The 130,847-nt window shown below is 46.3% G+C and overlaps 2 protein-coding genes across 13 annotated transcripts; both read right to left on the bottom strand.

The window, feature by feature from the left end:
* Window positions 1-12,034: 12,034 nt before the first annotated feature.
* On the bottom strand, window positions 12,035-100,211 carry TACC1 (transforming acidic coiled-coil containing protein 1). 12 transcript variants are annotated; one of them, XM_083588499.1, is made up of 15 exons: window positions 100,028-100,174; window positions 97,930-98,054; window positions 68,982-69,097; window positions 50,578-51,721; window positions 45,628-45,663; window positions 43,214-43,274; window positions 41,423-41,636; window positions 30,242-30,303; window positions 27,235-27,375; window positions 20,984-21,060; window positions 18,845-18,888; window positions 17,516-17,676; window positions 16,018-16,124; window positions 15,167-15,287; window positions 12,035-14,012 (listed from the first exon to the last, which is right to left on the bottom strand). In XM_083588499.1, exons 4-15 carry the CDS (start codon window positions 51,702-51,704, stop codon window positions 13,944-13,946), a joined length of 2,220 nt encoding a protein of 739 aa, XP_083444625.1. In that variant the 5' UTR covers window positions 51,705-51,721; window positions 68,982-69,097; window positions 97,930-98,054; window positions 100,028-100,174; the 3' UTR covers window positions 12,035-13,943. The 12 variants fall into 12 exon arrangements, with proteins under 12 accessions (XP_083444625.1, XP_083444617.1, XP_083444616.1 ...); XM_083588491.1 differs by having other exon boundaries at window positions 41,510-41,636; XM_083588490.1 differs by lacking the exon at window positions 45,628-45,663 and having other exon boundaries at window positions 100,028-100,211.
* On the bottom strand, window positions 71,864-72,806 carry LOC310750657 (uncharacterized protein; the record flags this gene model as incomplete). The annotated part of the gene is made up of 2 exons (XM_083589134.1): window positions 72,542-72,806; window positions 71,864-72,461 (listed from the first exon to the last, which is right to left on the bottom strand). The coding sequence occupies exons 1-2, from the start codon at window positions 72,583-72,585 to the stop codon at window positions 71,864-71,866; spliced, it is 642 nt and encodes a 213-aa protein (XP_083445260.1). The 5' UTR covers window positions 72,586-72,806.
* Window positions 100,212-130,847: the final 30,636 nt, after the last annotated feature.

The following is a 130,847-nucleotide window of genomic DNA, read 5'->3' as shown; positions in this document are numbered from 1 at the left end:
TAGCTACGCCGCTGTCTGCTGTTAAAGCAGATGAATCTCATGGGATGTCCAGAGTGCAGTCTAGTCCTGTTGTGTTGGATGAGTTTCAGTTGGCAAGGCTCGAGGATGTGGACAAGGTGCTTGGATCAGTCAGGGTGACCGCTTGTGCTCTGGACCCTTGTCCTTCTTGGCTGGTAAAAACCAGCAGGGAGGCAACAGCTGGCTGGGCAAGGGAGGTGATCAAGACCTCTTTTCGAGAGGGGGTGGTCCCTGCCTGCTTGAAGGAGGCAGTGGTAAAACCACTCCTTAGGAAACCTTTCCTGGATTCAGAAAAACCTAACTAACTACTGGCCAGTTGCTAACCTCCCTTTCAAGGGCAAGGTTCTGGAGCAAGTGGTCGTCGACCAGATCCAGGCGCTTATGGAATAAACTGATTTTCTGGATCCATTTCAATCGCAGATCCAGGCACTTTTGGAATTAACTGATTTTCTGGATCCATTTCAATCCGGGTTTAGGCTGGGTTTTGGCAAAGAAACTGCTTTGGTTTGCCCTGTATGATGACCTCTGTCAAGAGAGAGACAAGGAAAACATGTCCCTGTTAATTCTTCTCAAACTCTCAGCAGCTTTTGATACCATTGACGATGGTATCCTTCTGGAGCAACTCTCCAAACTAGGGGTGGGTGGCACCACTTTGCAGTGGTTCCAGTCCTACTTGGATGGTCATTCCCAGAGGGTGTTACTTGGGGAATGCTTTTCAGCCCTGTGGAACTGTCAATGTGGGGTTCCACAGGGCTCAATCCTATTCCCCATGTTTTTTAACATCCACATGAAACTGCTGGGTGCGGTTATCCAGTTGTTTGGAGTACGTTGTCAGCAATGTGCTGATGATACTCAGCTCTATTTCTCCTTTACATCTGCAGGTGAGGCAGCGGAAGTGCTGGACCAGTGTCTTGCCTCGGAAATGGACTGGACGAGAGTCAAGAAACTGAAGCTCAATCCAGATAAGATGGGGGCACTGTTAGTGGGTGGTTCCCTAGACCAGATGGGTGGGAGATCACCTCCTCTTGTCTGAAGGAGCAGGTTCATAGCTTGGGGGTCTTCCTGGATCCTTTGCTGTTGCTCAAGGCTCAAGTGGCCTCAGTGGCCCGGAGTGCCTTCCATCAGCTTCGGCTGGTAGCCCAGCTACACCCCTATCTGGACAGGGATAGCCTAACTACTGTTGTCTATGCTCTGGTAACCTCAAGGTTAGATTACTGCAATGCATTCTACGTAGGCCTGTCTTTGACTATGGTTTGGAAACTTCAGCTAGCGCAGAATTCTGCGACCAGGTTGCTCACCAGAGCAAGACACTTTAAGTATATTGCACCAATCCTGGTCCAATTGCACTGACTACCAATTAGTTTCTGGGCCCAAATGAAAGTGCTGGTTTTGACCTATAAAGCCTTAAATGGCTCAGGACCACAATACCTCAAGGACCAGCTCTTTCCATATGAATCTACCCGGACCCTGAGATCATCTTCTGTGACCCTTGTCTGTGTGCTTCCTCTGAGAGGTCCGGAGGGTGGCAACACGAGAACGGGCCTTCTCTGCAGTGGCTCCCCGTCTGCGGAATGCTCTCCCCAGGGAAGTTCACCTGGAGCCTTCATTATACACCTTTAGGCACCAAGCAAAAATGTTCCTCTTTAACCAGGCCTTTGGTTGATCTGATTGACATCCTATGCCCTTTTAAAATGCGGCTCTTTTGGGGGGTGGGGGTGTTATTGGATTGTCGTTATATAATATATTATATATATTATTGTTTTTATGTTGATCTTTTTTGTGAACTGCCCTGAGACCTCTAGGTATAGAGCGGTATATAAATGAAATCAATAATAATAATAATAATAATAATAATAATAATAATGTGGCACACAAGATCAGACGCTAGTAATCTGGTCTGCAGCTGAATATCTTTGGGCTGCAGGAAGAGTTATTCCGTAGATCTCGTGTCTGACTGCTCTCCAGGCTCCCCCAAACCCGCTCCTGGCACAGAAAGAGCATCTTGCCCCTCAACTAGGCTGAGCCCCTCTTACTGGCATATTCTCTTTGCCCCAAGGGAGCCAGGAGCGATGTGCTGGGTAGAGTTTCAGATTTCCACTCAACTGTGAAGCTCACGCGATGATCTTTGGGTAGGCTCTCTTCCTCTGCCTAAGCTGTCTTGCAGGATTGTTGTAAGGATGAAAGATGCATGTGTAAACAATATACACAACCTTGAGCTCCTTGGAGGAAAGGGTGGGATAAAAATGGAACAAAATAAATTAGGAGTTTTTCCAAACATGTAACCCTCCACTTGCTGCATGAAATAACAGTTTGGGAACTAGCTTTCTGCTTAATTCTGCTGAATTCCTAGACCTTGCAATATTCAAATTTATTTATTTATTTGCAATTCTTAGCTTGTCTTTGAAGGACTTATTTTGTCAGCGAATGAAAGAAATGGCATTTTCATCTGCTTCTGCTTCTCCTTCCCACCCCAGTAACTGTAATGTTCCTTACTTTTTCCCTTCTGAAACTGGGGCATCTTTTGTAAACCTTGTGACTGCCTGAGGTCCAGATCTGAAACATTTTTTCTGACAGTTAGACATGAGCAGATCACACACATGTTGCAGAACTATTTATAGAAGCTGGAAAGCTTGCAATTTGCTTCCCTATAAGAGAGTCTTTTCTGCTCTACCTCTGCTTTGCTTTAAATTCTGTTGTTCCAGGCACAAGAGTAAAGAAAAGGGGCACCCCTACAAAAGGTGTTTCAACTGTCCATAATTTGGAAAAATACTTGTATCACTTTGCAAAAATATCTCTTATGGCTTCACTGCAGGATCCATGTTAGAAGGCCAGGAAATGTCCATGTTGCAAAAGGTGTTGCCATACAAAACAACTTTTGTATCTGGACTTTTGAAATATGGCAACCCTAATACTGGAGCCAAGAGCACCATTTGCAAGGGAGAGCACAGCTAGCTTAGCTGCCCAGCCTCCAAGTAGGGTGGTGGTAATGGTAAGGAGTTGCCAAATGACCATTACAAACAGAATGGCCTGCTCCAGCGCCTTTATCCACAACATGATCTATGAAAGCAATTTGCCTGTACAGTTACATCTGTTTTGTTCACACCAGTCATTTTTTCCTTGTGAGCTATAACTTCTTCCTCTTGTATCTTAACTGTCTGCTCTTCTCTTGTTATAGGATTGGGGGTTTCATATGAATGTCTTTGGGTTTCCTCCAAACCTTTAATTTTATGTTTGTAAGACTTGGAGTTTGTAGTTTCTTTGTTAAGTTAATGGGCCTGATGAAGTCTGTGAGGAATCCATTTATATGTCTAAAGGGTTGGTCCAGTGCAGATGTGTTGCTATAGGGACACCTAGTCAGAGATATTTCCAGAAGGAAGGGACAGGCCTTCTCCCCTCACCCCAGAGGAAGGAGAACAATAGACCAGGGGATGACTGCCTTTTGTCGAAGTCTCCTGTGGAGCTAGGAAGCCACAGAGGCATGATTTGATTTTGGTGCTGAAACCAAAGCTATGGCTTTTTGGGGTGGGGTGTATAGAAACCTAGCAGAGAAGCCAGATTTGTTGGAGTGTTAATGCTGGAAGTCCTTCCATCTTATGCTCAGGTTGTATATATGCGCAAATGCAATCATATATCATAAAGACTCCACCGTTCAAAGGAAACTGAACCCAGAGGTAAGCACTGGCACTGTTTAAGCATCTTGCCACTTGGGGTGTGTGTGTAAGAGTGCGTATTGTTAAACAATACAATTCAGTAAACAAATGCATTTTTAAAGGCAGGAGCATGGACTGAGGAAAAGATAGAAACCTCGGGGAGGATCTGGGCTTTAAGGGTAGGGGTTATGCCAGTAACTAGCCAAGAAATTGGGGAGCTGGTGACTTCATACGTGTGGTTAAAAATGGGACAGCCCATGTTGTGCAAATCTATCTGAATTTTTTCAGTTCCCATCTGGTAAAAGGCCTTGCATTCACTTTTTCAACTAAACAGAGCCCTCAAGTGGCAGCTAAGGAGGCAGCTTGCTTGACTGCTTCCCTGCCCCAGCCCTCACCAGCAAAACAGCTGCTCCAGAATGCTCACATTTGCAAATTTTGAGTTTTGCTGAGGATGAGGTATTAAGAAAGGGGAGGAGAGAAGAATCCCAGCTGGGAAGTAGACTTGACAAAACAACTGTAAACATTATTCATTTAAAGGAACAAGTTGTTTGGATACAGAAACTGCCGCTTATTTGTGCCGTCTGTTGTTCTTGGTAGGTCTGGCACCGCCTGGCCTTGCCTGCATCATTCTGGCATATGAAGTGTTGTGCAGTGCTCACAGCTTTGGCTACTCAGAGCATAGGCTTGCAAGGGCACAGGGCAGCACCCAAAGCTTCAAAGCTTTAGAGGACTCCTTAACATTTCCAGGAGATGGACTTAACTCTTGGGGTCACAAGCCATCATGCCAACAATGCATACTGGATTAGAAATTGAGAATTATTCTGGAGGTAGTTAAAAATGAACTGGGTTACAAATAATACACTTCCAAAGTATTGTTAGAGATTGGGGGGGGAGACTCCCATAAACCCAAGAAATTAATAAATGGTAGGATTTTTCACTTTCGGGTGCTGCGTAATAGCGATCGGAGTGCGAGCCTGATTGCTCTGACAGGCTTAATTGTCACTAGAGGCTGGGGGAAGCGCTAAGGCAAAGCGCACCCCCCCAAAAAAACCCCAAAGGGAACACTGGGGCTCCTTGGGGTCCTGCGACCTGAAAAAAGAGCTCCCCTGTCTCCTTTTTTCTCTCTCTCTCTCTGCTCCGAAAGGTGGGGGGAGAGGAGTCAGGATCTGAGCCGGTGGGTAAAAAGGCTCCACCGCAACTCAGGGAAGAGAAGCCTCAGCTCCAGCCAACAGCGGCTCTCCTCTCCAAAATTCTTCAGTGCTGACTGAAAAACCTCATCAGAAGGCAGAAGGTAAAGAATTTATTTTGGCTGTATTCAGCAAAACGACGGGAAGATAAAATGGAAGTCCATCCCGTCAGTGGTGCAGTTTACTCTGCATGGGAATATTTTACAGGTAAATCAAGAACACTTTGCTTTTTGTGGTAGACATGCAAGATAACAAAAGCATTCTGGGAAATGATTTACATTGAGTTGAAAAAAATGTTTAAAATAATGTTTGTGAAAAAACCAGAGGCTTTTTTGTTAGGTATTTTAGGTACAGAGAAACCAAAGGAGCAGAGACGATTATTTATGTACGTGACAGCAACGTGGATACTACTGGCCCAGAGATGGAAAGAAGACAAAGTTCTGACCAGAGACGAATGGTTGATGAAGATGATGTACTATGCCGAAATGGTGAAATTGACTGGGAAAATCAGAAACCAGGAACAGAAGAATTTTAAAAAGGAATGGGAAAAATTTATAATGTATTTAAGAGAACACTGTAAACAACTAAACACTTTGGCAGGTTGTGAGTAGTGCTTGTAATGTATGAAAAACTACGATGAGAGTGGATTATTTTTCTTTAAAAAATAGAGAAAATAAGGGAAGCAGTTGGAAAAAAAGATTGATAACGGTAACCATGAAAGGGCAGAGGGGAGTCAAAGGATTCAGGGGATCCTAAATGATGATGTTTTGTTTGAATTTAAATTTGTTGTGTAAAACTCAATAAAAATATATTTTTTAAAAAGAACACTTTGTTTTTATGGCTTTGCCCTAGTTAATGATAAAGTTGGAATATATGGGTGTATGATCCCCTTCTTTGGAAAAGGAAGCTGTAATTCAGAGCTTGACTTTGATTTTCACTTGGATTTCTGGACTTTTATTTTTGTACATGAACTTGGACTTTACTTTTGAACTTGGATTCCTTTAAACTTGAGTGTGGATTGTACCAACAAATATCAATATCTGAACTTGTGCTTCAAATTTGAACTTGGACTTTTAAACTAAGTAATTTGGATCTTGAACGTGAATTTTGCATATTAACTTTGACTTTGGGGCAGGACTCTATTGAAAGAATTGCTCTGTCAACTTTTTGTTCATAACTGTTGATATATACAGTCATACCTCGGGTTAAAGTTGCTTCAGGTTGAGCGTTTTCGGGTTGCGCTCCACGGCGACATGAAAGTAACAGAATGTGTTACTTCCAGGTTTTGCCGCTCGTGCATGTACAGACGCTCAAAATGACGTCACATGCATGTGCAGAAGTGGCGAATCACACGCACGCACAGACGCGGGTTGCGTTCTCTTCAGGATGTGAACGGGGCTCCGGAATGGATCCCATTCGCATCCAGAGGTACCACTGTACTTTGAAAGTGGACCTACCAAAAGACAATTAGGAACTGTGGATATTTAAACTCCAGATCTGTTTTGGGTCTGTGGAAGGGGGAACTCACTAAACCTCTCTGCTCCTGGATTGGACTTACAAAAGTAGCTGAAGAAATTACTGGAACTGTGACCTCTTCTGACTCTCTTAATTCTCTAACTGCAAATTACATACTGTTTGAATTTTGTTTTCTTATTACTATTTTTCTACCCTGCCAAGGAGAGAGAGAGATTTTCCTTTGAGATTTTCCACTCTTTCCTTAAATGCTTATTCCCAAATACCTTAAATACCTACTCAAAAACCCCACTTTAATATATCAAAGAGAGTTACCCTCCCCACCCGAAGAAAGTGTGTAATGGTTGGGTCTCTCCCACAGAAGAGAGACAACTCTGGCAGCAATTAACTCAGGTTTATTGCCCGAAACACACAAATCACTCTGGAACTCAGTCACTCTGCTTCCAAATTAGCTGTTGCTGAGTCTGAGTTCTGCCCCTTCCTCTTCCCCCATTTAAAGCCCCACTTTTGCTTCCTTTCCTGTTCACACCTCTCATTATTTCTTGCGCGCCTGCGCGTCATGGGATGGGCTATTTCCAGTGGCCCTCCCTCTGAGTCCGAGCTTAGCTGTCAGTCTGTGTCTTCCCCCTTGAACTCCCCCCTTCCTTCTCCATGTTCTCGGAGCTCAGGCTTTTACTGCCACTAGGCTGCTCCTCCCTCATTCCGCATTCCTGCCTAATTACCTCCTCCCGTCTCTCCACGCTCTGCCCCTCTGTCAACAATGGGATATAGCTGACAAAGTGAGTATGAGGACTAATTGGCCAACATACAGAGAGCTAAGGTAGAAAACAGGTAGAATTAAAAGATTTCAAAGAGGAGAGAGAACTGGTAACAGACTGAATACAATATCATCAATTAATTTTTAAAAAATGGATAAAAAGAATGGTTTAGAGCTTATAAAATAACTTTAAATTGGTGTAAAAAAATGTGTAATTTGCTCCTGGATTGGAACACAAAAGATGAACAGGTCAAATCTGTGATGATCCAATAGGCGAAGGATGTAGGACATGATATACAAATGACAGATTGAGAGAGGCTATGGAAAACCGATCTGAAATTTATGTCATGTTCCTCACTGAAAGAAAATTATATGAAAATGATGTATCGGTGGTACTTAACCCCAGTAAAATTAGCAAAAATGTATAGAACAAGTACCAATATATGCTGGAAATGTAAAGAAAAAGCAGGTACCTTTTATCATATGTGGTGGAATTGTAATGTACTCAAAAAATTCTGAGAAATGATATATAATGAAATGAAAAAAAATGTTTAAAATAACTTTTCCTAAAAAAAAGAAGCTTTTTTACTAGGAATTATAGGTACCGAGATCCCAAAAGATCAGAGGAAACTGTTCATGTATGCTACAATGGCCGCTTGGATCTTGCTAGCCCAGGGATGGAAGGAAGAGACAACCCCAACCAGAGAAGAATTGCAGATCAAGTTGATGGACTATGCCAACATTATCTGGGAAGCTCAGGAACCAAGAGGACAAGACATTTAAAAAAGAATGGGAAATGCAAGGAGTGCTGGGAAGAAGAAGTGGGGAGAACAATAGTTCACGAATAGTCAGCATGGATTTCTGAAAAATAAGTCATGTCAGACTAGCCTGATCTCGTTTTTTGACAGAATTACAAGCCTGGTAGATGAAGGGAACGCAGTGGATGTAGCCTACCTTGATTTCAGCAAGGCATTTGACAAGGTGCCCCATGATATTCTTGTAAAGAAGCTGGTAAAATGCGGTCTTGACTATGCTACCACTCAGTGGATTTGTAACTGGCTGACTAACCGAACCCAAAGGGTGCTCATCAATGGTTCCTCTTCATCCTGGAGAAGAGTGACTAGTGGGGTGCCACAGGGTTCTGTCTTGGGCCCAGTCTTATTCAACATCTTTATCAACGACTTGGATGATGGACTCAAGGGCATCCTGATCAAATTTGCAGATGACACCAAACTGGGAGGGGTGGCTAACACCCCAGAGGACAGGATCACACTTCAAAACGACCTTGACAGATTAGAGAACTGGGCCAAAACAAACAAGATGAGTTTTAACAGGGAGAAATGTAAAGTATTGCACTTGGGCAAAAAAAATGAGAGGCACAAATACAACATGGGTGACACCTGGCTTGAGAGCAGTACATGTGAAAAGGATCTAGGAGTCTTGGTTGACCACAAACTTGACATGAGCCAAAAGTGTGACGCGGCAGCTAAAAAAGCCAATGCAATTCTGGGCTGCATCAATGGGAAGTAATAGTGCCACTGTATTCTGCTCTGGTCAGACCTCACCTGGAGTACTGTGTCCAGTTCTGGGCACCACAGTTCAAGAAGGACACTGACAAACTGGAACGTGTCCAGAGAAGGGCAACCAAAATGGTCAAAGGCCTGGAAACGATGCCTTATGAGGAACGGCTAAGGGAGCTGGGCATGTTTAGCCTGGAGAAGAGGAGGTTAAGGGGTGATATGATAGCCATGTTCAAATATATAAAAGGATGTCACATAGAGGAGGGAGAAAGGTTGTTTTCTGCTGCTCCAGAGAAGCGGACACGGAGCAATGGATCCAAACTACAAGAAAGAAGATTCCACCTAAACATTAGGAAGAACTTCCTGACAGTAAGAGCTGTTCGACAGTGGAATTTGCTGCCAAGGAGTGTGGTGAAGTCTCCTTCTTTGGAGGCCTTTAAGCAGAGGCTCGACAACCATATGTCAGGAGTGCTCTGATGGTGTTTCCTGCTTGGCAGGGGGTGGGACTCGATGGCCCTTGTGGTCTCTTCCAACTCTATGATTCTATGATTCTATGGCCACTGGTCAAGATATGACCCTGTTCTCCCTTCCCTGTGAGATGCCTTTGAATGCCATGTCTGCCAAAGAGGGGGAGAGAGCTCTTGGCTGCCATGGCCTGATCCAGGCTCTTTTTAATACCGCACCAAGCAAGCTAAACACAGCTGACCAGCTATCACTTGTGGCTGGTTGTAACACTTCCTCCTGCCCCCTGCCCCGTTCCTGCATTCACAGGCAGGCAGGAGAATTGGGTGGTCTATTGAGCCCTTGGTGGGCTGCTATAACCTAGCTGATGGGCTACCCAGCTTGGCATGCTGCAAGTTAAATCTTCTGGAAAAAATGGGGGGAGGGAGTTTGCAAATGCAGTAATATCACAACATTCAAAACCAACATCCCTCTCAGATGGTTGTCCTAATAATAGTTTTAGTTATGGTGCCTCAGCTTGGTGTTTCCTGCTTGGCAGGGGGTTGGACTCGATGGCCCTTGTGGTCTCTTCCAACTCTATGATTCTATGATTCTATGAACAAAGTGAGAGATCCATCCTGGGCAGGATGGCTGAAGGCTGGCTGAGAGAGATGCCTTGGACTCCAGTGCTGCACTGCTGTAGGGGACAACCCCTCTTGAAATGACCAAGCTGTAAGATCTGGACTCTCTCCATGCAGACGGAAGGTGAAAATAGGTGAATGAACCAGATTTCTTAAAGCAGCAACAATCTCTGCCACATCTTCAATTCTTCAGGTGCTCCAAATTAAGTGCCTGGAACCCCCTGTGGAAGTGTAACAGTATGCAACCCCAGAATTCCACCAATACACCAGTTGTGTTGGCTAAGGGAGGCCTCAGAGGTAGAAGAGCCCCATGGATGAATCACTGTGAAAGGACTGCTGGAACAAAACCATAACTGCTTTAGCACCCATGAAGGTTAGGAGCCCATATGCGGAAGGAGCAGAGGAAAGCCTGTTTGCCCCTCTCACCCTAAGAGAGACAATCCCCTTCCTTGTGTAAATTCCTCAACACTCAAGTCTATAACTGCTTGGACACCCCAGCCTTTCTCTCTCATGGTCTTTGTGAGCTGCATGTAGAACGCAACACCCAGTTCTCCAGTCTCCCCACCTTCTTTTCCCCATATTCATAAGCTTCTGGCTGGAGCCCATTTTGCATTCTGAGATCATCACCCCCTTCTCATATTGCAGGCAGAGCTGAAGCAGAAGGATGGGTCACAATCGCCTCTTCTCCCCTCTAAGCCTAGTTCCCCACCTTTTCCTACTTTAACCATTCTTCCCCTTATGTAAGCTGAAACTGTGCTGCCACAACCACATAGCCAATTCATCCCACAATTCCTCAGCAAATGCTTTTTTATCTGATAGTACTCACCAGTATGGAGTACTGTCACCTTTTTTTTTTTTTTTGCTGCCCTTGGCAGCCGTTTCATGCCAGCATATATGATATATTTATCAAGAGATGAGCACTGGCACCTCATTTTTTTAACCAAAAAACCCCCCACTGCTTCCAGCTAACCATTTAATTGCTCTTTATTATATTCTTTCAATAAAACCTTTACCTTCTGGAAACCCTTGGACTTGTCTCCATTGCTCCCAGAGTGCCTTAGAAGGGCACTCCTTTACCCAGACTTAACCACCCATTACACATGCTCAGCTCCTCTGTATTTTGGTTGGTGTGTGAATAGGACCAAGCTCCACCACACGGACACCAGGCTTTCCTCTAGAGCAGCGTTTCCCAAACTTGGGTCTCCAGCTGTTTTTGGACTACAACTTCCATCCTCCCTAGCTAGCAAGACTAGTTCTCAGGGCTGATGGGAACTGTAGTCCAAAAACAGCTGGAGACCCAAGTTTGGAAAATGCTGCTCTAGTGGGAGAGCAAAGGTGCCATATTGAGTCAAACCCTGACACATACACACACACACCCCCGGAGCAGCATGTGTGTTCCGGAAAGGATTATTCCAGGAGAGGAGGACCCATGGCCCTTTAGGTCATTTTGTTATTAAAATTTGTATACCACCCCAGTGCTTTTTTTCCCTATATACAGTGGTACCTCAGGTTAAGAACTTAATTCGTTCCGGAGGTCTGTTCTTAACCTGAAACTGTTCTTAACCTGAAGCACCACTTTAGCTAATGGGGCCTCCTGCTGCTGCCTCGCCGCGGGAGCACAATTTCTGTTCTCATCCTGAAACAAAGTTCTTAATCTGAGGTACTATTTCTGGGTTAGCGGAGTCTGTAACCTGAAGCTGTATATAAGAAAATCTTTGGGGGTACTCTCATTTTGACTCAAGAAAATCACCATCTTATAGTTAAAATCGGGGAAAATATATACAGTAAATGGACAAAAGTATAAAGATTCACAAAATGTTTAGGGCTATGCGTCCCCAGGAAAAAAGCACTGTACCACCCTATACCCACAGGTCTCAGGGTGGTTCACAGCAGTCAGCCAATGTGATGCCCACCAGATGTTGTTGGAGTTCAGCATGGCCAGGATGGGATTTAGACTCCAACACTATCTGGAGTGCCACAAGTTCCCCACCCCTGGTTCATTCCCTCAGCACTGAGAAGTAGTGCACAGTGTTGTGAGGAAAAATGTTAACTTGGCTTAGGTTTAAAAATCCCCCTTCACCGGGAGTTCCAGGAGGGGAATAGGCATCTCCTAGCTACACTCTCAGCAGCTCCCAGGATTCATTGGGGGAGGTCATGGCTCTTTAGAGCTGCATCCCAGGGCTTTAAATGTATGGTGTGAACGCAGTCTCATTGGCTGGCCAGTTTGGCCTTGTCTCACTGGAAAGTCACAAGAGGGTAGAAGCAAAACAGACTTCTCTCTCTCTCCCTCCCTCCCCCCCCCACTGAAAACAAAGCACAGTAATAAAAGGAAAACAAATACTCCCAATTTGGAAACACTTTATTTTTATTCAGGCAATGGGACATGGAAAAAATATATTAGTAATCATTATTATAATCTCATTTGTGTGAGTATAACTCTTACAAATATTTACCTGACATAGAAAAGGGAAATTATCATACATATCAAATGTGTGATGGTAGCAAGTCACACCCACTACACAAAGCAGCCCCAGCCGCAGGGCATCCTGGCCCAGGGCTGGAGACCCTTTGCTGGACGGTACAAGGGAACCAAAGTAACTGTCAGGTTAATATATCTTGGGGACTTTGTGGCAGACAAGTGTTCTCAGCAACTGTATGCTGGCAGACAGCACTAACTAGGTTTATAGGCAGGCTCCTTTGTTCAAAGGGTTGTTTAGCTTTCACGGCAGAGAGAAAGGCATGCTGGGAACCAGAGACTAGCAAATTGCTTCTGTTCTGGAATTAAACCGAATCAACTGGATGATTTAACTAGTCATCAGCCAGATATAAGAGAATCATCCAGTCTGGATTTTTCTGATGCAAGGCAGCCTAATATGGAAGCACAGATTCCAAAATACACCACCAGAACCTTCCCCTCCACCCCGATTTTGAGTTCAGGACATAGGTCGCCTGCATTACATCGACCATTTGGGAGAGAATCATATACTTCTTACAGTATGGGAACAGGCTGCATCTGCCACCACCAGAACTAAGTTGCAGAAGCCATTACAAGGTCGATGAGCAACTAAAAAATAAAAGCAATCTGGGACAGTGTAGTATGGAGTAACCCAGTGCCAAAACTGTTCCTGCTAGTGAGCACAACTGCATTAGAAACTGCACCTGTCTGCTGCATAGTTTGCCTTCCATTCTTTCACCCAGTTTCCAAAGAGATGACAGGAGCATCTAGAATCCCATTAACAGGGAGGAGATTATATATTCATATTCTTCAATGTCTAGGAGCTGTTACTCACTTGGGAGGCCCCGCATTCAAGGTACATTCTGGGAAATGTGCTCTCTCTCTGTCTCTGGGAGGGAACACTGTCCTCCCACCGCAGCATTAAAGTGCACTAACTGAAAAGAGAAATTCCAGGAGGGTACTCTATGTTGGTCTGTGCCTGAACACACACAAGAGCCTTAAGAAAATGTATCGTGGCACAAACCTTCTAATCTACAAGACCTTATAAAGTCTTTAAGGTGCCCAGAAGCACTGCCTTTTTCATTGCCAATCCTGGCTCACAACGACTTGCTCTCGCACAATCCAGTAGACCCTAATTTGAATTCTACATGTGATCCACCCTCAGGAAGCAATCTAGACACCAGCCTGTGTCATGCAACAGCTGCATTAAAACTGGCCTTGTTGCGCACCCCCTCCATTGCAGCTTACTTCACATCTCACTTGTGCCTTCCCCATGCTCACTGCAACCGCATATGGCAAAGCACCTGTTTAGGTAAACGGCACCTCCTCCTGGCCCCTCCCCATCACCCATCGGCAGGTATACACAGCAATGTCCCTTTTAATCAGGCACCAGCTCTCAAGGCAGCAAATGCAGCATCTTCTGTGGGCTGGAGCCCCACCTAGTTGCAGAACAGAGTGGCTGTTCTCAATGCCTTCTTGCAAATAAAATGGCGTGTCTAATATATATATACTGCATATGCCTCACCAATAGCAGCTGGGCTACAAAAAGTGGACAGCGGAAGTGAAGCCAAGGAGGAGACCTGGACTGGTGTGTAATGTTGGAAATGAACACATAATAGGGCCTCTGATTCCCTCTTGAGGGTGAAGACTGCTTGATACAGAAGGCAAGTGCATGTGCTTTTCCCTCTCCTGCAGCAGGGGGAAGATTAGTTCTGGAAAATAAGGCAGGGTGCTCACTTGAAGATGCAGATAGACAACAGGAAGTAGCAGAGCATGGTTGCTCTGGACGAGAGAGAGGGGGTCAGTCCGCCTTTCCTAGCTTGGCAATCAGCTCATCGCAGATCTTGGTCAGTTCTTCAATTTCCTGGTTCTGAAAAACACAAAAAACGTAGGAAGTGAAGAGCTGCTAATGACACATTCTTAAATCTCCTTTCTTGTTGCCACCATTGGATGCAAGGGAACGCAGAGGGTTTGGGCTGGCGAATGGGATAATGGGATAAGCCAGAGCTTTCCAAACTGTGTGTTGCGACACATTAGCATGTTGCCTTCAGTGTGCATTTCATGTGAATGCTGCTCCTCCTGGGACTGGCAAGGGGTTAGTGCTAGTAAAACTGAATTATTGTGTCGTGAAATGATGCATGTCTAAAAAGTATGTCACCAACATGAAAAGTTTGGAAGGCTCTGGTATAGGCAGTGGCCACAGTCCAGGGATGGGGAGCCTGCAATCGAGTCAACATGCTGGTGGACTCCACACAGGATTCCAATCCCTGCTGTAGAGCATTTCCATTAAAAAAAACAAACAGACTTGCAAAAGTTGAAACCTGCAAAATCCAATAAGGCACCTGTAGTGCAATGGAGTCTCCTTTAAATGCTTGTGCAATCATATTTTAATAGTTTCAACTAGGTCACCTTTCTGTGCCCTGGGCCACATTTGGAAACCAAAGAAACTGTTGTGAGCATCACAAAATGCCCTCAAAAAAGGCAAAACATCTACACCCCCCCCCAAACCAAATCAAACACTGACAGAAGAAGTAGCTAAGGAAACCATCCTCCAGAACAACAAGTCCCCAAAACTTAGTATTTGAAAAAGAAACCTAGGAAGGGCTTTTGCAGGCACCAAGGTGGGCCTCAAGTTAGGGACCATAGCAATAGGGTCTTGGTATTGAGGAGATCAACCAACATAACCAAGTTAACCCAAACAGATTCAGGAGTACAGATTACTGTATATCATCGTCAGGATTGTACCACCCTTCAGTATATAAGGCTCCCCCAACCCAGAAGAAAATATTAAAAATATAGTACAAATGAAGCACAATAGAAATATTGTATAAACACAATAAATGAACCAGGCCATTGAACAATTAAGAAGAATAAAAAATAGCAATATCACAAGATCAGGAGAATACTGAAAATTCAATGTACATTTTGCTGTCCATGTTAAAGGAATTTCAAGCAGCATGTGGTAGATTCAGACAATTTCCTCTTTTCTTTGCAGCAGGAAAAAGATAAGAGAGGCTACTTCACCTTTTGCTGGAGGGCCCTCTCCAGAGACTCCACCTTCATTTGTTCTTTTCGGAGCCCAGCGTGAAGAGCTGCACTCTCCGCTTTGGCCTTGTTGCGCACCTGAGCAATTTCTTCATTGGCTCTGCATTGAAGGGGGAAGACAGCAAGAGAAACAGAGATGCAAATAAGGTTCATCTTCTGGATGGCCCTTGAGAGTGTCAGTATTGTGCTCAGCCAGGCTGTAATGAAAATGTCAGCAGAGAAAACTGACTCTCAGTTTGTGGGTGAAGGCTTTCAACTGCAGGATTTGCTGTCCACAATATAGCAGCCCACTGTTGATATTATTCATGATGCGCTGCAATCCTTTGGCAGTGGAGGCTGGTCCATTGCAGCAAACAGGTAGCTCTGCCCTCAGACAGCTGCCACCTGCCTGCTTTCCGAGCCTCCTCTGCCTTAAGTCTCAGTGTTTCCCTGTGTAGAACCCAGCATGGAGGAGGATGGGGACAAAACTAAAATTACCTAGCTCTGCTTGTCGCTGACTCTGGCTGCACCAGCGGATGTTCACTTTGCTTCCATCTTATCACTCCCCAAAGGGCACCAGCCACCACTGATCCTTCAACTGCTTATCGTCATCATTATTCCTGAAACTTGAGCTTGTACTTGTATATTCTGTTGCAGGCAAAGACGCTTTTGCTCCCCATCCCCCCTTAAATCAAGACACCATGAGAACCTTCCTCTGGCCTCCCTTGCTTCCCCTTCTCCTCCTCCAGCACACCCACAGGGAGGAATCTGGAAGCTTTCACTCCCGCTTTCTGTTAACCACAGTTCAGTGTTGCCATTCTCTCTTTCCTTGAAAGCCAAAAATTCCTTACTTGTCCAACTTCTCTTCAGCATGGATTTTCAAGGCCTGGTACCGCTGCTCTTCTTGCTTGACCCGAGTGAGATAATCCTGAGCACACTTCTTCAACGCGTCCTCATTCTAGAAGACAAAAGTTAGAGGAAGATGCAAAAGGTTTAGCAACAAAAAGATGCAAGTGTGCCAACTAGCAGAGCATCAAGATGGAGAAGCTAGCAAAGTTCTCCAGAGCTGAACTTGGGGAAAGTGCTTCAGAGGCTTCTTAAAGTCCATAGGGAAATAGCATTCAAGCTTCATGAGCCTCTAAATTCTTCTCCAGCGTGGACTGAAATCTGACCTGGAGCAGAATTGTTGGCTTCCTGATACTGCCCCATTGGGGAAAATCTGAATCGCCTGTTGCCATGTGATGTCAGGAAACAGACTGGTGGAGGCCGACACCTATCGGTCAAAAGGGGTGCACAGAGGGTGGGCCAGTTCCGGATCCAGCCCTCCAATGGAGATTATATATTCATCAAAATGAATGCACCCATTTGGATAATGAATATTAAAGAATACACCTTCATAAACTAGGTGTTTTTTTAAAAAGATATGAGACTTTGCAAGAGGCTTAATCCATAAATCCTTGACTAACACAGGGGAATAAATGCAATAATATATGAGGGGGATTATTTCCTCTGCTAAAATATGGCAATTGTACAGTTGATTGTCGGCTGCTGGTGGTGATCGGACAGTGGCTTTGGCGAGGTATGCAATTGGCAGTGGCGGTCAGGTGGGTGGGTGATTGTCTGCAATCCCCCCCCCCAAAGCTAAACAACTGTGCCTCCCCCCAAAAAAGTTTAACAGCTCTGGGCAATCTCCCACCATTTCCTTAATTTGGAGTCCCCCAAAATAGGGGTCGTCTAATACACGGGGGCGTATTCTACATGGAAAAACACATTAATATAATTTACGGTAATTTCACTTGGTAAGTAAAATGTGTTTAAAATTGCCTAGAAATCATTAAAAATGCTTACCAAGTACTTGCAGATTTACTATAAATTATTGTTAATAATAATAATAGTAATAATAATAATGATGATGATGATGATGATGATAAGGCATTCCTGACATTCTCAGAAGGTAAAATTAAAATCCTTTGGGTTTTTTTGGTTTTCCAAAAGCAGATTATGTGCTTCTTCCTCAGACATAGACTTACTGAATATTGTCCAATCACAAAAAGAATATCAGATTTGAATCATACCCAGAAACATATTTTTAAGATGCATCACTGAAGAAATTTGCAAAAATTCAATTTCACCCCGAAAAAAGATACGCCCTCCTGCATCAGGGTACCTGTGGCCCTTCAGAAATTGCTGCATTCAAACTCCCATCAGCCCAGCCAGCAGGGCCAATGGTTAGGGGTCCAGGAACTTCTGGAGCCCACAGGTCCCCCACCTCTGGCCTACAGCAGATAAGGCAGGGATTCTGAGCTTCAGGTAAGGAGGAGAAAAGGCCTTTTTATGCAGAGAAAGGACCTTCTTAAAGCCTTCCAGGACCCCCTTCAGGTTCTCATATCTCCTGAACAGGTCGGAAAGGGACCGTTCCACAGAATTCAGGTCAGACAGAGCCTGCTCCTTCTCCATCGTCAGTTGCTGAAGACTCTTCTGGGATGCCATGTTTGTCCTCTGTTCATCCTCTGTGGATTCAAATGAAAAGGAGAACATTAAGCCTACCTGGAAAGTAGCAGTTGGACGTTCCCTTCTTCCCCAGCTGTGATTCCTAACGGAGAAGACAGTGCTAAACAGCAGCGCAGGAGGGCAGGTTTTCACGTGTTCAAGAGCTCCGCCAAAGGTTTAGTTCACCCTTCACTGACCTGGCGCCCTCAAGAGGTTTTGGATGACAACTCCCATTAGTGACTGAAGGTTGGCCAAGGCTGAACTAAATGGAGAGGGGTCCGTGTTCAAAACCTCTGAAGGGCACCAGGTTGGGGAAGGCTAACTTAATTCCAAATTCAGGTAGCTGGTCTGATGTAGTCAAAATAAAAATAAAAATTGTCCAGTAGCACCTTATAGACCAACTAAGTTTGTTCTGGTATAAGCTTTTGTGTGCATACACACTTCTTCAGATACCAATTCCAAATGGAGAAGTATCCTGTCCTTGATATCTGCTACTTCTCACCAATTAGCCAATATTTTTTTAAAAGAGTGCTGTTGTGCTCTGTTCTGCCTCTACGGAGCCAGGGAACCAGGTGAAGGGCCTTCTTGGTAGTGGCGCCCACCCTGTGGAATGCCCTCCCATCAGATGTCAAACAGATAAACAACCCCACAACTTTCTGAAGACCTCTGAAAGCAGCCTTGTATCCAGAAGTTTTTAATGTTTGATGTTTGCTGTGTTTTTATTATGCTGGAAGCCGCCCAGAGAGGCTGGGGCCACCCAGTCTGATGGGAGGGGTACAAATAAAAAAATTCTTATTATTATGGGCATCTGGTTGGCCACTGTGAGAACAGGGTGCTGGACTAGATGGGCCTTGGGCTAATCTATCTGGCTCTTATGTTCTTATCATGCTTGCAGCATTTACACGGAGACTTGACTATAACTGCTTCTCCAAGCGCTGACCAGACTCCAAGCTACCACTTGAAAACTTGGCACATCGAGTCACAGACACAGATACATTGCATTGAAGCTGCATTTGTGAACAGCCCTGAGATCTATGGGTATAGACAGGGCGGTATACAAATTTAATAAAATGAATAAATAAAAATATGCCTCCTGCACATTTATGGCCTGGATTAGCTGGAGTGGATGATCTGTAGAGGGTGAGGCACAGCTTTCTTGTCCCTTCTACCCACAAAGCCATGGCTTACCTATCATCTGGGCAATGGTCTTCTCGTATTCAGCCACAATCTTCCTAAACAGAAAAGTCAGGAAACAGCACACAAGAATCAGAATTGCTCACTTCTTGCTTCGGTGAACCAGCTCCACCCACTCATCCTAGTGTGGGATGCCTTTTACATTATTTCATCCTTATGCAAGACAGACAGACAGCCATCGCTCAATGTTTCTCTTCTGCAGGCATCTTAAGATGCATGCAAACTTGAGAATGGTTACATGCACACCCATTTCACTGCATAGACCTGTTTGGCTTCCAGAACTCTTTCCAAAAATGTAGGCAAAGAAAACTGACACATTTTTTGATTTGGGTGCTTTTTTGTTAACATCCAAACAAACAAACAACTATGTACAAATTTATTCCATTTGTATCCTGTTCTTTCTCCTAATATGGTGCACACAAAGGTCCTGCCAGAAGGAGGTTGAATCTTTCTCATTCGAGGCCTTCACTAAATTACACCAGGCCAATCTCTCAGCTTTTTGTTTTTTTACCTTTAATAGCTGTTTGTAGTTTCGTCTTAAATAGATGTAAGCCATAAATAGCGAGGGTGCTCCGGTGTTTCTGTAATTCCGATAGGTTGATCTCAGACGTTTCCTTGCTTGTCTACACTCCAAATCAAACCATCTCTCTTGATCCTTTGCCCGCTTTGTAACAGAATTAAGTATCTCAGTTGTTAAGAAGGTCTTTAGTCTTGCTAATAACTCGTTGAACGAGTCCATGGCCTTTCCCCCGGTATTAGCTGATACAATGGCTGAGTAGATGGTCTTCACGTCTTCCGAATGGAGGAGATAAGTTAGCTCTGTATTGAGCATGGGGGTCCATTTAATTCTTCTGGGGGCCAGTGATCCCAGATTAATGATGGGGGTGTAGTAAAGGTTAGCCGTGGGTTTGTTAAACGATGGGCCATTGAGCGCTAAAATTAGTGGGAGGTGGTCGCTTTCGGTGTTATGTCCCACTTGAAACTTCGACACAGAGTTATAGGCGAATCTTGAGATCAGAATATAGTCTATCACACTTCCTCCCATCTTTGAAAAATGGGTATACTCCCCTGGGCGATCCTCTTCCTTACTACCGTTTAATATCATCAGCTCCCTTCTTTTTGCGACCTGGGCTAGACATAGCCCCGATAAGTTGCATTTATTATCTTTAGAAAGTCGTGAAACGCCTGCTTCGGTTGGACTTTCAGGGTCCTGAATCTGATTATATTGGCTGTAAAGATTGTTATCATCAATTCCCATACGGGCGTTGAAATCCCCCCCCCCCCCCGATTATAATCGGTGTAGAAGGGTGGGAAGATTCTATGGACTCTAGGAATGCCTCTAACTCTGCCCAGTTAGCTTTCAACCTAGGGTTTTAATAGGTCATAAGATTTTATGGTAACTATATTCGTAATGTATTTTTGTCGGTGTTTGTCCTTTGATGCTATGGCCTGTCGGCTACGCAAATAAAGTCTATTCATTCATTCAAAGGTCCTGCTCTTTTATCTTCACAACCACCCTGTAAGGTAGGCAGGTTGGACTGAGAGGAACAAGCTGATGATCACCCAGGAAGTCTTGTGGCTGAGTGGAGATGGACTTGGGGTCTTCCCTGCCCAGGTCAAATTCCTAGGCCAGGGATGGCTTTTTTTCATTTGGGGGCCACACTTGCCCTTGGCCAACCCTCCAGAGGCTGCACGCCAATGGGCAGCTGCGGACAAAAGTGGATGTTGCCTTTCTACACACTTAAGAGAACATGTCACTGTACTCTTTTTGGTGCCTGCGCAAAACATTTTTGTTTAGACAAAATACCCAAATATAGATAATGTTAATATGTATTCTAATATGTTTTTAGTTTATCAATGATTTTTTTAAACATTTTAAATACTTATTCTTAACTGTTTTTACCAGTAATTTTATTGGTTTATTATTTTGAAAACAGTTTTCAGGGTATTTTGTTTGTTTTACATTCAATTGGTATATAAATTTTATGAAATAAAAAATTATACACACCCACAAGTACATCAGCTGAGGTAGGGGGCTATCACTCTCCTTGCTCATCAAATGACTGATCAAACTACAGGAGAGGGGGCAATTTACGTTCCCACCAGGGCCCTGGGCTGGATGGAGAGAGTTACCTCATTTCCAGAACCTCTTGCCGGCTTCCTTCATATTTCCACTTCCAATCGTTTGCTTCAATCTCTTTGGAGATGATCTACAAAACATGGGAACAAGGAACATCATTTAGCTTTCCATTTCAGAGCCCTCGTAACTGTAAAAAGTAATGTGTGAAGCCACTACGAGGCATTTCAAAAATACCTAATGGGATAGACTCAGCACAGAAGGCACATATCAGGAGTGGTTAGGCACAATTGTAAAAACTCTGCCTGCCACTTTTAAATTGACATGGCACCCCTTTCTGTGGGCAAGAAGGGTCACTTCATCCATACCTGTCTAGTAGCTTGCATGTAAACGTCACCCACCTCAGACTGGGAGGACCCCCTGGCAGGCCTGGACCCCAGCACATCTGAGGTACTAGCGGAGTTTGGACAAGGCTACCTTCCGCTTTCACATGCTCAGGCTCAGGCCCAGACTGTGGTTCTCTCATTTCCAGAGGGCAGAACAGTGAGAAAGAGCTAGAGCAGGCTCCTGGCATTTATTGCCAGTCCTGGCCACTGATACTGCCTGCCAGTCAGAGGAGCTGATGTCCTTGTCTGTGTTTGAAGAGGCTGTAAAGCCTGAGTGCTCTGTAGCTCACAGGGTTTGACCTCAGATCAGAAGATTCCTGATTGAAAACCCTGATCCCTTGCACACCATACAATGAGGTGGGCAAGCTTTTCTCTTAGGGTGGCCTTTGCAGACCTGGAACGCAGCTTCAACCCAAACATACATTTGGGGACCCATTTCTGAATTTTTAAATAATCTACTTGCATAGTGGCAGTGCTGCTCCTGTGACTCGCCCTCGGTCATGCTGTGATGTCCTGGCAGTGGGTGCTGACCCAAGAGTTTGAAGGCCAGTGCCTCAGGGGCAGTCTGGGGGGGGGCAGCACATTCTCTCTCTGCCTTTCCTTTCTCATTCCCTCTTCCTCCCAGGAGAGGGACTGATCACTCACAGATGTCTTTGGCTTTTAGGCCTGAGGCTGCAGGTTGCCCATCCCTGCTTTTTAAAAACAGATGGCTCTATAGCCCATTTCTACCTCAACATTTTGTAACTGATTTTAAAAGTAATTTATCATTCTTAGTGACAAAGCACTTTCTCAAACATAACCCCACTGGAATTGCAACGACAGAGATCGTTCTGTGTGCAACTTAAGGGTTAATCCTGTAAGTGTTAAAGTCAGCTAGACAAGAGGGGGAGGGGGTGTTGCTCAGCAACCAGTTGGAATGGTATGATTTTCACCCAATTGGCTGTGTCGTTTCCTGTCTATGTTTAGTTGAATGTCTCCCTGTTATGTACAAGGCCTGAAATAAGAATGACAACACCTCTCTCCTCAAATTATATAGTTTTCTGTTCAGTTTCCTCAGTAAATTGTTATAGGGATTTCTTTAAAACCCAAAGGCAAAAACGTACTAATGACAGGAGGCTACCAAAGACGTTTTTCGAGATGGTGGACAATTTTGACCTGATAGACATTTGGAGATTGAAGAATCCAATGGAGAAAGATTTTACATTTTTTTCAGATGCAAATCTATTGTGCAGTCGCCTAGATAATATATGGTTAACTAAAGACTTGACTCCAAGAGTGACTAAATCTGAAATTTGCCCAAGGACTTGTTCCGATCATAATGCTGTGTTGACAGAGTTAAAATTGTCTCTACAGAGTTCTTTTAGATGGCGGATGAATGATGCTTTACTGAGAAATGATTTGATTGTAAATAAAGCTCAGAAGACCCTAAAGGACTATTTTGAGTTGAATTTGAATCCTGGAATTGAAGCAAGGGACGTATGGGATGCAAGTAAAGTGGTAATGCAAGGTTTTTTGATTCAACAGAATTCTATCAGGAAGAAAGCACAGAATGAGCAAAAGGAAAAAATTCTGTCTCAATGAAAGGAGAAAGAGAAAAAACTGAGATGTAACCCAAAAAATCAACAGATTCAAAAGGAAATTAAGGCATTACAATCTTAGTCTTCACAAATAGTCAACCAAAAAATTGAATGGAAAATTAAATTGATGAAACAAAAGACTTTTGAATTGGCAAATAAATGTGGAAAATTACTGGCTTGGCAATTGAAAAAGAGACAGAAGGAGAGTACAATAAATAATATTATGGAGGATGGTAAGAATATTGAGAACCCAGCAGAGATTAGAAAATGTTTTCAAAAGTACTACTACAAATGTTTTCAAAAGTACTACTACTACTACAAGCAACTTCACAAAAAGGAAAAAGAAGAAAATGAAAAAAATGGAACAGTTTCTGGACAAAAATGGATTGCAGAAAAGAGCCTACTAAATGAATGGATTACAAGACAAGAAGTTGAAGGGGCAATTGCCCAAATGAAAATAGGCAAAGCACCGGGACCTTAACATCCAAGTATTATAAAATATTTAAGGATTGGTTGATACAACCTTTGATGGATGTTTGTAACAAAATATTACAGGGGGACAAAGCACCCGAGTCCTGGAAAGAGGCATTCATCACTCTGATACCCAAACCGGACACAAATAGAGCTCAAGTAAAGAATTACCATAATTTTCTCTCCATAACATGCACTTTTTTGCTCCTAGAAAGTAAGGGAAAATGCCTGTGCGTGTTACGGAGCTAATGCACTGGATCAGAGCCATGGGCAGGGCACAGAAGGGCTTGGATCAGGAAGGATAAAATTTAAGCAACCAGCAGCAAAAAAAAACCCAACCTGGAGCTCTGAGCCACGAGCGCAGTAAAAACCAGGAAGTAAAAAAAAAAGGCTGGGGAAGGCACGGGATGAGGGAGATGGGAAAATGGGAAAACTAGGCAAATCCCCCGCTTCTCAGCTGTTTTCAGGCAGGATAGATTTGAGCATTGTCTGGGTCCTAGTGCCCCTATCGCCTTTTTGTTCTCCATTCTATTGCTGCTGGTGGCTGCTTATCACTCAAACTGAACCTGATACCAGTAGCCACATGTACAAACAAAGTAGAACGCTGCAAGGAGGAGCGCTTTTACACAGCTAATGGCGAATCCCCTGCAATCCAAGTCCTCCTCACTTGCTCAAATCTATTCTGCCTCAAAACAAGGAGCGGAAGGAACAGGCTGCAAACTGTTAAATGGAAAAAAACCCCAGGCACAGGGCAAATACCTTAAGTATACCTTTAAAGCAACAGTGCTCTTTTCCTCCCCGCTCAGCTCCCTGAAAAGCTCCTTCCGAAAAACACCCCACGCGTGCTCCTTGTCCCTTGAGTGCTTTTCCTTCCCTCCCCACTTAAAACGTGGTTTCAAAGCACAGATCCACATGGATCCTCAGGATTTTTGCACTGGGTCACCCCAAATTCACCATCAGATCACATAGCATGTCCATGGCTACAGCCTGCACCAAAAAACAGACACGCACCCACTGTTTCATGGGGCCGCAATGGCGCAAAAACGTGGTTACAAAGCATGGATCCACATGGATCCTCAGGATTTTTGCATTGGGCTACCCCAAACTCACCGTCAGATTACATGTCTGTGGCCACAGCATGAACCACAAAAATCATACATCCACTGTTTCGTTTAGAATATTTTTTTCTTGTTTTCCTCCTCTAAAAACTACGTGCGTGTTATGGTCAGGTGCGTGTTATAGAGCGAAAAATACGGTACCGACCAATTTCTTTGTTGAATGTGGATTATAAAATATTTGCAAATATTTTGTCTACAAGATTGAAGAAGGTTTTGAATAAGCACATACATAAAGATCAATCAGGCTTCCTACCTGAGAGGCATATGAAAGATAATATTAGGAACGTAGTGGATGTGTTGAAAAGATTAGAGGTAAAAAGGAAAACTAAAGCAATGTTAATGTTTATTGATTCAGAGAAAGCCTTTGATAATGTTTCTTGGAGCTTTATGAAGCAGAACGTATGTAATATGGGGGTCGGTCAAAACTTTTTATATGGTATTAATGCAATTTACTTTGAGCAGAAAGCAAAAATTATAATTAACAATGTGGTCTCAGAAGAAATTAGGATTGAAAAGGGAACCAGGCAAGGGTGCCGACTTTCCCCCCTGCTTTTTATTTCTGTCCTAGTGGTGCTGTTGAACATGATAAGGAAGGATGAGGAAGTTAAAGGCATAGTAGTGGGAACTAAACAATATAAGTTAAAAGCCTTTGCTGATGATTTGGTATTGACTTTACAGGACCCTGAGATCAGTGCAATCAAGCACTGAAGATAATTCAAGAGTTCAGACAAGTTGCAGGTTTCAAATTGAATAAGAATAAAAACAAAGTTTTAGAAAAAAAATAACGATACATGAATAACTTAATTTAGAGGAAACCACAGGGCTGAAGTTTGTGAAAAAGGTGAAATATCTGGGTGTAAATATGATTGCAAAAAATTTGAATTTGTATAAAGACAACTATGAAAAGTTATGGAAAGATATCAAAAGAAATTTGGATATCTGGACAAGGTTGAAACTATCTTTGTTGAGCTGAATTTCTGTGATAAAGATGAATGTATTGCCTAAGGTGATATTTTTGTTCCAAGTACTTCCTATCATTGATAATTTGAATTGTTTTAAGGAATGGCAAAAGGTATTATCTAAATTTATCTGGCAGGAGGGGAAACCCAGAATTAAGTTTAAATTATTAACAGATGTGAAAGAGAGAGGGGACTCCTCCCTGCCAGACTTAAGGATCTATTTTGAAGCTGCAGCCTTTTGTTGGTTGAAAAAATGGTGTTTATTGGAAGATACAGATGTTCTAGATTTGGAAGGTTTTGATAATGTATTTGGCTGGCATGCATATTTATGGTATGACAAGATAAAAGCCCACAAAGGATTTAAAAACCATATAATTAGAAAATCTTCATACAATGTTTGGATAAGATACAGGGATCTGCTAGAAAGGAAAACACCCAGGTGGATATCACCATTGGAATCTAAGACCCATAAAAGGTTGAATATGAAAGATATGTGGTTGAAGTACAATGATATTTTGATGGAAGTAGGGGACCAATTTAGATTAAAATCTTATGATCAGTTGAAAGATAAATTAGATGATTGGTTCCAGTACATCCAGATAAATGAAGTGCTGAAAATGGATAAGAAAATCAGTTTTCAAACAGAGAAATCCAAACTGGAAACGGAATTACAAGACACAAAAATAAAAAACCTATCTAAAATGTATAATTTATTGCTGGAATGGCATACGAAAGATGAAGAAGTGAAATCTGTGATGATTGAATGGGCTAGGGATGTGGGGCACAATATTATGATGGTGGACTGGGAGAAATTGTGGAAAAAAGGAATCCAATTTACAGCTTGTAATGTATTAAGAGAAAATCTGATGAAAATGATGTACAGGTGGTATTTAACACCAGTGAAGTTAGCAAAAATGTATCATACTCATGATAATAAATGCTGGAAATGTAAAGAAAAAGAAGGAACCTTTTACCACATGTGGTGGACGTGCCCCAAGGTAAAAGACTTCTGGGGAAGGATTTATAATGAATTGAAAAAAGTGTTGAAAAACACATTTATTAAAAAACCAGAAAACTTTTTACTTGATATAGTGGGGGGGGGGGTCAAATCCCCAAAAAGGATCTTACTTTTTTTCTGTATGCCACAACAGCTGCGAGAATATTACTAGCGAAGAATTGGAAGAAACAAGATTTACCAACTATTGAAGAATGGCAGATGAAGATGATGGACTATATGGAACTTGCCGAATTGACTGGGAGACTCCAGGACCAGAGAGAAGAGACGGTGGAAGAAGATTGGAAGAAGTTTAAAGAATATTTTAAAAAAAAATGTTAATATTTAAATCTTAGAATAGCTTTGGAAGTGGATAGGGTTAGAAAAAAGATGATAGTGTATTTTATAAGTGATAAAATGTGAAGTTTTTTATGGTTAAAGTAAGCGTGGGGGGGGGGGAAGATGGTTAGAAATTATGATATATGTAAACTGCCAAAGATGAAGTAAAATGAAAATCAGATAGGTGGGACTTGGGGAAGCCCACTTAACAATGTTTAGAAAAATAAGGATATGACAAGAATTTGTTTGTATTTTTGTTTTTTCTGTTTGTGTTTTTTATTTGTGTTATAAAATGAATAAAAAAATTTGGGGAAAGAAAAGGATTTCTTTCCCCTCCGAACACTGTCTTCATTATTTAAGTGACTTAAATTAACATACCCAAAACACACACTCCAGAAACAGAGACCACCAATGAGCCTTACATGGTTGACATCCTGATCCCCCCCCCCCGTGCAGCTCTTACCTCCTCTCTGATCAGAGTCAGAACTGCCATCTTATCGGATTCACTGAGGCAAATCGCATCTAGGGGGCTTTCAGCACTCCCTGGCATCTCAGGGGGTGCAGTTCCAGAGGACTTTTCCCCAGAGGATAGTTCAGAACTTCCCTGTGGAAAGAAGGACTGCGTCAAGACAAAAACCAGCCATCCCTTTCGAACTGGGAAAGTTCTTCCTGAACTCGTTACCCCGATTCCAGTGGTCCAAACAAGAGTTCCAAGGAGATGGGAACATGTTACTCAGTGCAACTTTGGATACAATCCAGAATTTATAAACCACCTTCCACATATATATTTCAAGGAAATGGAAAAAGATATAATAAAAACAATTATTTAAAAGGACACCAAAAATAGAATACAATTTAAAACACAAACATAAAATTGAGACCCACAGCAGAGATCCCTAGCCATCCATCTGGGAAAGGTTGTTGGAACAAAAATGTCTTCAATTGTTTCTGGAAAGTGACGATGGGGGGCAAATCTGTGGGTCTTTGAAGTCTAAAATCCTGTGGAAAGTCTGAGGAGGAGGGGGAAATGTCAAAGAAGGGGGAAGGGCTCTGGCCAGGCAAACTGGGCTTAGGAAAAAGAAGCAGCAAAGATGGCCAGGGCAGCACCAAGGTGCTGATACATCAACCATATAGGGCTGTATCTATCTCTACAATTCGGATTCTAAAATGAGGTTCAATCCCTGTATGAGGAAATTGCCTATTCCTGTATTGCAGGGGTTGGACTAGATGATCCTCAAAGTCCCTTCCAACTGTACAATTCTTGAGTCTGTGGTCTTGTCCTTTGCCTCAGGCAGCAAAATGTCATAAGCTGGCCCTGCTCTTTGGGACCACATAAACTCCCCATCCCTAAAAGAGGTTTGAGGTATAATTAATACCCCCCCCGGGAGATGTGTTACTATCTTATGCAACTTCTTTTGGTGTTTCCAGGGTAATTTCTGAAGCTGCTCTTTCACATTTCACACCTAACCTTTGTGTAGTTTGCTCTCCACTCCACCCCAAAGTCCTGCACAAAAGCATCAACCTTAAAAAGGCAGCTGTCAACAAAATTAGCCAGGTGTGTGTACATTGCAAAATGTGTGCAACTGTATTCACTTGCATAATTCAACCTGCTACCTGAGGTGAGCTCCCCTGAACTCAATGTAACTTACATTCAAGTAAGCACAGAATCATAGAATTGTAGAGTTGGACCCCGAGGGTCATCTAGTCCAACCCCCTGCAACGCAGGAATCTCAGCTAAAGCAGCCATGGCAGACGACCATGTATAGGATTACAGTGGTACCTTGGTTCTCAAATGTAATCCTTCCAGAAGTCTGTTTGACTTCAGGAATGTTCAAAAACCAAGGTGCAGCTTCTGATTGGCGCAGACACCTTGGAAACAATAGCCGACAGCCGCATCAAATGTTTGGCTTCCGAAAAAAGTTCACAAACCTGAACACTTACTTCCAAGTTTGCAGCGTTCGGGTTCTGATTTGTTCATCAACTAAGCCGTTTGAGAACCAAGGTTCCACTGTACACTGTTATTTTGAGTTTCAGAATCCAAGAACTAATGTGATGGAAGTGTGTGGTGGGTGGGCAGTCCTTGGCTACGTCTCCCTTGCTACCTGCCTACATCTCCTTTGCGTTCTCTCCACAGAGGACTCCAGGGAAAGAAACATGATGTCAGTATCCCTGCTCTTGCCACTATACTACTTGCAAAGTAGGTTAAAAACAAAAGAAAACCTGAACATCACAGCCTCAGAGTCTAATAAATTGAGCATGTCCATGCAACTTTTTGCACCATTCATTTTAAACACAATGACACACCTTTTGGTTGCAAAATTTGGAGAGAGGCTGCTGCAAAGTAAAAACCAGCCCTGATCCGTCCCAGAAGGAAGTGGCATGATTCATTTTAAATCTGCCCTTTTCTATCCCTTCTCTCCCCCTCCCCTCTACATGCTTACAATACCATAATGCCACTTTAAACAGCCACATCCTCCCCAAAAATTCTGGGAGCTGCAGCTGAGAGCTGTTAGGAGACCCCCATTCAACCAACCATTTAACAATCAATCATTCATCATAGGGAACTTTGGGAGTAGTAGCTCAGGGAGGGGAATGGGGGTTTCTAACAACTCTCAGCACCTTTAACAAACTGCAGCCCCCAGAATTCTTTGTGGAGGAAGCCACAAATGTTTAAAGTGGTGTCACAGCACTTTAAATGTATGGGGTGGATGTTGCTGCCAAGAGGCCTTTTTTCCAGCCAAGGGCTCTCTCAGCAGAGCTGCCAACAGAGACCCTTGGAGACACAGCTCGTCTCCCACATCCCTTCATAGCAAACTTTGAAGATAGCACCCATGTTCACATTCTGCACATGTGGGGCAGGAGCTTACAGCCCACATCCACAGCACGCAGAGGCTCTCTAGTTCAATCCTTGCATCTCCAGGTCACACTGGGACTGTCCCTGTGCGAGACCCTGGAGAGGCAAAACTGAGCTCCAGGGAGCAACGGCTGTGACTTTGCATAAGGAAACTTCCTACACGCAATCCCAACAAAAACTGCCCGCCTCGTAGTACTGTAAGATTGAGGGAGGGGGAGAAGCTCCCCCCTCCACACACTGCAGTTCCCATGACATCCCAACCCCCAACTAGTATTACATTTTTTAGAAACTGCAGGTGTAGCTACCAAGTGCCCTTTATAGCATCATGCATAGTTTGGCTCTAAGGCAAAGTCAGAGAAATCATGCATGCATGTACACCCACACAACAAAGAAGAAACCAGAGGTCCTTCCCAGGCAGGATTCACTAGCCAGCAATGCCACCTGTGGCTGTTCCGTGCTTCAGCAGAAACAACCCCACATATATTCAAAAGTAAGGGAGGGGTGAAAGAGCCCTTGCTGCAATGCATTCAGGTGAAGAGCAAGATGTGAATCTTCTACGGGTGCAGCCACTGCATTTCTTTGCTCAATGGAGGGCAGAAACTGCTCTTGTGCTTACCAAGGGATCCCCAGGGTTGCCCCTCTCCGCCACCTTGCTCAACGATGTGTCCTTCTCAAAACCTAAAGCAGAAGAAATAAGTGGGTCACACAATGGTTGCTGGAGTCTCAGTGGTGATGACTGGAAGAAGAAAGTGGAAGCCCTTTTCTCTGAGTCGAGACTCTCCTGCCCTCCCACCCAACCCCTATTTTTAAGACTATGGGATGCCAAAGTTGCACCTGGAAGATTTCCCCTCTGTGCTTCCTTGCATCGGCTCAGAGGAAGATAGCTCATCCCAGGTTCGGCTATTTGAGCATGCAGCTCAGTCTTATCTGCTCTGGCTGGCAGTGGCTCTCCAGGGCAGTGGTGGCTGGTGCTCGCTGTGACTGATGGGGGTGGAAAGCAGGGGGCCCAACTCTAGGGGGAACCAGAGCCAAAGACAGGGAGAGTCAACGCATTGTGATCCTCTTCCCTGCTGAGTTCTACAAGGGCAACACTGAGACTAAGGAGGAGGAGCCTATAAAATCATGCATGGCTTGGAGAACTGGGATACAGAAAAGCTTGTCTCCCTCTCTCATCACACCAGCACTCCTGGACATCCAGGGAAGTAGAATGTTCAAAAATTCAGGACAAGTAAAAAAGCACCATTTCTCCAGGGTCTTGGGCAGATAAACCCAATGCTTTGAACTGATATGCAGGGATCAGACCTGTCCTGATAGGAAGGACTCTAAGGGTCACCAAGGGCAGATCTACACTTGTCATTTATAACGTTAAAAATGTGTTATTAAAATGTGACACCAGAGGGAGCTGCACACCAGCAAGCCAAAAGCAGTGGGAAACTGCTATTAAGCAGTTTTCTACATTATTTTTCAATACGTTTAGGAGATCAGTGTAGATCCAGCCCAGGTCCTAGGCAGGTGCCTTATATCTGGCCAGAATACATGCCCATCCAGTCCACTGCTGTCTACTCTGATTGGCAGTGTCTCTTCAGGGTCCCAGGCAGAGAAGGCTCTTTCCTATCACCTAATCTACCTGTGCCTTCTTAAGTGGAGACTCCTGGGATTGAACCTGGAGCTTTCAGTATGGAAAGCATGTGCTCGCTCAGTGAGCTGGGTCCCTCCCTGCTTCATCCCTGCACTTGATTCTTTTATTAGTTGGCAGCTCAACAACTGAGCGTCTATCTCATCTCGGTCAGATGTGAAACACTTGTGGAGATCCTGGATGACATGAAAGGACCAGCTGAGCTGTTAGATCTGGGATGATTTTCTGATGTTTTTCACAAATGACACTTGGGTGAAGTGGCTTAATGACCGAGGATGGGAAGGACAGACACCTTCTCCAGCTGGGCAATTTTGCAAAATGGACAACCTAGGAAACTGCCTAAAGAGATCCTGGGAGGCCACCTGAATGTCCCTGGCAATGCCAAAACCCTACAGAAGGGAAAGGGCTGGGATCCAACAGACCTCTTCTCTGGCAGTCACTGGGTGTGCACTGCACTGCCCATCCTTCACATTTTAGATGTTGAGAAGCGCTTCCTCACATTCTTCCTTCAGAATTACAGCCCCCCTTTTTGATGTACATCTGCTGTGTGTATAAAGCAAGAATGTGGCTGCTGGAAACATTTGGAAGTGCTTGCAGCATGCAAATCTAAGCCCCAGAGAACCAAGATTAGCTATGCTATGCAAGCCTGCATGCAGCTTCCTGTAATGTGTGAAGCAGCCCTTCGGATCAATGTCAGAGCCTGAGAGGGGGCTAGGAGAGAAAGTGTTATGTACTGAGTTGAATAGGATCCAAACTGCAGCAGTCTGATTGGTCCTAGAACAATAGGATCCAAAAGGCAGCAGTCTTTCTGTGGAGAAAGTCACGAGAGGAGGACCTGCCGTTTCCGCAACGCAGAGTGCAGGCAGTGCAGAAAATTGGGACACATCGCCCGGGTGTGTCGGGCTCGGCCCACCCGACGCCAGGCATCAGATGACCAATCCAAGAGCCCCAGGTCCCGGGGCCCAACGCACCAAGGCAACTCGACGGAGCTCACGGACTTCCAGGTATACCAGTTGCCCCACCCCAACGTAGAGAAAATTTATGTAGAGGTACAGATAGAGGGGGCCCCATGCCGCATGGAGCTTGACACAGGTTCAACTCTATCCATAATCTCGGCAAGGACCTTAAGGAAACTGTGTCCTACTGGGGGTCCCAAACTCAGGCCGGCCCCATTCACCCTCCGGGACTTCCAGAAACGTAAGGTCCCCACAATGGGGGTGGGGACCTTCAGGGTGCAGTACCGAGGGCGGACGCGGCAACTGGACTTGCTTGTGGTCAAGGGCCCCTACATTAGCTTACTGGGATTGGCATGGTTTGGACCACTGGGGCTAGCCGTCACCGGGGTGAACCACACTACCTTACAAGTGGACGTGGATGCCATATGCAAGGAATTTCCAGGGGTTTTCGATGGGAAATTGGGACAGTATACGGGCCCCCCCATTGCTCTACAGCTTGACCCCGCAGTACGACCGGTCAGGCTCAAGGCCCGCCGGGTCCCATTCGCCCTGAAACCCCGTATAGACGAGGAATTGGACCGACTCGTGGAGCAAGGAGTGCTGGAGCCGGTGCCTAATGCCCCCTGGGAAACCCCAATCGTCACACCCGTCAAGCCGAATGGTTCGGTCCGCATCTGCGCAGACTACAAATGTACCATAAACAAGGCCCTCACGGCCCATGCATACCCAGTGCCAGTGGTCAGCCATGTCCTTGCTACCCTGGCTGGGTCGAAAATTTTTGGCAAGCTGGACCTGGCTCAAGCATATCAACAGCTGCCAGTAGATGAGGCCACAGCAGAGGCACAGACGATTGTGACGCACAGAGGAGCGTTCAGGGTAAAGCGGCTGCAATTCGGTGTCAGCGTGGCACCAGGCATATTCCAGAATCTAATGGACTCTCTCCTTAAAGGGATTCCTGGTGTCACCCCCTTCTTCGATGATGTGTTGATTGCCGGGCCCACATCCGAGGAGTTTGAGGACCGCCTCCGCACCGTTCTGCACCGTTTCCAGACGGCGGGTCTCAAGGTGAAGCGGGAAAAATGTCTACTAGGAGTGCCTCAGGTGGACTTTCTGGGATTTATGGTGGATGCAGAAGGGGTCCACCCGACTGGGGACAAGGTACGGGCCATTTGTGATGCCCCAGCGCCCAAGAACAAGACTGAACTTCAGGCCTTCTTGGGACTATTGAACTTTTACCATTCCTTCCTTCCCCACAAGGCGGCGGTAGCGGAGCCCCTACACAGACTCCTGGACAAGCGGGCCCCTTGGGTGTGGGGCCAGCGCCAGGAGGCCGCATTCCAGGCAGTCAAGGACTTGCTTGTCTCAAACTCGGTCTTGGCACACTTCGACGAGAGGCTGCCGGTGGTGCTAGCATGCGACGCCTCACCCTATGGCATTGGCGCTGTCCTGGGACACCAACTCCCGGATGGAAGAGAGGTACCGGTGGCATACTTTTCCCAGACACTCAACGCAACCGAGCGGAACTACTCGCAAATCGACAAGGAGGGTCTGGCAATCGTGAAGGGAGTAAAAAAATTCCATGATTTCTTGTACGGGCGGCCCTTCACCGTGGTGACTGACCACAAGCCGTTGCTTGGCTTGTTTGCCCCCGAAAAGCAGACCCCCCAAGTGCTGTCTCCTCGCGTCCTCAGGTGGTCAATTTTCCTTGCCAGCTACCAGTATGCACTGATTCACCGCCCTGGGAAGGCGATGGGCCATGCGGACGCCCTCAGCAGGCTACCACTACCGGAAACAGGCCCTGACCCAGCACCTGCACAAGAGGTTATGAGCCTGGAGCTGCTTCCCGACCGCCCCATTCAGGCACAAGAAGTTGCACACCATTCCAAGAAAGATAGGGTCATCTCCCGGGTCCTGGACTGGGTGTGGAGGGGATGGCCCAGCAGCAGCCCCGGGCCAGAATTTGCCGGCTACACAACCCGCAAACATGAACTGTCGGCCCACAAGGGGTGCCTGTTATGGGGAAGCAGGGTCGTTGTTCCCCAGCCCCTCCGCAAAAGGGTCCTCACAGCCCTACACGAGACACACCCAGGGGTAGTAAGAATGAAGGCCCTTGCCAGGAGTTATGTGTGGTGGCCGGGGATCGACGGAGAGATAGAGGCCTGGGTCAAACACTGCCAGGCCTGCCAAGAATCCCGCCCAGATCCCCCAAGGGCCCCAGTCCAGTCCTGGGAGTCCGCCCGAGCACCATGGTCACGCCTGCATGTGGACTTCGCTGGCCCCTTTCAGGGGAAAACATTCTTCATAGTGGTGGACTCTTACACCAAATGGCTGGAAGTCGCACTGGTACCGTCCACTTCTACGTCCGCAGCCATCCGGGTACTACGCAGGCTGTTTGCAACCCACGGGCTCCCTGACACTCTCGTCTCAGACAATGGGACTGCATTTACATCAGGAGAATTCCAAACCTTCACAGCGCAGAATGCCATCCGCCACATCCGTTCAGCGCCATTCCACCCTGCCACCAATGGCCAAGCAGAACGCATGGTGCGGACCACCAAGGACACCCTTCACCGCATGACGCAAGGGGATTGGGAGTACCGCCTTGCCACATTCCTTCTAGCACAGCACAGCACCCCCAGCTCAACGACTGGCCGGAGCCCCGCTGAACTACTAATGGGTCGGCGCCTTGCAATCAGATTGGACCGCCTTCACCCCGATAGAGCTCAGGATGAGGTAGTGGTGGGGGAAGGCAGGAACCCCCGGACCTTCGAGGCCCAGGACCCAGTGTACACAAAGAATTTTGGGGCAGGCCCTGCATGGGTACCCGCCACAGTCACCAGGGTCACTGGCCCCGTGTCGTACGAGGTGCTAACAGATGGGGGACAATGCTGGTGCCGCCACTGCGACCAGATACGGCGACGATTCCCGGGAGAAAACCAGGAGGAGGAGGACAGGTCAGAGGAGTCCCAAGGGAACAATGGGGCAGTGAGGCCCATAGAGCAGCAGGGGCAAGCAGGAGAGGCAGAATCAGTAAATACAGAGAGGACCCGTGAGGCCGAAAGGACACCGGAACCAGAACCACGACTGAGCGAGCCGGTTGCGCCAGACCATACAGCCCCATCACAGCCAGCATCCTTGGAACACGAGCCAGAACCTGAACCCCGGACCAGGGAACACCCCAGGCCGCAACCACACGTAGGCCGCCGGCGTACCTCGAGGACTATGAATGCGACCTCCCGGGCAGGACTGGAACTTAGAGGGGAGGGGTGTTATGTACTGAGTTGAATAGGATCCAAACTGCAGCAGTCTGATTGGTCCTAGAACAATAGGATCCAAAAGGCAGCAGTCTGATTGGTCCTAGAACAATAGGATTCAGAATGCAGCAGTCTGATTGGTCCTAGAACAATGCAGCAGTATGATTGGTTGGCAGGAACCACCCAATCATGCTCCAGATAGAAGTGAATCCACAACCTGATTGGCTTACAGTAGAATTCCGGAATTAGCCAATCATGTGCAGCCCATTGTGTAAATAATGTATATAAAGCAGATACCTTGAGGGGACTTTCATTCATTCCTCCTCACCACTATGAGCTGAATAAAGAGCATGAAATCACTTTGCGACTCTGAGTATATTTCAGAAAGGTTGGAGGATACTTGACAATGATGAAGCCAAGAGTGCTGCATAATTGGTTACAATAAAATGCTTGGTCGGAATCCCAGATCAGTCATAAAGCCTGACCTTGAACCAAGCCATTCACCCTCTGCAGGTAACCTGAGACACCTCCATGTCAATGGGATGTGGTGCTCCAGATGTTGTGAGACTTCCCATCTCCATCTGCTGCAGCCAGCTGGGCCAATGGAGTACAAGGTTGGAGTGGCTGGATGCCTCTGAATACCAGTCGCTGGGGAACAACAGTAGGAAAGAGCATTTGCCCTCTTCTCCTGCTTGGGGGTGTGTGGGTGGCATGTTGGGAATGGGATGCTGGACAGATCTAGCCAGGCTCTTCTTGTGCTTTTAGGATCTGAATAACACATGGATGTGAAGGGATGGGGGAAGGAAACAATCCATTGCTCTTGTGCAGCTCCATTCATTTCAATGAGGCATGCTCAGGAAAACTTCATTGCAGACCATAGCACATGTCGACTAGCAGAACAGAAGGGGGGGCTTGCTGCTTAGCTTTTCTGCTTCAGGTAGTAAGATTTTGTGTGAATTCCTCCACATGCAAAAACTAACATTGAAAAATTGCAGAAAATAAGAAGTGCCAGAATAGGGTGACTTAGTTTTTGTTCTTCTCTGTTCTCCCTTCCTTGTTGTTACTGCTTTGCAGGAAAAACAGCTGTCATTTTGCTCCACTCCATGAAATGGGGCATCACACCCTGTGGAGATTTGCATGTGGTTCTTAGCAGCAGCTGTTTTCTCTCCCCAGAATAACAAGAATGCAAGCATCATAATAGTCAAAGCTGATCGAAACAAGTTTCATGTGTTTTCTTCTATTCTTATCAGCTAGGCCAATAAATGCCATCTCCAGTTGCCTCGGAATGCTCCTCAAGCCCCTTGGACTCAGCCATGGGGCTTTGGCCTTTGGGGATCTGCTAAAGCATTCAAGACTGTGTATTTGCAGGGAACCCTTTTCATACTGGCCTGGTTCACAAATAACGCTAAGCCATGGTTTGTTTAGCTGAAGTGAGGTTTGCGTGAATGTCTGAACCCAGAATAGCAGACTAACTAGGGGTTGTTTTCTGACAACAAAATCAAGTTGTGAAGCCAAGGTCAGTTGTGGGCTTACAAACTGTGGCATGTTTTAACTATGATTTGGCATCATGATCATTATCAAGACTATTTCTATACTACTTAATATTTAAAAATACCTCTAGATGGTGTATAAGCAACTAAAATAGCAACAATAAATATAAAATGACACATAAACCATTATACAAATTAGTCTTAAATATATACAGATATCTATTTCTCCTCCTCCTGACACACCTCCTTACTCAACATGTCTCAGCCTCCTGGCTCCCACTGAGGGCCCAAACTCCCAAATCACCCCTGAGATCTCACAACAAAGAAGGTTCCTGGAACCCGCTGACCGCACTTGAGTCTCTCACATGAGGCTTGCTTTTATGGGCAGACACCGAGGGTGATGGCGCCTCCTCAGACCTCCCACAGCTGGAGGCCAGTCACCCAGTTCCAGGTAACAGTAGGTTTGATTGGGCAAGTGTCTCAGGGGAGCCAAAGGGTGGCTAATAGGCCACCCCCAGCTCCTTCTCTGGCCTCTGGACTGCACATCTCTCCTCTTCCACACCCAACAACTTTGCTTAACCAAGGGTTGCTTTGGAACTCACCAAGCTACAGAGGATGGTGCTGGAGCCACAGAACCAAGCTGTGGCTTGTTTGCTCATTTGCAAGACAAGCTATATGGGCCTGAGATCTCCTTTTCAAATACCCTACCAAATGGTGCTTCCCCTCCTACACACTGACTTGGATTCATAAGAAACAGGAAGCCAAACTGTGGCTTAGTGTGAACAAGCTGATGCATGGGGTGAAATTTGCAGCTGACTTGCTCTGCAACCAGGAGCTATGCCATGGTTTTGCTCTGCGTTTTATGCAAACCGAAGCTTGTGGTTTGTCTCACTCAGGACATACTATGAACCCAAGAACCAACCTTGGCTATAGCTTGTGGGTCGTATTTTTGCTTAGTGGGCCATGTGAACCGAGGCTTATGGTTTGTCTCACGCCAAACAAACTGCAGCCAAATTTTGTCCTGGGTTATCACTCATAGTTTGTTTCAAGCAAGCCAACCCACAAGCTAACAAGAGTTTTTTCAAAGCAACTATCCTGCAACAACAACAAAAGATCCCTCCGCCTTGGAACACACTTTTAAAAGAAAAGCCTGACTGGCTCTTCAGATTCCTTTTAATGGAATAACATTTTAAAGAAATGCCTGAAGGAACTGATATTATAGTTTGAAATCTTGTTTATTCTGCTATATTTTACTCCAAGAAGACCCATTTATCCTAAATAGAACCCAATAAGGCAGACATGTATGTACAATATATATATATTTTAATGTGATCACATTGAGATCCCAAGATGAATTTTTGCAAGTAACTCTTAGAAATATGGTGTAATCAATACATTACTTAGGAAATTTTTAATCATATTAATTTTTAATGACTTTTTAAATTTTGAAACTTAAATTTAGAATTCAAAGCAAGCCCATCCTGTGACATATCGTATTAAAGCCCATGAAGATCTGAAGAGATTAGTATTTTTAGTTTTGAAATATCACAATTCTGGGCTGAGCTTTAAAGGTTTTTATGTAGCATGGCAAGGCCAAAATTTTTTGAAATTCCCTCATAACTAAAAACAGGATGAGATAAAAAATTAAAAACTGAGACCTGGGACCTTCTCTTAGACTACTTTTAGGAAACTGAAACTGAAAGCAGTATGAAATGGTAAGATAAAAGGCATTTGATCACTTGACATGGAATGATCCAGCACTTAGTTCAGGGGTGGAGAACCTGGTGGGTCAGATCTTTCTCTCTCCTTGCTGCACATGTCAACTTTGGCAGCTGGGCAGGGCCATCTACCTGCCAATCATCTGAGACCACCATGAGGTCATATGTCAACTGGCCTGCAGGCAGGGGTCTGCTTTGCCAGTGCACTCCTTGCTGGGTTGAATTCTATGCTCATAGCTGATAAGCACAGACTTCAGTCCTTCTGCTTCAGAAATGCTGAACATGTTCCTGTAACTGCTTACACCGTTGTCAAATGCAGAGATAAGTAAGGGTCCAGGCTTTGTTCCCTCTCTTGCCACCCACCAAAAAGAGACATTTAGAGCTTTTTCTAATGCTTTTGAGATATAAAATCTGGCAAAGCATGGAATGAGGATGGTTCTGTAGTTAATGAAAGAGAGTCTACAAGGTGAGGAAGTTTCAATAGTTTTAAATCAGTAGATCACAAAAAGCTTTAATTAATTAATTAATTAATTAATTAATCGGACTAGATAAATTTTAATCAGGGGGGGCCACTAGGTGGCGCATCGGAAGATGGCTGACAATAACATCTCTCCGACCCACACGAGGTAATTTGGAGGCTATGATGGGGGTAATTAGCCTCCTTAACCCCCCCCAGGATGGTGGGGGGGATGGCCCTTGCCTGCTGTGCCCTATACCACCCCCGAATTTGTGGGGGTGGGGGCACTAGGCACAAAGCCCTCCTGTGGGATTCCGGCACTCCTGGACGCCGTCCCTGATTCGCGCTGCTAGTTGCAAGCATCTTCAAAAGAAACAATTTGGACGAGATAAATTGCACATGCTTCAAGGAAAAAGGGGAGTAAAGACTGCTGACTGAAGAGATCTCTGATAACAAGACAAGAATAAAATATGAGAAGATACGTCAAGATACGGTATGACTTGAGGGGGGAGGGGGGGAAAATCCCTGTCTTTCATTATGTGATTTAACAAGAATCCCCTCCCCAAATGAGTCAGGAACTAAGGACTTAAGCTGTGGATTTAAGGCTGTGTGGAGATAAACTTTCGAACCAAAGCAATGTTTCAAGACGAAGCTGGAAAGCTAAGAGTTTTGGAATGACGCAGTTAAAAATGCCGTCGCCATTTTGGGAGACATTGTTGGAGCTCTTGGGTCTGGGAGGAGAAAGAGAGAAATAGAGTTGTTTACATACGTCTCGGTGGGACTCAAGAGCGAAAAATGCCAAATTTATGATGGAAAGAGCGATGTTATCTACAAAGGAGATATATGGAAACCATCTGGACTTAGTGGAGGAACGGGAAATCCACACAGGATTATTATTTTGCTTATCAGCTTAAGGAGACTAACAGAAGAGATCGTAAAGGAAAAATAGAAATTATATGAACAAGATATGATGTGGAAACACCAAGATAAGACTGAATAGAATTATGAATTTTGTTTGGACTGATTGGGACTGATTTGGACATTAACGCAGTAATAAGAAGATGATCTGAATCCCCCTTTGGATCTTGAAGTATGGGTTCCCCCAACAAAATTTAAAAATTTGGCTTTGTAATTTGGAATCTATGTGATGTGATTTAATTTGATGTGATTGGCCAGTTAATAAAAATTATTTTTTTAAAAAAAAAAAAAAGATAAATTTTAATCAGAGTTAAAGGTTCCCCTCTTCAGTTTTCTTTTTCTAGTGGGCCATTTTGGTTTTGCTACATAGCCCTACCAGAAAATTAATGTGGAAAACATAAAAGATGTCCAGCCACCTAATAATTAAACAGTACACTGGCTTAGGGACAAACTTGGTGCTACTCCAGTTGCAGGGTCAGCAACCATGTCTGGGTGTTTAAAAGGGGAAGGGCTCAGGGGCACAGCATCTGCACTGCATGCCAAAGGTCTCGGGTTGGATTCCCAGCATCCCCAGGCAGGGCTGGGAGGGACCCTCGCCTGGGACCCTGGACAGCCACTACAAGTCAGGGCACACAATACTGGGTTAAATGAACCAACGGTCACTGGAAGAAGGCCTCTTCCTCTGTCCTAAAGTTTAATACCAATACATGTGGGAGCCCCTCCTGTTCACTGAGAGCGCAGCACCCAGAGAGGAGAAAGTCTTCTCTCCCCAGCTGTAATTTCGACACCCCCCTTCACTGCAATTGGCCTTAGAAGAAAAGGTTCTCCTGGTGTGAACAGGCACTTTCAGGATAAAGCAAAGTTCACTGGGGGTAGGAGATTTACACCAAGAGTGCAAAATTAGCAATGGGGGTGGTGGTGAGTGAATGCATGGCCATGAAATTAGATGTCTGCTTCCCAGTCTCAAAAAGACACCTTTACATGGGCTTTGGTGATAAGCACATTAAGTGAAACTTAACTGGAATTAAGGCTACAATCCTAAACACGCTTGCTAGGGACTGAGCGTTCCATCAAATGGAGCAGGGCTTACATCCGAGTGAACACACAGAAGAGAGTTTCTTTCAAAATGGCAGGTGCCTATTTGACCCAAAATCCATTTATCAGCTGACAGTCCTCTCAAGAAACACACACACGTTCCCCCAGTGCCGCTTCTTCCCTTGGAGCCTTCCAGGTGTTGGCAACTGCAATTCCCATCAGAATAGCCAGCACTGTTGGGAGCTGTAGTCCCCAACACCTGGAGGGCATAGGATGGGGAGGTTAAAGGTTAAGACAAGGGCGCGTGAAACAGAGAGGGAGAGACTTTCGTACCTTCTCCTGGGGATGAAAACGTATGATTTATGGCAGACGCAGGAACATTGGAACACTCAAAGTACTCCAGGTCTTCCTCTGGCTCACCTTTCGCCTCCAACTCAGCTGCCTTTTGACTGGAGGATGTGCAAGCCAGTTTCTCTTCATCAGTGGCATGCCCATCTCGGTTGGAAAGGTCTGGGATTTTGGAGGCAAGCACGGCTTCCTCTTTGTCCTGCACAAGCAAGGAGACAGTTAAACAGGGATCAGCCCGTTGCCCAGGACTTGGATAACATTAATTGGGGGGGGGGGAGGAATCCGGAAGTGCCCAGGGACAGCTGTCTGTGCCTTCCATTCCACTCCTTCTCACTTTCCAGCTTCTTAAAACATTGAATTGATTCTATATTTATTGTCAGCCACCAAAATGGTTCTTGCAAGAAAATGAAAATATTTAGGGGGGTTGAATAAGGATATCTGGTAGAGTCAAATCTGGTCCATAGCTAATACACTGAAAAGCAAACTTGAAAATTAAGGTACACCAGAGGACACCCCTCTAAAAAAGATTCATTCTTGATACGGTACATGGCAAAATGTATTTCATATATTAATGATGATTGAAATGTTCAAATATGCTTCTATTTGGAATTCTTAGCAACCTTTTAAAGTGAGAATATCACAAGATCTCAAAGACAATATCCTGATATTTTTAAATAAATCAAATTTTTTTTAAAAAAATGCTGCTACTTCTCAATGCCAGTAATAATGAGGGGGGGGAATGAGGGGGGGGGAATGAGAAGGAAACAACTCAGGTTTGTGCTTTGTATGAGCATGTTTAATTTTAGTTTTCATTTGTTCCCCCCACCCCCTGGTTCTTGTGTGCAACTGAGGTGTATATTCTTGTTTAAATAAATAAATATTTTTATTATTATTCTTTTTTTAAAAAGCTTCTGGAAAAAGAGTTAAATTAGCCTGCAGCTCTTGTCTTCCTAACAGGCAGGCAGTCGGATGCCTCCGTGGGAAGGGCCGTGGCTCAGTGGTACGGCTCATGCTGTATCTCAAACAAGGCTCAGGTTCTTCCTGTTCAGGCTGGCGGGGGGGAACCCTCTCTGGAAGACTGGAGAGCTCCTGCCAGTGCTGGAGCTGATAGGTAGCCTATTCTGACACAAGGCGGCTCCCAACGTAGCTTGGTGGAGAGCCACTGCAGACAATACCAATGGTCTGACTCAGCCTATATTCCAGGGTCTGCTTTAGGTTCTTAAGATGCCCTCAGTGTGGACCGTTCCCTGAGTGGATTCCCCTCTTTGCCATTTGCCCTCTTCCCCTGTGCCCCATCAGCTCCGCTGCCCTGCAGGAAAGAGCAAGGCAAGCAAAAACTGCCATTCCTTCTTCTTCCCTTGTCTCCTTTTGGACAGTAGGAAGAGGGCAGATAGAGGCAGGAACAGCAGAGAGTAATTCTGAGGGACGTGGTCCCAGGCAGAGGCCCAAGGATGCCAACTCTGGAAGGTGCACCTGTCCCCGGCTGCTAGTGTAAGGAACCCTTCTCCAAATCCAAAGCTCTTCCACATGGATTACTACTTAAGACAAGCCTTGCTGGATCCAGCCAGTGGCCCATTGAATGCGGCCTCCTGCTCTCACGTCCCCCCCAGTAGATGCCTAAGAGAAGCCTGCAAGCAGGACCTGAGCACCACGGCTCTCCCCCAACCCCCCCCAGAGGTGCACAGCCTCTGACAGTGGAGGGAGACTATAGCCATCGTGTGGGCCTTCTCTCCTGTGAATGTGGGGAACAAGTGGCAGTTCTTGGCTACCCCATACCTGGGAGCAGACATCAAGAACCAGGGACGGTGCTTCGTATTTCTTCACCTTGCAGCCACTCCTGCAGAGAGAAAGGGAGGACGGGGTCAGCGTTGGACTTTCTGTTATTGGGTGTGGGGTAGGGAGCTGAGGAGTCAGGGAGGGAGGCAAGTAGGCAGGACCAGATGGCAGGACCAGAATTGGCACCCACGTTGTTGGCATAGCAGATCTCAGCCCTGAGCAGGAGGTGGGGAGAGAAGAAGGGAGAGACCAACACAACGGCTACTGTGCTTAAAAGACCATAGACTCTGAAACAGCCAACACTTAAAAGCCGTTTTGCACGAGGGCAAACACAGGTCTGCTGCCAACTCAGCCAATCCTGGATATTAAGCAGCAGAGTCAGTTTTTCCAGCTGGGGAAAGGGTGACGATTCAGTGGCACAGTACTTGTTAAATGCAGGAAGGCCCTGGGTTCAACCCCCAGCACCTCCAGGTAGGGTGGGAAAGAGTCCTTCCTGAATACCTGCAGATCTGCTGACAGTCAGAGAAGATAATACTGAGCTAGACTGATCCATTATCTGATTTGATATGAGGCACCTTCCTACGCTGCTACTGGTCTCTTGCTAAAGCATCTCAGAAGTTAACTTTGCCTCTTGTAATGACTTTGGCTCAACAATGTTTGAAACTGAAATCATAGCACCACAGAATTGTACAGCTGGAAGGGACCGCAAGGATCATCTAGTCCAAGTGGACTAACACTTTCCAGGAGAAGCAGAGGAACAATACCATGGATGTGGCAGCATCTACAGATTTTCTTTCTTGCTGTGGACTTGGAAGAGGAAGCCAAGTGATGCCACTGCGGGAAAGGGCACAAGAGGAAAGCACAGTGGAACAAAAAGCTTTCCCCAGGAGCAGGAGAGCTGCTTCTGCCTGCGAAGCCCTGTGCAAATCATGATACCCCATTCAGATGTAATGGGCACAGCGCCTCTTGCCAGGGGAGGCGAGAGTAGGCAGAGTGCACCAGCAGGCAGTTCATTCACAGAAACACCATGATAAGCCAGGAAGCCTGACTTATGCCAGAGGCTGGGCAGATTTCATTCTGCTTTTCATACAGAACTGGCCTCCCAAAGCAGCTCAGGTCCATAAAGAACTGAACACAGTGCTAGGAACCCACCAATGAAGCTGGACAGCAAGAGCCCCCTCTTGCCACGGCTGCCCAGAAGCTGCCATCCACTTGCTGTCTCTGACCATGGAGGCGCCATGCAGTAAGACCCACCCCATAGGCATCTAATCCCCCTTTCTAAGCTGCTAGTCCTCACAGTCATCTTGCCACAGCAACATGAAGGAAGACTTGACTTTGGTTTGCCCTGAAACTGCCCATCCATCCAATGTGATGGGGAAAATCTCCATAAGGATTGTGCAGCATTTGATAGAGGATCTATGCCTTGGCCTTATACCAGGAGTGGGGAAACTCAGGCCCAGGAGCCCAGTGTGGCCTCTGTAGCCCTTGGAACTCTCTCCAGGCCATGCCCCTCCCTGTAGACCACACCCCTCTCTGGCAAAGGTGTCCCGGAGCGGCAGCAATGCCTCTTGCGTCCCAGCTGTGTGTGGAAACTGGTCCTATAAACAAAGATCAACATGGCAGTCCTTCCTCTGCCCACTTCTGCCTTGATCCCTGCCTACTGCTAGCAGGTGGCCCCCAGAACGTTGCCCAGAAGAGAAGGTGGCCCTTGGGATGAAGAAGGTTCCCCAAGTGCTGCCTCAGGCTCTCCTTTTTCCTAAAGCAAGAAAAGGCGCCTATTGCAGCCTCTCTTCAGATGGCAGGGCGGATAACTGGTGTCACTCCCTACGCTGTTGGCCATGACACCTGGGACTTGAGGACCACATCCTCCCCACTCTGTTCTGGGGAAACTTTTACCGTGCCTAGTTCTGTAGGTTTTCCATTTCTGCAATGTGGAAGATAAGAGCTAGCTGAAGCTCCCCACTAGAGACTGTGAAGGGCCATGATCTCTGAAACTATGTGGCTTTTTTACTGAAGACCCAGACATTTGTTTCTGAACAAAGGTGGGCTAACCAAAAACGAATTCTTGGCTTTGGAATGAAAGAAGAGCCATAATGTTTTGGGGGGAGGGAGCGGGGGGGCACACAGCAAATGCACAGAATTTGTTATGCCTTGGAAACCCATAGAAAGCAAGCGTGCCACAACAGCCAGCCCAGCCATCTCCCTGGCCTCATTCTGATGCAAAGCTAAGCTGCCAGGTGAAATTATGGTCTTCTAAGAGGAGGCTGGAGACAAGAGACAGACAAAAATCTCAGAATAAATAGGCGAGGAAGCTGCATGCAGTGAAGAGAGAGAGGGGGAGGGAGAGAAAAGATCAACAAAAATACCAAAACCCAAAGAGGAACACAAGAAAAAGAAAGGAAATGAGTACTTACAACAGAAAACAGAGAAATTTCACTTGTTCTGTAGTCCTGATGCACCAAAAATGAACAGACAAGAAAGAAAGGTAGAGAGATGGAGGGAGAGGAAAAAGAAAAAGAACATGTAAAAGACCCAGGGGTGTGTGTGTGTGTGTGTTCAGTATATATATTTTCTCCCTGGATAAATACAGAAGTCATACTATGAGTGGAAAGTCTATGCGAAGAAGAGATGTAAAACTTCAAATGTTTGCTGCTGGTGTGCAGAAACCTTACAAATGAGTGCATAACTCAGAGCCAGGGCTATGTGAGCCCTCTGTTGATGTAAGGCTGGAGATGCTACACGGGGGAATAGAATTTAGCCTCCTGAGAATCAGGAAACAAAATCTCAGGTTTCTAGCCCTCATGGCTATGAAGATATGCCTCAATACGTGTGGACATAGAATCACGGAGGCAAAAGACACTTCAGAGGTCATCCAGCCCAATCCCTTGCCTATCAGGGAAGCAGTAGCCATGAATTTTCTGCACTGGCAAGCCCCACTGCAATTTCAGAAGCCAGAAGAGTATTAGCTCCATGTGGCGCCTGCTCCTCAGTATGACTAGAAGAACAAAAAGAAATTACACAAAAGAGCAGTAAAACGAGACAAAACAAAAACTGCAGAACTGTGCAATGGAGGGGAAACTATGCAAATGTTCTCAAAGTTGTAAAATTCAGTTTTGAGGGGAAAGTGCCAGGATTACCAGGCACAGGTTTCTTGCATTTTTAGCATAGTGTAGACCTAGCACTACTCAAAGCCAACTGTAGCTAGAGTTGACCTTTAGGACAAGGTTCTAGTTTGATCTAACAGCTCAGTTCTTGCAAACTTGTCATACCAATACAGTGGAACCTCGGGTTACATACGCTTCAGGTTACAGACTCTGCTAACCCAGAAATAATACCTCGGGTTAAGAACTTTGCTTCAGGATGAGAACAGAAATCGTGCTCCGGCGGCGCAGCGGCAGCAGGAGGCCCCATTAGCTAAAGTGGTGCTTCAGGTTAAGAACAGTTTCAGGTTAAGAACGGACCTCCAGAACGAATTAAGTACGTAACTAGAGGTACCACTGTATTTGTTAATTTGCATAGGCTATGAACAGCTGCTTAACATCTATGACATCTATCCTCTTCCTACAGTACATCCCAGTTCCTGAAATGCACTGAATTTCTACACAATACTGTGCATTGCCAACCACGCTACGAGGGCTAGAACAATACAGACCACCTTCCAACATAGCAAAACTCTTACATTTTAGTTCCATGTGGAGCCCTTCTAGGAGCCATATGTGACCAAGTTGTGATGCTCGCATATGCCCAAGCATCTTTTGCTTCATGTATATAGGGGAAGGGGCGTGTTTGCACACAATGCAAAGGCAAAAATACTTGCGCATGAGCTTTTCAGCAGATGCAGAGCCTCTCTGAGGCTGTTTGGCTCCTCCTTTCACCTGTGTAGCAAAACAAGCCAGGACCCAACTCACAGCCATAGTCTCCTGTTGAATGAAAACCTGGAAACCATGGTTTCAAATGAAGACAAGATATGAAGCCAGTATCAAACCGTGGCTTCAACCCCGACTTGTGTTGAATCCATTAACCAAAATTTCCAGGTTTACATGTAGCAGGAAGCTATAGCTGTGAGCTGCATCCTGGCTTGTTTTGCTACTCACCTGAAAGAAGCAGTGAAGTGGCTGCAAAGGAAACCCTTTTCTAGCACAGACCACTTGTGCACTAACTGGTTTTTGAAGCCAGAATTGTCTGTTTGGCATTGTGGGCATACACAGCTGGTGTGTGCTTGCAGGGGAGCCTCAACCCACCAAGGATTCCCATCAGGTATACATGCGCTCTCTTGGATGCAGAAGCACTTCACACACAGAAATCTCGTCAGGGCTGAAACTGCTTTGGAGCTCACCCCTTTGCTAGTCCCTGCTGAACCCTGGTGCGTTACAGGAGAAGAAGATGCAGCAAGACACAAGCACTACCACAACCTCCCCAAGGCCTTGGGTCTGCTTGCTCCCAGGGGCCTGTGGCTATTCCGGCCGGCACCAGTGCCCTTGGAACCCTGGCTCCTGAGACTGTATGGAAGCTGTAAATAACAAAGGGCTGGGAGGGCCCAAGGAGAAAAGGATTCATTTCCTGCACAATAAGCGTTTGTGCTTCGCAGGCAGAATCAGATTTTCCCACCTCCAAAGTCACCAGCTTTCTGATCGTTTCATATTCCAGCCAGGGCTGGCTCGGGGCCTGAGGGGGGAGTGCTTTCCTCTCACCTCCCAGGGAAGGTGGCCATTTAAGCAGAGGCCGAGGGGGCCATCGCAGGATTAGGGAACCTCTGTCCTGTGGGAGGGGCTCTATTCTGCTTTGGCTGCATGACAGTTCCCATGCTGATGAGCTGGGGTTAAATCCTGCTCCATTGGCTGCACACCCCAGTTCCCCTGCTGGGAGTAGGCATGTGCAGGCAAAAGCAGTGTGGGGTTGTCTGAAAGCAACAAGCCCAGTGTTTCTGGAGGTTTAAAGTGCAGCAGGGGACTGCTGGCAAAAGGGCTTTCAGCATCTACCCTGTGCTTTGAAATCCTGGCACATCCAGACTTCAAAGCCCCACATCACCTAACCTTCATCCTGACACCCAGTGATTATTCAGCCCGGCAGAGGTGGAGAGATGATCCTGCTCCACAGCACCCTGAAGAGACAGGAATCTTTTGCTTCTCTTAAACAAGAACTTTCCTAACTTTCAGTGCTGGAATCTAAAAACCTATTTAGCAAACCCTAGATTTAGGAATCTAGCAAACCCTGTTTGCTGCAGGGACCCAGAACCCTGGAAACAAATGTGGAAAACCTATTGCTGGATCGTACCACAGCAGGTGGGGGGGGGCTGTATTCTCCACAGAGGAAGTTCGTGAGGTACACCATATATAGAAAACTAACATGTCAGGATGAAGAAAAGGCTAAAACCATTCCCCTTGGCATACAGTGGTACCTCGGGTTAAGTACTTAATTTGTTCTGGAGGTCCGTTCTTAACCTGAAACTGTTCTTAACCTGAAGCACCACTTTAGCTAATGGGGCCTCCTGCTGCTGCGGCACTGCCAGAGCACGATTTCTGTTCTCAACCTGAAGCAAAGTTCTTAACCTGAAGCACTATTTCTGGGTTAGCGGAGTCTGTAACCTGAAGCGTATGTAACCTGAGGTACCACTATACTAGGTTTCTGTGTGCAAGGAGCTTTAATATTTAAATTGCAATACACATACAATCTCTCTTAGGACGGAGCATTCGATCATTCCCACACTTGCACTCCATTTTTCAGGGCTGGAGAGCCTTTCTCAGTGGCAGGCAGAGAAATGGATGCAAATTTTACCTCTGTCCAATAGGCTAGTTTCTACACAAGGCTTTTAATCCTCCCTCCATCCAAGCAAGAGACCTTATCAGAGTTCAAGGACACATTCCAGCCAGGCAAAAGCAATCAAGGAGGACGTGAAGCATGGCCGGGGGTGTGTGTGGCGGTGTGTGTGGCGGTGTCCCAAGGGCTTGGAGGACTGCATTCATCCCTCAGGCCGGAGATTCCCACCCCTGCTGAAGCTGTTGTGGTTGCTGTTAATTCAATGTTTATACTGCCCTTTATCCAAAGATCTTAGGGCAGTTTACAACATTAAGATAATTTACGCAGCATAATAATAAAAACATAATGCACAGCATAAAAAAGAAACAGTCATAACAACAGTCCCCCTTCACCCCACATTGAACAGGCCACAGGTTATTTAATGGCCCAAGGCTTGGGTGGTAGCGTTTGGGAATGATGAGCTGTTTCTCTCGTGGCCCCTCTGCACCCCCACGTCTTGCTAGAATCCCTGCAAATACAGAGCTTGGTGACTACTGCCCTGGGCCCACGGGACACCCTTGCATCCTCCATCCTTATGCTCCTAGAGCAGCTAGACAACAAGACACTGCCCTTTCTCCAGCTGCAAATATTTATTCAGGCCAGGGAACCGGGCAGCCCATGAGCTTCTGGGACTTTTTCACAGCAAAACTCCATACCTGGAAGAGTTTAGAGTGAGAGAAAAACAGTCACCACACTGCTCCCTGCACCCCAGAGGGAAAAATGAAGAATCCCAGTAGAAATTGTGTGGAGAGCAAGGGGGTAGGGGAAGCTCAGGGCAGCCCCCGCAGGCCTCGTCTCCTCTCTGCTGTCAACTGGGGCAGCCATTCTGCCAGGCTACCTCAGTGGGAGGCTCATTGCACCAGGTGCCTCCTGCCCCTGAACTGGGCCGGCCATTCCTTATCAGAGCAGCAATCAAGAATTGGGGCTGGAGGCTGGTTTTTTCCTCTTCCCTCCCTGCCCATTTCCCCTTGTGTGTCTTTTTCATTTAATAGGTTGTGAGTCTGCAGGTGGGGACTGTCTTACTTCAATTGTATGTAAGCCACTCCAGGAGCCTTTTTGGCTGAAGAGCAGGTGCAAATACTCTCAATAAATAAGTAATAAATACCCCCAGATATTAACAGACTCCACCAACCCCATTTGTAGGGTTACATCCAATCTTAGTCATACTCAGTCACTGAAATGAATAGACAATATAAACTAGGTCCTTTAACTGCAATGGCTCTACTCTGAGTAGAGGTTACCTGGCCACAGTAACAAAAAACATCTTGAGGGACCAGATGCCTGGGTGGGTGGGTAATATGCAGCACCCTTGGGGTGCTGGGTTGGCCAGAGGGGAAGAAACTTCCCCAGCCCAGCCCAGCCCTGGGCCATTGTGCTTTTATTTTTTGCTGCCTCCACCAGAATCAGGGGGTTCTTGCAGGGTGAAGAAATTTCCTTGGGGTGCTAGATGAGGTGCATTGGTGGGTCCAGAAAACGCTCGGCCCTGCCCAGAGCCTTGTAAACTATGGGGCTTCTGTGCTACCCTGCAGCAAAGCCAGATCCCCCCCCCCCCGCCCGTCCTCACTCACATTATCAGCCGAGACTTGGGCTTCTTTGGAGAGGCCAAACCGCTCTGCAGCTCTTCACCCTCGCAGGCCTCCAGGGTCTGCAGCTCCAATATCTCATTGAGACTGTTCTCTGCAGAGGGGCAGGAGTCAGCTCCTGGGCCAGCCAAGGTCTGGGTGGGCTTGAAAGGATCAGGTGCGTCAAGGTTGTAGGAATCTCTCGGAAGGACTGGCGAGCTCTGCAAGCCCACACTCCCTGCAATGGGATTACAACTAGGACCATCCCAATGGACGGCATCCACCTGGTGGGAGAGCTTGGGGAGGGGCACCTCGGGTGGATCTGCAGCAAGGGCTTTCTCTGCCCCCTCAGTGCCCACAGTGGGTCGGTTGGCACCAGCTCTTTGCTTCTTAGGAGACAGTTTGCTGGCTGGCTTCCTTCCGGCTTTCCTTGGCAAGGCTTTCTTCGACTCTGCACTTTCCACACCATCGGCAAAATCAAATTCAAGCTTCACAGCCCGGCCCTGCGACTCACCAGCAACTCCCAGTCCCAGCACCTTGGGGTCACTGTGTGGAAGAGCAAAGCCTGGCTGGGATGCCGGGGGGGAGTTCTGGAGCTTGGAGCCCCCAATCACAAAGGGGTTGATGTTCTCGTTGTACTCCTCTGGGTCAAAGCGGCAGGAGGCTTTGGGGATGGGGCAGCTCTCTGCGGCCGTTTCGGTCTCAGGGTTCTCTCCTCCCATCTTCTTCAGGAGGGCAGCTGGTCTTGCCCTGGGGAGTTTACTCTTGCTGATCACAGGTGTCTCACCAACTGCTTTGGCTTCCGAAATCCCTTCAATGGGTGCTACTCCACATCCCCAAGACGTCCCCTGTTGTTCTTCCTGAGTTGCTGCGGGCACAGCACTTGCTGAAGCTAGGTCTGGATCCAACCTCTCTGGGGCAGCGCTTTCTTCCACAATTTGCTGCTCCGTGGACAGCTCTGGCCTTGGTGCAGATGGGGTCATGGATGGACCTACGCCCAACCCAATATTGCTTTCTGCCGTGAACACCTCATTGGCATGTGGGACTGCAGGCTTTGCTTTCCATTCATCCTCTGCTGAAGCTGAGCCTTTTAGGTGCACATTCTCCTCCAAAATGTCAGCCACAAATGGCATGTCATCTTCAAGTGATTCTAGGGAAAGAGAGTGAGGGGGCAAGAGAATAAAGAATATGGCTCATAAATAAAGATTTCTCCCCAGCAAACCCTGGTGGTGGACAGCATTCTTCTTCCTTCTTTTTACCCTCTTTCCTTTCAAAAATGAAAGTGTTTGCTCCTTGGGGCAGGGGACTATTATCTTGTTATTCCTCTACAGAAGTGCCATGTACATGGATATCAGCACTATATAAAATGTTTTAAAACTGTAAATGACTGTATATTGGGTAGCTGGGGCCACCCACATACAATTAGGCCAAAATTCACAAGTTGCCCACCTGTAGGTTAAAGTATTGGGCGGGGGCGGGGGCGGGGGCGGGGGCGGGGGCGGGGGGAGAGACTAACCAAGGACATGATAAAGGGATTATGACATGACAAACAGTGTGGAGGTGATGGATAGAGATAAGTTTTTCTTCTAACCTATCAAGAAGGAGGCTAGATCAGAACCATTCTCCTTAACATGCAAAGCAAGGGACAATAGATAGATAGATAGAGAGAGAGATGATAGATAATTACACAAGTCCACAGGAGTTCGATCAATTTTCAAAATAAATCAACATTTGCAGAACCTAATCAATTCCCATCATTTACTCATAGGGGAGCTGCAGAATTTGCAACCAGCAACTCCCCTCAAGCTATTCGCCTGTGTCATTACTTAACGAGGTTGCAGCAAGGCGGAAATCAAAGTGCCTAAGCCTACTTAGGGAATTTATTTAGCTTCATTGATTATGAACCCCAGAATCTGTGATCCCCTTGAAACTGGTGCCAATTTTTTGAAGTCATTTTGCAGCAAACCCCCATGTTTTGCAGCACCCCACAAACGGAGTAATTGATACATCAAACAAGGGTTCGTAGTTAACACCCCAAAACCCCACATTGTCTAATTCACTCCAAACCAGCACCAAACTTTGGCAAAGGTTTTGCAGCGTTTTGCAGCGAAAACCCTGCATTTTGCATCACCCTACAAATGAAGCAATAGACCCTCAAACCCGGGGGCCACAGGGTCGCCCAAAAGCCCAGTGTTGTCCAATTCACTCCAAACCAGCGTGGTTCCAGTTTGTGGTGATTCAGATGATGTTGGGGTTTTGGGTGACCTCCAGGTTTGACATTCTATTGCTCTGTTTGTGGGGCGCTGCAAATTGCAGGGTTTTCACTGAAAAAACTTTGGCACCAATTTTGAAGGGATCCCAGATTTTGGGATTTATAGCTAATGAAGCTAACTTATTGAATGGCACAGCAAAAGGGAGCAGCCAGGTGGCTTCACGTGTTTGTTGAAAAAATGTTTGCACACCCACCAGCACTGCTACCTCCAAGGCATCTTACAAAAATGATTTCAAAACAACAACCTCATCATCAAGGGTTGTACCCAAAGCTAGTTCTACATCAGAGTAGACCCACTGAAATTAATAGACATGGTGAACTTAGGTCCATTAATTTAAAAGAGTCAACGCTGAGGAGAAATCAGTTGGAGATGACTGTAAATATCAAACAATTAAAACAACAGGACACTCAGAGGCACAAAATAATTACCGCCCAGTCAGTCTGACATCAATACCAGGGAAGATTCTGGAGCAGATCATTAAGCAAACAGTCTGTGAGCACCTAGAAAGGAATGCTGTGATCACCAATAGTCAGCATGGATTTCTGAAAAATAAGTCATGTCAGACTAACCTGATCTCGTTTTTTGACAGAATTACAACCCTGGTAGATGAAGGGAACGCAGTGGATGTAGCCTACCTTGATTTCAGCAAGGCATTTGACAAGGTGCCCCATGATATTCTTGTAAAGAAGCTGGTAAAATGCGGTCTTGACTATGCTACCACTCAGTGGATTTGTAACTGGCTGACTAACCGAACCCAAAGGGTGCTCATCAATGGTTCCTCTTCATCCTGGAGAAGAGTGACTAGTGGGGTGCCACAGGGTTCTGTCTTGGGCCCAGTCTTATTCAACATCTTTATCAACGACTTGGCTGATGGACTCAAGGACATCCTGATCAAATTTGCAGATGACACCAAACTGGGAGGGGTGGCTAACACCCCAGAGGACAGGATCACACTTCAAAACGACCTTGACAAATTAGAGAACTGGGCCAAAACAAACAAGATGAATTTTAACAGGGAGAAATGTAAAGTATTGCACTTGGGCAAAAAAAAATGAGAGGCACAAATACAACATGGGTGACACCTGGCTTGAGAGCAGTACATGTGAAAAGGATCTAGGAGTCTTGATTGACCACAAACTTGACATGAGCCAACAGTGTGACGCGGCAGCTAAAAAAGCCAATGCAATTCTGGGCTGCATCAATAGGAGTATAGCATCTAGATCAAGGGAAGTAATAGTGCCACTGTATTCTGCTCTGGTCAGACCTCACCTGGAGTACTGTGTCCAGTTCTGGGCACCACAGTTCAAGAAGGACACTGACAAACTGGAACGTGTCCAGAGGAGGGCAACCAAAATGGTCAAAGGCCTGGAAACGATGCCTTATGAGGAACGGCTAAGGGAGCTGGGCATGTTTAGCCTGGAGAAGAGGAGGTTAAGGGGTGATATGATAGCCATGTTCAAATATATAAACGGATGTCACATAGAGGAGGGAGAAAGGTTGTTTTCTGCTGCTCCAGAGAAGCGGACACGGAGCAATGGATCCAAACTACAAGAAAGAAGATTCCACCTAAATATTAGGAAGAACTTCCTGACAGTAAGAGCTGTTCGACAGTGGAATTTGCTGCCAAGGAGTGTGGTGGAGTCTCCTTCTTTGGAGGTCTTTAAGCAGAGGCTTGACAACCATATGTCAGGAGTGCTCTGATGGTGTTTCCTGCTTGGCAGGGGGTTGGACTCGATGGCCCTTGTGGTCTCTTCCAACTCTATGATTCTATGATTCTATTAAAATTGAAGCAGCACAATCCATAGAATTCAACACGGCTTGAGAACTATTACCTACTTATACGGCCTTATCCATGTACATGGCTCTTTTCAAAGGAATGAGAGGAAGGGTCCTCACCCCAAGCAGCTTAAAATCTAGAACTAGATTCCCCAACTAGTTCCCAAGATTGTCTGGGGAAGCCATGACTGCTAAAGTGGCAGCATAATGCTTTAAATGTGTGGGGAGTTTGTGGCCTGAGTTACATAGGGGTAGGGGAACTTGGGGGTTGTGCCTGGCATTGGAAAGACGTGAACGTGGGCACCAACCCATCACCCCTGGTGTGGGGCAATGTGGGGGTAAGAAACTCTCTCCCACGGCCAGCTGGTGGAAGGGCCTCTAAAGATCATCTCAGTGTACCTACAGGTATGTTCTGTACTGTTCCGCAGGGAATCACATTGTGCAAAAGAGTTTCCCTGACCCAATAAATAATGATGATAGTAGTAGTAGTAGTAGTAGTAGTAGTAGTAGTAGTAGTTGTAAAGCACTTGTCTAATGAAGAAAGCACTGTGTTAGATAACATCTAGGAAAGGAAAAGATACTTCTGATGAGGCAAACCCTTTTGCCTCATCAGCTATGCAGGCACCACAATAAATCTGCTCATCTTTAAGATGTCATGGGAGATTCCTGGTTGTTACAGCTAGAAAAGTGAGTTTTGCAATTTACAATGTCAGATTTAAGAACTGCCTGGGCCTGTTCAAAAGCTCAGCTTTCCCAGGATTTTCCAAAACTTTTTTTTTTTTTTTTGGCAGCAGGAGGGAGATGATTTTTCAGAAGATTACCACAGGGTGCACCAAGCTGCTGGTAAACTTTGCCTGTTTGTGTGCAATTGCTAAGGTACCTGTCAACCCATCTGAGTTGAACATTGTCTTTATTATTTATATTAAGGGAGAGGCCCAGGGTGTTTATTCAGAATCTGTGGCATCTGGACATGTGCACAGATAAATATACCAATGAAGAACTATTCTGAGAAAACCCCTGGGCTGAACAGCTGCAGACACCTTGCTTCACACAGGAAAGATACTGACTTTAAGGAACCATAGAAAGTTAAAGGCTAGTGGCATAACTTGTAAAGCCCATGGCATCTCGGTACCTGAAACAGAAATTCTATATTGTAATGCTCCGCCTCAAATACACACACAAACATTTATTAACAAGGAAACAAGAAAGGAACTGTGAGAAGAGCGAGGAAGAATATTGGAAGGAAAAATACATGTGTGTGATGTACCATCCAATCTGCCAGTGTTTCACAGCTGAGGCTGGTACCATTGGGGGTGCACTTGTCCTGGGCAACAGAGAACAGTCCTCTCTTGGAAGGATTCTCCAATTCCAGTCAGGTTTAAAGAGAGACAACCCAAAGAAGTGAGATGTGTAGGGTCTCAAAGCTGTGCATTAGTAGTTTGCACCTAGGCAGCAGAGTGAGCAGGCACCCAGGTCCGCCTGGTGACAGCCTTCCTCCCTGTTTCTATTTACATTGTCGTATTTATTTCCACATTTGACCCCATACATACAAATTAGCTCATGCACATTTTAGACAAATCTGTGCCCTCTCTGTTATTTTGACAATGCATAAAAGGCCACTCATATTTATCCACACCAAGAGTCAGTGCCTGTCTGACAAGGAACAGGCACAGAGGTGTGTGTGCACGCACACACACACACACCGGCAGCCAATTATCCTTTGCTTCATTTGCTTGCTGGATGCTGCCTTAATTTACTTTGCAAAAGCCTTTTCCTGAATTGGCTTCAGAAGCAACTTTTTTTGAGGCTGTTTAGCAGAATGAATGGTCTGTCCTGAACTGATCCTTATTCACTCATCAGGAACTGCATACACAATTCAAGAGTCTTGCAGCACCTTCAGGCAGCCTTCCCCATCCCGGTGCTCTCCAAATGTTTTGGACTACAAACTCAGATCAGTCCCAGCCAGCAAGAGGTTAATGGGAGTTATAGTCCAAAATAGCTGGGTGCCAGGTTGGGGAAAGAAAGGCTGTTCTTGAAAGGATCTCCAAGGAGCCACCTTGTCCTTTGCCTCAGGCAACAAAAAGCCTTGGGCCAGCTCTGCACTACCTATTGCCTTCCCTGAAAGCCTGTTATGGGATTTCCCCTTGAGGAAGGTATCCAAGTGGCCACTGTGAGAACAGGATGCTGGCCCAGATGGGTTTTCTGTGGTCTGGGCCAGCAGGGCTCTTGGCTGAGGGGGTTTCTAGCAAAGCACCCCACCCTGCTCAGGACACGCCCAGAGCTGGGCAGGGAGCTGACTGCATAGCTTGAATTCCCCTGTGGAGCCACAGCCCCATCTGCCCTAAACCCGAAGAGTTTCTCTCCACAGAAAATTACAGGAGCACCACGCAAAGAAGCCATTCCTGAAATGTTGAAGCATTTGGAGGATATTCAGAAAGACAAGAGAAACTTGCTAAGTCAAACCAGCAGAACTGACAGGTTACTTAGTAAAATCCAGAGACTGTTTTTCTAATCCCAGCCCTCCTCCATAGCCCTGGAGATTTTGAAACAAAAAAACAGCAGTGTCCTCCTATATGCAGATACATAAAGGTACACATATATGTCTAGGGATGTGGGATAATGATGGGACTCAGCAGTTAATTCATGAGTCCAACATGACGTCCGCCAATGATCTTCATGCATCAGTGAGCCACCAACATTCACTACACATATAACTTTTGTATCAACCAATCACCCCAAATGAAATGTTGTTCAGAGTGCAATTCTATAGCTATCTATAAATCTACACACACACACGCACACTCAGAAGCAAGTCCCTTCTGAGTTCCACAGGGTGTAAGACTATTGAAATCAGCCTGCCACATTCAGCTGTCAGTCATCAAGGGCAGAGGAACAAAGTGATGTGTGAACCAGACGCATGGCAGAAACAGAGGGTAAGAGTGAAATGAATCTCTTTTTCTCATAACACCGGAACTCACAACACCCAGGCCAACTGACAGCAGCAGATTCAGGACAGACAGAAGAAGAAATGGCGATACATGCCTTGGTTGCACCCCATTTGAATCACTGTCAGGCAAGCTGTGTGGGGCTGCCTTCAGCAAGTTTTCAGAACCTTTGGGGAGTCCAAGATGTTGTGGCCAGATTGCTGACTGGAGCCTGTTGCAAGGAGAATGGCAACCCCTTGTTACAACAGCTCCACTGGCTGCTGCTCCCTTCCCAGGTACAATTCTAAGTTCCGGTTCTGGCCTACAAAGTCCTAAAGAAGGACTTGATCTCCTTAGATGAGCTGGCTTCGGCTTTGAGATCTTCTGGGGAGGCCTTTCTCCTGGTCACAGGCATGTTTTATGAGGATATCAGAGAGGGCCTTCTCGGTCACAGAACTCCCTTCCATCCATGAGAAGGTGGACTGCCCTTCCCTTGCTTCTCTTTCATCAGCAGGCAAACACTATTTTGACACCCTCCCCAGTCCTCATGCTGCCTTCCCAGAGCCAGGTAGGGATTTGAGAAGGAGGCACAAGGCTCTGGCAGGGTCCAGCAGCCCTCCTACCTCCTTCCCAAAGCTGGGAAAGCACAAACTCATCTTTGCGAAGGAGGACTCTGTCAGAGCCCTCAAGCTTCCTTCCCAAAGCCCCTCATGTACTGGGCCTTGGGAAGGCAGCACAAGGACTGGAGAGGGTGTCAAATGTTGCCAAGGGCCACCAAAAAGGCCTGGAGGGCCACACATTGGGCCACCCTGTTCCAGATGGACCACCAGGTTCTAAGAGCAGCAAAAGCAGCTGCTGCTCCCGCAGATAAGCCATAGATGACCTGCATGTAGCTCGCAGACAACGGGTGGTCCATACACTCCTGTTTGGGAAGCCCTGGATGAGACCATGAGAGCTCTATGTGACCTTTGGGCTCAGGAGAAGCATGCCACTGAATATCAGCTGCTAGGGATTGTGAACAGGAGTCTGCTATTGTGCTCCTGTGCTGCTGGTGGGCTTCCCAGAGGCATCTTTGGGGCCACTTTGCAAAATGGGATGCCGGACTAAAGGCACTCGGATCTAATCCCATAGGGCTGCTCTTTAGGTACTGACTTTTGTTGCCACCCTGTCCAAATCTTTGCTCCTTTCTCTCTTGCTCCCTATTCCAGCTATCTAGGCCAGTGCCACCTACATAATGACTTATACCTTGAAATACTTGCTTTCTGAGCTTGGAGCAGCTAAGAACTATCCTTCTTTGGCGATCACATAGGTTTCCAGGCAGGAGTTGATTATGGTGAGGGTTTGCCAAGTGTGCCTCCCTTTTAGCACATTTCTCCCTTTCCTCCTGAGTTCGAGCATCTTTAAAACCCATGACACCTTTGCTAAAGTCTGTTATCCAACTGGAGTGCTTGCAGGCCAGTATTTCCTAATTGTTGGTGGCACTGTGGTCTAAACCACTGAGCCTAGGACTTGCCGATCGGAAGGTCAGCAGTTCGAATCCCTGTGATGGGGTAAGCTCCTGTTGCTTGGTCCAAGCTCCTGCCAACCTAGCGGTTTGAAAGCACGTCAAAGTGCAAGTAGATAAATAGGTACTGCTCCGGTGGGAAGGTAAACAAGCATTTTCATTTGGCTGCGAATGTCCTAGTCCTCAAACACTCTGCCCTTCAATCGGGAGAAAGCTGCACTCGCAGAGCTCAGGCAATGCTGGATTTTGGCCCTCATGGAAAGATAACTGCCCAGGTAGGAAAAGTGATTGACATTTTCCAATGTTACACCATTAAGTTGTATTTGTGGCACTGCAGAGGGGCTATTTTGTGCTTGTTGGTGCAGCACTTTGGTTTTTTGGATGTTGAGCGGATAGGCCAAGCTTTTCGTAAGCTTCTGCGAAGATATTTAGGATGGTTTGGAGGTAATCTTTTGTGCATGCGCACACTATGTTGTCATCATACTGAAGCTCTATGATGGAAGTTACAGTAGCCTTACTCTTTGCTTTCAGCCTGCTCAGATTAAAGAGATATATGATTTCTACTCCGGAGGGGAGTTTCCCTTCGACAAAGTGTAGGATCATGGCAATGAATATAATGACCTATCCAACTACAGAGCCATCCACTGGCTCTGAATGAAGCATTCCATGCCTCCAGGACTCATGCAGAGACAGAGCAGGTCAGCATCCCCAAGGGCAGCAAATTGTGTTGCTTCAGGAGTTACTGAATAATCCAGAGAAGTGGTGGAATAACCCTTCCCCTGCTTCCTCACTTGCCACACACAATTACAATTGCATAAGAGGAGGGGTGTGCAAGCCCCTCAGACCCTCCTGCACGTCTCCTTCCTGCAGCCTTCAGTACAGTGGTACCTTGGTTCTCAAACTTAATCCGTTCCAGAAGTCTGTTCCAAAACCAAAGCGTTCCAAAACCAAGGCATGCTTTGCAATAGAAAGTAATGCAAAATGAATTAATCTGTTCCAGATTTTTAAAAACAATGCCTAAAACAGCAATTCAACATGAATTTTACTATCTAATGAGACCATTGATTCATAAAATGAAAGCAATAAACCAGGCATGTCCAACTTCAAATAAACTGCGATCAACCCAGTATCAAAAACTGGCAGTGACCCATTGTCATTGCAGGGATGAGGAGTGCATGCAGGATGCGTGTGTGGAAGCAGGTGGCTAACTGGACACGAGAGGGGGGAGTTTAAGCAGTGGGGAAGGAAAGGGAGGCAAAAGTTCTCCCCCACCCCCCAAGCCAGCCCTTCCTCTCCCTACCTAAAGCAGCTCTCCCCCCCCCCAAAGCAGCTCTCTTCCCCCAAGCCAGCCCTTTCTATATTATATTTTTAACGCTGTACAGTGGTACCTCAGGATGTGAACGGGATCCGTTCCAGAGCCCCATTCGCATCCTTAAGCAAATGTAACAAGTGACGTCATTTTGAGCATCTGCGCATGCATGAGTGGCAAAACCTGAAGCACATTCAACCCGAGGTATGACTGTATTGTATTTTTAATATTTGATTGGGAGCCACCCAGAGTGGCTGGGAAAACCCAGCCAGATGGGCGGGGTATGTATGTATGTATGTATGTATGTATAAATAAATAAATAATTTCTCTCTCCCCGCCAAGCCAGCCCTTTCTCTCTTCCCACCAAAGCAGCGCTCTCTCTCTCTCTGGGTCATTCCATGCCAAATTACGTGGTGCCATGTGCTTTCACGACTCAGGTTTTCTTCAAAATAATTTTATGTGTAGATACCTATGAGATAACTACAAATTAATTTTTTAAGATTTTTTGGTCCAAAATTGGGCGCAGGAGAATTTTTTTAAAATTTCGATTTTCACATGATTTAGGCTAATGCAATTTCTGTGTCAGTGAAGGAAAAAGCTCCTTTTTCGTTATTTTTCGACCAATTGGGCTTATTTTGGTATTAAAATAAAGCTAATTGTGGTCTCTTTCAAAAAAAAGGTATAAAAATGGTATTAAGTGTCACAGAAAAGGGTCATCAACCATTCAAAGTGAATTTTTCTCATTTTATTCCTGGTAGGTTCGATAAGCCATAGCGCGCAAACCACAACTAACACATGTATCATCCTTTTTTTGTTGAATGGGCTAACCATGTACTTGTTATGTTTTACAAATAAGCAGGGTGTTTTTTGTCGTTATAAAATAAATTGATCTTGAAGTAATTTTTTTACAATTTTTTTTTGGGGCGGTACAGGTTTTAAGGTCTCTTTGAGCCTGAAATAACTCACACATTCATGAGAATAGTTAAAATTGTGCCCTCTTATGTTACAATGTCATCTGATATATTTTTAAAATTAAGTTTTATTGATTATTTAATAAAAACAAAACACGTCTCAGAGCCCTTGTTCATTTTATTGTGTAAAACACTTCTGCAATGTTATGGTCAAAGCTACTTTGTTTTCCATACATGGAATATGGTCAAAGATGCTGTTTTGACCACTGCATGCAATATGACCTTTCTGAATCAGCAAAAAAATAAATAAAATGTATGTATTTATTTTTTAGTTTAAAAATGTCGTGAGAGCACGGTCAAGTATTAAAATCAGGTGATTTGGTGTGGAATGACCCCTCCCCCAAAGCAGCTCTCCCCCCGCCCCGCCAGCCCTTCTGGATCCCTTCCCCCCCCAGCCCCCTTTCTTCAGGGCTGGCACAAGCAGAACTCATACTGCAGCAGCGGGGCTGCATCCGGCCACGCCATCCCGCACGCTGTGAGGAACCAGAGGCAGGCAGTGATGAGGCTGAGCTGCTTGGTGTTGCTCTGGGGGCTGGAGCGGCGGCCACAGGCAACACCCGGAACCGGAGGAGGGCAGAGGCAGCAGGAGCTGCAGGGGGGGTTGCTGCTGCAGCAGTGGCAGAGGGATCCGGTGCTGGGAGGTGCGGCGACAACCCTTGCCCACTCGCTTGCAGCCCAGCCCAGCCTTCCCCCACTCAGTGCTGGCCCGGGACAAGGCACCACTGGGCATCTTTTCCCTTGCCCTGACAGCAGGACACAGCGAGCGGGGCAGAGGGCAGCTGAAAGGGCGACGAGGGGAAGCTTTGAATTCTCAGGTGGTGCGAGCGGTGCAGGTGAGGGGGGGCTGTTCTTCCCTTGCCCTGATGGTTACTACTGTCGGTTACAACCACCGGCGCATGACACTCAAAACAGAAGTGTGGCACTCAAAACAAAGCATGTTCGGCTTCTGAAAAAGGTTCACAAACTTATTTCCGGTTTGCAGCATTTGGGTTCCAAGTTGTTCGACTACTAAGGTGTTCGAGAACCAAGGTACCACTCTATCTTGGGGGCTGAATGTAAGCAGCAAGAGGCCCACTGAATTAAAGAAGGCTCCCAGCTACTGGTGCTCAGTCCACTGCACTTCAAGGACTGCAGGCATGCTGACTGAGATGGGGGGGGGGTCCTCTCATTTGGTGGAATCTGTGGCTGGAGGGGAGAGAACAAGTGACTAGGACTCCTAAGTGGGAGAACACCACCTCTGCATGCAGAAGGGGTCCAGGCTCAACCCCCAGCCTTGCCATAAAAAAGGAGCAGGTAATGTGGATGAGGTAATGAGAGTGATTGATTGGAAGGGGCCCCAAGGGGCATCTAGTCCCACCCCATGCAATACAGGAATCTCAACACACAGTCTTCTGTCCAATTTGAAACCAGACCAGACCCTGTTTAGCTTTGCAAATGTGCTAGCCGTTTTGTTGCTGCACCATACATCCTGGGTGGGTGACATGGGTGACCACAGCCAGAGATCTTGAGAGCTATGTTTGTAAATTAGTGATCTATGCACACACACACACCATGCAGAGAAGGGAATCCTGCCATGTCTGCCTGCTAAACTCTCCCAATTGCATGGAGAAACAAAGACTTGCAATTATTCTGAATCAGCAGGTACAAAAAAATTATATAGGTCACTTCTGAACATGGTGGTTTCAGAGAAAACACACAGTTGCCTTGCCAGCCTGAAAGTGGGCAGCTTTGGAGACCTGTGTGCTGGAAAGCTGTGCAGGGTTCCATTTATGGAGAATCTCAGCTTTCTTCTTTTAAAATGAAGTTTCTGGTCCTTATGGAATGAGTCCAAACCAACCTGCTTGTGCTCAGGTGTAGGGAATCATTGGCACTCCAGACATTGCTCAGCTACAACTCCCACCATCCCTGACCATTGGTCCTGCTTACTGGGACTGATGGGAGTTGTGGTTCAGCACCAAAGGTCCCCCAGCTCAGCACCGGGATCAGCCAAATTAAAGTGGCAGGGCAGAGGCATCAAAAGAGAAAAATGTGTGGCAGTGGGGTTGCCCCTCCACTTAGGAGTGTGGCTGCTTGTAGGCCTCACATACAACAGGTGCATAAGAGAAAACCCTTTAATCGCTGTGGGATGGCACCTCTGTTATTTAGCCACTGACAAGTGTGTGTTAAATGAAACAGATACCCTAGTTAGTACATTTTATTTGTATTTTTACAGCTCCCTACCTCTTTGGCAGCAGGTCGCTTGCACAAACGGCATGCGCTACCTGCAGAAAACATGCTTCTCTTGGCCTGGGAATCTAGCAAAGCCATTCAGGTCAAGAGAATTTCAATGGATGTATTAGTCAAGCTCCAGCAGAAATAGAGGCTGCCAGGCCTCATAGCAGCAATCAAAAGTACAGTACCCAAAACCATTTGCATGCCATGCATCTGTCCATTTGCAGAATACAGGGCTAAGGCAAAACATTTGGGTGTCCAAGGTAGCAAATCCTCCCCACTTCTGGCACCACCCATCCAAAATATCTTTTGCAAGCCCTGTTGAAAGAAATGGGTGTGTGTGTAAACTGTCAAAATCTGGAATAAAATGCTGAACATTTCCTTGGAATCTCAGTTTCCTTTCTCTTTATAAATAACAATGTCTTTTGCAGCTGCAGAGAAATTCTGAACTTGCATAGGTTGCTACATCTGTGTAAAACCAAAGACCAAATAAAACCTTTTGCAGGCGTTTTCAGGGCTCCTTCTATCCTGAGCACCTCTATAGATCCTCTGTCTGCCTTCCTCCCTCCGTCTCCCAGCAATACTGTGAATTATCCAAACCAGAACCTTGCAATGGGGATCACTTGTGCAGAAGCACACAAACTCCTTTCACTGACACAATTTGTTCCAAGCACAGACTTTGGGAGGAGGAATGAGGATTTGCTGAGAAGGGCACCAATGTGTGATGTCTGGCCAGCCTCAAATACCATTGCTTTAATAGGTGGAGCCTGACTGGAGAATTCTGAAAGTCAGTCTACTGTGATCTCCAAACTGGTAGGCACAGTTCACCCAGCGAGCAGGTCATGTGCAATGGAGTGGAGAGGAAGGAGGAACTGCTGCACCCTTGAACGGCAAAATTCCTCCTTTAAGAGATGAGCTCTTGAACCTATTCACAGTGCCAAGGCTCAACCTGCTGTGATATAAGCAGTAAGAAGAAGTGCAGCTAAGGACAGGAAAAGATGGATCCATGGATCCCATGATTTGCCTATGAAGGTGAAATCAGGCCCCTACTTAGAGGTTTCTAAAAGTATGCATGGCTTGGAAACAGCAGAGACACATTTTCCTCCCTCTTGCGTAACACTAGGACACAAGGGAGATTCAGGACAGGCAGAAGGAAGGCCTTCTTCACACAGCACCCAGCTGAACGCTGGGATTCTCTGCTACAAGAGGCAGTGATGGCCTCCAGCTTGAAACAGCTTTGAGAAGCAGATGAGATGGAGGCTGCAAGTTATGATGGCAGTATGCCAAAGCAGAGAGGTGGGGCTGTAGTTGCCAAGCCCTGCGGGTGGGTTTCCTGCAGGCACCTCACCGGCTGCTGTGGGAAATGGGATGCTGACAAGGCAGACTCTTGGACCAACCCAGCAGGACCCTCCTTGCACTCTTACGCACACTCAATCAGGGAAGAGTCCAAATACTGATTCTTCTTTTTTAAAAACAACAAAACATTGTGGTTTCTGTGACTTGGTGCTGAGTCAACCTCAGCTGAGAGGGAGAAACGGTTTTCTCTCTTCCTCCCAAACAGCCATTAAATCAGATCTGGCTCCAGAGAGTTTTGGGGGCGGGGAGAGAAAGGGAGGGAGGGAGACTGAGCGCCATCACTGGCCAAGACCTCCTTAACTAGCCAAGACCTTTCCTTATATGCTCAAAGAAAAAAGCAAGCTTCAGTCCAAACAACAACTCTTAGGCAGTCTATATGGTACCTACTCCTACAATGCCTAAACAAGGTCAAAAAGTCTCGCAATTCCCTCCCAAATAGCAACAACAACTCCACACCTCTCATCTCCCATGATGGGGGCCAGTGGCTTATTCACAGCACCCAAAGGAGGCACTGCAGTTGGACCTCATAACTTTCTTCTTCCTGGCATTTCTATCCTGCTTTTCCTCCAATGAGCTCAAGAAGGTATGTGCATAGTTCTTCCTCCTCCTCATGACAACCCTGGGAGGGGGGGGGGGTTAGGTTGACTGGTCCAAGGTCACCCAGTGAGCTGAGGGGAGATTTAAACCCCCTTCTCCCAGGTTGCAGCAAAACACTTCAACCACCAACCACCAAGAATGTGTGGAGTTTTTTCCTCTCACAACAGCAGGCCTTGGCAGTTGGCTCAGGTGGGGTTTAAAAAGTACTTGTTCCAATAACATGCAATTAACTTATTATAATGTGTGAACATTTGCATCCTGCCTTACCACATATCATACCCAAGATGGCTAAACAACAACAGATACAAATACATATTTCTCTTCCAAAGAATGTAGGGATGGTCACTAGCTGAGATGGATGTGCACCATCCTTCCTGGCCCAGCACAGCCAGCTGTCAACCAAACAGAGCTGAAAGACAGCCTTCCCAGGAGCAGGACTTTGGATATCAGCCACTCTGTCAACTCAACAAAATTCAGTGTCTGCTGCACACGACCCAGTAGCAGCCCTAGACAAGCCACATTTTCTCAGTCCCAATACAATGCAGGTGCAATAATACTGGCCCATCTTGCAACATTAAGCACAATATTAAGATAATGCACCGGGGGGGGGGGTGCTGAATGCTTTAGGCGAAGCGCTGGATAAAAACAAAGTATTGCTATCAGGCTGCAGCCATGAGAACCAGTAACTTTCTTCTGCTTTTGAAAGAAGTTCTGAAGTTCCCAGGAACGCAAACTCTGCCAGAAATAGCAGGTTGCCCCTAGAATTCTGCAGGCACAGAATAAGGCAAAGGCTAATGGCCACACTGGCTATCTTTTACCTCCAAGGTCTGAAGCAAAATGGCTCTGAATGCTGAGCTTAGGTTGAGAATCATAAGTTGCTGCTAGACTCAGATCTGGCATATGGGCTTCCCACAGGCATCTGGTTCCCCCACCCCAGCCCACCCTGAGAACAGGATGTTGGACTAGGTGGGCTCTTCCAAATATAGCCCTTTTAAAAAGCACAGGATTTGCAAGCTGCAATACATCAAAACACCCACTGGCTAAATATCACTGCAGGCAGAGTAAACCAGGTCACCTACATTTCTTTGGGCACTAACCAAGAGTTTTCAGATGGGGACAGTGGGATGCCCTGAAATGTCCTTCTCCCCCCACCCCATTGCCCATCAGTAGAAACTGCAGCAAGTGGCCTCTTTCCTCTCTCCCTTGGCAGAGATGCATATGCCATGAAACCAGGCAGCTTCTCTACCAGGCTGCCTCTCTCAATACATTTGCTGGAAGGATGTCAGAGGATCAAAGCACCCTCAACGGCCACAAGAAGCCTTTTCAAAAGGGGTGGAATTAAGCAATCAGAACCTTGCAGGCAGGAAGTGTCACTTCCTCAGGGGAAAAAAGGGATTGTGGTGTTGCAGAGAGCAGTGGGGAGTCCAGGAGGAAGAAGAGAAATGTCAGTGAGGCATGAAAGAACAATGGAAAGATACTAGGCGCTCACAACAATAATGGGAGTGCAACTGCCACAACCAAGGGGAAGTCCCTGGCCATTTTGTAAGACACAAAAATCTCTTTTTAACGTTAGCAACGTCACCAATAAGGATTAAAGAGCTATCATGTTCCAGACTGCTGCAGCATCCATATTCAGGATGCACCCAGAACACGCAGAAGGCGCAGCACAGCTAGACTATTTGGGGGAAGGCTACATTGAGAGTGGGCAACTGCATTCTGTTTCAGCGTATCTGATCTCAGTACCAATGCCACAGGTTTTGGGGTTGGGCTTCTTGGGCAAGATACCCCCAGTGCCGCTGCCCACTGTCACCAGTTGCTGCTGCTCTTTCTCATCACCTGCTTGCTTGTTGCGGGAAGAGCTAGCAAGTAAACAATGGCAGACACTCCACCTCCTCAGCCTGCCATCATCTGTTTGTTTGCCCACTCCCTCTGGGTCTGGGTCAAAGAGAGAGGCAGGTGAACAAGCAGCTTGCAGTGAGAAGTGGGAGCAGGTCCACGAGGCTCTCATCAGGGGCACCCCTGCTGGGGCGTGGGCTCCTGGCAGGTGCCCAACCATACCTGCTCTCGACACCAGCCCACACTGGGTGGACACACTAAACCAAACCATGGCTGAGCAGAGCAGCAGCACAACCAGAGAGGAGCACAGCAGCCACAATCTCCTCTCCAGCAGATCATGGTTTGGCTTCATGTTACATACAAATGGAGCCAAAGCATTAATGTTCAAAATCGCATGAGAGAAACAACACTATTTTACACTGGGGGGAGGTGAGGCTGAAAATCTGTGGCAGTGCTGTGGCTCAAAACCAGATCTAAGCCCAAACATCTGTCCATTAAGTTGCACTGGCTAACAGAATTGTGTTTTAGATTATGACCAAGAATAAACACATACAACAAAATACTTGGCACTTTAGTGTGTTTCTGCAGATACAGTATCTCTGCAGCTCTCAGAACAAGGCTACACAGATTTGAATGAAAATCGCTACTGAATGAACTGTTACAAATTCTAACTCACAATAGCAAAAAAGTGTTTCTTCCACTTTCCAGCATGGGCAGATCAAAGCAGATGCAATGATTTTTTGCCTTCTAGAGCTCAGCTGCCAGGCCTCTCTGCCTGAGCTTCCCACCTCATGGTCACAGTGTTCAGCCCACCGAGCCCAAAACTGGTCCCAATAGACTATGGGGAGGGTGAAGCAAAGAGCTGCCTTTCCAAGAGCTGCACCTTGAACATGCTAGGAGCCTTTGCACTATTCCAGGCCAAGGCTCTGGAACTGCATGCTGCTGAGGAACTCCTGGAGGGGAAGAGTTGGTTACAGCAAAAAGAAAATAGAAAATAGAAAAAAAAAATCAATGAAAGGTACCTCCAAGAATGCTTACTATTTTCAGGTGGGATTCACGTAACAGCAAATTCAGGTTGTGAAACAGAAGCTGATTAAGAGATCTTGTGCAACAAACCCACTTCCCCAACAGATCAGAAAAGTGACAGAAGAACACATTAGGAAGTGAAAGATAGCACTTGCTTGGACACAAACCTTCCCGCAAACAAATCAGAATGAAGGCCCAATAAGCAGGTCATCTTGAAGCATCCGAAGATGTTCATTGTAGCAGAAGCCTGCTCAGTGGTGGAGCATCTCACCTCTAGAAGCTATCATAGCAGGTTGCCTTAAGAGACTTCAGGGAGACCCCTGAGAAATGACACCCTTCCCTCAGACAGCACACAACCCAGAGGGACTGAGGGGTGGCCATCACCTATTTATAGAAACTGACAGACACAAACCAAGATGCTGATGCACAATTGTTGTCTGCTAGACATGGCTGCAGCCAAGCATCCTGTTTCCCAAAGCAGCCAAACAGAGATGATCTGCAACCTTGGTCTTCACAGAGGGGTCTGAAAGACCATCAAGTCTGCCTGCACAAGAGGCACCTGTGCATCAAACGGCGTCTTCTAACTCCATTAGAAAGGTGCGAAAAGGAACCTCCATGCCTCTTTACCTTGGGGCTCAGTCTCAGGCTCCAACAGGTGCAGGGATGGTTCCTCCAGCTCCTTTCCCAGCGAGCGGACTGGGGTCTCTGCCTCGGGAGTCCCAAAATGGCCTTCTGAATCTGAACTGCAGACAAGGAGAGGGAAGAGAAGGACAAATTAGCCACTCCTCCCAGCCCAGCTCTGAACATCTTCTCAAGTAGGGTTTCAACAAACCTTCCTGGCCATTGCCAGGCACTCAGAATTTCTCTTACTGAGACTTCTGATGAATCAGGCAAAATACCGTCTGTGTCATGGCCAAACGATGCACAATGTCATTATGAGTTTTGCAGTTAACAGACGCATGTTCTTAAAAGGCAAACAGCCGGAAGGGTTTGCACAGGGAGAAAATTCACCAATGGTGCCCATGGGGGATCCACTCACTCACATGGTGGTATTGGGGGACTTCAATATCCAAGCCGAGGTGGCCAAAATGAGCTGGCTCAGGACTTCATGGCGTCCCTGACAGCCATGGGGCTGTCTCAGCACATGCATGCTCCAACACACATAGCAGAGCATCCCCACTATGGCAGGGGTTGGGAAGCTTTTTCAGTCCAAAGGCCACATTTCCTTCTGAGTAACCTTGTGAGGGCCACATGCCAGTGGCCAGCAGGGCCAGAGGCAAAAGTGGGAGGAGCAATGAATGCAAACTTCGTACAGGCAAAAGGAGTCCCTGGTCAAGCCAGTGAGGGGTGCTTCCTGAGGAGAAGCCAAGGACCAGGTGGAGAAGACTGGAGGGTCAAATTTAGCCCCTGGGATCAAGGTTCCCCAACCCTTCCCCATGGTTTGCTGCCTATGTCTAGTACTTGAAGCATAGCTGTCTCTGCATATGGAGGTTCAGGGAGGAATTCAATATTGCAGAGTGTTGATCAGGGCAAATATTTCTGCTGGCCTCTCTTCCACCCGTGCACGCTTCTGGGGTTCTCTGGCATCCCCAGAGCCAATTTTAGGGAGCGCAGGGGATGCATGTGGGGTGAAGAACCCTTGAGCAAGCAGAAGTCCTTGCTCAGGCTTCTGCTGATGGAACCCTTTCTCCATAACACAGAGCTAAAAGCTGTTGAAGCAGACCACAGATGGGGAACCTGCGGCCCTCCAGATGTTCTTGGACTCCACCTCCCATCAGCTCCAGTCAGCATAGCCAAATACGTTGGGAGTTGCGGCCCAACAACATCTGGAGGACCCCAAGTTCTCCATCCCTGCCCTGGTTGCTCATCTAGTTTCACTGGGCAGCGATTCTGAGCAGGAGGGTTCAGGGCAACCCTCCAAATCAGAGAGCCAGCAAGTCCCACTGCTGCATCAGCCACTCTTCTCTAGGCTGCCTCAGAGGGCCAGATTCAGCCCTAGCGCTGCCACTTGCTAACCCGTAACAGAAAACAGGATAGGAAACTGTAGTTCTGCAACTGCTTGGGGGTCACTCTGCAGGGAGTTGCAAACTAGGCATGACTCCCTGGTCAGTGGCCCCCAGCAAATTGGGAGAGGGCTGCATTTCACAGTATTAATTCATCATATATTAAGAATTAAAGCAAAACCCAAGACCCAGTTTTTGTGCCAGGGCTCAGGCATGGAAATTGTGAAACCGTGATAAAGAATTTGGCCTTAAAAGCATGTGTCAAGTGCCTCTGCTCTCCAGAGCAAGCACTAGCAACCCCAACAGAAATCTGGGATAGGGAGGGAGGGAGGTGGTTCACACCCTGCCTATGGAATGTCACTCAGGCAGACTCCCACCTTGCCTCATTGCCGGATGAATTGAGGCAGCTGCTTCACCTGCTTATAGGTAGGACTTTGGCTGAGCCTCACTTTGTAAGGCTGTCCTCCCACAACCAGTTTTCTACAGCAGCATACAGCCCAGGGAGTGCCTCTGAACATGTGTTAGAAGCATCTGGTATTAGAAGTAAGAACATTTACCTCCAAGAGATGAAGTGAGGTCCAGGGAGAGTTAAGCCCTGCAGTTGCTTCCTGGAAATTAATGCTGCCAAAAAAGTTTGACCTAGAAACCCTGACCTCTCTGAAATCTCCCTGAGAAGCAGCACCAAATGCGGAGAGCATTCCTCTTATCACAGAGTAGCCACAGAACGCAGGCCTGAGAACCGGCTGCAAGAGGAGAAGGGGGCTCACCTATGGAGCCCCGAATACAACCGCTACGATAAGCAAAGACATTTTGCCTTTACTCAGAGACACATCTCCACGGGGTATTTCTCTTCCAGGCACAGTAAAGATAGTCAAAAAGTGGTGGAAGGACTAAGACCCAGCTTCTTTGAACACTTCATTCAAGAAACAAAATAGGCATCTAGCACGGTTTTAGCTGCGCATACGCTGTGGATGGATGTGGCAATCAGGTCTAAAACAGAGGTTTGCTCCTCACGGATGCCCTATCTGGGCTAATTCACACACGCACCCAGCATGGCAGAGGATGCCCTGCACATGAAGATGGGCCTTCCCACCGAGGCCGTTCCGACGTGCATTTGCCGATCCCCGCGGCCGATCTGGCCGCCGGCGCCACGGGGAAGCCCGGCTTGGGCAGAGCGGCGCCGGGGACCCACGAGGCGCCCCTCCAGCGCGCAGTCCGCCCGCCCGCCCGCGCCCCGAGCTGCGCCCGGCGCGTCTCGTGTGAAACGGCCCCGTCGAACCCCGAGGGCGCTCGCCTTGCCTGAGACTCAGCGACTTGGTGTCCGCCTGCGCGTCCTCGTCGTCGTCCTCGGGCTGCCCCTGCCCGTCCGCCCCGGCGAGGCCGTCCTGCTCGGGCCCCGCCGCGCCGCCGCCGCCGCCGCGCACGGCCGACCACGTCCACTTGGCCCACTGCACGGGCGACAGCAGCTGCCACGACGAGCTGAACGCCATGGGGACGAGGCTGCCTTCAAAATGGAGGGGCGGCCCAGAGGCGCCGGCAGGAAGGCGCGGATCCGGCGCCGACGGGCTCCGGCGTGAGCGCGGCTTTCCGCTTCTGCGCGCCGCCTCCGCCCGGCTCGCCGCCTCCCTCCCTCGCTCGCTCGCTCGCCGGCGGGAAGGGGATCGGGCCCAAGGGCCGCGCCAGAGGAGCCTCCGCGGACCGGCCGCGCTCGCTCAGCCCATTGCCGCGCCCGCTCCGGGCGCCCCAGCGCGGACTCGCCGCCGCCGCCGCCGCGCGGGAGGAGCGCGCCCAATTCGGAGCAGAAGCCGCCCGAGCGCCGCCCCGGCGAGCTTGCCCCGCCTGCACGCGCACGGCCGCTTCGCACGTTACGCTCGGCCATCCAGCGGGCCCGGGGAGGAAGACGGGCAGGTGCCCCGAACACGCCACGTCTGGCGGGGCTGCGGAGGCGCATTCACGAGGGAGCAGCACGGGCTGCGGGCTGGTCGCCGGGAGAGGAAAGGAGTCGCCATCAGCCGCACCGGCGCCACGGAGACGGAGAGACAGGGCCGGAGACAAGGGGCGAGCCTTGGCAGACGACCGCAGCTCCCGGAGCACGGACGAATATCTTTGGCACCCCCAAATTGATCTGCTCGATTTTGTGCCCCCTCAGCTCGGCACCGTATGCGGGGGAACTTCCCACACCACCCTAAATCCAGGGCTGCCTGGAGACAGTCAGTCAGGCCCGGCATCCGCACCACTGGCAGGAAGCAGAGCGAAGAAACGCCCGGGTGCGTCTGCAGCAGCACAACTGCAGCAAAGCATGTCTCTCCTGCATGCGTCTCTGCAGCCACAGCAGGCGCTGCAACCTCCCAACAGCTTGACTTGACCTCCCTTGTCTCCAATGGAGACAGACAGATGCCAACCAACCAGCCTTGCAGGATCAGACCAAAGGCCTTTCCAGACCAGCACTCTGTCCTCTGGGCCCCATGTGACAACCGCTGAAAATAATATTGATTTGATCTTGGGGGGAAATTACATTCAAGCTTTCTTAGTTCAATGTTATCCCACTGGGCCGGGGGGGGGGGGGGCAAGATTTCAACTGTCATGGGGTCTCCACAGGGTTTAATCCAGCACTGCCTGGGAACTCTGCAAGCAGGACCTGAGCACAACTTGGTTGCCATTCCCAGTAACTTGGTCCACAGAGGTGTTCTGAGTCCTGCAGTCCAGGTAGTGCATAATGTCCTGGCTCTGGCAACTGATTTGATACAAATGCTGACATCCTCTCTCCTGCGATGTGACATCTGAAGCCACAACCTCACCTTCTCAGGGCTAAGCAACTACAAAAGAAAGTGTCAGCAGAAATGCTTCCATTGCTCTGGCACACTGCTTGACTTTAGGGAAATGCATAACTGGAACAGCTCTTTTGGAGGGGCAAAACAGCACCACGGATTGCTCCACTGAGCACAACACCTGCGCACAAAACCAGGCTCTCAAAACATGTCACAAAACAATCTCATTCCTCAGCCCCCACATGCAACCTGCTAACATTCTGATTGTAGGATAATCTTACAAAGAAAAACTGCCATGTTGGGAAGAGGGTGGATAAGGAAGAGGAGGAAAGCAAACTTCTTCTCTCATAATTCTAGAGCCTGGGGTCATCCAGTGAAGAAGAGATATTGGGAGATTCTGGGTGGACAAAAGGAAGTGCTTCTTCACACAGCATCTAGTGAAACAAGGAGTGAGGAACCTCTAGCCCGCATGCTGGATGTGGCTTAGCATGTGCTCCAGTTTGACCCACAAGGCTGTTTTCCCAGAGCCATACCTGTGTGACATCAGATGTAGGGAACTCAATTGCACAGCTAATCCCTGCAGAAAGCAGGCTTGAAGTCACTGCACCCACCTGTCACATTTGGCCTGCACTTGGTAGAGGAGAGATGGACAGGTCTGGTTCCCCATCCAAATTAAAGTATGGAATTTGTTGCCATAAAATATGGGATTACGTACCAACCAAGATGTATTTAGAAGGGGATTAGAGAAATTTGTGGAAGATATGGCTATCAACAGTTGCCAGCCATGAGGGCTACATATTATCTGCAACATCAGCAACCTTAGGCCCCTGAATATGGGTTGTTGATGGATCAGCAGCAGGGAAGGCTATTGCCCTTGGGCCCAGGCCTGCAAGCTCCCCAGAGGTAACTGGCTGGATGCAGCAGGATTCTTACATTCTTAGCCAATTCTGCCTGATCTAGATAAGACAGCCTTCACTTGTATTTTCCTTCATCATACGCCTGAGTTATTTACATTCTTGACTTTTTACCTCTCCCCCACACTCAGGGCAATGCCCTTCCTTATTTGGCTTCTGTGTGTGTGCACGTGTGTGTGTGTGCACGCGCGCGCACACACACAGGCATGTTTTCTTGCTTTGCAACTGTTTGTCACTGATGGTGAAATTAAGCAGTCAGTATTGCCATTTCTTTTTGAATTATGGTGCTGGAGGAGACTCTTGAGAGTCCCATAGACTGCAAGAAGATCAAACCTATCCATTCTGAAGGAAATCAGCCCTGAGTGCTCACTGGAAGGACAGATCCTGAAGCTGAGGCTCCAAGACTTTGGCCACCTCATGAGAAGAGAAGACTCCCTGGAAAAGACCCTGATGTTGGGAAAGATTGAGGACACAAGGAGAAGGGGACGACAGAGGATGAGATGGTTGGACAGTGTTCTCTACCAGCATGAGTTTGACCAAACTGTGGGAGGCAGTGGAAGACAGGAGTGCCTGGCGTGCTCTGGTCCATGGGGTCACGAAGAGTCAGACACGACTAAACGATTAAACAACAACAACATTGCATTTCTGATATCTACTAGATGTATTGCATGGGTTTTCATATGCATTTAAAACATAGCAACACACACACACACACACACACACACACACACACACACACATCTTCAATAAGACATAAAATCCAAGCCAGTACATATATATTGAAAAATCACAAAACCAGAGCTAAAATTCTTCATAGGAGCTAAAAACAGCAACTAAGACCCAACAAGTAAAAAACAGAAGAGCTGAAACCTCCAACCATAAAACAGGAAGAACTGAAAAAATTACCCTGTCCTGATTCTGGGGAGAGAACAACATGGGAGCTGAGGGATCTTTCTCAGGGAAAGCATTCAGAGCACATGGGGTGGTGCTGGTAAAAAAACAGCGAAGGCACTGACTCTCACAACTCAACTCTAGACTTCCTATGGCAGGGGCACTCTGACGACAGCCTCTGGGAGAAGGGACCCAGCTGTAACAGGTGTGTGACAAACCTTTTCCAGTCAAAGGGGCACCTTCCCTTCTTGGGAACCCTCTGGGGAACACAGGCCACTGGAGGGCAGAGCCAGAGGCAGAAGTGGATGAGCAATGAATACACATTTTGGATACATAAAGGTTTGGACCTATAAAGCCTTTAATGGCTCAGGATCACGATACATCAAGGACCGCCTCTCTCCATATGAACTGATCCAGACTCTGCAATCATAATGTGAGGCCTTTCTTTGAGTGCCTTCTCCACGAGAGGTCCGGGAGGTGGCAACAGGAGAATGGGCCTATTCTGTGGTGGCTCCATGTCTGTGGGATGCCCTCCTCAGGGAGGCTTGCCTGGTGCCTTCATGATACACCTTTAGGCACCAGGCAAAAATGTTCCTCTATAACCAGGCCTTTGGCTGATTAACATTCTATGGCCTTTTGAATGTGTTTGTTGGAAAGGGGCTTCCTGGTTTGTTTTGTTCTAATAATAATACATTTTGCTTTTGTACAACAGGATCGTTTCTACACACTCACACACACCTCTCTCCTCCACGGAGGTAGGCAGGAGTTCTTAATGGAATTCAAGGACATATTTGAGACAGGAGAAAACCCCTGACGGATATGAAGAATGGCTACTGAAGGATGTGACCTGAAGAGAAAGGGAGCGTTTTTCAAACAGGTTGTTTCAAACAGTGTTACTAGAGATGTCTGCAATGAGATATATATAACATTGTTATAGATTTTTTTTGGAGTGAGACCCCCCTAAACCCTAAAAATTAATAAATGGCAGGATTTTTATTAATTGGGATATGGATGAAAGTACAAGCTGCAGAGCTGCGTTCTGGGAAGAAGAAGGAGGAAGGAAGATTGGGATCCATCTTGGGCAGGTTGGCTGCAGGCTGGCTGGGAGAGATGCCTTGGACTCCAGGGTTGCACTGCCATGGGGGACAAGCTCCTCTTGAAATGGCCAAGCTGTAAGATCTGGACTCTCTCCATGCAGACGTGTAAAAAGGTGAATAAGCCATAGTTCTTAAATCTACAACAGTCTCTGCCATGTGTCAATTCTCCAAAGGAACACAGACGCGGTGAGCACCTGGAGCGCCATGGACTCTTGCTGCAGCTCAGCAGGGAGTGGGGGAGGCACCCGACTTTTGTAGCAAGACCTGTATTGGCGAGGAAACTCCTTATTCAAGGAGGGTTAAAGCTGCAGATCCCCTGTGCCTGCTTGCTTGTCAGGACATGTTCATGCATTGAGAGGTCAAAAGATGGCCGGCAGAGAAGGCAAGACACCATGGCGGCCAACATGCCACCCAGACAAATGACACTTCCATAGAACAATGCCATCAGGATGACAAGTCTACTCCAAGGGAGTCCATTAAACTTCAGCAAAGGGAGGCTGCCTAGAAAGCAAGGGGAAGGATGGGTTCATGCAGTGTGCATTTCCCTTACTACTGAGTAATCTTATCCCTTCATGAGGAAGCACAGGGAGTACAACTGTAAAATGGCAGGCAGGTCCCTTCTCATCCTGCAGACTTCACTCAGCTGAACACTTCTCAAAGAGATCATAGAACTCCATAATTGTGTAGCAGGAAGGGATTCCCAAGAGTCATCTACAGGCCCCTGCAATGCAGGAAGCACAGCTCAAGCATCCCTGACAGATGGCCACCCAACTTTTGCTTGAAAAGCCCCCACCACAGCTGCCCTCCCTTTAGTTGCTACAGACTTTGGTGACCCGTCCAGCTGTGCTAGTTGCCTTTGGTGCTAATGCAATCTCCAGAGTACAGGCACAGCCCAAGATTCTTGGCATTATTGGAGTCCCCTTTCCCTTTGGGCATGAAGTCCATTTGAACTGCCCCCCTGGAGAAAAACCTCTCTCTCCAGCGAGCCTGGAGACCAGCCCCCCAATGGCAAGTCTGGGATGTGGGCTTATCCAGAGGCATTGTGGGGCAGCAGCAGCAGCAGCAGGAGAGGACACAAAGCATGCCCTGGAGGATGGGGGCAATGACCTCTGGAGCTGCTCCTGTCAATAAGGCATGCGGATGGATCGCCTATTAGAAATGGTTGCCAGGGTCGATTTTTCTGTCAGAACAAAAGGACGGGGGGGGGGGGAAGCATCTATTTTAAGCAGTTCTTCACACAATGATTGTTGCAAGGGAAGACAGGGAGCAATTTCCCCCTCCTATAGCCACACAGTCAGATCATCCCCCATTACAACTCTAAGGTTCATGAGGCAGAAGTTGGTGCCAATTTTCTTATAAAAGCCCCTTCCCTAGGAATAGCTTATGTGCAACTGGTTGCAACACTTGGCAATTTGGCTCGCAGCACAGGAGCCCCACGTGACCCTGCAGATAATGCTGCAAAACAGAAAGAGAGGAGCAGATGCTGCAGAGCTCAACTTTCTCCTGACTGCCAAATTCAGGCCGCAGAACAGCAAATTCCTTTACTTGCTAGATGAGGACCCGGAGAAGCCAATCTGGAGGAGGGCATTAGCAACATCCTTCAGTTGTCTGGGCAGGACATCATGTGCTGCCAAGAAGAGAGACTCCTGCCAGGTGAGCAAGAAGAGAGGGCAGGCGAGGGGGGCGGCCACAAAAGACTCACAGGCATGTTCTTCCTCCAAATCCCAGGTCAGGCTAGGATTACTCTATGGCGGTGGTGGCAGACCTATGGCACGCGTGCCAGAGGGGGCACTCAAGAGCCCTCACCCCCGCACAGAGCCGGCAGAAGGCAAGGGCAGCGCGTCGAGTCCTCAGCTCAACTTGTGTCTGAGTAGAAGTGCCTCGGATAGGGTGTGGGGGGTGTGCAGAATGGAGCCACAACCTCCAGGGTGCACATTTTCCCTTGGGGAGCCTCCGTTGTGGGTGGGGAGGGCATAGCGCTATGCACGCGCTCAGAAGCGCACTGCTGCGTTGGTGGGCCGCCGAGGTTTCCAAGCAGCCGCTTTCCTCCTGCTGCTGCTGCGAGGTTGAGGCTTTACACACCCTGCGGTGTGGGAGCGGAGTCCGAAGTGGAGTGGAGGCTTCGTGCTGCATCTGAGAGCCCCTGCACCACCAGAAGGCAGCTAGGCACTCCCCAGCTCAGCTGCCCGATCCCACTCCAACTTGCACGCAAGCAGGAGCAGGGCGGGGATCTCTCGGCTAGGAAGCACGAAGCCTTCACTTCTGAGAGATTCCAGCCATGCTCCTGCTTGCTCGCAAGTAGGAGCGGGATGGGGCAGTTCAGCTGGGGAGTGCCTAGCTGCCTTCAGGTGATGCAGGGGCTCTCAGATGCAGCTTCTGGGCTGCCTCCACCTTCCCCAACCTCAGCAACTATTCAGCCTGGCTGCCTTCACAGGGCTGCAGGGGATCTCATGCGGAGGTAGGGACTCTTTTAAACTTCTCCCTTGAGGGGAGTGCAGCCGCGAACCCCTCAATGGAAAGTGTGATGGAGCCTGCACCTCCCCAGCTGAGCAGCCCCGATCCAGCTCCTGTTCCTGTGCAAGCAGCAACACTGCCTAGCGGAGCAGCCCAATCCAGGAGCCGGAACAGGAGCAGGCTGGGGGTGGCGGCGGCTGCGGCATCCCTTGCCTGCTCGCCCCAGCCCAGCCTTCCCTCACTCAGCGCCTCCGGAGCTGGAGGATGGGGTGGTTGCTGTTGTGGCAGTGGAGGGACCCAGCACTGGAGGGTAGCAGGTGCCTGCTCACTTGCTGCTCAACCCGTCTTCCCTCTGAAAATGGAAGTGTGGCACTCAAAACGGAAGTTATACTCAGAACAGAGCATGGGCTCTGGAAAAAGTTTGAAAACCGGAACACTCATTTCCATGTTTGAAGTGTTTGGGTTCCAAGTAGTTTGAGAACTAAGCAGTTCGAAAACCGAGGCACCACTGTGTTGCTGCGCCAACCTCCCCTGCTAAACTAAAATCTCAGTATTCAGGTTAAATTGCCGTGTTGGCACTTTGCGATAAATAAGTGGGTTTAGAGTTGCAGTTTGGGCACTCGATCTCTAAAAGGTTCGCCATCACTGCTCTATGGTAAAGGGAACACAGCCCCAGAGGATCCGGAGGGCTGCTGTGTGCTCAGAAGTGGAGCATCTGCTCTGCAGGCAGAAAGTCCCAGGTTCAATTTCAAAAGGCTTCTCCATGTATGCCTTTATTTATCTGGAGCACTTGCACCCCACTTTTCAGCCAAAGAGTCTCCCAGAGGGGCTTACTTACAAGCAGAACAAGACAGTCCTCACCCTCAGGCTTACAGTCTTAAAAAAGCACAATACACAAGGGAAAAGGAACAAGGAGAGAAGAAGAAATACCCAGGCACCAATTTCTAAACCGTTGTTCCTGCAATGACCAGCAATTCAGAAGGTGAAGAAAGGCCCCCTGGTGGTCAAAAAGGCCCCAGGGGTAGAAAAGATGTTTATGAAGTGCAGGGTGAAAAAATTAAATAGGAATGACGAGCCTCAGAAATAAAGGGCATGGAAATTCACAGAATTCATTTCCCTTGCCAATTCAGGAGAGAAAGTCCATTTGTTTCTCATATTTATGTATAAATACTTAATCTACACTTCCAAAAACACATAAGCAAAAATACAGCTAACATTGAAATTTTGCACTTCTCCAAATTTGGCAACACAGTTCTCCAGAATCATATATATTAGGGGAAAGTCTTATAAAAATGAAGATAACATACAACAATGCATGATATGAAGAAAAATCACATGCATAATTGTATATCTGAGAAGAAATTCCCACTAAAATGCTTCTGAATTTTCAGGACTTTAAAAAAAAATACCAAAACCTTCCAGGTGTGGAAATGGGCAGAAGAGAATTTAATATTAGAAAAAAGAAGAAATTGGGAGAAACTGAAACCAAAAGATCCGTCCATGTCTATTCTTGATAACACTGTGTGTTTACTAGATTTAGGTGCTGGAACATGATCCCATCACTGTGGCTGAAATCTTCCCTGAGAGCTGCTCCTTCCCAGTAGAGCATCTCTCCTTGAATGCAGGACAGTCATACTGTGGGAGCATATGAAACATGATGGCACAGCCAATGCCAGGCTCACATGAAAGGGAATTGGCTTCATTTCAATCTGTGCCTTGCCAGGGCTGTTGTCCCTGCCCTTTGCCAAGAAAGGACGGGTGTTCAAGCAGGGAGCACCAGAAGGCTTTCCTCTCACAGCCAGCACACAGTTGACCAGCTGCTGCTCAGAGCCTCAGAGCCAAATGCAAACACTCAGGGGCAGAGGAAGCCTCTCTGGCACCCTAGGGGAGCATGCACGCTCGGCAGCCCATACGGACGCTGTGCCCTCAGCCGCTCTACAGCTGGGGGGAGGCAGCAGGCCATCTTGTCACCCTCCCGGGTGGCACCCGAGGTGCGCCACCCCCCCTACCTATGTACGCCCCTGCAAACACTTCCACTCAAGGTTAAAATTAAGAAGTGATCTTAGATGTGCACACAGGCCCCCCTTTCTCATTGCAGGCTCCCCGTTTTTAATTGCATATGCACATATGTGAAAGTGAAGTGACTGCCAGATGGAGCACCTAGAACGAAACACAACAGGCCTCAGCAACAAGAGGCACCTTCTCTCCCAACCTTTTGATGCCTCCTGTAAGCTCTTCTATGCTTAGGCAAACCTACTGAAATTGCACTTTCCAAAACAATAGGTGGCCACAAACTCACCCATTCTCCAACTTCTACGGTGCGCTTCTCCAGCCAAGTAATGTGTAAAAAAATGTAGACACCAAACTATGAAAATTTAAAAACAAAAATGGATCAATTAGACAAAATTGCATAATGAGAGAAATTTGCCCTGAAATGCAGGTAAATTTTCACAAGCACTTAAAAAAATTACAAACTGACATGGAAATGTGGAGAACTGAATCCGAGGCTGGAAAAAGAAGAAACTGAAACTGTTAGATTCCCCCATCGCTAACAATGGCCAGGACACTGGGCCTCACAAGTGCCGTGGATGAGGGGTGGAGCTGGGTCAGGATACCTAAATGTTCAATGAGCAAAGCATCTGGAGGAGTCCAGAATCTCAGTTGGGATTGAGTTTGGAGTTGTTAAATGCTACCCTCGCTCTGTTGGGAGCTCTAGCAGCAAAACTCACTAGAGGGAGCTTTGAGATGGCTTTTCCAACAGAAAGCACCAGAAAAAGAAGGCTCCCTTCTCCAGAGTCAGAACAGCAAACAGCAGGCCTGTGGTTTCCTTTCTGGAAGAATCTGAGCCATTGAGATTCTCTAGACTCTGTGCAGCCTTGGCTTACTCCCACACCGCTTGGCATCAGGGCTGCACACGCACATCCCTCAGCACATAATTTTCCTGTAACCGTAGTTACATAACATTTTTTGCAGTTGCTAAGAAACGTGGAGTGGGAAGAGGCCCTGATGTGGCTGTGAGAAAGCCTGCAAATAAATACAGGAGGAGATAAGCTGACTTACAGCAACTGTCCAAGGATTCAGGAAGACAATGCACACTTCATTGGAAATAAGTCTTGCCAAACTCAGTTGGACTTACTTCTGAGTAAACAAGCACAGGAACAGGCTGTGCATCCCCATACACTGACAAAATGTTGCGATAGAAAATGGGTTCAGAGTGGTAGAAGAAACTCCATGTGCTGATTTATTTGGGTGCCTAAAATATTGATGCTGCCAGTTGGGGGTGGGAACATCAGAAGCTGCCTTCTAGCAGGTCAAAACATTTATCTATCTAGCCCAGTATTGTCTACTGGAACTGGCAGCACCTCTCCAGGTCTCAGGCACAGGTTCTCCCCCCCCCGCCCCCGACCAGCATCTGCTACCCAGTCCTTTATTTAACTAGACCTGGACCTTCTGCACTCAAGCAGGGGCTCTATCCTTTTCTAGCCCTGCATATGACTAGCACAGAATTGCATCCAATACACAATATTTCAGCCGGATCTTAAGACTCTCAGCTTCTCAGTTTAGAAACATCACACATTTCTAGCACTTCAAAGCTCCCCCAGAAAGTACCAAAAGGTGGAGGTCATTCTTGCCAAATCTGAGAAAGTGAAGTATTGTTTTAATAAATTCAACCGGAGAGCAGGAAAAGCCAACATGGTGCCCCCAGATGTTGTTGGATTACAACTCCCATCAGTGGCGTGTGGTGAATTTTTTTGTAGGGGAATAGTTAGGGCCAGAGATGCCAGCTTGCAAGGACGATGGGGCGGTTTGCGTGTGACATTGCACATACTGTATGAGCATTCCGACTCCCTCCCTAAGCTGGGCAGAAACTTCCTGGGCTTTGGGAAGGAGGTGGCAGAGGAACATTTAGGGGACTACCCTAGTCCACCTAGTCAATAATCATAATCAATCATAATCATAATAATATATCCTGCCCATCTGGCTGGGTTTCCCCAGCCACTCTGGGTGGCTCCCAATCAAATATTAAAAACACAATACAGCATTAAACATTAAAAACTTCCCTAAACAGGGCTGCTTTCAGGTGTCTTTTAAAAGTAGGATAGTTGCTTATTTCCTTGACATCTGATGGGAGGGCGTTCCACAGGGCAGGCGCCACTACCGAGAAGGCCCTCTGCCTGGTTCCCTGTAACCTCACTTCTTGCAATGAAGGAACCACCAGAAGGCCCTCGGTGCTGGATCTCAGTGTCTGGGCTGAACGATGGGGGTGGAGAGGCTCCTTCAGGTATACAGGTCCGAGGCCGTTTAGGGCTTTAAAGGTCAGCACCAACACTTTGAATTGTGCTTGAAAATGTACTGGGAGCCAATGTAGGTCTCTCAGGACCGGTGTTATAAGGTCCCAGCAACCACTCCCAGTCACCAGTCTAGCTGCCGCATTCTGGATTAATTGCAGTTTCCGAGTCACCTTCAAAGGTATCCCCACATAGAGCGCATTGCAGTAGTCCAAGCAGCAGATAACTAGAGCATGCACCATTCTGGCAAGACAGTCCGCGGGCAGGTAGGGTCTCACCCTGTGTACCAGATGAAGCTGGTAGACAGCTGCTCTGGACACAGAATTGACCTGTGACTCCAGGGACAGCTGTGAGTCCAAAATGACTCCCAGGCTGTGTACCAGGGGCACAGTTACCCCATTCAGGACCAGGGAGACCTCCACACCAGCCCACCCCGTCCCCCAAGAACAGTACTTCTGTCTTGTCAGGATTCAGCCTCAATCTGTTAGTTGCCATCCATCCTCCAACCACCTCCAGGCACTCACACAGGACCTCTACTGCCTTCACTGGTTCTGAAGTAGAGGTAGAGCTGGGTATCATTTGCATATCGATGAAAACCCAACCCAAACTTCCTAATGATCTCTCCCAGCGGCTTTATGTAGGTGTTAAAAAGCATGGGGAAAAGGATGGAATCCTGAGGCACCCCACAAGTGAGAGCCCAGGAGTTTGAACACTCATCCCCCAACACTACTTTCTGCACACGGCCCAGGAGAAAGGAGCGGAACCACTGTATAATTGTGCCCCCAGCTCCCAGCTCTTCTAGATGGTCCAGAAGGATGTTATGGTCGATGGTATCAAAGGCTGCTGAGAGATTCAGCAGAACTAGGAAACAGCTCTCACCTTTGTCCCTAGCCCGCCGGAGATCATCGACCAGCGCGACCAAGGCAGTTTCAGTCCCATGATGAGGCCTGAATCCCAACTGGAAGGGATCCAAATGGTCCGCATCCTCCAGGTGTGCCCGGAGTTGTTGAGCAACCACCTGCTCAATCACCTTGCCCAAGAATGGAAGATTTGAGACGGGGCGATAGTTGGCCATATTGGCCAGGTCTAAAGATGTTTATTTTAAGAAGGGGTTTAATGACCACCTCTTTCAGTGGGTCTGGGAAGGCTCCCTCGCAGAGGGAAGCATTCACCACCCCGCAGAGCCCATCGCCCAGCCCTTCCAGACTCGCTTTCATTAGTCAGGACGGGCAAGGATCAAGGAGACAGGTGGTCGGTTTCACTTGTCCAAACAGCCTGTTTACAACCTCGGAGGTAACAGATTGGAATTGATCCCACACAACTTGACCAGACAGAACTCTAGCACTCTCCCACCCCACCCCTGCTCCCACGGTGGAATCTACCTCTTTCTGAATCTGTGCAACTTTATCTGCAAAAATTTTTGCAAAAGCATTGCAGGAGATCTTGGGGGCCCTACCAGGCCCCGGTGATGAAGGTGGTTCCGATAGATTGCGAACCACCTGAAAGCGTCTCCTGCTGCTGTTCTCTGCAAATACAATAGAGGCAGTGAAGAAGGTCCTATTTGCAGTCGCTATCGCCACTTGGTAGGCTCGACGTTGAGCTCTAGCCCGTGTCCAGTCCAATTCAGAATGAGTTTTCCACCACCGACACTCTAGCCATCTCAAAGATTGTTTCATCACCCTCAGCTCAGGGGAAACCACAGGGCTGTCCGGGCTCCATGCAATCAGAGAGGGCACTTCAGAGCCAGACAGTCAATAGCCCTGGTTAACTCCACATTCCAGCGGGCCACCAGGGAATCGGCTGAAAGGCCATCAACATGGGATAAAGCATCCCCTACCACTCTCTGGAAACCATTTGGATCCATTAAGTGGCGGGGGCGGACCATCCGAATTGGCCCCACTTCCCTGCAGAGGGGGTCGCGGAGAAGTCCAGTTGCACCAGGAAGTGATCTGACCATGGCACTTCTTTTGTTTCACTTTTACTTAGTGTCAGATCACCAACATCCATAGAGGTGAACACCAGATCTAAGCCATGTCTACAACTGTGAGTTGGGCCAAACTTTTTTAGGGACAGCCCCATGGAGGCCTAACCACAGGCCACTGACTCCCATCATTCCTGACCAATGGCAATGCTGGCTGGGGCTGAGTTGGGAGTTCAAAATACAGACGGAGGGCACCACATTGTGCCACAGTCTTAGATTTCAATATTGTTATGAATATGTGGGGTCCCTGGACTCCCCTTCTGACTCCGAGACCCCCCCTTCTAATTCCTGGCTTTAGCATGTTGAAACACAAGGCAGGAGCCAGCCTGGTGATGGCCCCCTAAAGATGAGTCTTGGGGGACAAAGCGAGTGGCACCGTGTCAGAGGCCTCTGAAGTAGAGTTTTAGAGCTGAAAGGAGAGGAGTTGTTTTTAGAATTGCAGTTGGCTGGGATGTGAGCTGAAAGAGAAAAAGTGGCAGCGCAGAGCAGAGAGACAGAGGGCCGTGGCATCCAAGACTGAGACCACAGGAGAAGCAAGAACCTATTTGTGCGTAATGCTGTGAGTTCCTCCATTGTAGATATGTGTACATAAACCCTATATTACAAGGACACCACAGTCTCTGTTGTGCCTCATTTCCAAAGGAAACGCAAACACTGGTAATCGCCTGGAACCCCTGCAATCTTGCATCACTTGGAGATCAGGGTGGTGTGTTCCATGTCTTCCATTCCTTTGCCACTAAAGCACTAGTACCCCCATCCTCAGGACTTCTCAAAGACCCCAAGGCTTAACCAGGAATGTCATGGTGGGACTACCTGGAATGAGCTACCTGGAACTGCCAAGCCTTCATGGGGCTCAGAAGGGGCTGGGTGTGTCCTCTCATCCCAGAGAGCTGCCTTGTACTGAGTCACGCTAACAGCTAATCATGGTCTGCGCTGCCTGGCAGCAGCTCCCAGAGTTTCAGCATGCAGAGCATCAGTTCTGCCATGGAAATCCTGGATGCCCTTCCTCAGCCTCTGGGACTGGGAGCCAGTAAGAAGTCTCTGCCCCGGGCAAAGATGAGGAGCTTGGCCTTTGACTTTTGCCCGCCCAGCAGAGAATGTGTTTCTGCCTTCAGGATTTCAGCCTCCAGCTTCCCCCATTGCTGCCAGCTCCAGCAACTGTCTCCATGCAACCTGGGGTGACAGAGACACCTCCAGAGCTTTGAAGCAGGGATAGCCCAGGCTGAAATTTCCCTATCACTGCTTTGCAGATCTGAGGCACAATTAATAAAGCAACAAGAGAGATGCAAACTGGCATAATTTATTTTAGTTGAATGGTTTCTGATTTGTGGTATGTACGTGGTGCCCTGGAGATGAACTGCAACCGCTGGTGTGACTCAGCTGGCCACGCAGTATATGTTTCAAGTTGCATTTCAGCTAAGAAACAGAGGAGCAATACCAATTGGAGTGACAGCCAGAGACAGAAACAACACATCCTCAAGGGGTTTGATGCTGCAGGTAGCTATTGGAGAAGGACCCAAGCTCCATCTCCAAAGGCATCTCCCAGCAGGGCTGGAATGCCTCCCGGAGAGCTGCTGCCAGTCAGTGCCAACAATCTAGAGCTCAGTGGACCAATGGCCTGGCTTGGCATGAGGCACCTTCCTGTGTTCCACAGGATCACAGCCGAAAAGACAACACATTCAAGCCATCTCTCAGTTACAGATCTCTGCAGTGTGAGGAACAGACTCTGTTCAAAAAAAATGGAACTTCCTTTTCTTTGCAAACACACTGACACTCACTTAGCACCATTGCTGGGAGACAGCCAGTGCACATCTTAACAGGACCAAATGCAAGAAAGCTCTTCAGCAGGAATACAGAAAAGCAGAATACAGTGGACACATGAGTAGCGAATGTGATCCGTGCGGGAGGCACGTTCGCAACCTGCAGTGCCGCATCTGCGCATGCATGGGTCACGATTCGGCACTTCTCTGAATGCGCAAAGCGCGATTTAGCTCTTCTGCGCATGTGCGAGTGCCGAAACCCGGAAGTAACCTGTTCCGGTACTTCTGGGTTTGGCACAGTGTGCAACCTGAAAACGCGCAACCTGAAGCATCTGTAACCAGAGGTATGACTGTAGAAGACATGACTATCCATCACCCACAGAGGGAGGCAATATCCTTATCATCCTAACTATCCCTCTGACTGTTAGTCGAAATTAAGAGCATATCAAATTAAAAGCAACATTAATAAGGTTTTGTTAGAACTGGATATGGAACAACTGATGGGTTCAAAATTGGGAAAGGAGTATGGCAAGGTTGTATATTGTCTCCCTGCTTATTTAACTTATATGCAGAATCCATCATGTGAAAGGCTGGGCTGAATGAATCCCAGGCCAGAATTAAGATTGCCGGAAGAAATATCAACAACCTGAGATATGCAGATGACACAACCTTGATGGCAGAAAGTGAGGAGGAATTTAAAAACCTTTTAATGAGGGTGAAAGAGGAGAGCGCAAAATATGATCTGAAGCTCAACATCAAAAAAACAAAGATCATGGCCACTGGGCCCATCACCTCCTGGCAAATAGAAGGGGAAGAAATGGAGGCAGTGAGAGATTTTACTTTCTTGGGCTCCATGATCACTGCAGATGGTGACAGCAGTCATGAAATTAAAAGACACCTGCTTCTTGGGAGAAAGGCGATGACAAACCTAGACAGCATCTTAAAAAGCAGAGACATCACCTTGCCAACAAAGGTCCGTATAGTTAAAGCTATGGTTTTCCCAGTAGTGATGTATGGAAGTGAGACACCTGCTTCTTGGGAGAAAGGCGATGACAAACCTAGACAGCATCTTAAAAAGCAGAGACATCACCTTGCCAACAAAGGTCCGTATAGTTAAAGCTATGGTTTTCCCAGTAGTGATGTATGGAAGTGAGAGCTGGACCATAAAGAAGGCTGATCGCCAAAGAATTGATGCTTTTGAATTATGGTGCTAGAAGAGACTCTTGAGAGTCCCATGGACTGCAAGAAGTTCAAACCTATCCATTCTTAAGGAAATCAGCCCTGAGTGCTCACTGGAAGGACAGATCCTGAAGCTGAGGCTCCAGTACTTTGGCCACCTCATGAGAAGAGAAGACTCCCTGGAAAAGACCCTGATGTTGGGAAAGATTGAGGGCACAAGGAGAAGGGGACGACAGAGGACGAGATGGTTGGACAGTGTTCTCAAGTCTGACCAAATTGCGGGAGGCAGTGGAAGACAGGAGGGCCTGGCGTGCTCTGGTCCATGGGGTCACGAAGAGTCGGACTGAACGACTAAACAACAACAACAACAACAACAACTAAATTGACAGTTAACACAGGATTTGACCTGAAAAGCTCACACTGTGCTTTCCTCAATCTTGTACGCTTGCTGTAAGCTTTCCCGCACATTATCGGTGGGCTTGGTGTTACTTCCGAAATAATTTAGGAGATTCGTTTAGCTGTGTTGGGCTGTTGTAGCAGACAACAGTGAAGTCTCATGACACTTCAGGAGATGCTGTTACTTTACAGTGGGATTTCATCACATGCCAGCAAATTCAGGTTCTGTTATTAAAATTCATTTGGTGTTTTTGCACAACAGACCAGCTCCCCCCACCACTATTTTGTACATTTTGTGGTAAAGTGATGAGAAGATGTACCAATATTCCACTCATGTCTTCCCCCACCCAGCAAACAAATCAGAATGAATGCTCACAAAATAGTTAATACTACCTAACCTCCAGACAAAAGTTGTACAAAGTTCATCAAACAGGTCCTCTTGTGGACGGGAGTCCACCTCATCAGATGCAGCAGACTGGAGTCCACAGAACTTTATGTCAGGGATGGCAAACCAGCCTGGGGTCCTCCAGCTGTTGTCCCTGGCCACGACAGGGGGAGGGGGGAGACAGGTAGAAACTGCAGTTCAGCTACATCTGGAGGGTCACAGGTCAGCTACCACTGGCTTATGCACAAGACACTTCGTTTTGGGAACATCAATGGTCTGACTCAGGATAGAGTCAGACCCTTGGTCCATGTAGCCCAGTTGCTCTTTGGTGTTGGAGGGTCTACTTGGAGATGCCAGAGATTGAACCTGGAACCTTCTGCAGGCAAAGCAGATGCTCTGCCCCTGGCCTTTGGCCCTTCCTCAAGCTTCAGGCAGTAGCGGCTAGCATGCAACTCTGCAGCTGTTGTTGGACTACAACTCCCATAATGCCTCAGGTGCAGAGACCCCAGGGGTCAAATTGCCACCCCTGACAGTCATTTGGGCTTCTTCACACAATCCCTGAGAACATGCCCCAACTGTATCAGTTGGAAGGGACCACAAAGGTCATCAAGTCCAACCCCCTGCAATGCAGGAATATTTTGCTCAACACACAGCTCAGACTCATGACCCTGAGATTAAGAGTCTCATACTCTATCAACTGAGCTACTCCCAGCATCTTCACACTTCTGTCTCAGCGACAGAAACACTCACTTGGTTATGTACACAGAATGGAAGATAGAAGAATCTCCAAGGACCTGGTCTATGGTGAGCTGCCTTTAGGCACCAGGGCCCTTTGGCAGACCAATTCTGTGCAACACAGACCTAGCAAATGTGACATGAAGGTCGGCAACATCAACTCTGCCATGTAGGAATCCCTTGCAGATGAGTGCAGTGCCTGGAGACAGTCAAGTCATGCATCCACAAGCGTGACCAGAAGAGGAATGACCGCTTGCAGGAGTGCGAGAAAAGAAACATCCTGGTGCATCTGCAGCAGCACAACCAGACTACTTCATCTGCCCCAGCTGCAACAAAACATGTCTCTCCCCTATCAGTCTCTACAGCCACAGCAGGTGCTGTAACTCTCCAATGGTATGACTTTACCCTTGAAGGCACACTCTTCCATTATCTCCCAAGACAGATGGATGCCAATAATGTTTGGGTGGGGTGCAAATTTGGAACCTGTTTTTTTTAAGGTGGGGGTGTCCTCAAGACAGCATCTGCTTCTTCTTCTCACAGAACTGTTTGCACCAAAAATTACAAATGGGTTCTCATAGATAGTTTGTAATTGCTGTATGACTTCCTATGATAACATCTAAAAACAAAATACAACTGGAACTAATAACAGGAACCCAGGGCTCAGGTTGTAAGACAGCATATTCCAGAATGGTCTCTGTGTGACATCCCACATTTGCTGCCTGTGTAAATGTGAAATCATTGGGTGGTGGGCAAGGGGGACTTTTGCAAGTGTGGCTTCCAAGTTTGCAAAGCACTTTTCTCTCCCTGCTTTGGCAGGGAAGAGGACCATCCTCTCCATACCTGGGCAGGGACACCTTTGCCATGCAGAGATAGCAAGTGTGAAGATTATCAGCAAGTATTGAGCGGTCGTAAGCCTCAGTTAGTAACTCCCCCTTTGTATCCATTTTGTTTTTAATTTGTATCTTATATTCTAGAGAAACATAAAATAAAAAAGATGTTCCTACTTAACATGGATCACAGCCAAGCAGAAGGAGGGGAGCACTTGATCTTCCTGGATTCCTCATTAGGTGAGCAAGGGATGAAGAGGGCTTTGCTAATGTGAATCCTGATGGTTCTCCTTTATTCTTTACAGGGTTTCAAGGTAAAGAGGTAACTGAAAAGCTCCGTAGTCTATATTGAGGGCAAGGGGCATTTGCACGTGTATTATCAATAAACACTTTCCATATTTTCTCAATCCTAGATCTTTTGTCCTCTGGTTGTGTTAATTTCTCTCAACCAGTACAGTAGGGACATATTATATAAGCACAATTTCAGTGGCAGGATTTGAGTGCGGGGGCAGAAGCTGTGCAGCTGCATGAACTTCATCAAAGGCCTCAAGGGCTACAGAGAGAGAACAAGGATTTGGACCTCTATGATGTATTAATTCTTTATTGACAAATGTCCTGGTTGGGCAGGTGTGGTGGGCTGATTTGGGGGCGGGTGTGTGGAAGCAGCAAGCACTGAGACAGTACTAGGTCTCAGTAGAAGAGTCCCATGCCTTTTATCAGCTCAATATTGTTTACACCGACTGGCAGCAGCTCTCCAGGGCTCTGGACAGCCCTTCCCAGAGATGCCAGAGAGTGAACCTGCCTGAGACAAGGTGTGTGCATGGCACGTGCTCCATCGCTGGTAGAGAGATGAAGCAATAGGATACCTTCCACCTGTGTAATATCTGTGTGCCAGGGAGCTGTCAAAAGTCATGGAGCAAGAGCCTGGCAGGAAATGAGGCAGCAACAGGAGGTGTCCCCTTGCCTTTTAGTCACACCTGGCAGAACTGGTGTGCCCTTTCGCTGTACCTTTTCCATCCATGTTAGGCCACAGTCACAACATACAGTACATTTAAAGAATGAGGGTACCATGTTCTGGCTTCCCAGAGTGGCTTCACATTTGATCCTTCTTCCCAGGGGACTCTGGAATTGTAGCTCTGGGGTGGGAATGGGGTCCCCTAACAACTCTCAGACCCTTAACCAAGTAGCACCCCAGAATTATTTGGGGGAACATTGGCTACGCACTCACAGGCTGCAGCTTCCTAGGGCCTTGGGGAGAAGATTTTCCCTGCCCTACCTGACCATCCCAGAGACTGAACCTCAGAGCCCCTAAGGCAAAACAAGTGCTCTCCCGCTGGGCTGCCACCCACCTCACAGCTGCCCACAGGTACAGCACAGCACAGACAGAATCCTCCTCCAGTCTTACACATCCAATCCTTTTCACCCTCCAACACTTCTAATCCTTTCATTTATAAAGGCATCCAAGTGAGTAACCATCAGGCTAGCTTATTGTGACAAATTCCAGAGGGGAGAGCATTATGTTTCAACAAAAGCAGCAGCAGCAACAAAAAAATTGTGGCACCTTAAAGACTAGCAGATTTATTGTGGCATAAGATGTCAAAATAAATCTGCTAGACTAGTCACAAATTTCAGAGGCCAGGATGTTAAATCCACTTCCCGGGAAGTAAGCCCCATCGGTCACAGTGGGAGTTACTTTGATGTAGACACATAGAGAAGAGGCTCAGCTGGTTTATTGTCCTATCTCCAGTAGTCCATGAAAGTTAATGGGGGCCCTTGCAAAGGGGTGGACAAGTGCAGAACAGGAGAGCATGAGAACAGGATTGCAAAAGATCAGGAATGCTGTGCTGAATCAGACCAAAAGCCCATCTAGGGCAGCATCTTGTTCTCAACCAGATTCACTCATTGATTGGTTTATTTATACAGACTTTTTGGCCCGAAGGCTCCCAAAGCAGTGAACAGATTAATGCAAAAGAAAATATAATAAAATTGCAGTAATTGCAAACACAAAAGTACAATAACTACAGGAGATATAGAAAACAGCAAAAACCAGAGACACCATCAGTTGAGGTGCTGCATTTGCGCTCTCACCCCAAGCTCCACTCTCCAAACCTTCCGCGTCTTAACTAGAAGCCAGTCTGACCCCCATTTGCCTGCCGGCCTCCTTCCAGCCACAGTTGTTCCACCAAGGAGGAAGTCCACCCACAAACAACAGTTCAGGGGGAATCCTGTCACCTGCATCACCCTCCAGAGGATAAACCCCAAGGGAAAATACCCCTTTGGGGAGGCCCAAGGCTATGGAGCCTCCAAATAAGCAGGTCCCCCCCCCGAAACCGCGATGGCAGAAACTTCCCCTGGCTGCCCGTGGGCCGGGCTGGCAGGCTCAGCCTTCTGGCTGCTCAGCCTGCTGCCCTTCTCCAGGTGCAGCAGCAGCTGCGGGACAAAAGGGCAGAGGAAGCTGCAGTCTGTAAGTCTCCCTCCTGCTCCCTGCCTCCAGGTGCCTGGAAAGCCCCCAACTGCACTGCCCTCCCCATTCAGAGGCCTTAGTTCTGCCTCCAAGAGAGGAGAGAGAACATGACCATCAGTAGGGGAGAATGTGGGGTGGAGACAGCCACCCAGAAGCCATCTTTGACCCACAAGAGAAGAAGGGCCCAATCCTCTGCAGGCTCACTGAAGCCTGTCCGATGTCAAGGAAGTTTATTCTCTAATGAAGCAAAGACGATCAGGATTGCAGCCTAACTACAATGCACAGAAAACGTCTCCCTCCGAGCAGCCGGGGCTTTTCAAAAATTCCAATTTTCATAGGGGGCTGATCAGCCTTAGCTATGACGGGAACAAGAGGGGAGCTCTTATTTTGTCATCTGTATCCCACTACCTTTCAGGGAGCGCAGGGAGGGCGCGCACACGTCTCCCCTTTCCGTCTTATCCCCACAACAACCCTGCGAGGTGGGCTAGGCTGAGAGATAGGGACTGGGCCAAGGTCACTTCGTGGGCTCTCGGACGCTCTAACCACTGCACCACCCTGTCTGCCCCACCAGCTTTTCCTCCTCGTTTCACTCTTAAGGAAGTGGGGGAGTCACAGTGGGGGAGTTACACCCCCTTGCCAGGGAGGGTCACTTGCCAGTCTCTCCCCCTGCACTTACCCGGCCCCCTCCAGCCTACAAGGCGGAGGCGGCTGCTGCCCGCGGCGGCTCAAGGTCCCCCCCATTGCCCACGAAGGCGCCTCGCTCCACGGGGAGAGCCGCCCGCCGGGCCGGGGCGTCGCCGGCTCGCAGCTCTAGGCGGACGCACCGCGCCCAGCTCCGGCCGGAGGGGCGGACCCGGCCGGCAGGTGCGGAAGGGCAAAGATCGGCCGCGTTGCAAGCGCAGGAGGAGCGCAGAGGGGACGCGAGGGAACCGTAGGAGCCGGAATTGCCAACTTTTCCTACTGCAGCTCCTCCTCTGCTTTTTTCCAATAAAAGCCCAGAGACATCGAAGTTGAGCCGGCGAGTCTTTTCCTGACACGGAGACGAAGCGAGCCTAGGGAGCTACAGTTCTCTTCTGTTAACTTCGCCGGGAGCCAATGTTTTCTCTGGCGGGGCGCCTGTGCCTTTATAACGCAATAATTCCTTAGGTGAAGCTTCTCTGAACCCCTCCTGCTTGGTGCCAAGAAATATGTCACTTGCTGATTTCTCATCGAAAGCACAGGAGTGGAGTTGGTAAAATATAAAATAAAATAAGTTGCTGTATGGAGCACACTGTGAGGGCTGGTCGGTCGGTCGGTCCTGGTTTGCTGTTGTTGGAAATGGGGCTGCCAATGTATTCTCGTGGCTTTGCTTCTGTGCATATAGCAGCTTCCTTAGAGGTGCAAATGAAGCTGGTGAGAAAACACCCAGCAGTGCCGGCTGCTGTTAAAGGGACTAGAAGGGATCCAGCCAAAAGAAAATGGTAACTTCATACGGAATAGGCTTGCTCTTTTTTGGGCATCTGTGTGCATATAGTGCCATGCGTAAGTACCTGTGAGAGGGGCACCTGTGTGTTTCCTGACAGCAGTGCTCTAAGCCGCCTCATTTTCCTAGCAGGAAGTGTTTCTATCTGTACAACAGCTAGGAATGCCAGGATTGAAACTTCCCCTGAAAATGCAATTGCAGCCCTAGGAAAACTTTCAGTCCTGGAACAAAGTATCAGTACTGGATAGATGGACATGCCATTAGGAGGGTGCATGCAGCTGTTCTGAAGAGCAGCAATCTGCTTGCTGGTGGAGGGAGGGAAGCAGCAGCAGAAAACTGCACCTGTCAAAAGCTGCATGTGGAACTTCCTGCCACTTTGTGGCAGTGGAAGGAATACCAAGCAGAGCACCAGAGGCCCTCAGGTCTCTAACCCAGGCCATGTCCCTCAACTGCCCTGCTCCACACCCTCCTTGGGAGCTTTTGCCTGGCTGGAATGTTTCCTTGAATGGTGACAATGTCTCTTGCTCACTTGGATGGAGATACATATGTGAAGAAACCTCTGTCTTTTGTGTGGTACAAAGTTTCTTGCCTTGCACACTGTTTGCCTCTGGCCCTGCCTACCCCAGCATGCAGCCCCTGGAAGGTTGCCCAGGGGGAGACGTAGCCCTGGAGCTGGGAAAGGCTCCCTGCCTCTTTTTAGAAGTCCAAACTACTTATTTCTTGATTTGGAGAGATACACAATTGCAGAATTTGGAAAAGCCCACCCTGTCCTACCAGAAGAAAGTAAGAAAGGCACAGACCCCAGATGAGATCAGTGAGATTCTCAAGTCTTGGTTGGCCAAAGAAAGTTTGTTAATGGGAGAGGCAGTGGGTGGAGTTTTAAAATAAATCAGTAGCTATTTTTATTTGCAACAGCAATAAAAATCACCCTTGTTTTCTCCTTAGGCAAAAGCTCGAGGTGCCTAAAATAAGAAAACATAGTCAAGTAATGAAGCCCAAGTAGCAACAGATTAAGATGGAGCACAATGGTCAAGTCAATTCTCTTCAATAAATGGCAGGACAGCAGGCAGAATGGTTGGCTCTTGGAGGACTGCAGTGCTCTGCTGGCGTCCCAAGAATGTCATCGCTTCTCTCTGGGAAGGTTTTCATAATGCTTTCAGAAACAGGGAGTTCTGCCAAGTGGCAATAACTCATCCCCCCCTCCTCCGTTCCACAAAACTGAGGCCCAACTTTAAAGAGAAACACACACGACTGGCCCCTGGCTTGCTCTTTAACTAGATATGTGGAATCCACAGTAAAAACATTGCCAACACACTCAGAGATGCAGAAGCACCAAATGAGAATTTATTGTATCAGTTTACTAGGGATGTCTGCTTTGGTTTCTCTCAGTTTTTGATTTCTCCAAACTTAAATTCTGGTATTCACACCTCCACATGAACTTGCAAATTTCTTTCAAGCAGTTCTTGTGAAAATTCATCAGCATTTTAGTATGAATTTCTCCTGAAGCACACACCTTTATATGCAGTTTTGCCCAATATACACATTTGCAAAGCACATTTTCCCATTTTTGTATGTCACTTTCACTAGTACATGTGTCTCCATGCATGCTTCACCCTAGTATATGCATTCTTGTGCAGATTACTTGGCTGGGGAAATGGTACTGCAAAATTCAGAGAAGTGGGTATTTCGAAGGATCTTGCTGTGTTGTTTTAGAAGGGACAAATAATGCAAATTTGCCTTTAAATATTGAATTACTCCTCCATCCCTAGTTGGAGCTCTGAGAGTGTGTACGTGTGTGTGTGTGTGTGTGTGTGCAGAAGACCCTGGGAGCCATAGCCTGTGCCAGAGCAGGTGCTGTGCATGATAAAGATCCCAGATGTAGTTCCTGACATCTCCAAATAAAAGGATCAGGGAGCAGGTGATGGTAAGGATTTGTGCTACAGACTGTTCAGTGCTGGGTATATGGTGGTTTTGGGGTGTGTGGAGGGTGTGGAGGGTAGAGCCCACATTCTGTATGCACAAGACCTCTGGTTCAGTTCCCAACATCTCCAGGTGAGGATGGAAAAGATTCGCAATCTTTGAAGCTCCTGAGAGCAGCTGCCAGCCAATGTCATCATTACTCAGTTAGATGGACCTAAGATCTTCCTTCAACAAGGCAGTTTCCTACAGCTCTATGACCAGTTTGGTAGTTGCTGCACCCTGGCCATCCATATCCTAAGACCTGTTTAAATTGTGCAGTGGAGCCCACTGGCATCTGCTCTCATGTTTGGCATCAAAAAGCCCTGCTGGCCCATCTAGGTCAGTGGGTCTCAAAGTTATTTTCTCTGGGCCAGGGGCATATGAAGGCGGGGGCAGGGGGGCGTGCCCTGGGTGGGTGCCACCTGGGGGGGGGTGACAAGATGGCCTGCTGTCCCCCCAGCTGTACAGCAGTTGAGGGCGCAGCGTCCGTACAGGCTGCCGCGTGTGCACGCCCCGCCCTGGGTGCCGGAAAAGCTTCCTCCGCCACTGCTCTGGGCCACACTTTCAGAATAAATATCTGCTGGTACCACACCAAATATTTTATTGATAAGAAATATGTGGGGGGCGGGGTGGAGAAGCAACTCCCAGCAATGCTTCATTTGTAACACAGAACACAACTACTTTATAATATGATCCTGAGACATCCAAAAAGTATAAAACAATGCTGCTACATAAAAACATGAATCATTCCCAAATAGAATTATAAACAAGCCACTTAAATATGTACCCTAAGTATGTATACAAACTCAGTGAGAGGTGTGAGCTTGCTTTTACCAGGTAGTCTTATTTATAAAAAATATTTTGATACCATACTAGTTTGCATCTGTCTGTCTCGAGAGACAATGGAGTACGCCTCCAGGGGTAAGGTGCATTGGCAGCACTGAAGTGACCTCCCCTGGGTGCAAGCCTGGGCAGTGTATTTGGAGACCCCCCTTTCTCTTGACCTCACTGATGGGGTCCAAAGAAAGGCAGAGCAAGACGTTTGGCCCAGCTGGGCTGCAGTAGTAGCTGGAAGGAGGTGTACAAGGTGCCACCCAACCGTCTTAGGGACTCCACTCCAGATTTCTGTAGGGTTTCCTCCTGAGCCTTCCCTTCTCCCAAAGATATCCCGCAAGGCAGCAGAGGTTTAGGATCAGAGTTTTCCTTCACCTGGATGGGCTCCCTTCCCAGGTGGACAAGCCCCACGTGCCCCTCACTTCCCTCTCCAGCACATGCAGAAACCACCTTCTTGACCGTTGGACCCACTCTTGACCTCATTTGCTCCATCCGCCAGAGCCTGTCTTTGCATGCAGGGAAGACCCTAACTTTCCAAGGGTTTAAGACCCATCAGCCAACCTCACCTGCTTAGCCAGCCAGTTGAAGCCATTTCTGGGGTTGTGGCTGCAGTTACATTCTGACAATTTCTAGGAGCCACAGGTGAGAGTTGAGTGCAGGATGGGGACAAGGTGGGCAAACTACTCTTGAAGGAGCATGACGTGTCCCCCACCAGAGGTGCTACCCCCTCTCCTAACACGCTGTACACCCCACTTTAGTTGTATAAGTCCAGCATTATAGAAGCCACTGTTCTATAAAGTAACAAATACAGTAAATAAAGATTTGGAAAAATTCTACCTGTATAGCACTTTTTTAAAACTATCAGGAGAACCATATGTTAGGCTTTTAATTCAGTATTCTGTTTATTAAGTATGGATTTGGTTACAAACTCTGCTGCTAGCCGTGACTCTCCAGGATTTCAGGGAAGGTTCACTCCCAGCCCGACCTGGTAGATGCTCTACCACTGAGCTACACCCTTCCCTCAAACCACTGGGAGAGAGCCCTGTTGCCAGTCATTGTGGACAACATGAAACCAGATGAACCCATAGTCACTTGGTCCAAGGCAGCGCCCAGTTCTCCACACACTGGAAACATCCCTCAGACCTTTAGACAAAGTGGAGGGAGGTGGCAAACTCACCCTGTGTGGTGCAGCCTCTGAAATTCAAGGTGTCCTCTGCAGCCAGCACCCGCCCCAGAGCCTTTGGAGCTCAGCACCGCTTCCAGCTTCTGCTAGCTGCTCCTCAGGCTGTGCCTTAGCAGGAGCTGCCAGGAAAGGAATAGATGGGAAAGATGAGCCACACAAACCAACCCCATGGAAAGTTCCGTGTGCTGGGAAATGATCAAACTGAGACCAATCCCTCACCCTATGGCCAAAGGGCAGCCTTCCCGATGTATTCCTGGGGAGTGTGACTAAGCACAACTGTCTCACCATGACTTGCATTGCTCCTTTAAATGTCCCTCAGGAATTTCCATTTCACCATGTGAGCAATGACAACTACGATCTCATCAATGCTGGGAGAGATCCCTTGGGTTGTCAGCATGCAGCCCCTATGAAACAACCTCAGCACCTCCTGGGAGTCCCCCAGAGTGTTCCTCCTGATTTGCTTGCACAAAGCTTATGGGGAGGTGAGCCCAGCCTTCATTGAGCATTGGTTCTGATTTGATAGTCCATGTGGAGGTTAAATTCTATCTGGTGTTTATAGAGCAATTGTTTTGATCCAATTGTGGGGCAGTTATTCATCAGTGAACAGTTAGTTCTGCATCCTGTTATCACAGTGATCAAGCAGATGCACCTGGGAAACGTGCAAGTAGGATCTGAGCACAAGAACCCTCTCCCAGCAACTGAGAGCCATGACCATCCAGCTATGGAGGCAGGGCAGAGCCATCTTGGCTAGCGGCCATTGTCAGCCTTCTCTGACTCAAATTTGTCAAATCCTCTTTTAAAGCCATTGCTCTTTACAGAACTCTAGCACACAACTCATCTCCATGGTTGATGCATTCCAGACATTCCAGCTGTCCTTATTTACCATGGTCTCTATTTTATGGAACACATTGTTGGAAAAATAGCTGCCTCTATTTTGTCCCTATTTTTGTCCTTGAGGAATGCCTTGCAAAAATGGTTTGCAAGGGTTACTGGAGTTATCATTCTTTGGAGTTGAGCTTTCTACCCAGTTTCTGTAGAACAGACTTTATCAACCTGGTGTCCTCCAGATGTTTTTGACTGGCTGTGGCTGATGGGAATTGTGAAGAAACATCTGGAGAGCACCCAGTTGATGAAGTCTGCTCTAGAAGCTAAACCTCTGGGCCTGTACATCTTGACTGCAAAGTGCACACATGGAAATACCTGTACATGAACTTTAAGGTCCCATGCACTACACAGTGGAGGCTGCTCCATTAAGGCAAATAGGGAACTGCCCACCAACCTCAGTTGCTCCCACCTGCCTACTTTGCTGGTTACAACCAGAATTGCAAGAGGATGTGTATGTGTGTGTGTGAAGAAGAAGAAGAGTTTGGATTTGATATCCCGCCTTTCACTCCCCTTCAGGAGTCTCAAAGCGGCCCACATTCTCCTTTCCCTTCCTCCCCCACAACAAACACTCTGTGAGGTGAGTGGGGCTGAGAGACTTCAGAGAAGTGTGACTGGCCCAAGGTCACCCAGCAGCTGCATGTGGAGGAGCGGAGACGCGAACCCGGTTCCCCAGATTACAAGACTACCGCTCTTAACCACTACACCACACTGACTCTCGAATGCATTGACTAGAATGCATTGACTCTGCCTCTGCCCATCCTGGATCGCCCTGCTTTCTGCCCTGCCAATCTCAATGGGCACTACTCACCCTGTACTACATAGCCTAGGAAAGTCATTGCAGAGAGGGAGGGAGAGGGGGAGAAGGGGAGATGGGGAGAGTGGAATCACGTCACCAAAAAAAGAGCATATGAGGTACACATCATGTCCCTAAGCTATCAGGCACAGTCCATCAAACTAATCATTTGTGATACACACAAATAATAATTTATTTGATGGACTGCCTGGCAACTTAGAGACATGCCAGCCTCTCTGCTCTGCTTGCAGTCACCAGGATTAGCGGGGGTGGGGTGGGGGTCCCTGCCCGTTTTATGTGTGTGCTGTGCAGAAAGTCCATTTCCTCCCCCCTGCTCTTTTCCTCCTTGGTCTGAAGCAACAGCCAAGCTCTGTATGGCTGCCCCCTCACCCCCCTCTTCTGATTGCGTCCTACCTTCCTCCAGCTGCAAAGTCCTTTGCTCCTTGCATCTTAAGAAACAACCATGAAGTAGAAAGACGAGGCCACGGAGGAGCTTTGAGGAAGGAAGGGGACGAACCAAGGCAGGGAGGGACGGGATGGAGGTATCTGTCAGAGCGCGAGGGAGCAAAGCTTCTGGTCAGAGGAAAAGGATGTTTTGCAATCTTTGGCAAAAGGAACTTGACAGTGCCCTGGGGATCCCCCAGCCAGACAGCCTGGGCTGAGTCTCAGGACTTGGCAGTGGGGCTTGAGAATCCTTGGATTTCAGCCTTGCAAACGGAAACCCAGGTTGGATTGGGCATGTTCTCCCCCTTTCCTGCCTGCTCCAGTAACAGCCCCACTCCTGTCATGCTGTTAAAATGCACACTTGCGCTGCAGTGAGAACAAGAGGCCTCTCCACCAGAGAACTTTCGAGAGCTTGCACATTGTTTCCTTTTCCTTTAAAAAAAAAGGACTACAATTGCCTCCTTTAGGTTAAGAGAGCAATGGGGTGCCTTCTGCAGCTCAAGGGCCACATTCTTTTCTAAGAAACCTTCTGGGGGCCACATCCCTGCAGTGCACAAGGCCAGAGGCAAAGCTTAGTGGAGCAGAGAACATACACTTCCCTTGGTGCAGTCAGCCTGTCTCTCCTCCCAGGCAGGCTCAAGGATGCTGGGTAGGTAGGCAAAAGTCATCATGGAGGGTGTATGGGGGCAGGCTGTGGCTTGGGGAGAGTCCCAAGGACCAGAGAAAGATGCCTGGGGAGCCACATTCAGTCCCTGGGGCTGAGGCTCCCCACTCCTGGCCCCAGTGTCAGGATTCCTGAATCTATGTCAGGAGCCAGAGTCAGGAACAGGTCAGCACTAAGACCCCCGGTGCCAGTGAAGTTACACGAAGATACCCAAACAGCACAGGCCTATTGACCACGGCAACTCTTCCCAGTAGGCCTTGCATCTTCCTGATGGCTCTGTTTGTCTTTGCTAAAGACCAGTTTGCAGTTAGCAGGGCTTTAAATAGATTTGTTCATGGACCATAAATACACACCTAAATTACAACCTGCAGCTGACCACAGGAAAATGCAGGGAGTATTTTTATGTGGATAAAGATACCAGTGAAGGCTGAGGGGATAAAAACAGCCCAGAGTCCAAATAGATAAAAACGCAGGTGCAGTGAAATACTTTTGTTTGTTAGGACCCAGAAATGCTCACGAAGGACCACTTGCTCTCTGGGCTGCAAACATAAGAACATAGAAAGCTGCCTTATCATACCCTCCAACACTTTGAAGTAAAAATCCAGGATGCCTTCTTCCTGTTTTTATCACGAGAGCGTGGCAGCTATTTTGGTAACTGTGATCTCTGCTAAGCTGAACTGCAAAGGGCCACGAGCTCAGTTGGTTTCCTATATGTTGGTCTCCATAGGGCAAAGGGGCTGCCACTTTGGTTGACATCTGCTGGGAACCTTCACTGGTTCTGATTTGAAAGAGATGTAGGGCTGGGTACACACAGTGGTGAACACCCAGCCCAACCTCCTGATGATCTGCTCTGGTTTCACCAGAAGTGGCTTAGTCATGCTGGCCACATGACCCAGAAGCTGTACGCCAGCTCCCTCGGCCAGTAAAGTGACATGAGCGCCACAACCCCAGAGTCGTCCACGACTGGACTTAATAGTCAGGGGTTCCTTTACCTTTAGAGCAGAGCAGAGCCACCTAGTGGTTCCTTCTAGAAAGGAAAAACCAGCCAAGGCAGATATAATTGGGTGTGTGTGTGGGAAGATCCTCACTCAGTTCAACCAACGCCCTCTGTCCCAGAAACAGCAGTGGCTCAACTTGCCTGTCCACATGGCAGGTTGGCTGGCCTGTTTGTGAAATTCCCAAAAACCTGCCCTGCCCAATCTGTGGAGCAGTTTTGCATTTTAAAAACACTTACACACATGCAACTCCCCTCCTTAAATTAATCTGGCAATGAATGGGATAAACTCATTTTTTTTAAAAAAAATTACATTTCCTTTTTTAAAAAATATTTTTTTATTAATTTTAACATATAAATTATAATACATACCACAAAACTTCACATCTTATACTATTTATTTTTGGACTTCCATCAGCACCTCTGATGATCCACCATTCTTGTCACTTCTTCTGCATTTTTTAAATTCATATTGCCTTTAATTGTCTTAACTAACCATCCTCCCATTTATCCATTTTTGCAATAATTCAAATAATTAACGTCTTGCAAACCTACAAACGTAATCTGATCATCACAATTACTTTTCTCCAGTATTCTGTGAATCTCTGGTCCCGCAGATTTCAAATTCTTCCTAATTCGAATTCTGCATAGTCCATCAATTTCATCCTCCATTCTTCTTTGGTCGGTAATTCTTCTTGCTTCCATTTTTGTGCCAATAGTATTCTTAATGCCGTCGTTGCATGTGAAAACAGCTTGAAATCTTTTCTATTTATATCACTTCCTACAATGCCCAGTAAAAATGCTTCTGGTTTCTTTATAAATGTATATTTCAACATTTTATCTCATTATATATCATTTCCCGTAAGTTTTTCACCTTTTTACATTCCCACCACATATGATAAAATGTTCCTTCTTTTTCTTTACATTTCCAACATTTATTACTAACTTTATACATTTTAGCTAATTTAACGGGTGTAATATACCATCTATACATCATTTTCATCACATTTTCTTTTAAGGCATTGCATGCAGTAAATTTTAAACCTTCTTTCCATAGTTTTCCCCAATCACTCAACTGTATGTTATACCCAAAATCTTTAGCCCAATGAATCATAAACAACTTTACCTCCTCATCCTTCAAATGCCATTCAAGAAGCAATTTATACATTTTAGACAAAATTTTACAGTTATTACTTAATATCTCTACTTCAAACTTTGATTTATTTTCATCAAATCCTTTTTCTTTAAAATCCTGTTTAAACATTTCATTGACCTGACAGTAATGCAGCCAATCATTTTCTTTAATTTCCTCATATGGCTTCATCTTCCACTTACTTCCTTTTTTTTGTATTAATTTCCCATGTTATCCATTTCCCACACACATTGATCTTTTTCATGCTCATTGCTTCTAAAGGAGATAACCAATGCAGTGTTTTACGTTCCAGTAGGTTTTTATACCTATCCCATATTTCTATTAGAGATCTTCGAAATATGTGATTTCCAAATCCTCTATGGACTTGTTCTATCATACCATAAATATGCATGCCAACCAAATCTGTTACCATAACCTTCCAAGTCTAACAAATCTGTATTTTCTAATAACATCCATTCCTTTAACCAGCAGGCAAGATGCTTCGTAATACAACTTCAAATCTGGCAGGGCAAAGCCTCTTTCTTTAACATCTGTTAGCAACTTATACTGTATTCTCGCCTTCTTTCCCTGCCAGATATATCTTGAAATTGTTTTTTGCCACTTTAAAAATGGTTGCCCCCTTGATAATTGGAATTGTCTGAAACAAAAATAACATCTTTGGTAGCACATTCAATTTAATAGCAGAAATCCTTCCCCAAAATGACAATTTCATCCTTCCCCATATTTCCAAGGCTCTTTTAATTTCATTCCACACCGGTGCATAATTATTTTTGAAAAGATCGATATTTTTTGAAGTTAACCAAATTCCTAAATATTTAACTTTTTAAAATGCTTCTATACCAATTTGTTGCTGCAACACTTCCACCAGGTCCTGTTTCATATTTTTTATTATCATTTTAGTTTTCTTTTTGTTCAATTTAAAACCTGCCACTTGCCCAAATTGTTCTATCTCCTCTAATACTTTTGCACTTGTAACTGGATCTTCTATTGTTAGTACCAAGTCATCGGCAAAGGCTTTCACTTTATACTCATTCCGACCGATTGTTGTTGTTGTTTAGTCGTATAGTCGTGTCCAACTCTTCGTGACCCCATGGACCAGAGCACGCCAGGCACTCCTGTCTTCCACTGCCTCCCGCAGTTTGGTCAGACTCATGTTTTTAGCCTCGAGAACACTGTCCAACCATCTCGTCCTCTGTCGTCCCCTTCTCCTTGTGCCCTCCATCTTTCCCAACATCAGGGTCTTTTCCAAGGAGTCTTCTCTTCTCATGACGTGGCCAAAGTATTGGAGCCTCAGCTTCAGTGAGCACTCAGGGCTGATCTCCTTCAGAATGGATAGGTTTGATCTTCTTGCAGTCCATGGGACTCTCAAGAGTCTCCGCCAACACCATAATTCAAAAGCATCAATTCTTCGGCGATCAGCCTTCTTTATGGTCCAGCTCTCACTTCCATACATCACTGCTGGGAAAACCATGGCTTTAACTATTCGGACCTTTGTTGGCAAGGTGATGTCTCTGCTTTTTAAGATGCTGTCTAGGTTTGCCATTGCCTTTCTCCCAAGGAGCAGGCGTCTTTTAATTTCGTGACTGCTGTCACCATCTGCAGTGATTATGGAGCCCAAGAAAGTAAAATCTCCCACTGCCTCCATTTCTTCCCCTTCTATTTGCCAGGAGGTGATGGGCCCAGTGGCCACGATCTTCGTTTTTTTGATGTTGAGCTTCAGACCATATTTTGCGCTCTCTTCTTTCACCCTCATTAAAAGGTTCTTTAATTCCTCCTCACTTTCTGCCATCAAGGTTGGGTCATCTGCATATCTGAGGTTGTTGATATTTCTTCCAGCGATCTTAATTCCAGCTTGGGATTCATTCAGCCCAGCCTTTCACATGATGAATTCTGCATACAAGTTAAATAAGCAGGGAGACAATATACAGCCTTGTCGTACTCCTTTCCCAATTTTGAACCAATCAGTTGTTCCATATCCAGTTCTAACTGTAGCTTCTTGTCCCACGTAGAGATTTCTCAGGAGACAGATGAGGTGATCAGGCACTCCCATTTCTTTAAGAACTTGCCATAGTTTGCTGTGGTCGACACAGTCAAAGGCTTTTGCATAGTCAATGAAACAGAAGTAGATGTCTTTCTGGAACTCTCTAGCTTTCTCCATAATCCAGTGCATGTTTGCAATTTGGTCCCTGGTTCCTCTGCCCCTTCGAAATCCAGCTTGCACTTCTGGGAGTTCTCGGTCCACATACTGCTTAAGCCTGCCTTGTAGAATTTTAAGCATAACCTTGCTAGCGTGTGAAATGAGTGCAATTGTTCAGTAGTTGGAGCATTCTTTGGCACTGCCCTTGTTTGGGATTGGTATGTAGGCTGATCTTCTCCAATCCTCTGGCCACTGCTGAGTTTTCCAAATTTGCTGGCAGATTGAGTGTAGCACCTTAACAGCATCACCGTTTAAAATCGAAAATATTTAAAATTTAAAATTTTCAGTCCGACCGACTGAAATTCTCTTTATTGTTTCTTCTTATTGTCCTTAGAAAGACTTCCAGTACCAATATGAATAGTAATGGTGATAATGGACACCCTTGTCTTGTACCTTTCAAAGTCAATGTTTATTATTAGATTTGTGAGGTCCATGCCTTTACACAAAATACCATAAAACATTATTAAAAGATAAACAATAAAATTATAAAAATAAGCTAAAATTCATGCCATGCTGTCCCAGCAAGGAAACTACCCAAAAAACCTCGCCATTCAGGAAAGAAGATACGGCAACAGGTTAGGAGAGCAATGGGAGGAACCTCACCATTTCCTCCAGGAACCATACCCTAGTTTTCATAGCCTTCACCACAAAGACCGCTACCACGTGAGAAATCCGTGGATCAGCGTCCACCAGTAAAAACTTTACTTGGTCCTCAGGGTTGGCTATTGATTTGGGAATAGTTTGTAACATCGCATCCCTGAAGGCCGAATAGATGGGACAATACAACATGTAATGTGTGAGATCCTCTTTGGTTCTCATATGACAAGGACATACACGCTGCTCTACTGGGATTTTTGCATATCTGCCTGACAAATAGGCCGTAGGAATGGTTTGAAAACGGGCCATGGTGAAAGCTCTCCGAAGGGTGGGGTTGGTGATATTCGCCAAATAATTGGCGCAGGTTTTGACTGTTTTCAGTCAGGGAAACCAGTGGGAGGACCCTGGGTTCTGTATTTTTGTGATATCTAACAGAGCGTCTCTCTCCAGGATCCATTCCCGAACTTTGTCCGGGCTCCACAGTTTGAGAATATTAAACTCCGGTAGGGTGTATCTAACCAGGATCTCAGATAGGTTTTGACGCCAAGTGGTGTTCTTTTGAAGAGATACAAAGGCTTGTTTGGCCAATAAGGTGTTTGAAGTGTTTGCAAGGTTGATGTAAAATCGTAGGAATCTTAAGTGGGCCCTGGCAGACACAGAGGGTAATCCAACTTCCACCCTCAAGAAAGCTGTTGGTGTTCCTTGAGGAAGGCCTAGAATCCTCTTGAGGTAATAATTTTGCAAAATTTCAAGCCGTTCCAACAGCCTCTGGTTCCACCCCCAGAGTTCTATCCCATATAACATCTGGGGAATAGCTTTCCCAACAAAAGCTCTTAATGCCGGGATCACCAATTGTCCTCCCCGGGTATGGAAGAAACTAAGCAGGACACCAATTGTTCTTCGTGTTAGGATGGTTACAGCCTTAAAGTGGGCTAGCCAACTAGATGTAGCCTGAAATGTAACACCCAGATATTTAAAAAAGGGGCACTGTTCAATCACATGTTCATCTAAAGACCATCTAAAGGTGTGGCGAGCTCTAGTAAACACCACAATTTTTGTTTTGTCATAGTTTATCTTTAGTGAGTTATGAGAGCAGTAGGCTGCGATCCCCTCCAGCATACTGCGTAAGCCTCTTCGGGTGAGTGCCATTAAAGCCATGTCATCGGCGTATAGCAATATATTCAAATGTTTACCTTCAATGGCTGGAGCCGATGACTTGTATTTTGCCATGTACTGAACAATGTCGTTTATATAAAAGTTTAAAAGAAATGGGGCTAGCAGGCATCCCTGTTTGACCCCTTTCCCCAATGGCAGTGGGTCCGTAAGAGTTCCCAATGGCCCAGTTCTGATTTTGACTGTAGTATCTGTGTGTAACTCTCTGAGAATTTTTAAAAGTCGTCTATCAATATCCGTTTCATATAATTTTTTCCATAGTCTATCTCTACAGATTGAATCAAAGGCAGATGTCAAGTCAACAAAGGCCACAAAGAGTCTGCTCTTATACGCTTTTGCATATTTAGCTACCAGGGTCTGTAGTACCATACAGTGACCTATCGTATTGTGGCCCTTTCTAAATCCTGCCTGTTCCTGGTTGAACAGGTTAGAGTGGTCCGCCCAGTCTACCAACTTGTTTAATAAGTACCGGGTATAAAGTTTGTATGCGATGTCCAGAAGGCTTACAGGGCGGTAGTTTGCTGGATCTTGAATATCTCCCTTCTTGTAGATAGGGGCTACCACACTTAGTTTCCAGTTTGCTGGGATTTTACATGTGTTGTTTATTGCCGTAAAAAGTTTGGCCAAAAAGATGGCCCACCATTGGGTATTTGATTTAAATACCTCAGGGGGGATCATATCCTCACCAGGAGCTTTGCCATTTTTTAATGTTTTAATTAGCTGTAGGCACTCTGATTCTGTAACAGGATCCCAACTAGCTAGATGAACATTCTTCAATGGGAGGGACGGACTCGAATTAGCAATATTTGAGGGTGTGTATAGCTGGAAAAAGTGTTGAAACCACACATCGGATGGAATACTGTTGTTTACAATTTTTCCTTTGGATGAGACTCCCTATGCTACTATTGCCCAAAATTTTCTATCGTCTCGCGATTTAATCGCCTTATCAAGTGCCTCCCATTGTTCTTTCCTATAAAGGGATTTCTTGAGTTTTAAGGTGTTTTTATAGTAAGAGCGCCATCTGTGGAAGTTTACCATAGATGACAGGGTCCTCTCCTGTTTTACCTTGTTTTGTTGTTTCCTAAGCAAGGATCTTAGCTTCCGGCAATCTTTGTCAAACTAGCCCCCCGATATGTTATGTTGTTTGGGAGGCCTGGTGTTTGTAAATAATGGGAAAAGGGACTCTGAGACCCGCTGATATAGTGGAAAAGGATCAGAGTTAGGTAAAAGACATTGGTCTCTCAGAACCAATAAATCTGGAGAGTGCAGGTGTTGTTTAATTTTAAGCTCCAGCTCGCTGTCCCATTTACGCCTGCGTGGGGCCGGTGCTTGAGGAGGGACTGTACAATGTAGTTGTTGTAATCCCCCTGATTCGAGGGGAATTAGTGAGATTGCTCTAGGAAGATGGTCGCTCTCAGTTCTGTTTTTTTCAATCTGTTTGCTAGTATACTTGCAAATAGTTACAAACAAACAGATTGAAAAAAATATTGAATGAGATAATTCATAAGGATCAAGCAGGCTTTTTACCTGGCAGACAGATGAAAGATAACATAAGGAATATAGTTAATATAATTGAATATCTGACTGCCAGAAATGAAAAGCAAGTGATGTTAATTTTTGTGGATGCGGAAAAGGCCTTTGATAATATATCTTGGGAATTTATGTTAAAGAGTTTGGATTCAGAACAGAGAGCAAAATTGATTCTAAATAATATAGTAACAGAAAGTATTGAAATTACGAAAGGGTCTTGTACCTTTCGTAATTTCAATACTTTCTGTTACTATATTATTTAGAATCAATTTTGCTCTCTGTTCTGAATATATAGCTTTTATTCCTTTTAGAAAGAATTGTCCAGTATCCATTAGTTCCAAACTCTTTAACATAAATTCCCAAGATATATTATCAAAGGCCTTTTTCGCATCCACAAAAATTAACATCACTTGCTTTTCATTTCTGGCAGTCAGATATTCAATTATATTAACTATATTCCTTATGTTATCTTTCATCTGTCTGCCAGGTAAAAAGCCTGCTTGATCCTTATGAATTATCTCATTCAATATTTTTTTCAATCTGTTTGCTAGTATACTTGCAAATAGTTTGTAATCATTATTTAACAGCAAAATCGGCCTATAGTTCTTTACTTGTGTTAAATCCGAGTCTTGTTTTGGTATTAAAGTAATATATGCTTCTTTCCATGTTTCTGGTAATTCTCCCTTTCTTAATATATTATTCACAACTTCTTTCAACGGTACAAGTAGGGCGTGTTTCATTTCTTTATAATATTTTGCTGTAAATCCATCCGGTCCCGGTGTCTTTCCACTTTTCAATTCTTTTATAGCAAATTTAATTTCTTCTGTTTCAATTAGGTCATTCAGTCTGTCTTTCTTTTCTGACAGAATTTTTTGCACCCCTTTCTGTCTCAAGAAATCTTCTAATTTTTTAACGTCATTGTTTTCTAGCTCTTTTATATAAGTGTCTGTAAAAGTTCACAAATCTTTTTCTAATTTCTTTCGGATTGTCTACTTCTTTTCCTTCCATTTTAATCTTATTGATTGTGTTCTGTTCCTTTCTCTTTTTAATCTGCCATGCCAGCCATTTTCCAGATTTATTACCATATTCAAAATTCTTTTGTCACATTCTTTTAATATTCCATTCTACTTCTCGATTTATCATTGTGAATTGACTTTGCAGTATTTTAATGCTCTGTTTTATTTTCACATTGTTTGGGTTTTTAACTAATTTCTTCTCATTTTCCATTATTTGTTTTAATATTTCTTTCTTTCCTTTTTCTCTAAATTTATTTCTAACAGTACTCTGCTGTATAAAAAAGCCTCGCATTACTGCTTTACTAGCATCCCATACCACACTCATTTTTGTTCCATTATTACTATTATTCACAAAATATTCCATCAAATTCTTCTGCGCTTTCTCATTTATTTTTTGGTCATCCAATAAATTCTCATTTAATCTCCATCGAAAGGTTTTTTCCTCCATTTCTTTTAATTCACATTTTATTGCATCATGATCCAAAGGTATTTTTGTTTGTATTTCTATTTTTGTCACTCTTGGCATTAACTCGCTGGATATCCAAATATAGTATTCTTGACATTGATTGATTTGGTTCTGAAAAATAAGTAAATTGTTTTTCTAATGGGTGTCTTAATCTCCAAACATCTACCAAATTACAGTTCTCAATCATTGGAAAAAAATGTCAGGTAGTTTTCCTTCCTTCAATTTTTCTCTTGACCTCAGCCTGTCCATTTCCATTGAAACCACTCCATTCATATCACCCATTATTATAATTTTCTGATCCACAAATTCAAATAATTTTTCTTCTAAATCCTTATAAAATTCAGTCTTACTTCCATTTGGTGCATACACTCCGACTTTTATCAGTTTTTTGCCTTGCCATGTGACTTGTACCACAATTATTCTACCTTCTTCATCTTTAAAAATTTGCCGAGCCTCAAATTTATTTTTAATATACAAAACCACTCCTCTTTTCCTGCTTCTGTCTAATGAAACAAATTCATTTCCCAATTTTTTATTAATCAATACTCTTCTATGTTTTCTCGCCACATGAGTTTCTTGTAGACAAATGATATCCAAATTCTTTTTTTAAAGGAAATGTTCAATTTTTTTCTTTTCTTTTTTTTGTTAATTCCATTAACATTCCATGTCCATAATTTCCAGTGCCATTTTGTGTTCCCTTTACCAATAAAAATAGAAAAGTCTTAAACTTGTCCTCCTTCCTCCTCTTCTTTACTATCCTTTTCTTCTTCTTCCAGTCCTGCCGGTCCTACTGCTCCTGCCACTGTTGCTTCCTCCCCTTTTCCCAACTCTTTGTATCTTCTCAGAAATTTGTGTGTTTCATCGATGCTTGTAAATTTGAACTTTTTTCCTTTATGGTAAAAGGAGATCCCTTCTGGAAATTCCCACTTAAATTCAATTCAATTTTTCCTTAATGTCTGTGTCAATGGTTTGTATTGATCACGTTTTTTCAACAAACGAAGTGGGACGTCTTTAAAAATGATTATAAAAGCTCCATCAATGCAAAGCCTTTTTTCTCTATTTTTTTGTAAAATCAAATTCCTCATTTCTCTATCTTTAAATATAATCAAACAATCTCCTGGAAATTTATTTGCTTTGACAGTCCTTGTTTTAATTCTAAAAGCATACTGAATTGTCTTTCTGACGTCTTCCACTTTCATACTTAACCATTGTGCAATCTCCAGTATTAATTTCTCCAAGATATTCTCTCCTTGTACTTCAGGCACAGATCTCAATCTCAAATTTAATTCTCTTTGCCTCAATTCATTCATAGCAATCGCGTCCCACAATTCCTCTTGTGTTTTGTTAATTTCTGAAACTTCTCCCTTGACCCTTTCTTCCTCTTTTCTTATTTCTTTTACTTCTTGTTTTGTTCGTTTCATTCCTTCTTCCAGGCTTTGCATTCATTTTGTTATTTCTGTGCTGGTCCCGGGGGGGGGGGGTGTTTACCATGAGGCGTGGTCAAAGTCCGGTCTTGGGCCGAGGGTCTGGAGACTGTCCACCAAGGGGGAAGCTGGGTTCAAAGCAAAAGCCGGTCATGGTTGGGAACTCCGGAAAGACAGGTCTGGGTGCTGGCAGAAACAGGTTTCCAACGTCGTTGCTCCCGCAACCTGGGACCAGGCTGACTGGCCTTTATCTTCTCTGAGGCCAGGGGCAGTCCCGGCCCACAGGTGACCCGCCTCTCCTGGCCTTAAGGCGAGCACTCCTCCTGAGAGAAACCAGTTCCCTCCACCTCTCTGCCCTGAGCCTCTGTAGCTCAGGAGAGGCTGGAGGGCTACTGGACCCAAGGGGAGGCTCACCTTCCCCTGACAGGGCTGGGAGAGGCACACCTGTAGGCAATGGGTCCTCAATCAGCTCCGGAGCCAGAGTGGATTCATCTGGTGTCTGCTCCTGAGGATCCGGCACAGGTGCAGGCACTTCAGATTCAAGGCCCTGCCCAGCTCAGCCGGCCCTGGAGGCGGGGACTCCTGTGCAGGCTGGGATTCCTCCGGTTCAGCCTCTGAATCAGATTCCCAGGCCATCACAATTTCCTTCATCTGTCCCTTCAGTTCATTAACTGTCATATCGTATTTTTTGTCCATCAATTCTAATCTCGTCTCCAAATTCTTCTCGCTTTGTTTAATGTCTTTTTTAATTTCTGTAAACATTTTAAAAATGTCTCCCTTAAGTTCAGTTTCCTGTTTTGATCCTCTTCTTTCCAAAGATGTCCCACTTTCTCCTCTTTTTTTCTGTGTCTTTTCCATTATTTCTCTTCTTCCTGCCACTAGATGTCACCCAAAAATTAATTTAAACACCCTGCTGCTTCTTGACTGGCCAATCCACTATATTAGCAATCTTTGGAGCACCAAATTTCTTTAAAATAAACAATTAAATTCCCCCCCCCCGCCTCTTGTTTGGCTAATCCTGTGTAATGTCCTGATAAAGTAATCAAGTAGTATAAACAAATAATAATAATATTAAAAAGAAGAGCAACAGAAAAAACAATCAGGGAGACAAAAAATAGAGACAACGAAAGGAAACAAAACCAAAAAAGAGAGTAAAAATATTCTTCCACCACTTGCCTGGCCAATCCAATCCAATCCAATCCTTTAATCAAAATTCCAACAAAACAAAACAAGCCAAATTTTAATCCGCTATTCCCAGGAAAAAAAAGGACAAATGAGAAAAACAAAAATAAAAATGGAAAAAAGGAAAAGGTAAGTCCAAAATAAATCCAAAAAGGGGGGGGGGGAGAAGGAAAAAAAACAAAAACAAAAAAGTCTACTTATTTCCCTTCTCCAAAGCAGCAGAGCCAGAGATTTTCAAAAGCAAAAACAGATTTAATCCATCCCAGAGAACACAATCTGGCACCATAAAAGGAAAAAATAATAAATCAAGGTCCTTCTACTCCAACATCCACGTCAACTAACTCAGAAGGGGGGGGGGGAGAGTGGGTAAACAATTTCCTCTCCCTGCTCGGCTTTCCTCCAAATAAAATAAAACAATACAAAACACCAAATGTATAGCAAATATTTTTTTTCCAAACAGGGCTTGGCAGTTTCTCAGAATGCTGCTTTTGGCATATAAAAAAATAAAAATAAAAAGTTCCACCACGAGGCTTCTTAACAATTGACTACGCAGTTCTCTTAAAACGAAAGTAATAAATTTCCCGGAACTCTCCTCCTGCACTCCCAGAAATTCACAAAAAAGACAAACAATCCCCTTAATAAGGGCTTTCAGCCCCCTCCTTTGCTTAATGCACAGTCTTAAATAAAGTAAAGTGTTTATATTAAATTAAATATTCTGCTGGCAGGGCTGACCTTTTTACCATCCCGCTGCTTCTGAATCGTTAATCGTTATTTTTAGCTTTTCCCACCAATTAAATCCGGATTTGTTACTGTTTCTGAATCTACCGCTGTGCCGGGTAAGCATAGCTGTGCTTCTCAAGGGTAGAAAATGGTTTCTGCGCCAGTGTCTCGATCTCGCCGCTTTTCTGCTCCTAAAAGGAGCTTTTCAGGTAGCGGAGAGATCGCTTCTCAGCTAGCTAGGAACCTGCCCTCAGGATCTTCCTCCTGTGGTTTTTGGGGGCTTGCAGCGCCCTTGCAAAGCCCCCATTTCCCCCCAAAAAGCTGGATTCTTCCCTAAGGGCTGAATCCCGCTTGCGCTCAGCTTCGCGGTAAACCGGAAGTCGCTTATTTTTACTTTTCCATCCCAACTTTCCTCTAAGGAGCTCAAGGTGACACACATATTTCACCCCGTTTTGTCCTGCCAACAACCCCGTGAGGTCCGTTAGGCTGAGGCAGTCAGAGTGGCCCAAGGTCACCCAGTGAACTTGAGTTGCATGGGACAACTGAGGTGGCCTTTGATTTGCTGATGGGTGTGTCAGCCATTTCAGTTGTGAAGCCAGGCTCCCCCAGGGCTGCCCTGTCATTAGGCATCTGCTTCTGGAAGCGGGTGCTAGGGCCGTGGGGCTGGAGAGCAGCAGCCATGTGTGGTGCTTGGCCCCCTAAACCCATTGTCTGCCTTCAGGTGCAGGGCAAAAAATTGTCCCACTGCCAGTGTTGAATAAAGGTCAAACTAAATCAGAAACTGCCCAAAGTTCCACCCAAAAAGAACTTAATTCACATCCGGTTCACTCAGAAATAAGAGCTGCTTTCAGGTGTTATTCAAAGATTTCAGAATTAATTCATTAGATTTGTTAATCTATTTTAGTTCATTCCAAACACTGGTGGGAAGTGATCTATAAACACTCTTGAAAGGTACTAGAAACACAGTCCCACATGCTGCACAGCCTATCCCAAGCTGAGTCAGCCTTTCCCAAGCCGGCATCCTCAGATGTTTTGGAGGCAGCAGTTTGCAGAAGACGATGGGCCCAGAGTTGTCCACCTGATGGTCTTCTTCCTTTGGGGCAGCGGTGGTGGTGGGGTGTGTGTGTTAGATACAGTCACCCTGCTGTGATTGGGGGACAAGTTGCTCCAGATCCTGTACTCTGTAGTAGCAGCTTGGGCTGGGCAGGATGAGGTGGAGGTAATGTTTTGTCCTGTGTCCCCTGCCTGCTCCCTAGGCTTCAGCGAATGACATTTGACTTGTACCTGCTCTGCAGCTGAAGCAAAGTTGCTCCATCCTCTGAGTAGGTGCCTACTCAAAAACCTCTCTCTTTCTGACACCCCATAAGACTATTAGAAGAGCCTGCTTGTAGTTTTGTTTCAGATACCGTACTTTTCACTCCATAAGGCGCACCGGACCATAAGGCGCACCTAGTTTTTAGAGGGGGAAATCAAGAAAAAAAATATTATTCCCAGCCCCAAAGAGCAAAGAAGCCTGCTGGCTGTCTTGGCTTGTGCCATAATTTATTTGTCATAGTGGTTCTGTGTATGTTTATTTATTTATTTGTCATAGTGGTTCTGTGTATGTTTATTTATTTATTTGTCATAGTGGTTCTGTGTATGTTTGCAGAGTGAAGGAAATGTAGGAGTCCCTCCCCCTTATGTAGGGGTTATGTTCTGGGGGCCCCATGTGCATAAGTGAAATCACATAAAGTGGGTAGCAGCCTCCCAACGCTTGTTTTTTCCTGCTCTCCAGCAATCTCTCCACACAACTCTCTCTCCAACCAGAGCTGAAGCTCTGAGGCTGGCTGGAGGATGTGTGGAAAAGCAGTGGCAGTGAGACAGGAAAATTGGCTTCCAGGTGGAAAAATCAAAACTGGAGACAGAATTACTAGAATCCAAAACTAAGAACTTGTCAAAAATGTATAACTTGCTGTTGGAATGGAATACACAGGATGAAATAGTTAAATCAGCTATGATCAAGTGGGCACAAGATATTGGTAATAACATTATGTTTGAGGACTGGGAACGGTTGTGGACCACCGGTATGAAATTTACGGCATGTAATGCCTTGAAAGAAAATATTATGAAAATGATTTATAGGTGGTACATGACTCCAGTCAAGCTCGCAAAAATTTACCACTTGCCTGATAATAAGTGTTGGAAATGTAAAGAGACTGAAGGTACATTCTTTCACCTTTGGTGGACATGCCCAAGGATTAAGGCTTTCTGGGAAATGATTTATAATGAAATGAAAAAGGTATTTAAATATACCTTCCTGAAGAAACCAGAGGCCTTTCTCCTGGGTATGGTCGGCCAATTGGTGCCAAAGAAGGACAGAACATTTTTTATGTATGCTACAACAGCAGCAAGAATACTTATCACAAAGTATTGGAAGACACAAGAGCTACCCACCGTGGAAGAATGGCAGATGAAAGTGATAGACTATATGGGACTGGCAGAAATGACCGGCAGAATTCGAGACCAGGGAAAAGAGACGGCGGAAGAAGATTGGAAGAAATTTAAGGACTATCTTAAGAAACATTGCAAAATTATTGAAGGCTAGAACGATGTTGATTCAGAAATTAAGGGGTTAAAAGCTGTAATGATTATGTGATTAAGAAAAGAAAGGCTAAAAATTATATAGAAATTAGGGAAAGGATTTGCTGAATTGACTTAATTAGAGAATGGAATACAGAAAGGGGAGGTATGAGGAGGTCGGGAAAGTAAGTTTTATGAATATAAGGGATGGAAATTATACTTGTTTTGTATGTGTTCTGTTTGGATTGTATGTGTTTTTGTTTTTTATTCTGTTTTTTCTGTTTTATATAAATTCCTAAACCTTAATAAATATATTATAAAAAAAAAGAAAAGCAGTGGCAGCGGCTGTTGTGCTGCCCCGCATGTCAGCTGTGGCTGAGCAGCCCAAACAAAGCCCCACTGAGCCTCCGGTCTCTTCGGGACTTTCTTGGCCCTCACTGACGTCCTCTTTGGGCTCCAGAGAGGGACTCCTTGTGAGTCACAAGGACTCTCCAGCCCTCCCCTGCAATTTCCTGGTATGATTCTATTTATTTAATCTATTTCCCAGCACCATGCATATATGCGGTCGCACACGAGTCAATTACATGTGAGTGGGTGGGGGTGCCTGTAGAATAGTGTAATGCACTAGGGTCAAGGTCTTCCTTCCTAGGCCAGATTCACTACGCCAATGAAGTGTCCAAATCAACAGCAGAAACACCGTTTGCTCAGTGGATAAACTACAGCCAGTTCTTCAGTTGGTGGGGCTGAGAGCTGGTAGCTTCTCCATTAGATAATGCATAGGAATAGACAGAAACAATACATTGCGGGTTTTTCTAGTGCCTTAAAAATGCTTATTGTCTTTTTCCACCTGATAAAGCAAAGGAAAAAAGTCAGATCCCTGCAAAGACAAAAAGAAGAAGAAATGTCCAACAGAGGGAGCACAGAACCAAGGAATGGCTAAGATATTATTTGCACATCTGCGACCCAGGAGCCATATTCAAAACACTTGTTTGGCATATGCGTAGATTGACAGTGTGTAAGAACAAGAATGGGATTGCACGCTGTCGACACCCCTGATGAGCTCTGCCCAAAGGTCAGGGGAGGGGGGTTAAAGCTAAAACTGAATCCAACCCAAGCCCTCTCTAGTCCAGCTTTTTCTGCTTACAGTGGCCAGTCAGATGTCTGCAGGAAGCCCCATGCAGGACAGGAGAGCAATGGCACGCAGCGGCATCCTGACTCTGCTATTGCAGGTGGTACATGTAGCCCTCATGACTAGTAGCCATTGAGAGGCAGTGTTTGGAGTTTGGTTCCCCACACAGCCATGAAGCTCACTGGGCTGGTCGCAATCTCTCAGCTTAACCCACTTCACAGGGTTGTTGTGAGGACAGAAATGGAGAAGAGATGACCCCCATATGCTGCCTTGGGCCCCTTGGAGGAAAGGAGGGGCACATATGTAACAACAAATAAAACAACCATTTGTGGATTTGTATAAGCCCCTTTAAAAACTGTCCAGGTTGATGGCCTTCACTACGTCTTGTGGAGCAGAATTCTGTCATTTCCCTATGCTCAGTGTGAAAATATACTTCCCTTTGTCTGTCTTGCATCTGCAAACATTCAGCTTCATTGGATGGTCCTGAGCTGTCATGCTGAATCGGAGAGAGAGAACATCTCTCTATCCACTTTCTATGCACTTCAAATAATTTTATACACCTAAAACACCCGAAACCAACGGGGTTTGGAGGGCTAAGCACACACGCACCCCAGAAGTCCAGGCACACACCATAATTTTGCATGAACCACCCCATCAGTTTGGATGGAGATCAGTCATGGGCTTAAAATGCCCCTCCTCCCCCTGCAATCCTGATGTGCCACCACAACACACAACTATCCTCATGTTGCCTGCCAAAATCTCACCACCACATATACAAAGGAGGCTGCCTTACTTTGAGTCAGACCATTGGCCCATATACTCCTTGCACTGACTGGCAGTGGCTCTCATGGGTTCCAGACTTTGAACCTGGGAACTTTTGCATGGCAAGCAAATGCTCTACTACTGAGCTACAGCAGCTGCCTTAGGAGGAGCCAGCTGACTTGACTACACTGGCTTGGCAGCAGGTCTCTGGGACCCTCGTAGCCCTGCTGGGAGATGCTGGGGATTAAACCTTGGTCCATTTGCCTGTCAGGCATGGACTTTAAGACTGAGCTCTGGCCCCTCTCTCAAATGTGCAGCTGCCTCAGAACAGACCTCTGTAGTGGCTGCCCATTTGTGGGTGCTCTCCCCAAGGAGTTTGCCTGGCACTTTCATATATTTTTAGGTGCCAGGCAAAAACGTTCCTCTTCAACCAGATTAATACTCTGCAGTAGTGTTTCCCAATTAGCTAAATAGTGAGGACCCCCTATTTTTCAAAAGTCAAGCCGGTTTCCACCTTTTGTTCACCGGTAATTTCAATACTGGTATGGCATGGTAGATATGCAGATATGCAGAGGACACAACCTTGATGGCAGAAAGTGAGGAGGAATTAAAGAACCTTTTATTGAGGGTGAAAGAGGAGAGCGCAAAATATGGTCTGAAGCTCAACATCAAAAAAACGAAGATCATGGCCACTGGGCCCATCACCTCCTGGCAAATAGAAGGGGAAGAAATGGAGGCAGTGAGAGATTTTACTTTCTTGGGCTCCATGATCACTGCAGATGGTGACAGCAGTCATGAAATTAAAAGACACCTGCTTCTTGGGAGAAAGGCGATGACAAACCTAGACAGCATCTTAAAAAGCAGAGACATCACCTTGCCAACAAAGGTCCGTATAGTTAAAGCTATGGTTTTCCCAGTAGTGAGGTATGGAAGTGGACCATAAAGAAGGCTGATCGCCGAAGAATTGATGCTTCTGAAATATGGTGCTGGAGGAGACTCTTGAGAGTCCCATGGACTGCAAGAACAAACCTATCTATTCTTAAGGAAATCAGCCCTGAGTGCTCACTGGAAGGACAGATCGTGAAGCTGAGGCTCCAGTACTTTGGCCACCTCGTGAGAAGAGAAGACTCCCTGGAAAAGACCCTGATGCTGGGAAAGATGGAGGGCACAAGGAGAAGGGGACGACAGATATGGTTGGACAGTGTTCTCAAGTCTGACCAAATTGCGGGAGGCAGTGGAAGACAGAAGTGCCTGGCGTGCTCTGGTCCATGGGGTCACGAAGTCGGACATGACTAAACGACTAAACAACAACAACATGGTATGGCAATTTATCCCACAGCCCTAAGGTGAGTCCCTGACCAGGGAAGGTGCTGTGAACCCCCTCGGGTCCCCAGACCCCTAAAAGGGAACCACGGCTGTACAGCCTTTTAAATGTGTGGTAAGGTGGGGTGTTATTGTTTTGCTGTTTTGGTTGTAATTGCTTGCTTGCTTTTAACCTGTATTTTATTCTGTGAATCACCCTGAGATCTTACAATGAAGGGCACCATATAAATCTAATGAATAATAGTCAAAAGTGGGATGTGCTTGATCCCTTCACAAAGGCCGCTTCCTCCCTCGGAGACCGGCTGGCCGGCAGAGGGCGACTGGGCCTGCGCATTTGCTGCTGACTTGCTGGCTGATCGCCAGAGGTTGAGAACTTCTCTCTCCAGTCAGCCTCCTTTGCCTCACTCTTTCTTTCCATCTGAAACTTCCTGTTATTTATCATCTTTATTCTTTACTCTTCAGCAGTGCAGAAAATTGGCACTTAATTTGCTCTTGGAGCTGGCTGCGTTGGTGGATGTAATTGCTGTTCCCCCTCTCTGCCCCTGTAGTTACACATCCTTGGTGCATTTCAGACAGTGAGCTCAAACTTGTGGCACATTCATTTCCTGCAATCCCATTATTCTCTCTGTTGTTTTCAAACGATGTTGGTTTGAATTCAGTTCTGAGCAAGATAAAAGATGGAAGGGGTAAAAGTGAGGACAATGGCTACAGAAGAGCCCCCCACCTCACCCCTTGGAGGCCCAAAGGTGATTTAGAGTTGGGAAGAACACACATTTTCAACGCTGACCCCTTTGCCACCTCCTCAGACTTCTGAGAGCAGTGGCATGCTCTTGCCCCCCCCCCAATTAAATTTGGAAGCCTGCACTCCATGTATGAGTGCCCAGAGGCTAGCTTAGGGGTGTAGCAGACCACCTGTGTAGCCCATACAGCTCTGTTCTCCAGTATCGCCATATTGCAGATATGAATATTGCAGATTGTGAAGTGACTGGATGCATGGAAACTGACTCCCTTTGGGAAATAAAACATTGACAAAGCCAATATGTTTGTTCCAACTTTTATTGCAGAATTTTCTTCAAAACAAAACAAAAACATCAAAGATACATCCAAATAATTCCATAAGGCATCTTGTGCTGTCTAGCACAGACTCATCATCTTAGAAAATGTGAATACTCTACAGACCCATCAGCAAAGGTCTCTCTCTCTTTACATCCTCTATTTTCCTGGAGCTGTTTTTCCCTAGAGAGCATCATTTACTTCCTCACTCTCACTGAATCTGAGAGCAAAGATTCTACCACCCTTCCAAGATACTGAATTTACAGTTCAATACCTCTCATGTGATCTAAGATTAGACACTCATGTGTCAGCTAGCAAAGAAGTATCAACTCACTTAAAGCTCAGAGTCTCTTAGAATACTGCAGTGGATTTTCCCCAGAGTTAAATCTTTTCGGCAATACACATAGCCATTCCCATTTCAGGGTCAATTAAACCAATTAACATGCCACCCTTCAAGTGTCTGCCACTTAAAGCAGCTGCCTCATTTTCCCCAATGGTATGGCGGACTCTGCTTCCTCTGTGGTCTGTCCTGCTCCATTTTGTTGCTAGGCAAAAGGTGCTTCCCCCAACCTCACTGGGTCTTGAACCTTTGTCCCAAGGAATAATAATAATAATAATAATAATAATAATAATAATAATAATTCTAATAATAATAATAATTCATTTATACCCCACCCATCTGGCTGGGTTTCCACTCTAGGTGGCTCTCAGCAAAACAATAAAAAACACTATAAAAGATCAAACATTAAAAACTTCCCTAAACAGGGCTGCCTTCAGATGTCTTCTAAAAGTCAGTTGTTTATTTCCTTGACATCTGATGGGAGGGCGTTCCACAGGGCGGGCGCCACTACCAAGAAGGCCCTCTGCCTGGTTCCCTGTAACTTTGCTTCTCACAGGGAGGGAACCGCCAGAAGGCCCTCAGCGCTGGATCTCAGTGTCTGGCTTGAACGATGGGAGTGGAGGTATACTGGGCCGAGGCCGTTTAGGGCTTTAAAGGTCAGCACCAACACTCTGAATTGTGCTCGGAAACGTACTGGGAGCCAATGAAGGTCTTTCAGGACTGGTGTTATATGGTCCTGGCAGCCACTCCCAGTCACCAGTCTAGCTGCTGCATTCTGGATTAATTGCAGTTTCCGAGTCACCTTCAAAGGTAGCCCCACATAGAGCGCATGGCAGTAGTCCAAGCGGGAGATAACTAGAGCATGCACCACTGTGGTGAGACAGTGTGCGGGCAGGTAGGGTCTCAGCCTTACAGGGCCCCAATGGTGAAAGTGGTTCCATTAGATTGCAAACCACCTGAAAGAGTCTCCTGCTGCTGTTTTCTGCAGATGCAATAAAGGTGGTGAAGAGGGTCCTCGCCTCTCGGTTAGCCCCTGGGACCAGCACACTCCCCCTCTTTCTTTTTCCTTTCCTTTCTGTGAAAAAGCTGCATCCTAAGGTTTTAATGTTGTATTTAAATCTTTTTAAAAATTGTATTTTAATCAACTTGTTTTTATTATTGGTTGTTAGCCGCCCTGAGCCCGGTCTTGGCTGGGGAGGACGGGGTATAAATAAAATTATTATTATTATTATTATTATTATTATTATTATTATTTTATTATGAATAAATTGTGGGGGCTTCAGTAGAAGCAACATTTCAAATAAGTTTTCACGCTGATGCTGGTGAAATTTTGCTTTGTGCCAGGTGGAAATATACGTCCTATAGATGACCCTATGTGTGTGAGAGAGAGATATCAGGATATTGGCTCAAGGTGGAGTGCTCAAACCATAAGAATGAGGGGGATCTCAAGCTGTGGCACAGAAGACTTGGACACAGACACACCAACACCATTCTGGATTTGCCGAAAAGAGAACTAGCAAGGGTGGGTAAAGAGGAACACGGCACCAACAAAATGTGTAAGTTGTGCCACTCGGTTAAGTCTTCATTTCCTCCTTGCACTGAGCAGAGAAGCACCAAAGTCTACAGTGACATGTGGACCTATGAATGGTCGCTCAGTGGGGAATAACTGGTACATACTAATATTTCTTGATGATTTCAAAGTATTGTGTAGCGTATTTCATCAACGAAAAGAGTGAAACGCTGGAAATGTTAAAGGACTACCTTGCTATGGTGAAGAACAAATTCTAGAGAGCTTCAGTTATGCTAATGACTGAAAATGGTGTATTGCTCACGTGACATGCAATCTCCTAGCGAAGGAAGGAATTGAGCATGTAACCACTGTTCCTTACACCCCAAAACAGAACTCCATAGCTGAGAGAAAGTTCAGGTCCATCATGGAGATGACAAGGTGCATGTTAGAGGATGCATGCCTACCCCAAAAGTTGTGGGTGGACACAGCATGCATTGCAGTGTATCTCCAAAACAAACTGTCAACAAAGGGAGTTAAACGCACACCTTTTGAACTTTGGCATGGGAGAACTCCCAACCTGTCACACATCTGTGTATTTGGAAGTCTATGTTACTATCACGTTCCCAAAGAACATAGACACAAGCTTAACTCCAGAGCGCAAGCAGGTATCCTTCTGGGATACACCTCTGGAGGAAAGTGATACAAAATAATGGACTTACAAACTGGTAAAGCAAGTGCACACCATACAATTTACTTTGATGAGCACAACAAAGCTGACACTAAAAATAGTGTGTTTTCTGAGGAATCAGAAAAATTCTAAGAACTTGGGTACTTTTCTTCATTAACCTTGCAATGTCCAGATATGCCTTCCAGTGTCATAGCCCCTACAGGCGATGCACAAGAAGATGCAGAGGACCGGACTTCTAGCGGCACCAGAGACAAAGAAGAGGATCCGTATGGAGACATGCCACCATTGGAGGAGGATGAGGAAGCTGATGCGGTCCCAGAACCACAGATCAGACGCTCATCCAGAACCAGCAGAGGTGTCCCACCATTACAGCTGTCCTACTTCGCAGGGTCGACGTTACCTCAAGAACCTTCTATATAGAAGGTAGAGATATATATAGGATGAGATACAGGAGATGCCAGCTGCAGAAGCCAGTCTCTGGAGGAAGGCCGGAGAGGAGGAGATGGATGCACTGCATCAAAACAAGACATGGACCCTTACTGACCATAGCTGTCAACATATTCCGAATAGGATCCCTTATTCCGGATAGGATCCCTCACAAAAAAAGGGAACAGTTGACAGCTATGTTACTGACCTACCTCCTGGAAAGAAGGCCATAGGAAGTAAGTGGGAATCGTGTTTTGTACATACTGGACTTGGTGGTCAACTGAATAAGCTACATTTTAATATGTTATGTCACGATGTTGATTTTGATATTATGAGAAGCTGTATCTAATTTTGAGAAGTAGTTTCCAGTAAATAACTATACAATTGTTATTATACAGCCTATTAATGTTTATGTGTTTTGACAAGTACTTGTACAGCAAGTCAAGTAATGGACAATTTTCATAGTTCTCGCTTTTGCTGATGACTTGGTTATTGCCACAGAAAATGACAGAGACTATGCGCAGGTAAAACACCTAAGCAAAGCTGTTGAGTACAAGGAAAAGATCCAGTACTACCTTGGAATTCAAATTGAGAGAGAAGAGCCATTGAACTTCCTGTTACACCTGACTGGAGCACCCTTCCTTTGCATGTGACTAGTAGGTGGGAGTGACCTATCCAGACCTAGTAAAAGGCCAAGTCACGTAGCCATCTTCCCTTTCCTTCTCTTTTTCGTCCTGCCTGCTTCCTGCTTCACCTGGACTGCACTGCTGGCTGTCAGCCATCAGTCCCTGGGTTATCTCCCATATGGGGTCAGCCTATTTGCACACGTTGGTAACTTTAAGCCTAAAGCCTGCCTTCAGGGATCACACTGTGCTCTGCCTAACCGTGAGTAAACTTCTTTTTGTTACTTATGACTGTTGTGTTTTTATTCTTTTAGGAGGGAATCAAAGGTGTCTTACCAGGAATAATAGAACTTGAGACTCACACGAGTAAGCAACCAGCTTTCTGTTGTGTAAAAGAGGGAATGCACTCTGCTGTATGAATAAACTTGCTAGCACGAGTTAGGAAGGATAATATTAATCAATATTTACTCTCCTGTTACCCACAACATTCCCACAGACAGCATTGCACAGTGTGCTCCTTTCCCAGTAACAGCCAATGACCTTAGAATCGTAAAGTTGGAGAATACCTTGCGGTCATCTAGTCTGCCACCAACCACTTGGTGTAGGAAATCCACACCTGGAGCATCTGTCTGATGTGGCTGCCCACCCTTTGCTTGAAGACCCTTGTGGAAGAAAAGCTCAGAAGTTCAACCAAAATTGACCCAGGCCTGCTGCCTGGGGCCACAAATAACAAGTTTTCCCTATTGGAAGAGCTGTTTACAGACTGCAGGGTTTGGCTGCTTCACGGTCCAGAGTGTTGTACAGTGGTGGCTGGTGCTCACTACGACTGGTAGTGTGGGAGGCAGGGAGGTCCCCAGCAGGTGGAGCAGAAGGAGTAGCTTGTTAGTTTGCTGCAACAAAAGCAAGTCTCCTGGCACTTTAAAACATTTACAAATGTCATTACGCAATGAACTCTCCTGGACTAGAGTCACCCATTTGTGTGTGTGTGTGGCAGGGGAGCCAACTTGAAGAAACTATTATTGGGGGGGGGCAGGTAAGCCCCACCCTGCAGAATTGATCACATGATGGGGCACATACACACCATTTGAATGGCAATGCCCATCAACTGGGAAGAAGCCCCCCTCAAATATTTTATTGCAGGGGCCAAGGGGGCCCCTAGGAGTTGGCTCCTATGGTGTGTGGTAGGCATGTCAGGGTGTGCCTGCATGTGTGCGAGTGAGAGATCTTTAAATTATACAAACGTGAGGTGAATTGGAATCTTTCCCCCCTTTAAAATAACAACCGCACTCTCACCATTTCATTTAAGATGCTTTGACGTTCCTCTATGCAAATTGCCCAACAAAGGAAGGATTTCACTAGTCCCTGCAGATCCCACTGACAATATTTCCTCCATGAGCAAGTGGGCCAGGAGTGCAGGTTATTCATTGCCCAGATGTCACTGCTCTCTCCTGCGCCTTAAAACTAATTATTCTTCAGAAACGCCTGGTTCGGGATCATAAATGCAAACTGTGGAGATGTTGGCAGGCGTTCTCACCGCTCACATTCTCACAAAATGTGAGTTTTGTCCCCATACCACCTTGAACTGCCTGGTGCTCTGAGATGGATAGAATAGCTCCCTCCCTCCCCAACCCAACCAGGTTCCGTAACGCTGAGCGAAGCACTTTTGGGAATGGCTTGGGAAAAGCTGTTTGGCACTGGCCACAATGGAGCCGAGTCGTAATTTAGGAATGTCCATCCAAAAATTTGAGTGCACTTGGAACTCATACATAGTGCAGCATACAAGCTTGGCTCTGGAAGACACCCAAAGGTCACATAGACTGAACTTCTCTCACTAGGTAGGAACTTTTATAGCAGGGATGGGGACTGTGTGATCCTCCAGATTTCCCTTTACTCGTGACCATTGGCTGTGCTGGCAGGGCTCATGGGAACTGGAGTCTAACAATATCAGCAGAGCCAAGGGTCCATCTCTATTGTGCAGATTCATCCATAGGTTAGCCTTCCGAGTTTGGATTTCAGGGACCTGAATTCAAATCCCACGCACTACGGCTGCATACACACCATACATTTAAAGCACATATCTCCCCCCAAAGAATCCTGGGGGACTGTAGTTTAAAGGTGCTGGGAAAGTTAGTTGTGTGGGTGGTAAACTACAGTCCGAAGGACACTTGAGGGGGTGTAGGTTGAAATGAAACGAAATGAAATTTATTATGGTCCCAGACCAGCTTCACATACCATACTAAGTGAACGTAAAACACAATAGAATTAAGTTTGAATTAACAATTGAATATAACAATAAACAATATGAATACGACAGCCATTAGAAATGTGGTTTAGGTCTTAGTCTATAAAATATTAACCCTGAGTTTTATGGCAGCTACGCAAAATTTGGCCTCCCTTAGTGTGATCTCTGGATCCTTATCCTCTATCAGGGATTTGAAACATTGACATTCAGACCCACTTGGAATTTTCTGTATAACAGGGGTAATGAAGACCAGTGAATATCCTCATAAAAACGACATCGTAGCAAGACATGAGAGACGGTTTCCACCTCTATCAGGCCAAGGGGCAAACTCGCTCCGCATATGGTTTACCCACAGATCTGCCCTGCAATACGGCAGATGGCAGCACGTTGAATCTAGCGAGGGTGAATGACCATCTATATTTAGATATTTGTAATTTTGACAGATATATTGCTGGGGCAAAACCTCTCCCATTGCTGGGTACTTATTCATCTCACTCACATGACACTGAAATTCTACGTCCCAGATTCATTGGTGAATTCTTGCTCTGGCTTTCTCATAACCTGCGGCTATCAGTGTCTGTGGCAAGTCTCTTAGCTATTCATACAATGTAGTTTTCCATTTTAATTGATAGGATTCCAGTAGGGTTAAGGGTACCAACACGACAGGAAAGAAGATGAGTTTTATCCAGTAGTGGATCTTCAGGATCCATATCTGAGCGCTAACAGAAGAAGAGGAGTTTGGATTTGATATCCGGCTTTATCACTACCCGAAGGAGTCTCACAAGTGGCTCACAATCTCCTTTTCCCTTCCTGCCCCACAACAAACACTCTGTGAGGTGAGTGGGGCTGAGAGACTTCAAAGAAGTGTGACTAGCCCAAGGTCACCCAGCAGCTGCATGTGGAGGAGCGGAGACCCAAACCTGGTTCACCAGATTATGAGTCTATCGCTCTTAACCACTACACCACACAGGGATTTAACTGACCTCCAAGCGGACAGGTATATTAGACACGCAAGAAGGGATCCCTAGCAGGGAATGATTAAACTTGATTTGAAAGGTTTCTAAGGGATCAAAGTTTGGAAAGCTGCAGATCTGGGAGCCATGAGTCAGTTGTGATAGTACCTTTGTAGCAAAGACCCGGGAGGCTGCCAAAATATATTTGCCACCTTTTCCATAAAAAAACAACTTATGATAGCTTTAGAGCAGTGGTTCTCAACCTGTGGGTCGTGACCCCTTTGAGGGTTGAACAACCCTTTCAAAGGGGTCGCCTAAGAACAGGGGTCGGCAAGCTTTTTTTGGGGGGTGGGCTCCTCCACCAACAGCCTCTGCCACTCGCAAGGGCTCAGAGCCATGGGCCGGTTCCGGGAGGCCCATGGGCTGTATCTGGCCTATGGGCCTTAGGGTTGCTGACCTCTGCTTAAGACCATCGGAAAACACATATTTCCAATGGTCTTAGGAACCGAGACACTGCTCCTCTATCCGTTTGCAGGTGGGTCTGCCCACATGCAGATACGCCCACATATGAGTACCCGGCAGGATGACATCATGCCGCCAACACCATCACATACACCCCGTACAAATACAGGTGTATGTGATGGGGTTGGCGCCATAATGCGGACCAGTCACACATGTGTAGAGAGCAGCTGCTGTGTTGAAAGTATTGGAGGTAAAACAACACTTCATGAATTATAGTTACTGGTAAAATCGTGTACTGTAAAATCAACTACTGCAAAAAATAAATAAATCTGTACCATGGGAACGTGATCTGGATGCTGATCGATCTTTTTATATTAAGCTGTGGTTGATGTGAATACTGCCCCCTTGTGATAGTAACAGGTATGTAAAAAACAACACAGAGAATGGTAAATCATAGGAAACTTTAATGAACTGTATTGACTGAACTATGCCATGTATCATCTTTTGTATTATAAACGCTATTGTTATATATTATTTTCCTTAGCAAACCATCCCATGACAATGGATCGTTTAGAGAAGAATGTTAAGAAAATAAAATGTAGTGAGGATTGATTTTTTACAGTATGGTTTTACCTCAATAATTACAGCAGGAATTGAGAAACCGCAATGTGTTATTTGTTGTGAAGTTCTATCAGCCAAATCTATGAAGCTGAACAAACAAAAATGCCATTTTGATAGCAAGCATCCAAGCTTTGCCGGCAAGGATACCAACTATTTTAGAAGCAAAACTGATGGACTCAAGAAAGCCACACTTGACACTGGTGGCAAGTACCACAAACAAAACGTAGCAGCCGTTGAAGCTTCATATTTGGTGGCACTCAGAATTGCCAGAGCTATGAAACCTCACACCATTGCTGAGGATTTACTGTTGCCAGCACCCAAAGACATTGTTCGGGTTGTGATCGGAGACAAATTTGTTATGAAATTGAGTGCAATTTCCTTATCCAACGACACTGTTTGCAGAAGAATAGATGACATGTCTGCTGATATTCTTGATCAGGTAATCCAGGAAAATAAATATGCTCCACTTCCAATATTTAGTATCCAGCTTGATGAATCTACAGACGTTGCAAACCTGTTCACAGTTACTGGTTTACGTGAGGTATATTAATGATGGCGACTTTAAAGATGAGTTTCTTTTTTGCAAACCTCTTGAAACGACAACTACTGCACGTGATGTAATTGACACAGTTGGTTCATTTCTGAAAGAGCATAAGATCTCTTGGGAAAAGGTTTGTGGTGTTTGCACAGATGGTGCTCCTATGCTAGAATGTCAATCTGGATTTCAGCATTACTGTTACGATTCATAACAGTAGCAAAATTACAGTTTTGAAGTAGCAACAAAAATAATTTTATGGTTGGGTGTCACCACAACGAGGAACTATTAAAGGGTCACTGCATTAGGAAGGTTGAGAATCACTGCTTTAGAGGATCTTTGGGCATTAGCAATAGTGTTTTTAACCTGAACCCTTTTCCTGGAAAGTTATGTCCAGATATTTAAAGGATGACACCTGCTCAGTGTCGATTGTCAATTACCTATTTGTTTCTCGATCTTTTTTTTTTTTTTTTTTGGAAAACACCACAAATTTAGATTTGGTATAGTTGATTGTTAGTTGTTCAGCTTTACGGTAAGCTGTAAAGGATCTTAGAAGTTTCCTTAGACCCACACAGGAGAAGGAAATTAGGACTGTGTCGTCAGCATACAGGAGTATCTGGATGGACGTACCGCCTAATTTGGGGGGATGAGCATTTTCTTCCTCCATTTTTCCTGCTAATGAATTAATATAGAAATTGAATAAAATGGGAGCTAGAACACAGCCCTGTTTGACACCATGATAGGTTTGGATTTCCTTAGATAAATGGCCCTGTCGATCACACCTAACCCAGACCTGGGTGTTTTCGTATAAACTGTGGATGAGGTAATCGTCTATGTTTGTGGCACTTAATTTTTCCCAAAGTCTGTTTCATGATATCAAATCAAAAGCAGATTTAAAATCTATAAAGGTTGCATAAAGGGATCCTCCTTTTTTGAGGTATATTTTTCCACAAGGTGCTGGAGCACTAGGCCCCTGATCTATGGTTAACCGATATGCCCTGAAACCAGCTTGTGCTTCTGTAAGCACATGTTCTTGCTCCATCCAATCCACAAGTTTATTGCGTAAATGGGCAGCGTAAAGTTTACTGATAATACTTAGTAGGCTAATTGGATTGGATTTGCTCCCTTTCATGAATATGGGAATAATGATTGCTAGTCCCCAATCCTTCAAGAAGGTAGCCGATTGATCTATGCTGGTAAACAGGGCTGCAAGCACTGGGGCCCACCAATCAAGATGAGTCTTGGTTGGGGGAAATGTTGTCTGCGCTTGCCAGATTTAAGAGATTGAATAAGCCTGCAAGCTTATTCAGTTGACATCGGATGCCACTCAGAGGCAGCGACTGTGACTGTAAGTGTTGGTTAGTCATATTATAAGGATTGGAAATATGACTCCCAAACCCCAGCCAGAATGGTTTACTCCACTTCTGAGAGGGTATCTTGCCAATCGTTTGCAACTGTTTTCCAGAAGATTGCTGAATCCTTCAGGAAGCCTCTATTAAGCATTGCCACTCTCCCCTTAGGGCCTGAAGCTTTTTAATTTTAATTAAAGCTTTGTAGTTTCGTTTGGCTTCAAACCACTATGCAGGGACTGAAGGTAGATTGGCAGACCTATAGTTCCTATATTTTTCCAGCAATGTAAGCTTCATGGCATGGTATTCCTGATCAAACCAGGGTTTAGATTTGTTAGGATGTAATGGCTGCTAAGTTGCCTTTTTTTTTAATCAAGAAGGCTTGAAGGAGAAATCAAATCCTGAGTCTATTCTTGTTTCAGGGCATGCAGAGGTTAAGAGGTTATCTCTCATAATGAGGTATTTCTCTGAGAACAACCTCTTAGAGATTTCCTAAGCTCGTCAGACCATCTAATACATGAAAATCTCAGTTCCATATTGGTGGGCCTGGAGGGCTCAAGTTTGTCATTACAGAATAGATCCTTTTTTACATCAAGATGAAGGCAAAGTGGTAAATGATTGCTATCTACCCGTTCTTCCGCTTTGCATTCAAGGGTTCTATTCAAAAGGTCATGTGACACTGATCTAATCAATTGTAGAGGAGCCTATGTTTGATATAAATGTGAATTCCCCAGCCATCTCCCCTTTGGCACAGCCATTCAGTATGACCATCTTGTTAGACAAGTGTAGCAGGCACAGGCCTGCATAATTGCAACCCTATTTTTTGAATGTCTAATTGGTATGGAGTGGGCGTCCTCTGGGGTGGGTGATAATTCATGAAAATATGCATATAAAGCTTCATTGGACTGACCAATTCTAGCATTTAAATCGTCTGCCATTATCACTGAAGCATCAGGGAACTGATTCCTCCATTTGTCAATGTACAATTCCAGCCTGGACCAGTTATTTTTTATCAGCTGTTTTCCTCTCTGAGGAGGGAGATATGCGTTAATCAGTAGCAGGCTATAAGATCTGCATCTCATTAACGTAGCTATGGCCA

This window comes from Podarcis filfolensis (genome assembly GCF_964270895.1).
Source record: "Podarcis filfolensis genome assembly, chromosome: 15".
NCBI lineage: Eukaryota > Metazoa > Chordata > Lepidosauria > Squamata > Lacertidae > Podarcis > Podarcis filfolensis.
This window is presented reverse-complemented; position numbering and strand designations above follow the sequence as displayed.

Excerpts from the sequence above, each read along its gene's own strand:
- TACC1 (XM_083588489.1), bottom strand. The coding sequence starts at position 71,847 with ATGGCGTTCAGCTCGTCGTGGCAGCTGCTGTCGCCCGTGCAGTGGGCC. Across the intron at positions 69,098-71,656 it reads ACCAAGTCGCTGAGTCTCAG|TTCAGATTCAGAAGGCCATT; the intron begins GCAAGGCGAGCG and ends CCTTGTCTGCAG. Across the intron at positions 21,061-27,234 it reads TGACTCTGATCAGAGAGGAG|ATCATCTCCAAAGAGATTGA; the intron begins GTAAGAGCTGCA and ends CATGTTTTGTAG.